General features: G+C 39.8%; 1 protein-coding gene and 1 long non-coding RNA gene across 3 annotated transcripts; one reads left to right on the top strand and one right to left on the bottom strand.

Moving 5' to 3' along the window:
• Window positions 1–51,333: 51,333 nt before the first annotated feature.
• LOC147346393 (uncharacterized) lies at window positions 51,334–102,264 on the bottom strand. Of its 2 annotated transcripts, none has more exons than XR_015153606.1 (3): window positions 101,795–102,264; window positions 73,912–73,965; window positions 51,334–51,994 (listed from the first exon to the last, which is right to left on the bottom strand). It is a non-coding gene; the product is annotated as an uncharacterized LOC147346393 (long non-coding RNA). The 2 variants fall into 2 exon arrangements; XR_015153605.1 differs by lacking the exon at window positions 101,795–102,264 and adding an exon at window positions 96,592–96,773.
• Window positions 102,265–108,560: 6,296 nt separating this feature from the next.
• On the top strand, window positions 108,561–112,342 carry MC4R (melanocortin 4 receptor). Its single transcript, XM_086372466.1, has one exon. The coding sequence runs from the start codon at window positions 108,995–108,997 to the stop codon at window positions 109,991–109,993; it is 999 nt and encodes a 332-aa protein (XP_086228592.1). The 5' UTR covers window positions 108,561–108,994; the 3' UTR covers window positions 109,994–112,342.
• Window positions 112,343–144,179: the final 31,837 nt, after the last annotated feature.

Here is a 144,179-nt window from a genome sequence, read left to right as displayed (position 1 = left end):
GTCTGGAATCTATTGCTGCCACGCCTTATAGTATTTATTTTTGGTGTGTATTTTATTTTTATAACATGTTTTTAGCTAAGTAAATACATTTCTTTTTCTTTTATCGGAAGACTTACATTGTTTTGTAAAACATTTTCTCATGGATGTCACTGACACACCCTAGCTCTTTGAATTTATGTTAAGATTTAAAGTTAGCAATTTTCTTTACCCATCATAAACAGCCTAGTTTTATGAACGTGCCTCTACTTAAGAAAAATGGATTTTTGAAGTCATATAAGAGACTTGTTGCTATTTATTTTATCTACAATGACATGTTAGGAGACACAAATATAAGACTGACAAAGTCAAAACAGAGGAAAAGAGCACAATAAGATTGTGTCTAGGGTATTATTAATGGAACACCAGAGTGTTTAAGAAATGTCACTGCTAATTCTTAATAATTTTCTCCCAAAATATTTTGTCAATTATTTCCTAACAATATATATCATTGTTAATATAGAAGCAGGGAAGCTAATTTTAAAATAGTTATATTTATTAGGGTTTCTTTGTTTTTATCAAGTTCATATTGTCCTTGAAAATTTATAATATGCCAAGCTCCATGCTGTGTGGAACACAATAGGGAAATGTTGAAAATAGATGTTGTTTTTTTTTACAAGCTGCATGAGTTTTGCTTAAGAAATATCCTCTAATGCAAAACTCAAGCATTGACTTATTATTTCATTTAATAGCTATTTATTGTCTCTTAAGAAGTCCAGAAATTGATGTAAACTGAAAGACCACTGACAAATGATCACCTCAAAGCAGCCGTGACTGCTTCCCCATCTAAATACTGAAACATATCAGCATAAAATCCCAAGGAATTGCATAGGAAGCGAACCAAATTCCGTCTTGTATGCTCTGGGAAGTTACAGAAAATGAAAATGTGGAATTTATGACCAGAAGGATGAATACCAATTAGCTAAGCAAAGGGTGAGGGAGGAGGATGCAGACTAAAGGGATTACATTTTAAATGGACCAGATCAGAGAACGTGAAATTGTGTTAAACAGATTCCCCTTGAAAATAGACTATGAAGGCTGGGGAAAGAGAAGTGTTAAACTTGGTGGCATAGACAGAACCAGAAAGGACATTATATATCATACTAAATAATTTGGGCCTTTGTACCACTGAAAGATTTTAGGTAGGATAACTTTAAAGTCATATTAATGCTTCAAACTGACGACTATAAATGCAGTGTCTGTCAAGAGTGGAAGTTAGGGAATGAAGATAATAGAGATGTAATTAAGAGAAGTATAAAAGTATAGAACTATTGAAGAAGAAAAGCCAAAAGTACTTAACTATTTAATGGGAGATGTTGGGGAGAAGAAGGAGTAAGGGTCAACACGTTTCTCATCTGGGAAAGTGAATATACAATTCTGTTATTCACAGGAATAGGAGAAAGGTCAGGAAGGACAGAAATGAGTCCTGGCTTAAATATGTCATTTTAGAATACTAGTTTATTTTCCCAATGACTTTAAAACCCGGGAACTTGAACTAGAACTTTGAAATGATGAGCATGGAAAGTAAAATAAGAATTGAAGAGAGTCATGGCTTGAACTCTAAATAAACAAATATCAAAGAGAAACAGGAGCCCAGTAGAGCTGAAGATGGTGTGATCATCAGTAAGAGGTGGAGAGAAAATCAACATAATATGATATTATAAAAAACAAGTTAAGGAAGCATTTGAGAAAGGAGAGAGTGGTCATCAGGATTAAAATCTAGAGACAAGAAAGGAAAAAAGTTTCAATATCTTTGAGGTAGAATGCAAATTGAAACGAATTGAATAATTGACTAAAAGTGGAGGAAACACAGGTAAAATGCCCTACAAGTTAAGAAGCCTGATTCTCAAGAGGAAGAAAAAAATTGTGTGATAAAAGTGAATCATATGGGTTCAAAAATAGAGGAAGTTTTGAAGTTGGAAAAGTTTTGAATTTCTATAGTGATAGTGAAGTCACTCAGTCGTGTCTGACTCTTTGCGACCCCATGGACAGTAGCCAACCAATCTCCTCCGTCCATGGGATTTTCCAGGCAAGAGTACTGGAGTGGGTTGCCATTTCCTTCTCCAGGGGATCTTCCTAACCCAGGGATCGAACCTGGGTCTCCCGCATTGTAGGCAGACGCTTTACCGTCTGAGCCACCAGGGAAGGCCGAATTTCTATAAGGACCAATGAAATCTGTATTAGTTTGTTAGGGCATCCATAACAAATTGCCATAGGTTGAGTAGCTTAAACAACAGGAACTTATTTTCTCTCAGTTCTAGAGGCTGCGGCTGCTGCTGCTAAGTTGCTCCAGTCGTGTCTGACTCTATGGCAGCCCTCCAGGCTTCCCCATAGGGGGAGTAGGTTGCTCTGTCAAGACCAAGGGCCAAATATTTTCTTACCATTTCTTACCATTCTTCAAAACCAAGAAGAAGGTGACTACAGGTGATTCAGTCTCTAACACATACACATGCACACACAACGTGGGCACTCAGAGAGTTGAGTTAAAGCATAACTATTTTACCTCCAAATTACTGCTAATGCTGAAAAGTACAGGTATTTATCTAATGTGTTTCAGGGTCATGTGTGGGAAAGTTGAATGTTAGGTGGAGTTTAATTTTACCAGCAGCTATTGTGAGATGAACTGTCAGAAAGAAACTTGCTTTTTACAAAATATATTTGTCTTTATTTAGCCTCTCAAAGATCAGGTCAGCAGGTTTCCTTGATGGCTCGGAGGCTAAGAATCCACCTGCACTGCAGGAGCTGCAGGAGACGCAGCTGGGTCCCTGGGCTGGGAAGATCTTCTGGAGTAGGAAACAGCAATTCACTCCAGTACTCTTGCCTGGGAAATCCCATGGACAGAGGAGCCTGCTGGGCTATAGTCCTTGGGGTCATATAGGGTCGGACACAACTGAGCACTCATAAACACCCACAGTCTCCCAAAATTCAGAAAGTCGCCCATTCTAAAGGATATTGTTCTATGTTGAATATAATGAAATCCACGCTTTGTGCTCTGAGACAATGGGAATATCCTTAAATTTGGCTGATGGGGCGTGAAATTCAATTACTGTTCATTCAAGTATTGTTTGAACTATTCCTTTGTTCTTTTATAAAATTTACCATATGGAAAGGAAGTACAGTGTCTTCCAGTTGAAAGAAATAATTGGCATTAATATCCTATAATTAAATTGACTTTATTTTCCATTACTTTTTGAAGACTTGTATCCAGAAAGACAGCAAGAGAGAGAGAGAGAATAGTAATGAGCAGAATAAACTCGAATAACTCGACTGGATGGCTTATATCAACTTGATGCTGAGCAGTACCCTATTGGACTTCCCGGCGTGTCCTGCATTTCTCGCAGGCAAGACTCCAGCCTCCATGACTTTTCCTGAGTTCCAAGGGGCAGATCAGTTGCTAATCAAGGGAGCTCCAGTAACGAAACTACCTGGGGCAAGATTAAAAAGGCCAGGGAGGCTCATTAAGATTAGGAGACTCACCACCCAAGACTCTGTGTTGTGTATTCAGTACTCAAGTCATGTCCAGCTCTTTGGGACCCTACGGACCGCATCACACCAGGCTTCCCTGTCCCTCACTGTCTCCCAGAGTTTACCCAAGTTCATGTCCATTGAATCGATGATGCCATCCAACCATCTCATTCTCTGTTGCCCCCTTCTCAGACTCAGTCTTTCCCAGCATCAAGGTCTTTTCCAATGAATCAGCTGTTCAAATCAGGTGGCCAAAGTGTTGGAGCTTCAACTTCAGCATCAGTCCTTCCAATGAGTATTCAGGGTTGATTTCCTTTAAGGTGGACTGGTTTGATCTCCTTGCTGTCCAAAGGACTGTCAAGAGTCTTCTCCAACACCTCAATTCAAAAGAGTTAATTCTTCAGTGCTCAGCCTTCTTTATGGTCCAGCTCTCACATCCATACACGACTCCTGGAAAGAACATAGCTTTGACTACATGGATCTTTGTCAGCAAAGTGAGGTCCTTGCTTTTTACTACACTGTCTAGGTTTGTCGTAGCTTTCCTGTCAAGAACCAATCGTCTTCTAACTCCAGGGCTGCAGTCACTGTCCGCAGTGATCCTAGAGCCCGAGACGAGGTGATCAGTCACCTCTTCCACCTCCCCTTCCTTCTATTTGCTGTGAAGGGATGGGGCTGGATACCATGGGCTTAGTTTTTTTTTTAATGTTGAGTTTTAAGCCAACGTTTTCACTCTCCACTCACCCTCCTCCAGAGACTTTTTAGATCCTCTTTGCTTTCTGCCATGTGAGTGGCATCATTTGTATATTTGAGGTTGTTGATATTTCTCCCAGCAATCTTGATTCCAGCTTGTAACTCATCCAGCCTGGCATTTTGCATGACTCTACACATTCTAATCTTGTCAGCAATCCCTTCCTTTTGGAACTGTGCAGCAGAAAGAATGCAAAGTTACTGTTACTGCCTTGATCCTTATCACATAGCCTTGCCTGACTATATAACCTCTCCTTCCTCACCAGGGAGAGGGGCACAGTTCTTGGGGCGCTAGGCTGCTGTGTTCCCTCTTTGCCTGGAAAGTAATAAAGCCATTCTTTCCTTCTCCTTTCTAACTGTTTCTGTACTTCTGTTTAGCAGTGATGCACAGAAAGCCAAGATGTTAGCAAAGAACTCAGCAAGTTTTTCAACTTAATTTTTATAGCAATCATCTATAGTATAAATAAGTTAGCAATACATTTCATCATGAGATCATCTCATTTAATTACTCTACCAAAGATACAGCATCTCCTCTGAAGTATCTGTGTCAAATGATACATCATATTCTCTTAAACCAGAATCTGCCTTTGTGTTAGTTTCTCTGGGATCCAAATAACTTCATCCTGCCTGCAAAAGTGAAAATACTGGATCAATCTTCCCTTTGAAACCTCCAATTTTCACATGATGGATTACAGTTATTTTGGAGACTAGCTACAATTTTCTTATCAGCCAAGAAAAACATAGAATGTGTTATTGGTTTTCATGAAAGGACTGCAGCATGATTTTTATAAACCTGCAATTTCAACATCTATTAAAAACACTGGGGCTTAATTTAGACTTCTCTTGCCTTAGAATGCAAGCCATGAACCTTACAGAACTGTATTTACAAGCAGCCATTATTCATTAGAAGGTCTGTTGCTAATGCTGAAGCTCCAATACTTTGGCCACCTAATGTGAAGAGATGACTCATTGGAAAAACCCCTGATGCTGGGAAAGATTGAGGGCAGGAGGAGAAGGGGGTGACAGAGAATGAGATGGTTGGATATTGTCACTGACTCAGTGAACTTGAGTTTCGGCAATCAATGGGAGATAGTGAAGGATGGGAGACTGGCGTGCTGCAGTCCGTGAGGTCACAAAGAGTCCAGAACTTAGTGACTGAAGAGCAAATTGTTTCACTTAGAAACTTCACAGATACCAAGCACAATGTTTGCAGATGAACAGTAGAACCTTCCTCATAGCCTTATCAGGGAGTAGGTGTGGTCAGTAGCAATTAATTTCAGTTTGTTTTTTATGCTCAAAAAATAGTCAGGGTAAAAGACTGTTTTGAAGGAAAGCATAAATAGTAGATAACTAAAACAAGAAAAATAAATAGTACATATGTTTTTATATCCATTATCTAAATTCACCTGACTTTAAGCATGTTACAGTATCAGACTTTTAGTTAAAACACAAAGTCAACATAAACCAAAGACCTCAGACTAGCCACTTACATGTGATTTAAATAACATAATTAAGAATCATTTCACAGCCCAAAAAGGGTAATTGAAAGACTGCTAAAACATTCTAATTCCAAACTGTGCCAAGTGTTAAATCCAATGCAAAAATAGCACCAAGCTATAATCCCAAATTTTCCTTATGTCAGTTCCCATTTTTTTCTTGCATTCATCCTGTAGAGAAGAAAATAAGAATTTCTAAGTTCTCACACCAATGATGTTAGTTATATGAGTTTTGGTGCAATTCTGAATATTGATACTGCCTCATATTTTCAGACAAGTCTTCTGAGTGCTCCCACTGTAAACTATCCATTCCTCGTCATTCTGACCTGTAACTCTCATGTCACTGGGCTGTAATTTCTCAGAGCACTCAAAACTATCGGAAAGTGTAAAATTCATTTGATTATTGACGATTTTATTATCTGAACACCCTTCTCTAATGTCCCCATGAGAGTGAGGCTCTCAATGTATTCACTTCTGTATCTCTGGTTCCCAGGATGTGATGGTGTATATTGTTGTTTAGTCACTAAGTCGTGTCCGACTCTTTTGCGACCCTATGGACTGTAGCTCGCCAGGATTTTCTGTCCTTAGGATTTCCCAGGCAAGAATACTGGAGTGAGCTGTCATTTCCTCCTCCAGGGGATCTTGCCAACCTAGGGATTGAACCCACGCCTCCTGTATTGCAGGCAGATTCTTTACCACTGAGCCACCAGGGAAGCCCAATGGTATATGCTGTGCTGTGCTTAGTCGCCCAGTCGTGTCTGACTCTTTGTGACCCAGAAGGAAATGGCAACCCACTCCAGTACTCTTGCCTGGGAAATCCCATGGACGGAGAATCCTGGTAAGCTACAGTCTATGGGGTCGCAAAGAGTCTGATACAACCAAATGACTTCCCTTTGGACTGTTGCCCACCAGGCTGCTTTGTCCATGGGGATTCTCCAGGCAAGAAGATTGGAGTGGGTTGCTGTGCCCTCCTCCCAATGTTATTTATTAAGTAGCTAATAATGATCTGGAATAAATCAATTATTGTTTTTGCCTTAAAAACATTTACAGTCCTGAACTTCTTCGTCAGGACTCAAAATGTTTACCTATGAAATAATACCTTTAATCACAAAATAAAATTCTCTATCTAATGGAAACTGTTGATTCATGTCAGTTAGGGCACAGTGACCACGGGCCAAGCTCAGAAGTAACTGAGTTGGCTGTACTCCACAAACTTCTTCCTCACACATCAGTACCCTTAAAAATCAAATTGAATAAGAACACTGAATAATAAAAGTGGAATCCATCAAAAGAAATTGCTATGTTACTTTTATTAGGAGAAATCATCTAGAAAAGGGTGCTGTTTCTAAACATATGATGAATTTAAGTAAAGATGACTAATGACAATTAACAGCTGGCAACTCAAGAGTTATTTGATCTCAAAGATAAACATAGTACAGGAGCAGGTTTTCTGTAAATCTAATTCCAAGCAGTGACAACCTTTAGAGACCACATTAAAAAAAAAAAAAAAATCCCAAAATTACTTAAAATTCAGATATGGCTTTAAAAGTGTCATAATATGTAAGACTTAATTTTTTTCCAGCAACCTATACCAGACACCTATCTTCTTAAAAGAGCAAAAGATATTGCTGATTTAGAAATAGAAAACATTGAGAATTATGTATTTTAGATGAAAGATAATATGACTAAATTTTTCTTGTTATACTTACTTTACTTTGCGGATGTAGATCATAAATCTGAGGTCAGAGTTTTGTTTTCTGGATCATTCTGTGTTGTTTTCCAAACACTGGAATTTTGTACAGAAAATGGGAAGTAGATGGCACTCTTGGACTTGCAATCGGATGTGGGAAATGCGGGAAGCCCGTGCAGGGTGGATTCAAGCAATTAACTCGGCAAGATCCGCGTCTCTCGCTTTGTTTACCAAAACTGTTTTTTTAACTATTTAATAGCTTCCACTACAGGCTGCTTCTCCCTCTTACAGTGTATTAAGAGACAAAAGTACTTTTTAACTATTGACAGTCCAACCTGTGCTTTTCCCTTTCGCAGTGTATTAAGAAAATCATATTGCTGAATCATTCATACAGGAATTATTTTTACAAATATAGCAAAAGTATTAATAAAATTACTTAAAATGAAGTGGAGAAATTTACAGTGGGTCAGGTGTACATGTTTTTCAGTTCTGGGCAACATATGTATTGGCTTGGAGAGATCACATTTACAGAGAAAATACGCTTTAGATGTGATTATCCAGGATTCCCACAATAAGAGAAAGCATTTATCCACACTCAATAATCCTCAGTTTGTTCATAACACTCATTTTTTGATGCAGGCCATATATATTTAATTGCCTCTTTTTTGAGATAACTGCATTTTTTATCCCATTTCTTCTCCTTATGTCAAAAACGCTGCCAAATTCTTAGCAGTCATGAGAAATTTCACCTTAATCTCCAAGTCTTTTGGTACCTGTGACCCACACATTCTCTCCTGAAAGGAAATCTAATCATTTTCTTCCTTTCCGCACAGGGACGTTCTGTGTCCTGCCATATCACACGTCATATCACAGTCGTTTATGAGCATATGCCATCCCCTCGCTAGATTCTCGAGAGCCACAGTCATGAAGCCTCAGTCTAGAGACCCCAGAACCAAAGCCAGCCACCTGTCCTTCTTGGTCTTAGTTGAGAGGCCTCCAACCAAAGGCCCAGCAAGGACCTCCTTGGAGAAGTGGAACAGTTTGCACAGCTTCCATCTTCAGCCCCCTTTCCCCCGACCTGTGATCCCATTCTCCTCTCCCCCAGCAGGTGAGCAGCCTCTATCTCACCCTGCCGTGTCACTTGGGCTGCTCCTCACTAGACAAGGTAAACATATGTGTGTGTGCCGAGTCGCTCAGTCATGTCTAACTCTTGGGACCCATAGATTGTAGTCTGCCAGGCTCCTCTGTCCTAGGATTCTCCAGGCAAGAAGACTGGAGTGGGTAGCCTCTTCCTTCTTCAGAAGATTTTCCCGACCCAGGAATTGAACCCCGGTCTCCTGCATTAGCAGGCAGATTCTTTACAGACTGAACTACATTGCTTCTTGACCAAGGTAAATATATAATTTTCTGTTTAAAGGCTTGAGAATAGAAAGATTACTACTAAAATACACAGGCCTGAAACTTGCATTAACAAACTGAATGCCATTTAGCAGGATAACACTTAACCTGAGATTCACATATGAGATGAAGAGAAGTCATTGGTCCTTTATCATACAGCCTCAATTACCCACTATGTGCATGCATACTGAGCTCCTCAGGGAGATATATTTCTATGAAATGATGGAAGATAGAAGCGATTGAATTTTGTGTTTAGTTTTCTCTTAACTGAGAAGAAGAACAGAATACAGAGATGAGGGCAGACTCTCTCTCCAAAGAGAAAATCTTCAGATTCTCCCACCGCTAATCTGTAGGAAAGAGGCAGGAGAACCTGAGGTCACAGTATCTCCACCTGCTAGAAAAAACAGCCCAATTGGAGATTTTACTGCCGATACATCCACAGGAACCCTGTTCTGTAGGATGGGAACCCTTATTCCTCTCTTGGAGGATGGTTCAAGGGGCACTGTGAAAGAAGCAACGATTTATGGTGTGAATTTGGGTAAGTTAGAAAAACCTCATTAACTTCATAGAGATTAATACCTTCATTAAGATCAGTCTGAAGGTCAAATGAAATAATGTTCCCACTCACTCATTCTCTCATTTATTTGATAAAAAATTAATAAATAATTGATTACTAAGTGCTATTCACCATTCTAAGCATTAAGGATATTGTCTTTAAAAAAAAGAAAAAAAAACATTGGTATTAGTGTACTGGCTATTGAGTTATTAATGAATAGTTTCATTCTGTAAATAGCAGTGATTTATAGGCACACATTTGTTTCCCTAGAATGCTTACATTTCTTCTACTATATACAAAGTATAAATTCATAATCTTTACTTCATAAACCCAGGACCACAGATTTAGTACAGGGGTAAATCCAAATTAAATCTTACACATATGAAAGAAAAGATAAATATTATTTTAGACATGGCCATTTTAAAGATATCTGGTTTTCAGTATTTTAGAAGCAACTTAAGATGATAAGAACATATTATTACTCAGTCTGGTTTTTAACTGCTTCCTCAGAGCTGGGAAAAAAGCAGCCATGCCTTTTATTACATATATATACTAAACTAAAACATGCCCTGTGCTTACTCAGTTCTTGATAGTACCAGGAGCAAGTGATATTTTTTAATTTTAAAAGAAGTCTTTCATATATTTATTTTTAATTATGAAAAGGATTTCAAACATGATAAAAGTACAGAGAGCAATAAAGCAATGTACTCACTGTCCAGATTTTAAAATTGCTTTACCATATTTACTTTGGGATTATACATACACATTTATTATAAAATGTGTATATGTGAACAATAATATACTCCATTTTATAGATTTTTGAATATATAAAAATAAAATTTATATAAAGTATTACAAAAAGGATTAAAAATCTCTAGCTCACCATCAACCTGTCCCCTCATGAGGAAACCATGCACATCCTTCTCTTTATGATTTATAACCTTATAACATATTCACTATCTATAAATAACAAACACAATTCCTCTGTGTATTTCTAAGATTTACACCATAATACGATTTACCTTCCTTTTTTAACCTCAATGTTAGATTTTAAGATTTATCAATTCTGAATGGAATTAATTAAATTTCTTTCTACTGTATAAAAGCGCCATAGTAAGGTGTTCCTTGTATATACTGATAAACATTTATTTTTTCATTGGTTTTTGCTTTTTCAAAAAAGGCTAGAATGATCATGCTGGTCTTTTAAATAGATTTTAATTCTGTAAGTAGCATGGCAGGATCAAAACACAGACAGAGCTCAGCTTCACTAGAAATTGCCAGCTGCTCCTCTGAACAGTGCAAACATTTACATTCCTACAAGCCCAGTAGGAGAGGTTTCGTTTCACCATGTTCTAGCTAAGACTTGACTTTATCAGAGTTTTAAGGTATGCCGATTATGTGAAAATGGTATTTTGTTGCTGTCATGACTTCCATTTCCCTAATAAACAGTAAGATCGGGTGTTTTTCATCTGTCTATTGGCTCTTGGGGTTCCCCTTCAGTGAACGCCTGTGTTTTTTATTGATTTCATAATTGACTCACTTTCTCTTGCTAGTTTATCTGTACTTTTCTAAGTTTTAAACTTTTACTGTTTACTTTCAGATTTTTAATGTTCTCTATGCTATGAGCAGGGATCTAAGCTTTTAACCACATATATAGCTGAATAGTAAACATCACTCTTATAAAACAATCCATCTTTTGTTGCAGGAAGGAGAACCCCTTCCAGAACCCGAAACTGGGCTCTTGTCTAACACTCAGAAATGAATCGCGAGGAGACACATGTGCTGACAAAGCAAGAGATTTTATTGGGAAAAGGCACCCGGGTGGAGAGCAGGAGGGTAAGGGAACCCAGGAGAACAGCTCTGCCACATGGCTCGCAGTCTCCGGTTTTATGGTGATGGGATTAGTTTCCGGGTTGTCTTTAGCGAATCATTCTGACTCAGAGCCCTTCCTGGTGGTGCACGCCTTATTCAGCCCAGATGGATGCCAGAGAGAAGGATTCTGGGAGGTGGTGGAACAGGTGGTGTCTCCTTTTGACCTCTCCTGACCTCTTCCGGTTGGTGGAGGCTTCTCAGTTCCGGGTTCCTTACCTGGACCTCCTGTCGTAAAACAACTTATGCAAGTGGTTACTGCGGTGCCTGGCCAGGGTGGGCGGTCCCAGTCAGTGTGCTTCCCCTAACATTTTCACTTTTCCATTGCTTTTTATACTGCTATCTCTATTACATTAAAAAATTCCTATATATATTCAAAAGTATTTTCTAGCCCTCATCCTTGTTTATGTGGGGCTTCCTTCTTCGTTCTTTTCCAAGATTGTTTATGCTCGAATTCAGGTTCCCAGCCTTTTCATGTGAATTTTTAGGATCTGAATGTTAATTTTCACGACGACAACAAAAACAGCTGGCGTTTTTATAGGGGTTTGATTTGCCTTATTAACAATACTGGGTCATTCAATCCATGAACACACAGTAGCTTTTCATGTATTTAGGCCTGTTTTAATTTCTTTCAACAAGGTTTTGCAATTTTCAATGGAAAATCTTGCATTTACTCTGTTAAATTTATTTTCAAGTATTGATATGTGATTCCTTTTAATAGCATTGTAAATTTAATCATTTCCTAAATTTTATTTTTGGATTTCTGATTGCTATTTTATAGAAATACAATTGATTTTTTAATGTGGATCTTGTGTCATGCTGCTTTGCTTAATTCTCTTATTAATTCTAACAGACTTTTGGGGTAGATTCACTGGTATTTTCTAGATCCAAAATCGTGGCATGTCATCTGCAAGTAGAGAAACTCTGTTCTTTCCAGTCCATAGCCTTTGTTTTTTCTTGTACCGACAACACCCTTTCAGTATATTGTTGAGTAGAGGTAAGACAGCGAACATCCTCGTCTTACTCCCGATTTGGTGGAAAACATCTGGTCTTTCACGTATGATATTAGCTATAATTTTTGTGGGTTTTTTTTTTCATTTATGACACTCATCAGTTTGACAAAGTTCTCTTCTAAGCCTAGTTTGCTGGCTGCTTTTACTATGAAATGTGTTTGTCTTTCACAAATGCTTTTTTCTCCAGCTTTTGAGATGATCATGTTTCTCTTCTTTTTTCTAATGATTAAATATGCTGCATCATTTGATAATTAATTTGAACATCACTCATGGGTCACATTTTTTGTTTTCAATTTTAAAAGGCATATTCCACTCCAATAGTGCAGCCTATACCTGGGGCAAATTACAAGCTTCTTTCTACTTTTCAAGGCTGGTTAAAAGATTTTTTTCCTGTTTCATTTTCACTAAAGAGGGAACATCTCAAGGTCCTAGTCTTGTGGTTTTACTTAGGATTTTTTAATCTATTTATAAGACTTAATTAAAAGTCCAAGGCTCCACATGGAGTCAGAACCTCTGCTGCAAATTTCTAGGCTTTACATCTGGTCTTGTTGTCCCCGCTTCCCATTTTCAGAGCTTTCAAAATCATCAGTTTTAGTCTCTTGACTTGGCATAGAGGGTCTTATCTATTTCTAGTACTCAACTTTTCTTTCTTTAAACCTCATCTGTATATTTTAAGTGTTCTTATATTTTATTCAACATTTTATTATTTCTAATGGAAAAGATCCATTTTGGCTCTGTCCTATGTTTTGCTGGAGACACTGATATTTATTATCTCACATTCTAGTAAATATCAGCAACAGTAACAAAAAACCAAAATCATTGATTCTTTAAATAGCAATATTTGTTATTAATAAATATAAATTAGTTATTCAGTTCAGTTTCTCAGTCGTGTCCAACTCTTTGCAACCCCATGAACCACAGCACGCCAGGCTTCCCTGTCCATCACCAACTCCCAGAGTCCACCCAAACCCATGTCCATTGAGTTGGTAATGCCATCCAACCATCACATCCTCTGTCATCCCCTTCTCCTCCTGCCTTCAATCTTTCCCAGCATCAGGGTGTTTTCAAATGAGTCAGTTCTTTGCAGCAGGTGGCCAAAGAATTGGAGTTTCAGCTTCAGCATCAGTCCTTCCAATGAACACCCAGGACTGATTTCCTTCAGAATGGACTGGTTGGATCTCCTTGCAGTCCAAGGGACTCTCAAGAGTCTTCTCCAACACCACAGTTCAAAAGCATCAATTCTTCGGCGCTCAGCTTTCTTTATAGTCCAACTCTTACATCCATACATGATCACAGGAAAAACCATAACCTTGACTAGATGGACCTTTGTTGGCAAAGTAATGTCTCTGCTTTTGAATATGCTATCTAGGTTGGTCATAACTTTCCTTCCAAGGAGTAAGCGTCTTTTAATTTCATGGCTGCAATCACCATCTGCAGTGATTTTGGAGCCCCCCAAAATAAAGTCTGACACTGTTTCCATTGTTTCCCCATCTATTTGCCATGAAGTGATGGAACCAGATGCCATGATCTTCGTTTTCTGAATGTTGAGCTTTAAGCCAACTTTTTCACTCTCCTCTTTCACTTTCATCAAGAGGCTCTTTGGTTCTTCTTGACTTTCTGCCATAAGGGTGGTGTCATCTGCATATCTGAGGTGATTGAGATTTCTCACGACAATCTTGATTCCAGCTTGTGCTTCCTCCAGTCCAGCGTTTCTCATGATATACGCTGCATCTAAGTTAAATAAGTAGGTTGACAATATGCAGCCTTGACGTATTCCTTTTCCTATTTGGAACCAGTCTGTTGTTCCATGTCCATTTCTAACTGTTGCTTCCTGACCTGCATATAGGTTTCTCAAGAGGCAGGTCAGGTGGTCTGGTATTCCCATCTCTTTCAGAATTGTCCACAGTTTATTGTGATCCACACAGTCAAAGGCTTTGGCATAGTCAATAAAGCAGAAATAGATGTTTTTCTGGAACTCTCTTGGTTTTTCCATGATCCAGCGGATGTTGGCAACTTGATCTCTGGTTCCTTTGCCTTTTCTAAAACCAGGTTGAACATCTGGAAATTCATGGTTCAGGTATTGCTGAAGCCTGGCTTAGAGAATTCTAAGCACTACTTTACTAGCGTGTGAGATGTGCAATTGTGCAGTAGTTTGAGCATTCTTTGGCATTGCCTGTCTTTGGGATTGGAATGAAAACTGACATTTTCCAGTCCTGGAAAATATATTATATTATATTATAGTTATAATATAATAACTAATAATAATTAGTTATTAGCAAATAGTTATATTTGCTATAGTTATAGTTAATAGTAAAAATCATACAATGTAACATGAGATCTTCACCTTATATATTAGAATTCTTTTTTATTAGAAGCCAAGAAACACAATCTAGTAAAGAAAAATGCAAATTTGAATACTTTTCTATGACTCAAATGGGTAGTATGTGAGGATTTATTTTTTCATCTAAAGTAAACCATTCTACTAAATTGATACAAAATAATCATTACATTTTAATATATGCTTATAAGTGTGATATTCAAGGGCAAGAAGATAGAGGGACAATGGAAAGATTCCACAAATCTTAGGAAAGAGGAATGTCATGTGAGTGCTACCAAACTTCACCGCGTAGTGACGCACACCCCAGACATTATCACGCTTGTTCACGTCATTTCTCAGTCTTTTCTGTATGATTCTCTAGAGGAAAGAAAAGCAAAGCCTGAAGTCTTGCCCCCTCTTGGAACTCTTTCAAGATCTTCCCTGGGTATATACCAGATGTAGGAGAGCTAAAGACCGCAGAGAAATAAAAGGTACTTCTTCCTCTTGAGCTTCCCAGGTGACTCAGCGGTAATGAATCTGCCTGTCAATGCAGAAGATGTGGGTTTGATCCTTGGGTTGGGAAAGTCCTCTGGAGAAGGAAATGGCAACCCACTCTAGTATTCTTGCCTGGAAAATCCCATGGACAGAGGAGGGTGGCAGGCTACAGTCCATGGGGTCACTTAAGAGTTGGACATGACTTAGTTACTAAACAACAATTTCCTCATGAAGAGTTGGAGTTCTCTAGACAGGAAATTAATTGTTTCTCTAAAAAAGTCATGGAAGTTCATTATAACTGTACTTTTAATAGAAGAAGCCTTGAAAAATGCCTGGCACAGTGCAGGAATTCAATTTCCTACCTTTATTTTCCCTAGTTATAGTAATTATCATTATATGCTAAGTCTTTGCACATCAGTTAGGTATGGAACAGGAGAAATGGCCTGTGGCAATTGGCTAAGGTTCATTGCCACAGGGATAATGTGGATACCTTTCTGTAGTGATATTACTGATGCGCAGACACTGTGTCTAGTTTCCCATCACTACTTGGAGGAATGTATCTTCCACATGCCCTTGTTGTTGTTGCTCATTCACTCAGTCGTGTCTGACTCTTTGTGACCCCACGGACTGTAGCACTCCAGCCTTCCTTGTCCTTCACCATCTCCCGCAGCTCGCTCAAACTTATGTCCACTGAGACACGAATCCATTCACATGCCCTAGGCTTTTCGTTTACAGGGCTTCAAAACAGCCCTGTAAGAGTGGGGCCGTTTTTCTTCACTTTGAAGATAAGGCTCAAAGATGAACCTATTCGTGTAAGTAAGAGGTGGAGCTTGGATTAAAATCATGCTTTGCTTAATTTCAAAGCATTATAATGTCCACATTCTTAAAGGGGAACACATTGCTAATGTTCTTTGTGCAGCAGTGATGTCTTGGGAAAGAAATGGTTGTATTCATGAGTGCGTGGTCAGGGTTCTCACATGCATAGAGTCACACACTCTTTCTTTTAAGCCATTGTGAATGCCTGGGATGTTTCCCTTCACAGGAGGTACACCTGCAAAAGTTTAAATAAGAAATTGATGACTCTTTGAGAGGGTCAGTAATAACAAAAATGCTTTGCCTCTCTAGACTTAACAAATATTTTTTAATATATATATAAGGAAAACAGTTGGATGTTTACAGGACCTAAAAGTCCATGAAGTGAGTGAGTAGGCCTGTACTAAGACTAATCATTTTATCTCGATGGCTAATGGCTTATATGAGTAGATAGACTCATAAATAAGGCGTATCACCCTCTGGTAATGCGTTGGGTAAAGCAGCAGGATGAGATGTAGCAGAAACGATTTTCTCACTCTAATGTGGTGAGACTGATGATGCTAAGATTGAATTTCAGGGAACACCATGTGATGAGAACTCACAAAACCACATCCAAAGGCAATAAATATATAGCATTTACATGATTCAAGAAATGGGGTTTATGAGTTAATACTGCAGAGCATGAGGGTACTCTTCTATCCCCAAAACATGCCCATGCTGACCGCTTGCTGACATTTCTGTCTCCTAGTAAGAATCTTGATTTCTGAAACAATGTGTGTGATATAGGTAACATTATTTGAAATGTACTCTGTATTTCTGGTTGCATGATTTCTTGGTTGCTTTATGTCAGTGATAAACTGGCCTTTAGTTCATTTCAATTGAAGGGCCCATAGTGGAAACCTCAAGAATAGAATCACTTTGCTTATTTCCTATTCACTTACAAGAATGTTCAGTTCAATCAAAGGGTGATACTGAATATCGAAGAAGGGGAGACTGGTGTTTTCCTTTGTTAGAGACATTTGTGTCATTTATGGGCTTCATCCTATGAATCAACTTTCTGACTCTCAGTAATCTGAAGATATAACAATGGACAATTGTGAGTCTTATTATTGACGATGCAATTGATTATTTTCTACCTTCCGTCTTTAAACAAAGAAATTTCTGATTTCATGGTAGCAAATCACTAACCACTTTTCTCTTATAAGCACTGATTTTTTTTCTACTAGGCAACAGAGCTTTTCTTCTTTTAGTTGCCTGGATTCTACATGTTAACCACTTAATGTTTTTGGATTCCAGAAGGATAAGTCAAAAAAGCATGTTTGTATAGACCAGGATTTTCTCTGTTCTTGTGAGATAGTTAAATTCCTCTACTGAAGAACATTTGTTGGCTTCTCAGAAAATTTATAAAGACTAAAGTTTAGAAAATATAAATATAGCTTATAATCTTCAGATAGGAATGAGAAAAGATTTCATTCATCTGGATAGATATTTTCTTTTCCTCCATTTACTGCTCACTAGGCTTTCTTGTCACTCAGTTGTGTCCGACTCTTTGCAATGCTATGGATTACCGGATCCCCAGCTCATGCCTGAAACCAAATCTTGTATATTTGAGGTTTATTTAAACAAATTTAAGCTTCAAGTGTCTTTCCTGCTGCTAGTTCCAAATTCATACATTTCCCTACAGGGATAATATTGGTGATAATCAGGGCTTATATTCAATCAGTTCTGAAATATCATATGGGTTATGAAAACACTGAAATAAGAGTAGAAGCCCTACATCCATAAGATCCTCCACCATATAGCCCCACCTTCTGCCAGGGACCTTGAACACATTTGGGGCTGGAAATACTGAGAGGTTAAAATTGAGATTCCTGCCAACTGAGAACAGTATGACATTGAAAGAGATTGAAATTTGGAGGGTAGATGAGAGGAAACCTCAAGAGTCAATTAATTCAAGACGTATTTTGTGATAATTTATAGTCTCTTTTTGTAGCTAACTTTAAAAAGACAAATACTGCGTGGTCTCATTTTAGATATGGAATCTAAAATGCAGTAGTCTCCCCTTAACCACAAAGAATTCCTTCCAAGACCCCCATTGTATATCTGAAACCATAGATAGTACCGAACCCTTATATATGTTATGCTTTTCTTTATACATGCATACCTAGGATGAAGTTTAATTTATAAATTAGGTAAAATAAGACAATATCCAACTTGCCAGCATCACTACTCTGGCTCTTAGGGGCCAATATTAAGTAAAATAAGGGTTACTTGTACAAAAAAACTGATACATCAACAGTCAATCTGATAACAAGCATTTAAGAGCCTGGAGACATCAGACAAAGGGGAGATTCACACCAAGGGATGGAGCTGGTCAGCGCAAGATTTCATCACACTACTCAGAATGGCGTGCAATACAAAACTTGGGAATCATTTGTTCCTGGAATCTTCCATTTAATATCATCACATCATGGTTCATTGAGAGTCACTGAAACTGCAGACAGAGTGAGCTCAGACAAGCGAGGACTGCATGCCTAGCTGCTTCAGTCGTGTCAGACTCTTCATGACTCTATAGAGTGTAGCCCGCCAGGCTCCTCTATCCATGGAATTTTTCAGGTAGGAATACTAGAGTGGGTTGCCATTTCCTTCTCCAAGGATCTTCCTGACCCAGAGATGGAATCTGGGTCTCCTGCACCTCCTGCATTGGCAGACCGATTCTTTACCACTAAGCCACCTGGGAAGCCCGAGGGGGCCCTGGTGTAGACAAACTCATACAAGCAGAGAGTGGAATAGTGGTTCCCAAAGACTCGCAGGAAAGGGGGACACTGCTCAAAGTGCGAGAGGTTAGTTATGGAAGGTGAGTTCTTGAGATCTAATATACAGCCTGGTAGCCTGATATCTATCATTAACGCTAGATTGCACACTTTAAATTTGCTAAGAGGGTAACTATGAAATTTAATTTTCAATCACACATGAAAAGGAAATGGTAACTATATAGAGTTGATGGATGTAATAATCAGCCTGATTGTGGTGGTCATTTAACAATGTATACATATCAAAACATCAAGTCACACATCTTAAACATATATGATGTTTGTATGTCTGTTATAACCTCCATAAATCTGTCTTTTAAGAAAAAGCCTGTGGTGGAATCAATGCTGCCCAATCATTTTCACAGGGTCCATTGAATGATATACCGAAACCAAGGTAGTTAGTATCAGTCTGGGTCCAATCAGGAGACAGAAGCCATGTAGTGATTTAAATATTACAGAGAAGTTAAATATAAAGAATTATTAAACCATGATTTAAGAGTGGGGCTTTCTTGGTGGCTCAGATAGTAAAGAATCTGCCAGCAGTGCAGGAGACCTGGGTTCAATCCCTGGGTCAGGAAGATCTCCTGGAGAAGGGAACAGCTACCCACACCAATATTATTGCCTGGAGAATTCCATGGACAGGGGAGCCTGGTGGACTGCAGTCCATGGGGTCGCAAAGAGTCGGATATGACTGAGCAATTAACACTTTAAGAGTAACTATTAAATGTAAGAGAATTCTGTATGGCATGCAGGGACTAAGGGCACACACTCTAGGAAGGGAAATCTTGAAAGGAGACCCTCATCCCGGTGTTAGGAATTACACGTCATTGGAAAAAGTGTGGTCACAACCCACTGGATGATAGAAGTTTATGAACTGGCTTGCCCCCGAGTTGGTCTGCAGAGAGCACGCTTTGGGGATATACGTGAGCCTCAATTCATGGCTGTATAAAGAAAATGAGATGCCAGATAATTATGTCTTTTGCAGTTTGGAAATCAGTGTTATATTACTTTAATGGAAAAAATTGGGAAGCATTCTTCCTTTAAGATCTAGAACAGTAAATGTATAGAAAAGACAGTCTCACAACAAGGTCCCACTGTATAGCACAGAGAATTATATTCAGTGTTCTGTGATAAACCATAATGGAAAAGAATATGAAAAAGCATGTGTATATATACACATATTCGTTCACACATGACTGAATACATGTGTGTATGTGCATGTGTGTGCATCCATGTGTACATGCACACATGTATGTAACTGAATGACTTTGCTGTGAAACAGAAATTAACACATCATTGTAAATCAACTATACTTGAATAAAATAAATTTAAAAAAAAGAAAAGGTAGAGTCTTATAGGTCCATATTTAAGTAAACTTAAATATAGAACTTTGTAAGTCCAGATTACAAAGTCATTTAAAATGGAAAAAGCAGTCTACTCTGATAATGTTTTACTTAATTCTATTTTGATAAATTAAGCCATATTTGAAGAGCGCAGAATAGTAATTCCACCAAGATATTCTTGCTGATATTAATTGATATGTTAGATACTCTATATTTTGGTAAATATATTTTTTAAACTAAAACTTGAGTTCAGACTTGCTATCTTTTTCTCTTAATTACCCTCACTGAGGGATGTGTACTGTAATGGTGTTTTCAAAGACCAGCAATTTCACTTAGTTACTGTATAGCATTTTTACTATTAGGTATCATTCATGGTTTTGATGTGATTTCCTTACACTTATTTTACTTTTTCCTAGTTTTTAATTGGATATTAATTTTCTGATTTTCCTGATTTAGTAACAGCATTTGAATCTATGAATTGCATACAGGATATTGAAACAGCTTAGTGTGAGAAGAATGAGTAATGCTATTTGGAGCAACATGGCTGGATCTACAGATTTTCACACCAAGCAAAGAAAGTCAGAAAGAGACAAGCACCATATGATATCACCTATACGTGGACTCTAAGATACGACACAAATGAGCATACCTGTGAAATACAGACTCACACACATAGAGAAGAGACGGGTTGCCAAGGTGGGGGATGGAGGAGGGAAGAACTGGGAGTTTGGAAACAGCAGATGCAAACCATCATACATAGAACGGGTAAGCAAGGTCCTCCTGCGTAGGGCAGGGAACTGTATTCAGTGTCCTGTGATGAACCACAATGAAAAAGAATATATATATATATATACACACACACATACATATATGGACGTTGGCAATTTGATCTCTGGATCCTCTGGCCTTTCTAAATCCAGCTTGAACATCCAGAAGTTCATGGTTCACGTACTGTTGAAGCCTGGCTTGGAGAATTTTGAGCATTACAACATTGCTTTAAATATATAAAATTCAACAAAGGATTTTTAAAAGAAATGCTATTGTATTACATGATGGATTAGTCTGCAAAGATTACAAATAATACTGTAAATCTATAATTGTTAATATGGGAAAACATTCTACAACATATACCTATACAAAACAATGGCAAGTTGCAAGGCAGTATATGGAGTAGTATTCTATTTTTTAAAATAAACTTTTTAGACCAAGTTTGGATTTACAGAAAAATAACAAGCATAGTACAAAGAGTTCCCATATATCCCAAATCCAGTTTCTTCTCATTAATCTCTTACACTGCAACTATGCCTCATGGTAACTTTCTGTAGCACTGTATTTGAGGAATGTTTGTTGGTAAACACTCAAATATCTGGATTTTGTTACATGGCACTAATAACATTTATCTTTTAACAGGTACGTTTTATTTTTTTACACTTAAATTTTAAAAGAATATATTTGGTCTTATTCCTCTTGTTTAATTGTTTTATGCAATATTTGTATTTCATGGGACCTTGTTTCCTATCCTTTCTGTCTTTTACTGTATGAACTGTCTTTCTTTACTGTTTTTACTTTGTTTTTTGCTGTATGAATTGGTTTTAAGAAAAAGACTATCAGATAACACTGAGCTTTTCGTCTCCCCGCAGCTATTGTGGTGTCTCTATCTGCACCCGTATCTACCGCCTCTGCGTCTCCGTCTATATTTGCATTTTGTTTGTCTCGTTCTTCATTCAATCTCTGAGTGTTGTGCTTGCTGTTGTGTCGTTGTTTTTATGAAAATAATAGAAGTAATACATTATCTGAGTCTTTGAATAACAAAAAATGTCTTCACACGACATTACATAATAACCCAACTTGATGCGCGAGAGATGTTTGTCACAATATGTCCTGTGAAAACCTGCTTCTTTGTGTTTGTTACTTGTGGAACTCGACAGTTCAAGAAGCCTGTCGTTTCTTCCTTTGCAACTAGTTCATGTTTGTGTGTGCCTGTGTGTTTGTGCGTGCGTTTTCTTTCTAGCAGTTCCTTTTTTATCCTCAAAATTTAAAAAAAAAAAATTCTCCTACATACCTTTAGGAGCCAGTCTTTGAATATTCCAGATAGAAAAATAAACACATTGAAAGACTGGCTCCTAAATGTATGTAGGAGAATTTTTTTTAAATTGTTTTCCTCTAAATGGCAGACTCATTCTGTTCATTGGTAATAAAATGTCTGCCAAATACCCAAGTCTAAAAGAACCACAGATTGTCAGTCATTCTTTCAAGTGAAAACAGTGTTAGACGAAAAAAAGACGCTAGTCCAGCTCACCATTCAGTTGAACGGGTGCTTTTCCTTAGGGCAAACTTGGTAGTTTGCTACCCAGCAGAACTGCTTTGTGTGTATGTCCTATTGCATTACATAGACTATTTCTCCCAGGCAACAAAGTGGTCAAGAGCCCACTTGCCACTGCAGGAGAAGCAAGGTACAGGGGTTCTATCCCTGGGTCGTGAAGATCCCCTAGAGCAGGGTTCTTGCCTGGAAAAGTCCATGGACAGAGGCGCCTGGGGACCCACAGTCCGTGGAGTCACAGAGTCACATGACTGAGGGACTGAGCGCACCATGACATTCAAAGACCAAAATTTGTTAAGGCAAATAATTTTCACTGCTTCCTCCCACACATTCCTAAGCAAAACTAGGATTTGTTTGTTTCTTTTGCTCTGCTTTGGGCTTTTGTGAAGCTGTGTGCGTGCGTTGGGGTTGGTCTTCATGTCTAGTAGGCCAGCTCGGCGTAACTCGATTTGTGCTGAGGAACCACTAATGTTATTCTTATTTGTCTTTGTACCATCGGTGCAAATGTGAACACAGTGAAAAAGATAAATAACTCACTAGTTTTATTATAAAAATGGGGCTGACCTTGCATTCCCCCTGAAAGGATCTGATGGACCTTCAGGGTTGCCTGAAAAAGATTGCAAAACCACGTCATGGACTACAATAAACTCAGAAACTGTAATGGGTGGGCTTATTGTACTTGATTGCCTTAATTCCAATACATCTATTACATTGTTTTGATTTTTTCCTCCTGGATATAATATTTCTTAAAATGGTATTGCTCGATCTAATAAACACATTTTTAAAAAGAAAGAGGAAAAACTTGAGGAAACCAAGACAAAATCTTCTGATTATAGAAATAATACATCTTCAAAACAAAGAAAGAAAATTGAGAAGCGATGTAAAATCATAAACATATAAAAAATCACTTTCACCTTTTCATCCATCAGTAGCTGCTGGTGACATTTTGAAGTATATCCTTTCAAACTACTAGGCCAAAAAAAAAGCTTGTACAACAAATTTCATTACAACATTATTTTGGATACTATGAAGTTCAATAAAGGGTTATTCAATAAATTTGATTATATTACATAAGAAATTACTCTGTATTACAAATAATGGGAATAGCAAGTTGCAAAGTAGTATATAAGAGAGAATTGTGTTTTTCAATAATTTTTTTTAAATTTTAGACCAATTTTGGACTTATAGGAGAATTTCAAGTATAGTACAGAGAGTTTCCATATCCTCCAAACTCAGTTTCTTCTACCACAGACTTGCTTTGCCTGTTGCCCAAAACCTGCATTTTTTTTCCTATTTTATATTAATAGAATTATGACAATAGGGCTAACCTAGCACCAATGATTCCATCATGGTAGAAAGCAAAAGTTCCCTTTGATTTCATTTTGTGCTTTCACAAGCATTTTATATTTGGAAATGGCATAATAATTTCAACTAGCTTTCTATAATACTATCTTAAATGAATTCAATTTGTAGGCTTTTAATATATTTTTTTTAAAAGAATAAGAGGTAATGAAATATTTTAACTCGCCAAGACAAAATATCAGATCTAAGCCATGGGGTCTTTGGCCTCATGAGGAACCTAGAGGGAAATGAATTCACCCTTTTATTAAAAATATATTATGAAATATATTAATAAATCCAAGAAAAAGATTAGTTAATCCCATTTAAATATTTACTATGTTAATCTAAATTCATCCTAAAAAACTCTGACACTTTTATTAGACACATTTTGCACATAAATATACTCAGTTTCACTGAAATAATAAATTACACAAATCACAGACCTAGTTAATTTTCAGAGATTAACTAAATACATTTATGAATTACTCTAAAACCTATGCTATGAACTCAGAAACTGTAATTATCACCCCTTTAACCAAGGATTTATATATTTATATATAAGGTATTGGCATAAATTTTTAAAGAAAAAGTAGGTCACCTCTGCAGATAATCAAGAATATGGGGTTGCAGTCTAGATAAAGGTCTTGCCAGGTGGTTCAGTGGTAAAGAACTAACTTGCCAATGCAGGAGATGCAGGTTCCATCCCTGGGTCAGGAAGATCTCCTGGGAAAGGAATGGCAACCCACTGCAGTAATTCTGTCTGGGAAATCCCGTGGACAGAGGAGCCTGGCAGGCTACCATCCTGGGCGGCTAAGGAGTCAGGCACACCTGAGTGACTAAAGAGCAGCACCACCCATCCAGACGAAGCCACTCGGAACTCTTCCCAGTGGACTTCTCCTGAGACGCTGGTGAAAAGGGGAACTTGATAAAAATAATAAAGACTTTCTGAGACTGTATTTAAATTAGAATAAAATGTCTTAGTAGAATTAAGACTTAGGATATAATAGATGTTACACAGCCCTTCTCTGCCTTGTGATGGTAAATACAAACTTCCAAACCAGAAAACCTCTGTGCATGCTACATGAGATGTTGCCAGATGGGTGACTCATTTAACAAAGCCGTTCATTCTGTTTGTTAATAAGGTGCTGGCAATGCGGAACTCCAAAGCAAACTTCTCATGAGTTCTGGGACAAGCGTTCACTTTCTTGCCCATTTCTGAAAGTGAAAAGCCCTCAGTCACGTCTGACTCTGCAACCGCATGGGATTCTCCAGGCTAGAGTACTGGAGTGGGGAGCCTTTCCCTTCTCCAGGGGAATCTTCCCAACCTAGGGATGGAGCCCAGGTCTCCCGCATTGCAGGCGGATGCTTTACCAGCTGAGCCAGAAGCGGGGGCACTGGTAAGCTCCTCTCTGTGTGAGCACCACCCGCAGCATTCAGGCTCCCAGTGCAGTTGGCTATCCTTTACAGGGCAGACCTAGCTGGGCCAGGCGACCTAGCTGGGTTCTGCCTGGAGCTAAGCCCCTAGCCTGTAAGACCACATTTTTCCAGAAAAAATCACACGTGTGCGTGTCAGAACATAGAAAATCCATCCTGACCTCCCAGGGGCGCTGTGACACCACCTCCATCATGACGCGCTCTCGCAATCCGCGTGGCAGGCTCTGACACATCGCTGTGTGCTGGCGTCTCCGGGGTGGCTCTGCGTGCGTGTTGCAACAGGCTTTGTGTCGGGGCACCTCCCTGTTTCGCGGCCCCCTTAGGTCACAACACAAGAGGGCGTGCGGTAGCCTGGGGTGGTGGGTTGCAATAGTGTGCGTGCCGCTGCAGAAAGGGTTTGGCCGCGGTGTGGTTTTCTGTCTCGACATGCTGGAGGGGCTCGATACGCATTGTGTCTCCATGCGGGGGGCCTGCCTGGCCTGGGGTCGGGCCTGGGGGGCACTCGGGTCCAGGACAAGGGACCACACGTGGTGTGGTCACGCGTCGACGATTGGAGAGGCCTCGAAACAGGTTCAGGCGTCTCAACATGGTTCCTTCTGTCACGATAGGAGGAATGGGTTGCGACACCAAGGCTGTCACAGGTGCGCGTCTGTGTGGGCGCTGTGTCCAGACGTTCCCTGGTGTGTCGAGAGGCCGGCGTTTCCAACAGGGGCTCATCCTTGTGCGCCTCAATCCAGGCAGCGGCCCAACATCCAGTCATGTCGCGATGGCCCCTTGGTGTGCCTGCTTGTGTCCCGACACACCTGGTGTATGGAGATGCAGGGGCATTCCTGTCCTGGTGTGTCCAGGCAGCGACACGGGCACTGTACTGTGGCTGGTGTGATACGTCTGGGCGGATCATGGTGTGTGCACAGGAGCAAGTCTCAGTGTACATGTGGAGATGTGCATGCCAATGGAATATACATGCAGATGTGTATATATTTATCATATTCTCTAATCCCATCAAATCCAGTAAATCAATGCTATTGAATAATATAATACAGCAGTATACCTTGCGTATGCACTGAGAAGTCAAAAAAAATTCATGTGGCTTTTTCATTAAAATATTCAGTCTATCACAGTGGTAGGAACCAACTCCACAATGTCTCTGAAGTATGCCTGTTCCCAACACTAATCTAATGCAGCCATCCTGCCTCACCAGAGGGGAGAGGAAAAAAATACTCTGAAATAACTTGTGAAGTGCACAGTCCAGAGGCATAAGCTCCCTGAAGATGGAGACCTAATCAATCAGGACCACAGAAGGCTTCCCCTCCCCCACAGTCACCACCACATCACTGAACACCTACTTACAATTGTTTTCTTTCTGAGAAGCTGACTTTTCATTTATTTGCGTATTTGTTTTTGGCTGCACTGGGCCTTGTGGCTGCACGCAGGCTTTCTCTGGTTGTGGCCAGTGGGGTCTGCTCACCAGTTGTGAGAGGGCTCTCGCTGCAGCGGCCTCTCTGATCGCAGAGCCTGGGCTCTAGAGGGCCAGCTCAGTAGTTGGGCAGGCGGGCTACAGTTGCTCCGAGGCACGTGGAATCTTCCCAGACCAGGGACCGAGCCCATGTCCCCTGTGTTGGCAGGAGGATGCTTTTCCACTGCTCCACTAGGGAAGTCCTGGAATACTTTTGACCTAAAAGATTTCATATAACATTTGTCCTGCAACCAGAAATATCCTAAAAATGCTTTTTTTTTCCTGCATCCAAATTATGCTTCCTCGCTGATCTCTAACAATCAGCTATAACACAAAACTTCAGTACCCACTTTTGTACTCTAGTCTTCAGTTTAAAAATATAGTCCTTTACCTCAAGGGAAAGGTTGAAGAAAGAAAACAGATTTTTGGATAACCTAGGGTTGTGAATGTGTTTCATTACTTGTATTATAAAAATATTTATTTTCTTGGTCTTCATAAATTTATAAAGTTATAATTTATAACTTGCCCTTTTTCAAAATCAAAGGTCATTATCTTAACCTTTCAATGGACAAACTAAACATCTACAGATGACTTTTATCTATGCGGTATCGCTTAATTTAAAAAGATTAGCAGTTAACTTTTCATAAATGAATTTATTCTATAAAATAGTAATTTAAAAAAGTGACCCACAAGATGATGGCTTTTATTACGGTGTGCTTAAAATGATATGAATGTTTATGACTTTCTTCAACTCCTAATATTGCATTAATCTGTTTAGGAAAAAAAAAATACTGATGTAGCATGCACCCTAAATGCAAAGTATATTCGTTAAATTATCATTTAGAAGCATAAAAAGGCCAGAGAAGTAAACAATAGTTGTATTATAAAAATATTTATTTTCTTGGTCTTCATAAATTTATAAAGTTATAATTTATAACTTGCCCTTTCTCAAAATCAAAGTAACTTAACAGTCTCTAACCTCAGACTTCGTTTGGGCTGCCACCCAGGTGACCTTGGGGATCAAATTTCGAATAAGGGAGAAAACCAGTCTAGCAGTTTAGTAATGATTTACTCCGCTGGGTTTCATGCTAGGTTATTGCTTCACAGCAGGCTAAGATTATTCTCATAATACAAGATAATTAGACTAAGTTTTTCATGGAGAGGAGTACCATAGCTAGAATTTCTGTGAGTAAAATAATATTAAGTACTATTTGTAAAAGCCTTAAAATATTCTAGACACTGCCTTTTACAGTATTTCTCTCACGGGGCAAAGTTATGGTATTGGTAAGTATCATGAGATACCTGGAACTCAGAGAGGTCAAGCAAAAATCTTAAAGGCACACAGTAAACAGAGAAGACAGATTTCACATGTATCTGTTTAACTGCGAAGCTCATACTCTATTCCTATGCTGGTTGCTTGGCACAAAGATGTATATTTCTAGTCCTGCAGTGATTTCCTGAGGCAAGCTTAGCAGGAATGCACACCAGCAACAGAAACCTCAAGTGTCACAGAGATAGTCAAATCCTTCCCTTGAGAAGCATGAGCTTTGTTCTTCTGAATCATTCTGAAATCAAAATATGTGTACATTTTCTGCTAGCTGATCCAAAGTGGGATAGGCAAATTAGAAGCTAATGTGCAATATTTTGAATGACTTTATTCCTAAGTGCCCCCTGACTGATTCACCTGGAAGTCTCAACAAGTCCTTAAACTACTCAGCACTACTTCTGCCTTCCTCTCAGAACAGGAAGTTGTGAGCTGTATTGATCAGAATAATGGTCTGCATTTCCAAAGCTCTTCATTGCCCTTGAAAGTTAAAACTTCTCTCTTTTCCTTAGCTTTGAATTTTATAGAAAGACCTTACCAAACCCGGTCAAGGTTTAATTTTTCTATTGGGAGCTTAAATAATGATGAAATTTATTATTAAATCATCCTGTTATTACATTCATATCATTAAAAAGTTTTACAATTATTCAATAACAGTGTTAAATTTTAAATATCATTACATCCAATTAACAATCCCAGTGTACCAGTAATAATGAGCTAAGAAGGTTGAGTGCCGAAGAATTGCTGTTTTCAAATTGTGGTGCTGGAGAAGACTCTTGAGAGTCCCTCGGACTGTAAGGAGATCAAACCAGTCAACCCTGAATATTCATTGGAAGGACTGATGTTGAAGCTGAAGCTCCAATATTTTGGCTACCTCACGGGAAGAGCCGACTCACTAGAAAAGACCCTGATGCTGGGAAAGATGGAAGGCAGGAGGAGAAGGGGGTGACAGAGGATGAGATGGTTGGATGGCATCACCGGCTCAGTGGACATGGGTTGGAGCAAACTCCAGAGAAGAGTGAAGGACAGGGAAGCCTGGCGCACTGCAATCCCTGGGGCAGCAAAGAGTCAGACACAAATTAGCAACGGAACAGCAACAACAATATTAAAGACATGCAATTAAATCTCAACAGTTTACTTTTAAAAGGTCAGTTTTTTAAATTCTTTCCTATGAGAATTCATTTAATCACATTTAGTTTTGTCCTTTATTGGGTTTCTTCTCTGTATCAATAAAAGATAAAAAGAATATTAAACAAGACTAGTTCCTTATACAAGACCCTTTGAAACCATCTACTTTGAAGTCAAGGCTGAATAAAATTAAGTATCAGCAATAGTAGACACCAAGGCTGATTTTTACTACATCCAACCAAGACTATTTAATGAAATACTTCAGGAATGGTGAAGTGAAATGAAGTGAAAGTTGCTCAGTCATGTCCGACTCTTTGTGACTCCATGGGCTGTATAATCCATGGAATTCTCCAGGCCAGAATACTGGAGTGGGTAGCCTTTCCCTTCTCTAGGGGATCTTCCCAAGCCAGGGATCAAACCCAGATCTCCCACATTGCAGGCAGATTCTTTAGCAGCTGAGCCACCACGGAAGCCCAAGAATACTAGAGTGGGTAGCCTATCTCTTCTCCAGGGGATCTTCTGGACCCAGGAATCAAACTGGGGTCTCCTGCATTGCAGGCAGGTTCTTTACCAGCTGAGATACCAGGGAATGGTAATTGTGGAGAAAAAGAAAGAAAACTGGTCCCCCAACAATGACTGCCAGTACAAATGAATTTATTAGGAAGCAAAGCAGGCAGGCACCTAGGTGAAGCTACTCCAAATTATATCCAATTCAAGGTCTATTCATCCCCACAAGGCTTAATTAGAGACTTTCCTTCCAGCCACCAGTTAATACAGTTGCCTTAATACAAACCCCAATTAAACTCTCGGACTGGAAATCTGAGCAGGAAGAAAGATAATCTTTTTTTTTTTTAATGAGTGGGGGTTGAGTGGGGAAAGAACAATTCCAGAAGAAAAACCAAAGCTAGAGTCTGTCAAAGGCAGGATAGAAAATCTGGAATGAAATCCGAAATGAGGTCCAGATAGTCAGTAGAAGCAGGTGATATCCCTTGGGCACATAGACTTCAAAACTGGAGTCAGCCTTAGTTCAAGAAGGAAGCCTCTTACATTCACTCTTTATAGAATAGGAACCAACTTTTTAATTTATCTTAAACTATGCCTGAGGTCCAGCCCTCTGACGAACAGATTCAGAGGCATGAGATGGAGAAACTACCAGATACCTTAGAGATCGCAGTTCAACTAGTCCAGCAAATGGAAGCACTCAGCTCCAGAGCTATGAAGGCGGCTGCTGAAGTTCACACAGTGAACAGCGGACTTAACAGCAGAGCCCAGGTCTAGTTGTTCAAAATCTCACTCTCCTTATGCCACGGCACATACATGGAAGATACTGACCCAAGAGAAATCAAGTTCTGATGAGCACAAAGAATGGACCAACATTTGAATGAAAGACAAGCATCTGATTAAAGCTAGCTCTTCCCAGGTGCCAAAGTAAACCAGAGAAATAGCATGAAAACAGGAGGAAAACAGTTCAAGAAGATGTCAGCAGGTCGAAGGGGCCCAGAGGTGGGAAGTGCACACGTCTGCTCAGTCGTGTCTGACTCTTTTGCGACCCCATGGACCGCAGCCCACCAGGCTCCTCTGTCCATGGGACTCTCCAGGCAAGAGTACTGGAGTGGGTAGCCATGCCCTCCTCCAGGGGATCTTCCTGACCAAGAGACTGAAGCTGAGTCCACTGGGTCTCCTGCACTGCAGGTGGCTTCTTTACAGCTGAGCCTTGGGGAAGCCCTGGGTACAGAGTGCCAAAAGCTCTCTATATTTCCCTTCATTTCACCTCTGTTTAAGGGGAAAAAGAGATGTTTCCTATCCAACTAAGGCCACTTTGCAATTCACTCTGTTAGTAAAAGTGTGGAATAAAATGTTCATTCTTTGAGATGCTTTACATCATCATATGGTATAAGGACTAAAGTTAAGACGCACTATTTAGTGCCAGGCATCCTCGGTGGCTCCGTGGTAGGGAATCCACCTGCCAATGCAGGAGACTAGGGTTCAGTCCCTGGATTGGGAAGATCTCCTGGAGAAATAAACAGCAGCCCACTCCAGTATTCTTCCCTAGGAAATCCTATGGGCAGAGGAGCTTGGCGGGCTACAGTCCCTGGGGTGGCAAAAATTCAAACACGACAGTGACTGAGCAGCAACAGCACATTAAGTGCTACCATAATACCTGGTGAAACTGAGAGGGCTTTGAATGGCCCAATTTCTCCTGACTCTGTTCCTAAGAATAAGGCTCGTTAGCTGAATGACCTTCCTTATCAAAGGGACCTGGAGCAGTTCCTGCTTAGTTCCAGATTAGGGTGTTTTAGTTCGCTGCTAGCTGGGAAGCCAGTCACATCCTTGAGTGAGAACCAGGGATCACCTCACCTTCTTGATGGTTCAAAACCTGCCTCCCCGGCCCCTGGTTGATAGCTCTGTTCCCAAGTGCAGCCCCAGGGTGGCCTTGCATGGAATAACGGTCCTCCCTGAGGCTGTGAGTGTATGTGACTAATAAACTGGTGTGATCTCATCTGTCAAGTGTTGGGCGTCAAGCGTTAGCCATCCCCATATGTCTAGTGAAGGAATCCCTCACTCACTGATGGGGTATAAAGGAGGTGAATAAAACACATTACATGTTTACCAACTCTCCAAACATCCAAATCACTCTGGTGGGCATCATCACAGTCGGAAAATCCAACAGCTTCATTGTTTGCAGGCTCTCTCCATCACTGATCGAGTTTGCTGCCACTCACTCACCCCTGCACTGCACTTATGACGGAAACTGACCATCTCCCAGACTGGTAGCGGCTTTCCATGTTTAGAGAATATGACTTTTGACTTTCAAACTCACCATACATAGCTAGGGCTTTCCAGGTGGCACTGGTGATAAAGAGTCTGACTGCTAATGCAGGAGACAAGAGAGACTAGCCTTGAATCCCTGGATCTGCAAGACCTCCTGGGGGAGGAAATGGCAACCCACTCCATTTATTCTTGCCGGGAGAATCCCCATGAACAGAGGAGCCTGGAGGGTTACAGTCCACGGGGTCACAGAGGGTCAGACATAACTGACCCTCTGTGAAGCACCTGAGGTTGCACAAACATACCAAATCTTTAAATTCCCTGGCCTTTTTTTCCTTTATTTTTGTTTCAATTCTTCTACACTATTTTAAATTTTTTCCATCTTCCTTGTATCAGGAAGGCCCAAGTTAGTAGCTGTATTATGTTAATATCAGTAGTATGACCTTGTAGGAAAAATTTTGACATCACATAGTTGAGTCACACATATAAAATAAATAATTCATCAGCCAACAAATATTTATTAAATACCTTCTACAGGCTAGATTGTTTATTTTTCCTTGTTGATTTTCTTGATCAGACAGATCCTCTATGTATGCACCTCTTTTATAACTGGTCTTATACTGATACACTATGTTATTTGTTCATCAGAACACTTATTTCAATCTATTAAAGATTAAAGTTTGTCTCAACACAAAATTGGCCCACTTTGAATGATTAAATTAGTTTTCCCTTTTGAGAAGGGCAATTTAAAAACCAGGTTCGATTCAATTGATTGTGTGTCTCATGTAGTCAAAATTGTCGTGTTTTCATTCCAAGGGCATTTTAAAATTTAAGATCAAAAGCGAAAAGATTACTTTTAAGTTTATTTTAAAGAAACGACATCAAATGGTTTTCAGGACTATAAATTCTATTTTTCTGAAGTGCTAAAAAAAAGTCAAATAATAAACACTCAGTGAAGGATTGGACTGCTCACTATTAGATATATATTACAGAATCATCTTTTTAAAAAACGCAGCGACTCTTTCTCAATCTATGATTGCTATTGCAGAGCATTATTCTGGGGGCACCTACAACATCTTAGACATTTTCATGTGTGTTTTTCAACCACAACAGTAATGAAAGTGTTTAATTCAGGTGTTTATTTTCCCCCAGGAGCCGATCAAAGAGTTTTTAAGTCTGCAAGGGTTCAGATCCCAGCCTACTACTTATTGACTAGCTTCTATAAAGACTGACTTCTTATCGTTGTGTGTGGGTATGTTACTCACTCAGTTGTGTCTGACTGTGACCCCATGGACTGTAGCCTGCCAGGCTCCTCTGTCCAGGAACTCCCCATGGAATTCTCCAGGCAAGAATACTGAAGTGGGTTGCCATTTCCTCCAACAGGGAATCTTTCCCGACCCAGGGATCGAAACCAGATCTCCTGCATTGCAGGCAGATTCTTTACCATTTGAGCAACTAGTAGAATTATACTATATCTATGTCATCTGGTCATTGTGATATTAAAGATAGCCTGTGCAGTCAGCCCTCTGTAACCCCAGGGTTCTGCATCTTCGAATTCAATGAATAATAATCAAAAATATTCTAAAACAAATTTCAAAAAGTTTTAAAAAGAAAAAGTTAAATTTTTTTGCATCAGCAACCATTTCCATAACATTTACATTGTATTTACAACTATTTACATAGCATTTACTTTAATCAGGTATAAATATTCCAGAGATAATTTAAAGTGCAGAGGAGAATATGCATAGGTTATGGGCAAGTACTCCGCCATTTTATATTATAAAGGGACTTGAGCATCCATGGATGTTGATATCTGTGAGAGATCTGGAGCCAATATGCCTGAGGATACCAAGGGATGAATGTATGTGTATCACTTGGCACACTGTTGGTCATACAGTAAGAACTCAGGATATGTTAGCCATTATTATTATCGATAATGTGTTATTACAATATTTGCCCCATCTTTCTGGGTAATGTGCAGTCATTAGGCTCCTAGGAGATAGAGGCTGATATTCCTAAATTTTAAATTTCCTGCATAATTTCATAAAGCAATGTACATTTGCTTTATCTACATCTGCTTCTTATAGAAGATGCTTATACCTGCACACATATTCATTGTAGAAATGTTGATTACTGATGCTAACTCACCAACTGGTCCTTGGGTTAGACTTTGTCAAGAGCAGAAATGTTATACCAATGCATTTAAAATATTTACTTAGAACTCTTAATTATGCAGAGCAATGATAAATACTATACATTATGTTGAAAATAACATTCATGTTACAGATGAAAATCCTTCCTACTTTTAGTGCAATTTTACTATCTTCACATCTTTTGTTTTGATTATTTACAGTTTTTCCTGACAATGCAAGCCAACTTAAGTTTTGGCTCACTTCCAAACTCACTTTGGCTCACTTCCAAACTTTGGCCAACTCACTTTGGCTCACAAATAAACAATTTTGTCATTAGAAAAAAAGAACAGCACTTAGTCTCCTAGCTCCATTTTCTCACATGGTAGTTACCATGTTTCATTTGCATTGTGTCTTTTGGAAACAGTCTCCATTTGATTCAAAACTAATGGTTTTCCTCCTTAAAAATTAATACTAAATACCATATATGTGCTATTTGGGGATGGTATTAACACATACAGTTGGAAAATGGACTATTTCTTGCCATATCAGCAAACAAAGATGCCACAGTCGTCAGCAATTGCGGTCCTCCAACGTGAGCGGGTGAGCCCTAAGGGCTCTCAGGAAGGAGAGGAATACTTGTGACCGGACAGCCGTCAGACTGCAGCCACTCCCTGTGGTGAACCTCAAGGGAGCTCAGGATGTGAAAAACACGAGATCCTGGCCCCAGATAGCTGAGATGCACGTGAGATGCTCACGAAAGGAACGATTTCAGTGAGCTCAGATCCTGCATCTTCCCATACACAGAAAAGCGCTAAACTCCTCAACTTGGGATACCTGGTGTTCTTTAACGAACAATAATCTTTTGATGTTCAGACTACCTGTCCTTTGTTGCAAAACTTCTAGGTAACCTGGCTCCTCCCTTCACCTCCTAGAGCAGTTCTCTCAGGGCTGCTTGAGACGCTGCCTCCGGGGCCTAAGTCTGACAATTTTCTGCTGAATAAAACATACCTCAGCTTTTGGTTGTGACTATTTTTTAAATGAACACAATCCAGCCTTTCACCTCTTAACAGATGTCCATACAGACTATGGATTTGGACGTGGTAGAAGCAGTGGGTTCCACTAAGCTGAGTGATTGCAGAAGCCTCTGAAGAGTTTTTTTTTTTTTTAATTTTTTAGAACAAATTTTTGTGCTCTAACTTGTACTTAATAGATCAGAATTTCTAAGGGGCAGGACCTTCATACTTGTGGATATAGAAAGGCCCCCCAGCTGAACAGATTGACCAGCCAGGTTTGAGAATCACCCCTGCAAGGTACATAGCATCCATCTAAATATTTAAACTCATTATCTTTCAAACTCATTTGCCTGTATGTTTGTTTAGCAATGCAGTTTTCTGTAGTTTTTATACAGAAACAATACATTAGTCAGATTGAGGGCTTCCTGGTGGCTCCGGTGGTAAAGAATCTGCCTGTAAGTAGGAGACCCAGGTTTGATCCCTGGGTCAGGAAGATCCCCTGGAGAAGGGAATGGCAACCATTCTGGTATTCTTTCCTGGAGAATTCATTAGACAGAGGAGCCTGGTGGGCTACCGTCCATGGGGTTGCTAAGAGTTGGACTTGACTGAAGAATACATCTTCTGTTTGAAAGTGATTTGTCATCTGGAACATCAAAAGCTCCCATCTCTTCCTTACTCTTTAGTGAATTCTGAAGTCCTGCAGAACCCTCAAGGTTCATGGAACACACATGTAAATCCATAACCCACAATTCTCTAAGTATACAGTTTCACCTCTGAATTAACTAAAACTGCCCAACGTCTCCGTGTGTGCAGCTCCTAAGTTTGCTTCTTGTAAGTCACTACTCTGAGGGGTGCTTTAATATTAGGCTCTAAAATCAATTAGATTTCACTACAGGAAATGGATATTTGGATTTCAATTCCTAATATTTGGATTTTCTATAAAACTTGTTGAGGACACACTCTGATGTTCTACCCAATCGGTCAGTTCAGTCACTCAATCGTGTCCGATTCTTTGCAATCCCATGGGCTGCAGCATGCCAGGCTTCCCTGTCCATCACCAACTCCTGGAGCTTGCTCAGATTCATGTCCATCTATGTGGTAATGCCATCCAACCACCTACCCAATGGACCTCTCATAATATTACAAGAAGCAAACTCCCCTTCAGATTTAGTAAGAAAAATTTGTATAGCTGTGAAAACTTGGAAGTGAAGACAGAAATTATCTGTCTGTCTAGACAATGAATTTCAGTTTGTCGTGGTAAAATCATAGGTATTTCTTGGAGAAATTATTTTGGGTAAGCAGAATCTGTGACCTCAAGGAACTCAGTTTAGTGGGAAAGCTAATTCTGAAACAATGCAATAAATTGAATGCTAGAGATATACATAAGTTGCTATGGAAACAAGAAGATAAGTTCTATAAGTAATTACTTTCCATTTTTGCCTTAGCTACAGGAGATAAGAACTAAATTTGTGCTCAGTTACAGCAACATTAACATTTACCAGAGGCATAATTGCTTCTTCTTCCTCTCAATCTTACTTTATCTCTTTTATACTCTTTAATTCATCCTATCACATATCTTCTTTTCCCATTAAATAAAAAAGTTAAAGCACTGCATTAAAAATATAAAATTTATAAAAAATTTACTAGATACTTCCTGCCTTTTTAAACTTCTTTTACAATCACAGGAAAAAAAGACAAAATCATGAGTATTTAGTAATGATATTACATTTCATAAACACATGGATTGATATAGTCTAATAAGGGAGTATTAAAAGATAGAAAAAGAAATGAAAGTGGAAAACGAACTGTGAGGCATTATGTTTAATTTATATAATCTGTTTAGTGGTAGAGTAATAAGGGAAATAACCCACAGCCTCATTTCTTTAAGAGACGCAAATCTAGACTTAATTAAGCAAAAAGCCCAGTGCTGCTTAATATGGACCTAGCTTGGTTTTAAAGAGCCACCTACGAACTAGTTAATAAAATAATTCTTCGTATCCTGTTGCAAACATATTTTCTTGTCCTATATTATAACTTTCACGAAGCCCACTGTCTCAGCACTGCTGTCACAGCAACAGTGACAGGCGTGCAGTTCAAGTTACTCCTCCTTCTAGGGGATGCTCTATCCACACTGGCGTTTGTTCACTCCATAAATCCAGGGCAGGTTGGAAAATAAAACAAAAATGACTGGTCCAAACAAACGTAGACCCTGTGTTCTGTGTGCCTGAGCTGAGTGACAACGGCTTCACCTTCACTTTTCTTCTCTCAGGTTTTTTTCTACGAAGTAGTAACTATAATAACGTACACAGTACTCTACGCTTTCATCTCCTCTTTCATCTCCCTTCTGTAAAAGTCAAGCAGCTTCCAGATAGTGGTTCTGTGAATTATAGGCAGGATAAATAATGACTTCGGCTCTGTCACTTACTGAGTGATCATCCCTGCAAGATACGTGACCTTTCTGGATCTCAGTTTTCTTCCCCATAAAACAAGAGACTGTAAATTATATGTGGATCATAGGATCACTGTGAGAGTTTGACAAATTTTAAAATGTAAAGTGCTCAAAATAATGTATTAGAAGACTACTTGTTATGGAAGGGCTATTGTCAGTGGTGGTGGTCTTGTTACACTGTTATTATGTTCACTAAGAATACCAAAATGCCTCAGGGTTGTGTGTGAACATTTTGCCAGCCTAATGACAAAACGTTCAAGTTGCTAATTCCAATATGTCTCTGCATTATGCAAGCTATCTTCTCAACACTGCTTCAGCCAGAGGCTTGGTTCGAGTTTTTTTCTTCAGGGAGTCAGAGTACTTTTAAAATAATCTACAGCATCGGATGAACACGCATGTTGCTTCTTCTGTGATAAAGAGACTTTGACAATAATGTTCCCATTTCTCCAAAAATAAATTTGAAGTTCACTGTAGCAGTCACACGAAATTCATGGTTGCGATATACGTGCCTTTTTCCCGGATCTTATTTCTACCCTCAGTCTGATTCTGTATTCTTAGCTATGTTTTAGTATTTATGTTCTTGTGTATGCTCCCATAAATACTCTGCAGAAGAGGCAGTTATTAATAAGTAATACAAAATGACTTTGTTTTTGTACTTTGCTAAAACATCCCTCATTACCTATGAGAATAAACTGAATCTGTGGATGAGCGTCATGGTCAACCTTTGTGTCAGGTGTTTTGAATTAGATTTCTTCCAGTCTTGGCAGGACCTGAGATCTATGTTTTAACCAAAGGGTCAGTGAATGAAAAAGTAGAGAATAAAAACAGAGATAAGAGAAACCAAAGTATGAATTATTAAAATGTTGCAAAATTACTTCCAAACTGTATGAGTTGAGTGTTCTTGTTACTCATGCTGGAGCAAAGTATGGAGTAAGTGAAGGAATTCCAAAGTAAGAAAAAAAAAGACACTTTCTTTTATAATTTCAAAAAAAATCCTTATAGCGTATTTAAATTCCAGTGGCAAATTAAACCTGTATGTGTACTTCCCCTTCGCCATTTCCAAGTAATCACGCCCGTAAAAAGGACATGATCTCACTGCTTTCTGGGGACTGCCTCCTTCAACAGCTTCTCCAGCAAAGGACCTGGACACGGTGACTGCCACATGCTCAGGCTGACTACAGTCACGGAGGTGCCAGTGTCAGAACTCCCAAGTAAGTGCCCATCCACGTGCTCAGGCTGACTACAGTCACGGAGGTGCCCAGTGTCAGAACTCCCAAATAAGTGCCTACCCAGCTCAGCACACAGATTGTTATAGGACATGCTCTCCAAAACATTTGCTTGGTGCTTTATGCCTTTCTTTCTGCAATAGCACTAGGTTAAATGACTCCTGCCATCACCTACCAAAAATAGTAATAACAATCATAATGAAATTTATATCAAAAAATGGAATTTTATATCTCCAACCAGTCCATTCTAAAGGAAATCAGTCCTGGGTGTTCATTGGAAGGATTGATGCTAAAGCTGAAACTCCAGTACTTTGGCCACCTCATGCGAAGAGTTGACTCATTGGAAAAGACTCTGATGCTGGGAGGGGTTGGGGGCAGGAGGAGAAGGGAACGACAGAGAATGAGATGGCTGGATGGCGTCACCGACTCGGACGTGAGTCTGGGTGAACTCCGGGAGTTGGTGATGGACAGGGAGGCCTGGTGTGCTGTGATTCATGGGGTTGCAAAGAATCAGACACGACTGAGCAACTGAATTGAACTGAACTGAAGTCCTATTATTAGATTTGAAGACCGTATATCTACACCAACACTGATTTGGGTACCCTGCCACATAGCGCCTTCAAAATTATCTAGATGTCAATAGCTCTGAAACAGCCTAAGTTTCCAAGGCAGTATTATTAAAGAGTGCACACTCATACATACACAAGCCTGATGGAAAATGTTTTCTGATTCTCAACCTCTGGAACAGTTTCCAGGTCACTGAGCTTGAACTTGCATGAACAGAGGTACAGAAATTATTATGAAAGTGAAGCTTAGCATCACACTAGTGGTTGGTTTGCAAACAAAAGGCATGCTCTGTGTTTAACCCTTTGCTATCTCTAAGAATTGGCTAGCTCTGGGAGAAGTAGACTTTCTGATGTCACGGAGGCCATAGATGCCAGAATCTCAAGAATACAGAAAATAAGAAACTATAGATAAAAATGGGTTTTCCCAGTGGCTCAAGTGGTAAAGAATCTGGCTGCAATGCAGGAGACACAGGAGATGCAGGTTCAATCCCTGTCCCCTGGAGGAGGAAATGGCAACCCACTCCAGTATTCTTGCCTGGAAAATCCCATGGAGAGAGGAGCCTAGTGGGCTACAGTCCATGGGGTCTCATAGATTTGGACATGACTGAACATGCACACACATAGATAATATAACTGTGACGAATGAATGCCAAACAGACAAATACAAAAGGAAATACAGTTGAAACAATCTATCACTATATCTATGTTTGTATTACTGCTATAACTATATTTCTACCCAATATGAACAGTAGCTGTCTATGAGTGTGGGATTAAGGGTGATTTTAACAGCTAGCATGCACTGAATACCATGATTTTATTGGTAATCTAATTACAATGTCTTAACTAATCTTCCCAATAACTATATTAGATAGGTTCTGTTATTATTTGCATTTTAATGAGGAAACTAAGGCTAAGGGATATTAAGCGACTTTCTCAAAGTCACCTAGCTAGTGAAGGTCAGAGCTTAGACTCTAGATGAAGTCAACTTGATTCCAAAGAGTATTTGGTTAACTAGTAACTGAATTGTGTATCTGAATATGTATTACTTTTATGAATAAAAGGAAACATTTTTTGAAAAATTAGGCATGTGTATAAATATGTAAGAATATATAAATCATATATAAGCACACATTATGTACACAAATGTATGTATACATATATGTATGGAAATAGATGTAATTATGTATATGCACAAACATTAATGTCCTGAGACCAAAATTCTCAGAAAGCAAAGGTCCTATAGACTATATGAGGGCAAGAGAATACAAAATAATAAAATAGATTCTGTCCTCACTTTTCCTTACCTGCTTTCTTTATGTGTATATGCATGTGTGTATGAAAGCAGGTTATTTTAACAGATGTATGTGTGTTTTGAAGATAAAAACATTTTTTTAAATTTAAATTTATTTATTTTAATTGGAGGCTAATTACTTTACAATATTGTATTGGTTTTGCCACACATCAACATGAATCTGCCACAGGTGTACACATATTCCCCATCCTGAACCCCCCTCCCACCTCCCTCCCTGTACCATCCCTCTGGGTCATCCCAGTGCACCAGCCCCAAGCATCCTGTATCCTGCATCAAACCTGGACTGGTGATTCATTTCTTATGTGATATTATACATGTTTCAATGCCATTCTCCCAAATCATCCCACCCTCGCCCTCTCCCACAGAGTCCATAAGACTGTTCTATATATCTGTGTCTCTTTTGCTGTCTCACATACAGGGTTATCATTACCATCTTTCTAAATTCCATATATATGCATTAGTATACTGTATTGGTGTTTTTCTTTCTGGCTTACTTCACTCTGTATAATAGGCTCCAGTTTCATCCACCTCATTAGAACTGATTCAAATGTATTCTTTTTAATGGCTGAGTAATACTCCATTGTGTATATGTACCACAGCTTCCTTTTCCATTCATCTGCTGATGGACATCTAGGTTGCTTCCATGTCCTGGCTATTATAAACAGTGCTGTGATGAACATTGGGGTACACGTGTCTCTTTCAATTCTGGTTTCCTCAGTGTGTATGCCCAGCAGTGGGATTGCTGGATCATAAGGCAGTTCTATTTCCAGTTTTTTAAGGAATCTCCACACTGTTCTCCATAGTGGCTGTACTAGTTTGCATTCCCACCAACAGTGTAAGAGGGTTCCCTTTTCTCCACACCCTTTCCAGCATTTATTGCTTGTAGACTTTTGGATTGCAGCCATTCTGACTGGCGTGAAATGGTACCTCATTGTGGTTTTGATTTGCATTTCTCTGATAAGGAGTGATGTTGAGCATCTTTTCATGTGTTTGTTAGCCATCTGTATGTCTTTTTTTGGAGAAATGTCTATTTAGTTCTTTGGCCCATTTTTTTATTGGGTTGTTTATTTTTCTGGAGTTGAGCTGTAGGAGTTGCTTGTATATTTTTGAGATTAATTCTTTGTCATTTTGCTTCATTTGCTATTATTTTCTCCCATTCTGAAGGCTGTCTTTTCACCTTGCTTATAGTTTCCTTTGTTGTGCAGAAGCTTTTAATTTTAATTAGGTCCCAATTGTTTATTTTTGCTTTTATTTCCAATATTCTGGGAGTTGGGTCATAAAGGATCCTGCTGTGATGTATGTCAGAGAGCATTTTGCCTATGTTCTCCTCTAGGAGTTTTATAGTTTCTGGTCTTACGTTGAGATCTCTAATCCATTTTGAGTTTATTTTTGTGTATGGTGTTAGAAAGTGTTCTAGTTTCATTCTTTTACAAGTGGTTGACCAGTTTTCCCAGCACCACTTGTTAAAGAGATTGTCTTTTCTCCACTGTATATTCTTGCCTCCTTTGTCAAAGATAAGGTGTCCATATGTGCGTGGATTTATCTCTGGGCTTTCTATTTTGTTCCATTGATCTATATTTCTGTCTTTGTGCCAGTACCATACTGTCTTGATGACTGTGGCTTTGTAGTAGAGCCTGAAGTCAGGCAGGTTGATTCCTCCAGTTCCATTCTTCTTTCTCAAGATAGCTTTGGCTATTTGAGGTTTTTTGTATTTCCATACAAATTGTGAAATTATTTGTTCTAGCTCTGTGAAGAATACCTTTGGTAGCTTGAAAGGGATTGCATTGAATCTATAAATTGCTTTGGGTAGTATACTCATTTTCACTATATTGATTCTTCCAATCCATAAATATGGTATATTTCTCCATCTATTAGTGTCCTCTTTGATTTCTTTCACCAGTGTTTTATAGTTTTCTATATATAGGTCTTTAGTTTCTTTAGATAGATATATTCCTAAGTATTTTATTCTTTTCATTGCAATGGTGAATGGAATTGTTTCCTTAATTTCTCTTTCTATTTCCTCATTATTAGTATATAGGAATGCAAGGGATTTCTGTGTGTTGATTTTATATCCTGCAACTTAATATAGTTGCAGGAATGCAAACTAGTACAGCCACCATGGAGAACAGTGTGGAGATTCCTTAAAAAACTGGATATAGAACTGCCTTACGACCCAGCAGTCCCACTGCTGGGCATACACACCGAGGAAACCAGAATTTAGAGAGACAGGTGTACCCCAATGTTCATCGCAGCACATAAGTTGCAGGATATAAAAACATTTTCAAATCCATTTATGTACAATGGTTTTTCATAACAGATAAACAGAACAGTGTTGGATCAGTGATCACCTTCTTTCAATGACCAGACACAAGGCAAACAGTGCTACTTAAGAGTAGCTGAGTGTCAAATATCTCCTACATTACAAAATTAAAGAAAGGTCATTTAATTATTGAAGTCGCTCACAGATGTTTTAAAAAATCAAGCAGAGATTCAGTTCCCAAACAGATGAAAAGAAAGCTTTGAGAAAAACCCATTTTGTGCAATGTTATTCTGATGTAATATTCATGCTATTTGAAGTGATGCTGTCCTCATGTCCTTCAGAGTGGCATTTTAGCAGCACTGAAAATCAGAAGTACGTTCTTTGGAATGACTCTACTGAGAAAGGAAGAGGAAAATGAGCTTTGAAAAACTGGAATTCACATATCAGCAAGAGGCTCGACATTTGGTAAAAGATCAAACGTTTCCCTAGTTCTTAAACTCTCTGAAACTTCTGATCTGAGTTAATATCAAACCTTCCCTTGCCTGGTGACTCAGTGGTCAAGATTCCACCTGCCAATGCAAGGGGCTTCCCTGGTGACTCAGATGGTAAAGAAGCCAATGCAAGAGATAAGGGTTTGATCCCTTGGTCGGGAAGATCCCCTGGAGAAGGAAAGGGCAGCCCATTCCAGTATTTTCGCCTGGGAAATCCCATGGACAGAGGAGCCTGGTAGGCTACAGTCCATGGAGTCACAAAATCAGACACGATTTAGCAACTGAACAACAACAATGGGGAATTCAGCAAAATGAGGAATCCCTCCGTCAGTTAATGTGGGCAGTTTCCCATTTGCATCCTGGAAGACAGGGATCACAAACACCAGGATGGGTCCACTGCATTTTGTTGCCTGCTGGACTGTATGTGACTTTCTGTCCTACTCTCCCCTCTGCAGTATCCCAGTCTTCACCTGACTGCCTTCTCAAGAAGAATATATTTTTAAAAAGTCTCATTTCCCTCATCAGTTTTCTACATTGCTTGTGAACTCAAATATTAAGAACTCAAATATTAAAACTTTTTTTTATAGATTAAGCTTATTCTGGTTAATGAGAGTCAGCTGAATAACAGTATATGAGTGTATGGTTTTGGGACCTCTAATATCTTACGGGGAAAATACTATAGTATTTTGCAGCAAATATGCTAAATAAACCAAAATACAGAATTCCATGGACAGAGAAGCCTGGCAGGCTACAGTCTATAGAGTCGCAAAGAGTTGGACACAACTGAGCAATTAACAAACACATACACACACTGAAAGTTAAATGGTACCATTAGTGTTTATTTTGGTTGATTTCTGTGCTAGAAGCTTAATAGGCATCATTCCTTTAAAGGTAACAAGACCTTGTGTGGCATTTCTTATGCACATTTAAAGATGAAAAAACTGAGACAAAGAAAGATAAATACCACCCTTCAAAACTTTCATAATTGGCAAGTCAGGATTTGAAACAGACTGTTTCTTTGCAAGAAAATTAGATAAAGAAAGATCCTGATTGACAGAAAAGGACCACTTTCTAACTATAATTCTAAGCAAGTTATTTACTTTCCATTATCTCCATTTCATCAGCTGTAAAATGAAGGGAATGATAGTATTTTCTTCACATGGTTTTGTGGGAATTAAATGTGCTGATTTGCATACAGCGGTTAGTATTTGACTGGCACAGTTTTTATTATATGATAGCTCTCATTACCATCATCTGTAATTCGCAGCAGTAACCACGGGATCATCATATTCTTTCCAATTTCCAGGGAAACTACAGAGGATTTAGAAAGTGAAGGATATAAAAACCCTATGGTGAGACAGACATCAGAATAGCAATGAATATTACACAGAAAGCAGTTGAGACTACTTTTTTCCCACTCCAGCCAACTGCAGAGAAAAGGAAAGTCCAGAGAATAGAATATTTGATGGATCTGAAACCTTTGATTCTGTTGCTAATCACACCACATTATCTTTTACAGGCACCTGTTTAGTACATCCACCAGCCTTGAATTTAAAGTTTTGGTGGAAAAAATGAGTCCTAGAAGTATAGGATGAGATGCACTCTGCCAGGGCCAATGGATTTGCTGATGTTGCCCAGATTCCTCAACAGATGACAGAAGACAGTGGAAGACTTTCATCCATATTTTGTTGCATCTTCTCTCAAAAAGAAGATTCTTCGGGTGTCAAGGAAAATTATAACAGATAAAGTTAAACAGGCACGAAGACTTTATACAAGAAAATTTCAATGATTCAAAACAATTGCCACAGGGAGACAGATTAAACTTCACTCTGCCGAAACAAAAGGCAGGAGGAATTTTAATCCTGAGGTGAGCTAATGGGGAAGCATTGGAGGATGTTATTCATTGTGGAGGCCATTTGTGTTTGCAAAATTGTCACTTATCAAGTTTCGGCTCCTACCCCAGTGCAGGGACTGGAAAGAAAGGCCCTATCTTTTCTAGTGATTACACGCCATAGAGGTGACTGCCAGGTCTTTCAGAAAGGTATTCCTGGGTTGTTAAACTGGCAAGAGTCTGGGAGAATACTATAAAATTTTGTATCTATATTATACGGCCTTCCCATGTAGAAAAGAAGCACAGATTTATGCATCTACATTTCCAAGGAATGTCTCCATCCATTAGTGTTGTCCCATATAGAGTAACAAAGCAATTTCCAATATTAACTTTACCACTTATTAGATGTGTGCCCTTAAGTTGTTTAACCAATCTGTGCTTCATTTATTTAATCTATGATTTATGGAGGCTATCAAGACCTATTCACAGAGTTACTGTGACAACACTTGGTGCGCAGAAAACACTAAACCAATGCTAGCTACTATCACTCCCCAAAGTGCCAAAGTGAAGAGAGTTGAGTGGATAAAATAAATGCTTAAATGATTTTCTAAGGATTACCACCACATTTTTAAATAGACATCTGATTTAATGACTAAGTGCAGAAGGTGTGCTCAGAGGTTAAAGCGTCTCCCTGCGATGTGGGAGACCTGGGTTCAATCCCTGGGTTGGGAAGATCCCCTGGAAAAGGAAATGACAACCCACTCCAGTACTCTTGCCTGGAGAATCCCATGGATGGAGGAGCCTGGTGGGCTACAGTCCACGGGGTCGCAAGGAGTCAGACATGACTGAGCGACTTCACTTTCACAAAATGTATGGCAATCTTATTCTTTACAGTTTTTATTTCATCAGTAATAGTTGCAATGGTGTACTCACAAGGGTTTTAGAGGGTGGGGTGGGGCAAGGAGAGAGAGGAGGAGAGAGAGTCTGAGAATTCACAGCACATGAGAGAAAGAGATACGAAGAATTATCCTTCATAGATGACCAGTACTGGGCCGCTTTGGAGGCCACTCTGCTCTGATGCTCATGAAACTACACAAAATAACAGGCAACCCAATCACTCCACATTTGTGTGTAATTTTCATGGGTCTCCTTGCAAAGAACTGCTTTATTTTACTCTGACAGAGAGACAGAAAATGTTAGTAGTCATATAAAAAAATTCTGCATTTATATAAACAGCAACAGCATAGTTTTAATATCCTAAAGTCTTTGCTGCTTTTACTAGAGAAAAGTTTTTCCCACTTTACATCATTAATTGTTGGGAACATTTTGATTTTGTTTCACCAGAAATAAAGTAATGCCTTTAAAAGATGAAGAACAGCTTATTGTTGGCTTATCAAACACAGCACGGAAAAGAAAAATGAGTATGCAGTGCGGAGTTGTTTGTTTAAGATGGCTCTACCCTGAATTATCATTGGTAGCTACACAAGAGCTCCAGGTAGTTTAGCAGCAAAAAATTCACCTGCCGATGTAGGAGATGCAGCTTTGATCCCTGGGCCAGGAAGAGCCCCTGAAGAAGGAAATGGCAACCCACTCAGTATTCTTGCTTGGAGAATTCCATGGACAGAGGAGCCTAGTGGTCTACAGCCTATCAGTTCAGTTGCTCAGTCGTGTCTGACTCTTTGCGACCCTGTGGACTGCAGCACACCAGGCCTCCCTGTCCATCACCAACTCCCAGAGTTTACTCAAACTCATGTCCATCTAGTCAGTGATGCCATCCAACCATCTCATCCTCTGTCGTGCCCTTCTCCTCCTGCCCTCAATCTTTCCCAGCATCAGGGTCTTTTCAAATGAGTCAGCTCTCCGCATCAGGTGGCCAAAGTATTGGAGCTTCAGCTTCAGCATCAGTCCTTCCAATGAACACCCAGGACTGATCTCCTATAGTCCATAGGGTCACAAAATAGTCAGATGTGACTTAGCGACTAAACAACAGCTACATAAGCTTTAAAGGACACAGAAAGATTAGAGATTTCAGTCTTAGCACTTCCATATCATAGAATATGAGGCTATCATTTAAAAATGACTGGATTCTCTAGATAGCAACTTGAAAAGAGCACTAAAATATAAAAAATTCAGAGACATATAACTTAGATAAGTAGAAATATTTGCATAAAATCTAGAAAAGCACAGAATACATTATATTGCCATTACTATTTAGAATCTTACTAGACATTCTGTCCAGGGCAAAAAGAAAACAAAATTGAATAATTGGTACAAATATTGGAAAAAGACAAAAACTATTATCATATATATATATGATAATATATATAACATATATATAAGATATTGTCTGTGGAGAAAATACAAGAAAATCTACTGATGCCTTATTAATCTGGATAATATGGTTCAATAATGGGATTTGGTACAATTAAACAGCAACAATGTTTATTTATATAGTAACCAAAACTGTTCAAAATATAATAGAAAATTATTCCATCATATGAACAACAAAATATATAAAATGTCTAGAAATCAATTCAACTAGAAATGTTCAGGACCCATGTAAAGCATATTATGAAATTTTACTAAAGGCAAAAAAAACCCCACCTAAATAAACGGAGAACCAAGTCATGTTTGATGGGAAGACTTGGCAAGAGAAACATTTTTACAAAATTGTTTATAAATTCATTGTGAGTCTAATCAATACCCTCAATGGTATTTCACTTATGTCTTGGCAAAACCATTTTAAAGATAATTGGAATTGAGAAGAATCAGTCCAGCCACAAACATTTTTGAAGAATAGTGATAGAAAGTCATTTGCACCAGTCCATGAATGATTCTATGAATCTACAGAAGCTAAGAGTGTAATATTAGCGCACACACAAAAATCAATGGCAAAACCCAGAAAATAAATACGCACATGGCTGTAGTTGTCCATAATTTAGCAAACATTTGTGTGCAGAGACTGTAACCACTGTGATGAATAGTTAGCCCAGTTGCTCAAGCTCCATCATTCTTCTTCTGAAGTCAACTTGACAAAGATTGGGGTGAAGAAAGAGCTGGAGTCTAGGACCTAATATTTAAGGAGTCACTCACTCTCAGGGCTGTGCACGTGCCAACTCCGGATGTGCATGACCCTGACAGAAAGAGCCCCCTTAAATCATTTTATACCCTGTTTATCTTCTAGCTAACACTGGTCCAGGGCTTATTCTCTCTAAAGGATTTATTGAAACCACTTCACTAGCCTCGTGAATTTCATCCATTAACACGTGTAATAACCCCCATTCGATCTTACCCACACCTTCGTTCTCACTAAGTCCTGTAGGCCTTGCTTCTGACTCACCCCCTCCTTTGGAAGGTTTTCCACTGTGCCTTGGCCGGTGTAGTTCCAGCATCAGCAAACTCCCTAATATCCTCATCTTTCTCAGAGTACTCCCTCTACTGGTTTGTCTCAATTGAACCTGAGAACACAGTGTCCACTGAAATGTGGTCAAGTCATACACTTGGGTCACAAGATCAGAAGGTAGGATCTGTGTGTTGCCTCTCTTTTCTTTTTCTTTTGAATTGCAAGATAAATCACTATAACTCTGGTATAAAACACGTAACTCTCTAAGACTTCTTTACAGAAAAAGAAAACACCCTGCTTCTGTGGTCTTCACCATCCCCTCTTCATCGTCATGGTTCCGTCTGAGGTCACACCCCTGCATCCATGTACGTGATGGTAACTCATAGTTTTCCTCTCTTCCAAGTTCTGTCATTACCTCGGGTGACTCCACACAATGTAGAGGGCCACACAGCACCCCGGCCCTGAGCTTCTCTTTATTTTTGTCGTCTCCTGCAAGCTTCTCCCCTCTTCCTCTTCACCCTGTGACTACGACACAGCTCAGTTTCCCAAAACCGTTCCACATTCACCATCGCTAATCTGAACATCTCCGGCCCTGACTACACCTTCCTCTCCTTCTAGCCCAATTCTTTAGCAACATACTCTGACTATGCTTTAACTCCAGGGCCTCTATTACTGATTCTTAATTCTTTTAACTCATTAACCCTTTGCTTTCTCCTCTCCGTGAAATTCTGTGATGCATCATTTATTGAAACTCTTAAAACTAAACCCCTTGATCTTTTCTGTTTTTGTTTTCATATAGACAATGAATTTTCCAGTTATGCAACTGGGAAGTTGCGCACCCTTTGAAATAATCATACAATAAGATACTTGTAGTCACCCATTCCAAACAGACTTTCAAAATTGGCTCAGTTTCTAGTACAATAATTTTTTCTAGTCAATGCCTGCTTCCTGGATTAAATACCAACTTAAACTCACAGCTTGTTTTAATCCCCAGAAAATAGGAAATAAAAGACGAGATCTTGTATACTTTCCCCCAAACCCACCTGTAAACTTGTGAAACCCTAACACATTCCATCAGAGCTTTTTCATCCTAATGAAAGTTTTCCTGATCATCCTGCCACTCAGCTTCTTAGGAACCTTATACCTAATGGAACCCCTTTACTTTCTGGCTATTCAACTGTTCTTTCTCAATGGAAACATTCCCATAAGCTTAAACATACACAAATCTTTCCTATGTGAATAATTTTAGCTGTATTAAGGCACAATTTGTAGACTCTGAAAGAGGTGACAAATCAGCTATTCTCCAACATAAAATAAAAAGTAAAAAAAAAACAAACAACCTTGCTAAGTTTATATTTCAAACTTATGTTAGGGAGGAAACGGTGCGTGACACAAACAATCCATCTTTGCTGTGTTTCTGCTCAACAATGAGAAGTTTCCTTGTTGTTTTAGGGCTAAATCGTGTCTGACTGGATTGTAGCCCACCGGGCTCCTCTGTCCATAGGATTTCCCAGGCAAGAATACTGCAGTGGGTTGCCATTTCCTTCTCCAGGGGATCTTCCTGACCCAGGGATCAAATTCGAGTCTCCTGCATTGGCAGGTGGATTCTTCACCACTGAGCTACCTGGGAAACCCAAAATGTTCCCTAGACTATTTCAGATATAACAGTATCTGCTTGGACTCATTAAAATCAGGGGCACTATAATTCTTATAATTCTGAGTTTACCTCATTATTCACACTGATTTTGGAAGGATTCTAGGCTTATCTTAATATGCAAGGCTGCATAACCTATATTTAAAAACCATAAAGAGTACATGTATGCCTTATTGAAATGAACATATTAGAATATGCTCTTGAAGGGTCTGGAAACTCACAAAGCCTGAAGAGAGTTTATTTTTAAAAACACATAAGTTTAGTAGTTTTTCCTTGACTAAAATGTGTTAAGAATATCTGGGTCATTAAACGAAAGATGTTGTATTTAGTTCTCTCAGTACATCAATAACCCAATGCAAAAAAGAAAAATTTTTTTAAATAACCCAATGCAGATCACTGAAGCTGATTATAGAACTCACAGTGGGATTTTGTTACATCACTTTCAGTCATTAATTTTCAAACCTGGATTACGGAGTGGTATATTGTGTGGTGTGATACGTTGATAATAGATAGGTAGATAGATACTAAGATAAATAGATTTTACCATCATTTGCATAACTATGGGCAGTTCTGACATACTTGGGGAAGTTAGTATTAGAAAATCTTTCTATGTTTAATACGCACCCTAAGAAAACTTTCTTATTCTTCACAAATCTTAGCTTAACAAGGGCACATAGTGAGTAGCCGATAAATATTTACTGGTGTACTTACAGAAATCCAATCAGGAATTGGTATCACAGAGATGATACCAAAATAATTTTAGTTATTCAAATTTGTATATGCCAAACATGACCAATCCAGCAAAGCTGCACTAGAATTTTGTTGTTGGGCTTAACACGTTTAGATTAAAATACATTTGGACACCCGAGACTGATTCATGTCAATGTATAGTGAAAACCACCACAATATTATAAAGTAATTAGCCTCCAATTAAAACAAATTAATTAAAATAAAATAAAATACATTTGGAGTCTTATTTTGCTTGTGCTTGTGTATGTGTGTGCATGCATGCTAAATCACTTCAGTTGTGTCCGACTCTTTTTGACCCCATGGACTGTAGCCCACCAGGCTCCTCTGTCCTTTGGACTCTCCAGGCAGGAATACTGGAGTGGGTTGCCACGCCCTCCTCCAGGGGAATCTTCCCCACCCAAAGATCGAACCCTCGTCTCTTATGTCTCCTTATGTATGTGTGAATGTGTCTGTCCAGGGCAGAGAGAGAATCTGAAACAAAAATTTGTACGTACAATAGCTATGGAAGATATTTATTTCTCATGTATGTTGAACAAAATAATAAGCAGCAAAAAGGAAGTAGTAACTTTTAGGGGCACATACATGTGTTTTTAATTAACAAAATCAAAATAACTTAAATGCTACCTTATTTCTGCATTATGACCAGTTTTAGAGAGAAAATGAAGAATAAAAAATTGTTAAAAGACAGATGAGGAAAAAACAGGGATGTGAAATAATAAATACCTAGGCACATAAAGTGATGAAAAAAATGTTAAAGAACTTTATTTTGCAACCCACAGACCTCTAAAATCTTGAACTACCAATAGACTCACATGTAAACGCCATTTCTTGGCATAGGTCGAAGATGAAGTTTTGTTTTTGGCTCCAGCATTATTTTCTGAACAAAACATTATTTATTGTGCATGGCTATCTACGTGCATGTTTGTGGTTCATGAAGCTTTTTGACGTACAGTTTTAAGTAGCCGCTCTTCGAGTGTCCTCTGGAGTCTGCAAGCCATGTTCCAAAGAAGGCGCAGCTGGAGCCTGAGAGCCCCAATCATGGCATGGCTGATTGTGCCACTTTTCTGCTCCCCATCATTAGCGTCCTTGTTCTTCTTCCGTCTGAACTTCACAAAATCTGCTTTGGAACTGAATGTGAAATTTACTGGAAGTAGAGAAGAGATACGAAATAATTTGTGTCACTCAGGAGAATGGAAGCAAAAGCATGATTACTCTCTTCCACATGTGGTTATAGCACTATTTCATGTAAAGATGAAAACCCAGCTTGAGAACGATAGTCTGATCTAAGCCAAAACTGCCTACACAGTTTAATTAGTCTAATGATTTTAAGACAAACGTAGTCTTAATCATAATCATGAACCATCAGTGGAACACAGTGCTGAGATGAGTAGAATTCAGGCATTCATACTAAGAGGTAGGTTAAACTAGGCAGTCTCATACATATAAGAGAAAATACATCTCTGGTAAAGTAGTAGGAGCACACTCGCTAATGTGCTCGTCCTTGATGTCTTAAAACAGTAGTCTTCATTGCATTCAAGATGGTTAGCAAAGATCACATGAGAGTTCTTCAGTTCAGATCAGATCAGTCTCTCAGTCGTGTCCGACTCTTTGCGACCCCATGAATTGCAGCACACCAGGCCTCCCTGTCCATCACCAACTCCCAGAGTTCACTCAGACTCACGTCCATCGAGTCAGTGATGCCATCCAGTCATCTCATCCTCTGTCGTCCCCTTCTCCTCCTGCCCCCAATCCCTCCCAGCATCAGAATCTTTTCCAATGAGTCAACTCTTCGCATGAGGTGGCTAAAGTACTGGAGTTTCAGCATATAATTTTCATATAATGCACACAATAATCACATAATTATTGTTAATAATATTATTTAAGTAATAATACATTTTTGGAGAATTCTCTAGTTGTCTTAGAGACCCAGAGTTGGAGATGTTGCCTAATTATGAACTGTTAGAAAAATTAAAGTTTTGATTAACTTAAAATTGTAGGTGTCAACTGAACTTGTAGTTAAGGAATAGGAAGTGAAAGATTATGAATTTATCTGTCTTTCAATAAAGCATCTTTTATTCTTGGAGAAGCAGGACACATCAGTCCTTTTAACTGGCCTGCTAGCTTCTGGGAAAAGCCCACTCATTTTCTGAACCCCATGCATCTGGTGTTCTGTAGATGTGACTTTAGATGCATTCCCAGTGAGAATCTTCCAATTATAGGAGTGTCATATCTGTACTCTGAAAATACATCTGCCTGGGAAAATCAGTCAGTCAGTCAGTATAGTCGCTCAGTTGTGTCTGACTCTTTGTGACCCCATGGACTGCAGCACACCAGGCTTCCTTGTCCATCACCAACTCATGCCCATCGAGTCAGTGATGTCATCCAACCATCTCATCCTCTGTCATCCCCTTCTCCTCCCACCAAATCAGTGCTAGCTTTTTTTCTTTTTTTCCCAATTCTTAAGTAGAACTACACTGATAATAAACTGATAATAAAATTTTTGGAACAGGATATGATGCTGGGCTTATTATCTGTACTTATTAACTTTATACTAATTTTAATTTCTTTGAAACTAATTTCCTTTCAGAGTTTGTAGTAACAGTTCAGTTCAGTCACTCAGTCGTGTCCAACTGTGCGACCCCGTGAATCGCAGCACACCAGGCCTCCCTGTCCATCACCAACTCCCGGAGTTCACCCAAACTCATGTCCATCAAGTCGGTGATGCCATCCAACCATCTTATCCTCTGTCGTCCCCTTCTTCTCCTGCCCCCAATCCCTCCCAGCATCAGAATCTTTTCCAATGAGTCAATACTCGATTATATGAATACTGAGGTAGCCAAAGTATTGGAGTCTCAGCCTCAGCATCAACCCTTCCAATGAACACCCAACACTGGTCTCCTTTAGGATGGACTGGTTGGATCCCCTTGCAGTCCAAGAGACTCTCAAGAGTATTCTCCAACACCACAGTTCAAAAGCATCAATTCTTCAGCACTCAGCTTTCTTTACAGTCCAACTCTCACATACATACATGACTACTGGAAAAACCATAGCCTTGACTAGATGGACCTTTGTTGGCAAACTAATATCTCTGCTTTTCAATATGCTATCTATGTCGGTCATAACTTTCCTTCCAAGGAGTAAGCATCTTTTAATTTCATGGCTGCAATCACCATCTTCAGTAATTCTGGAGCCCCAAAAAATAAAGTCTGACACTGTTTCCACTGTTTCCCCATCTATTTCCCATGAAGTGATAGGACCAGATGCCATGATTTTAGTTTTCTGAATGTTGAGCTTTAAGCCAATTTTTTCACTCTCCTCTCACTTTCATCAAGAGGCTTTTTAGTTCCTCTTCACTTTCTGCCATAAGGGTGGTGTCATCTGCACATCTGAGGTTATTGATATTTCTCCCGGCAATCTTGATTCCAGCTTATGCTTCTTCCAGCCAAGCATTTCTCATGATGTACTCTGCACAGAAGTTAAATAAGCAGGGTGACAATATACAGCCTTGACGTACTCCTTTCCCTATTTGGAACCAGTCTGTTGTTCCATGTCCAGTTCTAACTGTTGCTTCCTGACCTGTATACAAATTTCTCAAGAGGCAGGTCAGGTGGTCTGGTATGCCCATCTCTTTCAGAATTGTCCACAGTTTATTGTGATCCACACAGTCAAAGGCTTTGGCATAGTCAATAAAGCAGAAATAGATGTTTTTCTGGAACTCTCTTGCTTTTTCCATGATCCAGCGGATGTTGGCAACTTGGTCTCTGGTTCTTCTGCCTTTTCTAAAACCAGCTTGAACATCTGGAATTTCATGGTTCACGTATTGCTGAAGCCTGGCTTGAAGAATTTTGAGCATTACTTTACTAGCATGTGAGATGAGTGCAATTGTGCGGTAGTTTGAGCATTCTTTGGCATTGCCTTTCTTTGGGATTGGAATGAAAACTGACCTTTTCCAATCCTGTGGCCACTGCTGAGTTTTCCAAATTTGCTGGCATATTGAGTGCAGCACTTTCACAGCATCGTCTTTCAGGATTTGAAATAGCTCAACCGGAATTCCATCACCTCCACTAGCTTTGTTCATAGTGATGCTTTCTAAGGCCCACTTGATTTCACATTCCAGTATGTCTGGCTCTAGGTCAGTGATCACACTATTGTGATTATCTGGGTCGTGAAGCTCTTTTTTGTACAGTTCTTCTGTGTATTCTTGCCACCTCTCCTTAATATCTTCTGCTTCTGTTAGGTCCATACCATTTCTGTCCTTTATCGAGCCCATCTTTGCATGAAATGTTCCCTTGGTATCTTGAATTTTCTTGAAGAGATCTCTAGTCATTCCCATTCTGTTGTTTTCCTCTATTTCTTTGCATTGATCGCTGAGGAAGATTTTCTTATCTCTCCTTACTATTCTTTGGAACTCTGCATTCAAATGGGAATATCTTTCCTTTTCTCCTTTGCTTTTCGCTTCTCTTCTTTTCACAGCTATTTGTAACGCCTCCTCAGACAGCCATTTTGCTATATAAGTTTCCATAATAGAATTACACTGATATAAAGTGTATAAGCCAATAAAACTGTTCTACATTGTAGCTGGTACCTCTATCCTACTATTTAAAGAGATTATTTGTCTACCTATCAAAATGGAACACACTTGATTTATGATATCAAAAAGACACAGAATGTATCAAAGATAGGCATTTTAGGAAGCCTACTTTGAGTGTCAAGATAGCAGATGTTGTCGAGTCACTGAGTTGTGTCTGACTTTTTGTGACCCAATGGACTGCAGCACATTAGGCCCTCCCTTCCTTCAGCTGGAGCTTGCTCAAACTCATGTCCATTGAGTTGGTGATGCCATTCAACCATCTCATCCTCTGCTGCCCCCTTCTTCTCCTGCCCTTAATCTTTCCCAGCATCAGAGTCTTTTCCAGTGAGTAGGTTTTTCACATCAGGTGGCCAAATATTGGAGCCTCAGCTTCAGCATCAGTCCTTCCAATGAATATTTAGGGCTGATTTCCTTTAGGATTGATTGGTTTGGTCTCCTTGCTGTCCAAGGAACTCTCAAGAATCTTCTCCAATACCACAGTTCAAAAGCATCCATTCTTCAGTGCTCAGCCTTCTTTATGGTCCAACTCTCACATTCATGTATGACTACTGGAAAAAACCAGAGCTTTGACTATGGAAGTCTACTTAGAGTTTCAAGACAGCAGATAAGGGTCAGTATTATAGCTTAGCATTATCAGAAGATAAAACCCTATCATTCCTTTGCCCTCCAATAGAGAAAATGTCTCAGAGCATAAAAACCAGAAATTCAATGGACTGTGAAGGAATGTGTAATATACAGTTGCAATTTCCATAACCATCTTCACATCTTTAGTGTTAGTGGTCTGAAAGTGATTTTCCAACCCAAGGCAAGCCAGAAAATAAAATGTTATGGCTAACATCACCCAGCAATATCTCAGAGGTATCGGCAGTGTTATCTCTCTGCCATTCCTTTTATCCCTGTGGAAAACTTTTCTATTGTTAAATCCAAATCAAGAGAAAATACCTACCTTCTACTTGTTCTTTTACAAAAGAAAAGAAAAAACGAAAAGAACAAAAGTGGAAAAAGAAAAGAAGGAAGATTCATATTAAAAAAAACACCAATTTTACAAAATATGTAAGTTGACAATGGGTGTTTTATGCAGAACAAGTGCAGAAATAAAGAAAGTGGAAGTTATTCTTTCTCATAAATTACTCCTTGTATCTTCAGATCATTTACTCAGACTGAATTACCAGTTATTGGACTGAAATAGCAGGAAACTTTTAAGAGAGGAACTTTTTTTAGATTAAGCAGCTACTAAATTTGGTGATTTAATAATTATTGATCAATTGGCCTCAGTAGTGTGCTTCGTCGCTCAGTCGTGTCCAACTCTTGCGACCCCGTGGACTGTAGCCCACGAGGCTCCTCTGTCCATGAGATTCTCCAGGCAAGAATGCCGGAGTGGATTGCCACACCCTCCTCCAGGGGATCTTCCCAACCCAGGGATCAAACCCAAATCTCCCGAATTGCAAGCAGGTTCTTTAACATCTGAGCCACCAGGGATGGTCTTCCCTGATGGCTCAGACGGTAAAGCGTCTGCCCGCAATGCGGGAGACCCGGGTTTGATTCCTGGGTCAGGAAGATCCCCTGGAGAAGGAAATGGCAATCCATTCCAGCATTCTTGCCTGGAAAATCCCATGGACGGAGAAGCCTGATAGGCTACAGTCCATGGGGTCGCAAAGAGTAGGACAGGACTGAAGGACTTCACTTCACTTTCTTTACCATCTGAGCCACCAGGGAAGCCTCAGCAGAGAGGATTCAAGTCCGACTTCTCTAAAACACTTTGAATCTGCACTGCCTGTTCCAGGTGGTGGAGTGCAGTGGAATTAAAAGACCTTTCCCCAGGCTGCAGACGTTCACTTCCCAGAGGATTCTGACCTGAAGCATAACATCCCCAGGAACAGTGCATCATTTTTAGATAATTCCTTCTAAATTAAAGCTAGGCTTGCAATCCATTCCAGTATTCTTGCTTAGAGAATCCCATGAACAGAGGAGCCTGGAGGGCTGCAGTGCATGGGGTCACAGAGTCAGACACAACTGAGGTGACTTAGTGTGCAATTAAGCAGGATGATTAGTAAGAAGACTGGGCATATGAAGAAACATAAAAATTAACATAGGACCTCTCAAACTAAATTTCAAAAGTACCGTGAAAGAAGTATACGTCTTATTCACCCCTGATGCTGTCCTGGGTGCTACTTAATTCAAGATTTATCTGTCAACAAACAGCCTCTGCTGCTGCTGCTGCTGCTGCTGCTGCTGCTAAGTTGCTTCAGTCATGTCCGACTCTGTGCAACCCCATAGACGGCAGCCCACCAGGCTCCCCCATCCCTGGGATTCTCCAGGCAAGAACACTGGAGTGGGTTGTCATTTCCTTCTCCAATGCGTGAAAGTGAAAAGTGAAAGTGAAGTCGCTCAGTCGTGTCTGACTCTTAGCGACCCCATGGACTGCAGCCTACCAGGCTCCTCTGTCCATGGGATTTTCCAAGCAAGAGTACTGGAGTGGGGTGCCATTGCCTTCTCCGAAACAGCCTCTGGTAACCACAAATATGGTCTCTTTCATGAGTTTGCTTTTGAAGTATTGCATTGTCCAAAAAGTTCATCTGGGTTTTTCCATACGGTGTTACGGAAAAAGCCAAGCAAACTTTTTGGCCAGCCCAATGAAGTTGCCCTACAACCCCTATGTTAGTTCCTGATACACAATATACTGATTTGCTCTCTCTGTACACTTCAAAATGATCACCACAATAAGTCTCATTCATACAAAGACCGGCCAATCTGTCTTTTGATTGGAACATTTAGTCCATCTACCTTTAAAGCAATTATTGACAGTGTTTATTGCCATTTTGTTCACTGAAGGTTGCTTTTGCAGTTCTTTGATTCCTTTATTCTTGTTTTGCTCTCTTCCCTTGTGACTTGATGACTCTTTGGTGTTATGTGAATTCCTTTTTCAATTGTATATGAATCTGTTATAGATTTTTGATTTATGGGTTCCATGAGGTTTATATATAGCATCTTCCCTGATGACTCAGACGGTAAAGAATCTGCCTGCAGGAAACCTGGGCTCAACCCCTGGGTCAGGAAGATCCTCTGGAGAAGAGAATGGCAACCCAATCCCAGTTTTCTTGCCTGGGAAATCCCATGGACAGAGGAGTCTGACAGGCTATATAGTCCAAGGGGTCACAAAGAGTCGGACACGACTAAGCGACTAAGCAAACAAAACAGTATACAAACAAACAATTATAAACAATATATTGCTGATCTCTTAGCTACTTATTTTACCAGCCTGCATTTTCACTCTCTGGTGGCATCATGTTTTGCATCTTTTACATCTGTTTATTCTGTGTATCCCTCAACAACATATTATGGATAGAAAGGATGACACTACTCTGTCTTTAACTTTCCTACTAGCTTTGTAAGCAATTGCTGTAGTAACTTGTCAGTGTATCTGCCTTTACCAATGAGATTTTCTTTTATAATTTTCTTATTTCTAGTGGTTGTCTTTTTCTTGTGGTTTAGAGAAGTCCCTTTTTCATAAAGCTGGTTTCCTGGTTGAGCTCTCAGCTTTTCTGGCCTGGAAATCTCTCGATCTCTCCTTCCCTTTTTGCTCAGCAATTGCAATGCTCTTCCCCAGCTTGGTCCTCACAACAAGTGTTAAGCAGATGTCACTCTCAAATTTGGTCATTTGAGGAGAATATAGTAAAGAGATATTTTCAACGATGTTGGCAGGAGGAAAGGGAACTCACAAGAAATTGTAACCAGAATTTGTTAGAGGTAGATGGTTTTATCACCTTTAAAATTAATGAAGCAAAAGGAGGGAGCAGAAAAGGCCATATGATTAGTACTTGACTTTGCTGAAGGATGAGCAATGCAGGAGACCCAGTTTCCATCCCTGGGTCAGGAAGATTGCCTGGAGAAAGGCATGGCAATCCACTGCAATATTCTTGCCTAGAGAATTCCATGGACAGAGGAGCCAGATGGGCTACAATCTATGGGGTTGCAAAGAGTCGGACACGACAGTGAGACTAACACTTTCACTTCAGTGAAGGGAGTTGGAAAATAACTTGCTCTCTATCGCCCAGTGTCTGCTGCTACTGCTTCCCACTGGACAAACTCATCTGGAGACCAGAAGACAATAGAGTCAAAAAACCACCAATTCATACAAGGCTATCAGGGCATAGAGCATGCTGGATAAGGATGGAGAAGATTTGGAAGGCCAAATAGAAGACATTCCACATAAGTTCCTTCAAATTTTCTCAGTATAATTGGTTTTAAAGAAATAGCTCATGGTAACATTCACTAGTCCTGCCCTGACTGCTAGAGAATTTAAGCATCCTTACATTTATATGCTGGACTTATACAGCTGCCCTTCTGTGAATTGTTTTCTTACATTCTTTGCACATCTTTAATTTGATATTAGAGTTTGTTTTTCCCATTTTGCAACCGCTCCTAGTATTGGTTTTGGTTACCTTGTTTTTCAAAACCTACTATTTCTCTCTTGGTTTAGGCTATATATTCCTTTGCTGTACCCAGGATTTAAGAAAAAAATCTTTTGGGATTTAAATATATATCATTTTGTTTAATAGAGTCTAGATTTCCAGTTTGGAGAAAGAATATGTCCTTCACCTACAGATGATATCTTCTAATATATGTTTTTAAATATTTTCTAATATATGTTTTAAACAATTAAAACTTTAATTCATCCAGAACTTGTTTTCATGTGTAATAAAGCCAGGTGTGTACTTTTATTCTTCCAGAAGCATAATCAGCTATGCCAGCACCATTTAATGACTCAAACATTCTATTATGAATAAATTTAATCTTCATTATTACGTATATCAAATTTTGATCTACACTGAAATTAATTTCTAAATATTCTTGGTTTTTTCCTGCAACCAGTTTCCTTATTTAAAGACCAAGACAAGAGAGACTTAATTGCACTGATTTTATAACATGATCTAATGTCTAGACCCTGATGCTGGGAAAGATTAAAGGTGGAAGGAGAAGCGGACGACAGAGGATGAGATGGTTGGATGGCATCACCAACTCAATGGACATGAGTTTGGGTAAACTCTGGGAGTTGGTGATGGACAGGGAGGCCTTGCATGCTGCAGTCCATGGGGTTGCAAAGATTCAGACTTGACTGAGCAACTGAATTGAACTGAACTGAATGTCTAAAGTGGAAGTCAACCACCAGTTTTTTTTTTTCCATACTTTTTTGGATACTTTAAAGCATATGTTATTTATTATAAAATGTAATATAATTTTCCACTAAAAAATCAATTGGGGTTATAATTGAAATTGCATTATTTAATATATCAATTTTGGAATAATATTTTAATGGCAATAAAACCTCCTGTTAACAGCACATCATGTCCTTACATGTGTTTATATAATATTTTATAGCCATCAGTTAAATTTAATAGCCTTCTACCTAAAGGCTCTGATTTTTTTCCTGTTAAATTTCTTCTCCTGTTAAATTTCCTGTTACGTTTTCTTCTTTCCTGTTAAATTTCGAGTGTTGTTACCATTGGGAATGGAAATTTTTTTTCTATTTCCATGTCTAGTAATTAACTGCTAGAGTTGAATAAAGTTTATCTTTATCTTTATTTTGTAAAGTTTAACTTTACAAAACTGTGTAAGTATAATAGCCTTACTGAGGTCTCTTGAGTTTTCTAGGTACAAAATCATACTACCAGAAAAGAGATCATCTGAGCACTACTTTCCCATTTTCATTAGTGATACTTCACATATGCCAATGCATAACGAATAATGAAATGCACGTTTTTGTTCAGCCAGGCTGAGTAGCGAAGCACCACAGTGTGACTGCAGCCTGCACGTGTACACCCTCCCAGTCCTGCTCCACCAAGGACTCGTCTCCTGAGACATTCCCGTGAATAGATGCATTCTTAAAAACTGCAATGAACTGTTTCATGCCTCATGAATGATATCCCACTGTATTTATCTTTCTGCAATTGATTTTCATTCAATATTAGGTTCCTAAGATTTTTTTCACGATGATACATATAGTTCTAATTTATTTACATTACTTGATATGTACTATTTCAGTGAAAGAACATGTTCTGATGTATTTGTCCACTTTCTTGTTAGTGTCTCAGGGTGATCTTTATTTCTGTTTCACGATGTATTTTTATGCATGTGAGTCAGAATATGCATCTAAAAGCTGAATTCCTTGCTGACGTCTACTTTTATTTTCACCTGGAAAGACTCTTGACAAAGTGTTCGCCAAAGTATTGTGTGTCATCTTGTCATTTCACACTTCAATCAGCAATTCCCATTCCTCTCCTTTCTAGCCAACATTTGTAAGATACATTTTTAAAACTCTTGCTAATACAATGGATGTGAAATTGTATTTTGTAGTTTTGATTTGCACTTCAATTTCTTGTGAGATTATTTTATATACCTTTGAGATTTCTTCCTCTGTGAATTACTCCATGTCTTTTAGCCATTTTTTAAATGCATTGTTTCCCTTCTTTTATTAATTCTTTCAAGTTCCTTAGGTCCTCTGGAAGATAACCTGTAGTCACTATATGTATTGCAAAATCTTTCCCCAGTTTATGGTCTTTTTTGTGGTGTGGTGGGCAGAGTGAGAAGGACATTTCCAAGAAATGTTCCTATTTCCAGTGCTAGACTTTTCCTATCTCCAGCTCCTGGCATATAATAGGTGCTCAATAAATTTTTTGGATTAGACAATACTATCTTTGAATTCTACAGGTCTGCTGTAACTCTTGGGATTTTTAAATGGCTAGTCTCTTAGTTTAGTATCCCACTACCCCAACAAATACCATATTAATTTTAAAGTTTGAGATTCCATCATACATTAAAATTTAGAAAGAAAAGCAATTCTTATCTTTTGGCAATGACCTAGAATTGTACCAAGTGAAAATTAGCATAGAGAAAGTAATAGAGTACAGGCCATTCAAAAAGTGCAACACATAACTTGCTCTCACAAAAAAATAACAGCTATGAAAGTATATTAAAACCTATTCATGGATTTCCAAACATAAAAAAACAAAAGTGAAAAGGCAAGACATTCTTCAATGAAATTTAAAGACTTACTATATTAAATTAATGTTCTTTTATTATTTTTCTGATTTTGATCCCAGGAAAATCTTATAAAAAATGTTAATAATCTTCGCTCAAGAAAGTATACAGTTAACATGAGAGTTCTTAGATTTCTTACTATTTAAAGCAAGGCATTGTGGGAGGCACGACTCTAACATCAAACAAGACTTGGATTTGAGTTTGGACTTAATTTTTTGCAATGTATTCTTAGATCTGCAAGTTCTTCATCTGAAAAATGATGATCTTATTTAATAAAACTCTCATGAGATGATATATGTGAAGCACTGTAGCGCCTGGATCATATTGAAAACTCGAATGCTTGTTTATTAGATCATTTCCCCCAGATACAACTAAAGTATGATCCACAGGTAAAAAAATGCCCAGAAATCTCAGACTTTTAGAACTACTCTAGCCCAGAAGCACTCAAAAGCACACTTTAAAGATGTAGCAAGAGGCAGAATATACAAGGAATATGAAAGACAGAAATGAGAAGATGAAAGAGGAGAAATGAAAAATCGTAGTGACCCCTCAAACACTAGACACTCAGAGCAGAGACGGAGAAACGCATTGATGGCAGACAATCGTAGGACAACTGCAAGCACGAGGCAAACAGAGGCAGACAGGACTGACAAGCACCCTTCAAAGTTACAACAAAGCTGAAACTGCAGAGAACTCGATTACACCCTGTACCTCCATCAGCAGAGCTGTGTGTATTGTTGAAATTACTTTATGACAGACACTTTAACCTTTGAGTGGAATATTAAGTCCAGAAGCACTGAAGGCCTCTTACAGCTGAAGAATAAATTGACTGTCTAGCATTTAACTGGGGCTTCCCAGGTGGTTCGGTGGTAAAGAATTCACCTACCGAAGCAGGAGACACAAGAGACAAAGGGTTCTGTCCCTGAGTTGGCAAGATCCCCTGGAGTAGGAAATGGCAGCCTACTCCAGTATCCTTGTCTGGAAAACTCAAGGATAGAGGAGCCTGGTGGACTACAGTCCATGCGGTCGCAAAGACTCGGACACGGCTGATCACACCCACACACCACACACAGCACTAAATAGAGGCTAAGTAGATATTTATTGAATGAATGAACAAATGACTAAAACAACCATGAAGCAAAAGGATTGAAGGCATGAAATTCAGGTTGAATTCTATTCTACAATTTTATCTCAACTATGTCAGAGTTCGGATGATACGCAGTCTTAGGGCCAACAACACATTCCAATTTGCTCAGGACACTCCAGTTTCCACCAGTTGTCACATAATGATTAATCCCTTTTTATTCTCAAAGCCTTATCCAGGTCTTCTCACTGTCTCACAAGGCTGTATGTTTGACATAATCTATTGGTTACACACAAGTCATAAAAATTCTGCCAGTTGACATGGCCAAGGTCAATACTCTGATCAGGCCCAATGGAGAGAAGAAGGCGTATGTTCACCTGGCTCCTGACTATGACGCTTTGGATGTTGCCAACAAAATTGGAATCATCTACACTGAGTCCTGGAGAAGGAAATGGCAACCCACTCCAGTGTTCTTGCCTGGAGAATCCCAGGGATGTGGGAGCCTGGTGGGCTGCCGTCTATGGGGTCGCACAGAGTCGGACAGGACTGAAGTGACTTAGCAGCAGCAAACTGAGTCCAGCTGGCTAATTCCACATATAAAAGTTTTCACTATGTATAAAAAAAAAATCTGCCAACATTACAAAAGAGTATTTTCATTAGGATTATTAGGATTCACTTTGGAGTGAGTTTGAACATGGGAATTGGAACCCAGTATATTTCTTGAAGAGCCCATGTGATGAAAACCTTCATCTTAGCACACTTACCTCTTCAAGGTTAACTAGGCAAGATGTTTTGACTGGTTTTCAAATTTATTTTCTTTATTGAAGTAAAATAAATCTCACCATTCCAACCATTGTAAAGTTTGTGATTTAGTGGGAGAAGGCAATGGCACCCCACTCCAGTACTCTTGCCTGGAGAATCCCATGGACAAAGGAGCCTGGTAGGCTACAGTCCATGGGGTCGCTAAGAGTCGGACACAACTGAGTGACTTCACTTTCACTTTTTGCTTTCATGCATTGGAGAAGGAAATGGCAACCCACTCCAGTGTTCTTGCCTGGAGAGTCCGGGGGACAGCGGAGCCGGGTGGGCTGCTGTCTCTGGGGTTGCAGAGTTGGACACGACTGAAGTGACTTAGCAGCAGCAGCAGTACACTCAAAATGCTATACAAACATCATCACTTTCTAATTTAAGAATATTTTCATTGTGCCAAAAAGGAAATCACATGCTCATTAAGCAGTCACATCCCATTTCCTCCTTCCCCCAGTCTCTGGCAATTCCTAATCTGTGTTCAGTATTCATGAATTTTCCTATTCTGGACATTTCATTAAAATGGGATTATCCAATATGTGGCCTTTTTGGTCTAGCTTCTTTCATTTAGCATAATGTTTTCAAAGTTCGTCCACACTGTAGCATGTATCAGTACTTCCTTTTTATAGTTGTATAATATTCCATCAAATGGGTATATCATTTTAATTTATTTAGTTATCAGTTGGTAGGCACTTGGGTTGTTTCTGAATTTGGGCTAGTTTATGATTTGCATGTTTTTACCATTTTTTTTGGTATAAAGTTAAGACTGGAACTTCTGGGTCATATGATAATTCTGTTTTTAGAGATATGGCCAAGCTGTTTTCCACAGCAAGTATACCATTTTATTTTCCCACCATCCATGTAGGGAGTTTCCAATTTCTCCACATACTTGCCAATACTCTTCATTTTCCAGGGTTTTGAAAGTAATTATTACAGTCATCCTAGCAGGAATAAAGTGATATATCATTGTGGTTTTTATTTTCATTTCCCCAGTGACTAAAGATATTGAGCATATTTTCACATGTTTATTGGCCATTTGCATGATTTATTTGGAGAAATATCCATTAAATTTCTCTGCCCATTTTTAATTGCATCGTTTGTCTTTTTTCTTGTTGAGTTGCAAGAGTTATTTATATATTCTGGAGACTAAACCATTAGCTCTAGAATTTCTATATACATATAGTCCCATCAAGAAAACATGACTCCTTTGAAGCTATCTTACCTCAATTACAGGTTACCTATCAATTATAGGTTGAGTACATAGTATATTTAATGCATTAATTTTAGGCTTTGGAATAAATTCTTATGGTTATTTTAAAGCACCAGAGTAGGAAATAATTGTGTCCAAGGGAGTTTTTATGTCTTCCTCCATCATATCAAATTGTTTGGCCCCATATTAGAGTAAGTATTGTGTATGAGATGACACCGTTCTAACATTCTGATAGTCTCCTCAGCAAACAACTTGAGATAAAATTATATTTATCCAATTTATCAAATGTGTACTACATATTAGATACTGTACAAACGCAATGCAAAGATAAAGTCATAATATTTATAGCTTAGAGTTGAATTCAGAGTTTGTAGAAAAACAGACTTAGTCAAATTAACAAATTAAAAAATATATATTGGAAGTAAAATGCCATATGAGAGATACAAACAGGTGTCACTGGAGTAAAGAAAAATTACAAGAATTCTAGGCAGGTTAGGGAATCGTGACAGCAACAGTAGATGATGAATACTATAGAAAAGTATAAAGAAAATAAATAAAAATAAACAGAAGCACAGATACTGTGAAGGTAAAAATACACTTGAGAACCAGCTAATATCCCAAACGAGGTGGTTGGAATGTTGATGATACTTTGAGAAATAGCAGTTGATTCAGGAGAGGGTTTAATACTATTCTCACCTAGAGTGACCCATCCTCCCCTGCACTCCGCCAGTTTTAATCTGACACTTTCATAAGACCTACATCAAATGCCTCCTATTTTCTAAAATGTTCACTGAAATGAATATTAGCTCCTTGAACTCCTATTAGTATTTTATTTGTGCCTTCCTCATGGCATTTGCCACTCGTGAGGATAAAACGTAATAGGATAAAACTTCACTACGGAAAAGAAAATCCCAAATTCTCTGTGCGTAGGAGACGCACAGTAGAGTTCAGTGAGCTCATACATCAAAATCACTGAAATGGAACCGAGAATAATATCCATGTGAAAGTACGTTCGTAACTAAGAAATTTCAAATCAACATTATCTGGCAAGTAAATGATGTGTTTCTGGAGAGGTTATAAAAAGTAGCTACAGCTTTTAAATCATATTATTCTTTACCTAATTTACAAATAAAATTTTGATAAGTGAATTTATTCACTAATGGTTAAGAACATTAACAAGAACACATTGAACTGAACTCCTTAGGGTTAAAAATCAAAGCCAAGTAAGCTATCATTAAACTGACTAAACTAAGAGAAATATTAAAGTACTTTTTAAAACGTAAAAATCTAATAATTCAAATGAAATAGCCTTTTTTGACAATGTACTCAGAAATAATAGCCAAATTTTCAAGAAAATGATTGCCTCAAATGAAATTGGAAAAAAAAATGAATAAGCCTTGTGATAAATTTTGTTGAGTGAATCAAGATTTATCTCAAGGGAAAAATAATACGGTAGAAATAAAACTAAATAAACCTAAATTAAGACTTAGTTCATTGAAAAGTAATACCTACTCCAATGACTTCATTCAAAATATGTCCAAATCTTTTCAGACCACAAGTTTTTAAAGGAAAACTCATTTTCTGGTTAAACGGGTAGGTTGTGCTAAAGAATGAAAGTGGAGTGAAAGCGTTAGTCGCTCAGTCATGTCCAACTCTTTGTGACCCCATGGACTGTAGCCTGCCAGGCTCCTCTGTCCATGGAATTCTCCAGACAAAAATACTGAAGTGGGTAGCCATTCCCTTCTCCAGGGGATCTTCTCAACCCAGGGATCGAACCCAGGTCTCCTGCATTGCAAGCAAATTCTTTACCATCTGAGCCACCAGGGAAAGTGAAAGTGAAACTGCTCCGTCATGTCCAACTTTTTGTGACTGTAGCCTACCCAGCTCCTCCATCCATGGGATTTTTCAGGCAAAGGTACTGGAGTGGGTTGCCATTTGGGAAGCCTGTGCTATAGAATACTCTAGGCATTATCTTTGTGAATTTAAGTGTTCCAAAGATCTTGTAATATCGTACTTACGAGGAACTTCAGTAACTCATCTATAAAGCACAACAAATTCCAACTTAGACTCGGTGAGTCCTCTGTATGTTGTGAATTTTTTCATTTAAAACTAGTTTTTCTTAATCACGACAATGGCAAAATTGCTTCTCTTACAGAAGGATGTAAGCACTGAGTCTCATGTCCTCCAGGAATCCTAGCCTGGGAAGAGATGCCTCCTTTTTCATCTCTGCAATAATCTTCTTTTACCAGATATATAAATAATCAAGAAACAATTTTAAAGTCCACTTCAAAGGCACATACTCTTGAGATCATACTTTACAACATCCATTACTTAATTGAACAAAACTCCATTGTGCTAAGTTATCCTAGGCATCTTGCTGCGGGAAACACAAAGACTTTAAAGAAGATATTCTTTCCTATCTTTAACTACATTCAAAACTAGTGGGGAGAAAATACCTACATAGAAACCACCATAGTAAGATACAGAACGAAGCAAGCACTGCAATACAGCTGTAATAACTCTCCTAGGTCACACTAATCTGGAGAGCACACCAGGACCATATTACCAGGAATAAACCACTCTCTTCCGGCTCTGCCCCGACCCTTGATTACAGGAAGTCTAGTCTGCTGCTGCTGCTGCTAAGTCGCTTCAGTCGTGTCCGACTCTGTGCGACCCCATAGACGGCAGCCCACCAGGCTCCCCCATCCCTGGGATTCTCCAGGCAAGAACACTGGAGTGGGTTGCCATTTCCTCCTCCAATGCAGGAAAGTGAAAAGTGAAAGTGAAGTCGCTCAGTCGTGCCCGACCCTCAGCGACCCCGTGGACTGCAGCCCACCAGGCTCCTCCGTCCACTCAACCCCAATTATGCACAAACAACTCTGGGGGTGCCATTATTTCCTCACTTCTCTGTTTTCTTGGAGAGACTCTAATCCGCATGGGGTTGGAGGTGCGGAGGCAGTAGCCCTGTCTGTCTGGCTTATCGTTATATCCGTAGTAACTAACACTGCACTGCGGTTGTAGTATCTGCTGAATAAGTAAGCACATCGCGCATCAAGAGTCCTGAGTAGCTCGACTCCCGTGACCCGCGCTCTGCACCCTGTGGCACCCCCCGCTCCCAGCCTGCGCTCCGGCGGCTGCGGCGAGTGTCCCGGTTCACGGTTGGTGCTCGTGCTCAGAGCAGCCGCCCTGTTCTTGTGGACTCCTTTCAAGACAAGCTGATAGTCTCTCTCTGTTTTCACCCCACGTAAACCGGCTTAAACTAGTAAAGCCAATGCATGCTCAACCGCTAAGTTGTGTCAGACTGTTTGCGACTCCGTGGACTGTAGCCGGCCGGGCTCCTCTGTCCGTGGGATTCTGCAGGTAAGGACACTGGAGTGGGTTGCCATCTCCTTCTCCAGGGCATCTTCCTGACCCAGGGATCTAACCCACATCTCCAACACTGCAGGCGGATTCTCTGCCATGAAGCCACCTGGGAAGCCTGATGGCACCCAATGGGCTCCAGCAATTGCCCCACATCAAGGACAGGGTTACACACTCCTACACAGAACCTATGTATTTCCTATGTCACAGAGAGGAAAGCAAAACTCTCAAGTGACCTTAGCTTTAATGCGCTCATCAGTGAAGCTCCTTAGCCCTGGGATTAGGAAAGGGGTTTAAATGGGCTGGAATAAAGGAAGTCTTCAGTGCACACATGGTTATATAATCAGAATCCACACTTCCCTCCAGCATGAACTCATCTTCTTTGGACCAAGTTTGTGTGTCTGTATTTTTCATGTTCTTTAATACATTATTTTTAGGAAATTCTACCAGTCTCATCATAAATAAATCTTATTTCTTCAATCATCTGGCAATCCAGATATATCTAAATATCGGCATGAACTGCTGAGAGACACAATACGAAGGGCTAATATTGAAATGTTTAAATCAAATTAATCATTTTCTGAGTTACAACAGACTTAGAGAAGAGATCATAAAAAAGAATGAATCAGTCCATATGACACTCAATTTAAGATAATAAAGGAAAGAATACATCTCAAATTCTAAAGATAACAGTTATTCATTGAATAGTCACATGACCTTGATTTGAAGTCCAGCAAGCCACTTCTGAGCTCTATATATGTTATACATAAGTTGGGCAAGGTATAACCTCTGAATCCTAGCTTTCTCATAAATATCCAATAACATTACTTATTTACAGGTTTGTTTACAAAATCAAATGATCCAGTGGACCTGAAAGTGGCTTGTAAACTGAATAACACAGTACAAGTATCAGTTGTTGATTTCCTTCTTAATACTCACACATTCTCTTACATTTTCCTCTCTGTCTATTTTCAAAGTTTTTGATGGAGAGAAAATTACCGTGCCATGTGAAAGCTTAGGATACAGTTTTTTTAAGCATATAATCTAAGACTTCAGTTTGGTTCACGGTGAACATGATTTTTGTTCTTAACAAAATTTTGTTCATAATAAAAAAACATAATTTTTATTCGTAACATCAAGCTTATGGAACCCATTCAAAAATTACTGATGTTATGTCTTTATTGTTTTAAGTCCATGAATTCCTTAACCTGTCATGTGAATAAAAAGTACAATCAGACTCTTGAAATATACTTCAGAATGTTTTTCAAGCTTCTTTCATCATTTTCCGTATTAAAATTTGATTTTACATCTAATCTAGCACATATATACAGACAATAACAAGCATACACACACAAACTCCAAAGTTCTCATGAAATAATACTTAAATTTAATAGAAGTGATATTTTTTTTCCTCTGTCACATTCTTTTTTTTAACTGTTGCTGGTTACCTATTATTTCACTACTGGTTGTGACCTGAGGTTTGAAGAATAATGCTTGCATTGAGAAGATACTTTGCCCATCGGCGAAGGAACAGAAATTAAGTCTTCCGGGTAGCAGAGAAGAAAGCCACGGTCATGCCAGGGCCACTGTCTGGATAAGGTACAGCTGCCATGGTGCCCCCCGTGGCCGTTTGCTAGTGTGAACATCATTGCACAGCCACAGCAACTGCGGCAGGACTGACCCCACTGCTGTGGAGTTTGCTTGTGTGTGTGCGCGCGCGTGTGTGTATCCTCCCCCTTCAGTTGTAGAGTCTAAATGGAAACATGTATTTGACTTACAATAGACTGTGTGTGTGTGTTGCTCAGTCATGACCGACTATTTGCAATCCCGTGGACTATAGCCCACCAGCTCCTGTGTCCCTGGGATTCTCCAGGCAAGAATACTGCAGTGGGTTGCCATACCCTTCTCCAAGGGATCTTCCCAACCCAGGGATCGAACCAGGGTCTCCCGCACTGCAGGTGGATTCTTTACTGTCTGAGCCACCAGGGAGGCCCTAGACAGAGCTGCCAAATAACAAATATACTGCACAGAGTTCTTTTCAATCTCTATTTACTGAGCTTTATTTATAATCACTGGATTCAGCAGAATCCTCAGAAACCACTAGTTTAGTCTTCATCTCCTCTTTTACCAACGGCTGTGCAGTAACGTGCTGAGGAGAAAGGACAGAAGTAGAGCGTTTCTGAGTCATCAGTTAACCTCTGAGAGTGAACAAAACAGGTCCTCCTTGCTGGGAAGGCAGGAGGAGCAGCCGCGTCAGAAGCAGCCTGAGCTCCAGTCTCGGATGCCCGCCCTGCTTCTTGCACCTCCCTGGTCGGTGGGCGGACTTCCAGGAACCCTGTGAAAGCTCCCCTTGGCTTTGGCTAGGTTTGGTCAAAGACCACCTTGGCAGGAAATCAGACGGAAGAAGGAGATGGGGTTTGCGCACTTATTTCCCACTCCCTTCCCTGTGAGAGTGGACTGGTTCCCTTCTCTGAAGGTCAGTGATTCTCTCAAGGCAGCTGACCCCTTTGGAAGCTAGCCCTCCAGGCTCCAGTAACTCTTCCCTCCTCTTATCCCTGCAGGTCTCCAGGAAGTAACAATGCCAGTTTCTGCATTATCCACACCCAGGTCTTTGTAAAAAGCCTCTTTAACGGTTAACCTCTCTGTGAATTACCCTATTCCAAGTACGCCAGCTGCTTCCTCTTGGGAGCCTGGATAATACGGATCATGTCTTGACTTCACCAAAATTACACGGCCTTGGTTAAGTAAAAAGCTATTTGACTTTGGTTCTCTATGAAATGTGAACAATATGAATAATTGTGCTGCTGAAGAATATAGTTATTCAGGTTATAATAAATATCAAAAATTCTAAATGTATTATAGAGATTATCATTAGGAATATATAAAATTAATATTGTAAGGTTGCCAAATTTGATTATACAAATCAAATGTGATAAAATGTAATAAAACATAGATATTAATTACTTGAAGAATAAAATGAACACAATAAAATTTTCTCATCCCACTTCATTAAAAGGACTTTTAATACTGATGTTTTTTAATTATCATTTTAATTCCAAGTAGAAATAATGAAATCTTGGATATGTTTCCATGAAATCACCACACTATATTAATTGAGCAGCCTAGTTTGACTAAAATAATTATATGGCAAAATTAATTCCTTAGCAAAGGAACATCTCACTGCACTGAAGAAGATACATCTTCAAAAAAGTAAACATTTTTTTTTCATTTGCAGTGCTGATGCTGAAAGAATAAAACAGATTTCACCTGAGCATCGTTTCAGTTTTTCTCACTCTCTTGGACCTCAGAGATGCGCCAAGAGAGATGAGGGTACCTGGTAGCCATGGCAATGCACACTGGAGGATCCTCAGAGCTCCAGAAAGGGCCTAAATGGAGGATGCTACCAGGTGAGGCAACAGCTTATGCACAAAACACAGTGGAGGACAGCTCCAGGAGACTTAAGACAATGCCTGAGCAGCATCCTGCTTCTCATGTGCAGTTATGGAAAGATCCATGAGAATTATGTTGTATTCTTAATGCTATCTCCCCATGTGTATCCTTGGTAAGTTTTAGAAAAACCAGGGCGATCTAAACAAAAGCAAAACATAAATCTGTAACAAGCACATAAAGTATATTTTTTACTCTGAGTTTTGAGTGACTGCATGTGTGTGTTTTAGGAATGGGGAGAGTGTTCATTCAGGGAGAAGTTTCTGTGTCATTAACCAGTTTGTTCCAATGTCTCCATGGTCATACTCAATGGAAGGGGAACAAGCACAGATCATCTTTCTTGGGATGTCTTTGGGGAAAAGGAAATGTCTACAAATATTCCATTAGAATTTAGTCACCTAACCCTGTGTGTGTGTGTTAGTCGGTGAGTCATATCTGACTCTTTGCAACCCTGTGGACTGCAGCCTGCCAGGCTCCTCTATCCGTGGAATTCTCCAGGCAAGAATACTGGAGTGGGTAGCCTTTCCCTTCTTCAGGGGATCTTCCCGACCCAAGGATTGAACCCAGGTCTCCTGCACTAAAGGCAGATTCTTTACCATCTGAGCCACCAGGGAAGCCTACCACTTGACACTACCCAACTACAAATATAATCTATTTATTACCAGAAAAAAAGGAGGAAGTGGGTTTTGGTCAACACTTAGCAGATGTTATCATAAATTTATACTGTTTTCCCACTTAATTTATCACATTCTTTTGCAAATTTTATTTGCGGCAGATTCAATGGCTTCACAATATCCTATCATATGAACATACAGTAATGTACTGAGCTATTTTCTCAATTAGCAGTTTATCAGGTTTAGGGGTATTACAAATGACACTGTAATGAACACTTTTATACATAAATTATGATTTCTCATAAACTATTTCCTCAGACAAAATGTACAAAAGAGGAAACCAAAGTCTACAGACACTTTAAAGTGTGTTGATAATCTTGCAAATTGCTTTCCAGAAAGATTGGATCAATTTACATTTCCATAGGAAGAACATGAGGAGGTTGATGGTTTCAATCAATAACCTCGCTGGTATTGATTGAACCCATCTCATTCAAATGTGCCATTTTAATAAACAAAACAGCCATCAAAAATAACAGTTGAAAATACATTCTATTGATTTTTTAGAGTGGTTAAATATGTTTTCATAGGTTTCTTTGCATTTGTGTTTCCTCTTTTTTGTTTCTTTTCTTATGTCCTAATTATCATCTATTACTATATTTTGAGTAAGAAAATCAATTTTATCTGCATCATTTATATATTAAAGCTGTAAACCTCCTAAATTTTATGCCATGTTTGTATCAAAATTTCAATCAGATATTTTTGATTTTTTAATTTCATGAATTTTCCATTTGGTAAATGTGATTGTTAATTTTATGAGTGAACTTGACCTGGCACGTGATGCCCTGATTAGGTATTGTTTCTAGGTATCTGTGAGGGTGTTTATAGATGAGATCAGCATTTGAACACTCACCATAGTAGATTTCCCTTCGCTGTGTGGGTGGGTGTCATCTAATCAGTTGAAAGCCTGGAAAAAAGTCAAAGGAAGGAGGAATTCAACCTTTTCTCCCGTCTCACTGCAGGAGCTAGAACATTTCATCTCTTTTCTTGCCCTTGGACTGAGATTTCCCTGGTTCTCAGGACACTGAATTTGAACTGAATAACACCAATGGTTTTTCTGGGTCTTCAGATTACAGACAGCAGATCTTGAGATTTCATAGCCTCTATAATCATTTCTGACTCGTTGGAAAAGACCCTGATGCTGGGAAAGGTTGAAGGCATGAGGAGAAGGGGACAACAGAGGAGGAGATGGTTGGATGGCATCACTGACCCGAAGGACATGAGTTTGAGCAAGCTCCAAGAGATGGTGATGGACAGGGAAGCCTGGAGTGATGCAGTCCATTGGGTCGCAAAGAGTTAGAAACGACTGAGCGACTGAACTGACAATCATTTCATGAGTCTACTCATCATTTTATATATTATATTATACGTATGATACATGTATATAAAAATGCACAAACACACACACCCTTTTCCTTCTGCTTATCTGAAAATCTCTGACTAATACAATAAACAGTCATGCATATAAATACATAAGCACAGTGGAAGAAACCACAAAGAATATGATCTAGGCAATAGCATCTTATCTCAAGATGAAATTTCATCTTTCACAGAATTTTTGCTTTTTCTCTCTTCTTTTCTTTTTTAAAACATTTGACTACTTAATCCATCTTGAATCGATTTTGAAATAGGGTATGAACAAAAAAAAAGAGAGAGAAATTAAATACTTCCTTCACAGTTCACTTGCCAATTTTTTTTAACACATTTAATTGAATGATCACTGAATCATCCATGAAGCCACTGAATCATCACTAAATCATCATTTTGTTTATTTCATCATAAATTAGATTAAATTGATGCATTCATGTGATAATAGAGGTTGTGCTTATTACCAGCATCATCACTTTATGGTTGGCATTTAATGCTTCGCAAGATGAATAAACAGCCTAATGTAGCAACTGGCATTTAATTTGAAGAGCTGTACATTCTGTCTCAAAACTTTATATATAAGTGATGATCGTAACTAAGGAAGGTCCCAAGTAGGAGGTGAAAATGAAGTGTCTGAACTTCTCATTACAGCAGAATAAAAAGTCCTTGCTTAAAAAAGAAAAAAACAATTTCTAATATAAATGAATTTCAATATATGCAAACAAAAAAGCCCAGGTAAAGAGCCAACACCACACACAAAATTCATTTTCTGATAGATATGAGGCTTAGTTGAACCATCAATTCCTTCTCAATCTTTCCTGGGAACAACTCCAAATTGTAGCCTAAAGGCAAGATCAAAACTCTTCTATTAAAAACTATGCTCTATATAAATAATTACAAGGATTCTGAGAAACTGTCATAGCACCCTAAAGACTTTCTGTCAGTTAATACCTTTTATGTGTATAACAAAGAAATCTAAATTTTGAATCAACACTAAAACAATTTAAGATACTGGAATTATATAAAATATTCCTTAATGGCCTTAAATGTATGAGAAAGATTGATTGTGGCTAGGAGTATAAGTAATAAATTACAAAGCATCTCACACTAGCTATAAATCGGTGTAACAGTCTTAAAGAACTATTTGGGCCATTTTTGGGTTGGGGGGGTTTGTTCTGTTTTGTTTTTCTTATTGTCTTTTTATCAGAGCATAATTGCTTTACAATGGTGTGTTAGCTTCTGCTGTACAGCCACGTAAATCAGCTGTGTGTGTACATATACTCCCTCCCCCATGAGCCGCCCTCACCCCAACCCCAGCCCTTTAGGTGGTCACAGAGCACCAAGCGGAGCTCCCTGTGCTATACAGCAGCTTCCCACTAGCTATTTCTTATACCATATACGTATCCGGGTTGGTGATGGACAGGGAGGCCTGGCGAGCTGCGGTCCATGGGGTCGCAGAGTCGGACAGGACTGCGCGACCGAGCTGAAGTGATTTGTCATACACGTGGCGGTGTATATGTGTCAAGGCTCCTCTCCCAGTTCGTCCCAGCCTCCTCGGCCGCCTCCCTGTATCCACATGTCTCTTCTGTACGTCTGTGTCTCTACTCTCACCCCGAAAATAGGAGTCTCTACCTATTACAAGTCATGCTGTGCTTAGTCGCTCAGTCGTGTCCGACTCTTTGTGACCACATGGGCTGTAGCCCTCCAGGCTCCTCTGTCCGTGGGATTCTCCAGGCAAGAGTACTGGAGTGGGTTGCCATGCCCTCCTTCAGCGATTACAAGCTGCAGACGTATCTAATGATCCAGTGACCCCACTCCTGGGTAAACACCCTATAGAAATGCGCACCAAAATATGTGGACAATAATACTGACAGACGCACTGTCCATACAGACACACTCAATAAAGCGTGCGAGTCACTGGGCCACCACAGGGCAATGAAAGCCAGCTAACTATTCTGAAGACAATAAAGCTCTCGAACAAAATGTTGAGTATCATCAGCAAAATACATATGGTATTATTCTATGTATGTATAATTTTAAATTGCTAAAGCTCATCCATGGTGTTTAATGTCAAAATGGTAAGGACCTCATGTGGGGACTGCTGAGACAAGCAGGAGCAGAGTGGGAGGCAGGTACAAAATAACCGCACTGGGAAAAGAGACGTCTATGATCATGATTTGATTTGGGCACTTAGCTTTCCTTGCTGGGGGCTGAGCAGCCCTTCATCTCCCATCACAACCTCTGCAGAAATTTACAGATGTCTGGACAAGTAACACATGGGCACCCATGCATAATAGTGAAAAAAAGTGAAGTCGCTCAGTCACGTCCAACTCTTTGTGACCCCGTGGCCTGTACCCCACCAGGCTCCTCCATCCGTGGGATTCTTCAGGCAAGAATACTGGAGTGGGTTGCCATTTCCTTCTCCAGGGGAGCTTCCCATACATATGATACAGTTTATCATCCTCATAACAAACAACAGAAGGATTCCCCAGGGAGGGCTCTGGTTCTACTAGAAGGCAAACGAGAGCAAAAAACGGTGGTGGTCTGTGTTTTGCGGTGGTTACTGAGTGGAGCCAGGATGAGGCAGCCACCAGGAACTAGCCTGGTTTGAAATTTCCACCAGCACCAAGGGAAGGAAGGCCATGGGCTTTTTTTTTTTTTTTTTAATCAGACTGCACAGAGTCTGGCAAAGGAAAAAGGGTTAGGGTTAGGGGATTGAAAGTTGTCAGACATCAAACATCAAAAATACAGTCTATTACAATTACGACTGTGTATTACATAACAGTATGTGTCTGGGTAATTACATAAAACAGTTAAAGTCATTTTAAAAGCAATTCAGATAAATGGAGAAAAAAACTAATTAGCAAAAAAGACTCCCCGCTCTACATACAAATTATGACTTGCTCAGCCATAGATAAACCACAAGGAACCCACAAGGTACCCATTTGTACATTTGTAATGAACAAATCAAATGCTTGTCCCAGGCAAGTGGAAGTTACGTTCACTTTTATGCATGTGTTCGGTCCTCATGGGAGGTCTTGCAGTCATACCGTTACCTTCCTTCTTTCACTAACTACTCAGCCAACATAAATATTTTAGGTAACCCGAAGGTCTTCTATCACTTGCTTTACTTACACATGATATATGATTTATGGTTTGCACACGATAGCAGGGTCTGACCAAGACAAAGGACAAAGGGTTTAGCAAAAGGCAATGCTTCTTAAATTATTGATCAGTCTTGGCCCAAATCTTCCCTAGAACAGAACTTCTTCTGCTAAAGTAGCAAAGCTGTGGAGGCATTTTCGTTGTTTCTAAAAACCACGAAAGAAATCCATTTCCTCTAAACATGGCCAAGACAATTGTACTTCATTCTCCTTTTATTTCAAAATAGCCTTTCAAGAGAATGATTGTCTCAATACTCCGGTCACCTTCATTTTTTTTTTCCTCTGTGTTATGAACTTTCAAGAGTTGATACGGAGTTTCCTCTGAACTCATGATATGTTTATAAAGGTAGATGAGCTGTATTTTCTTCTCTCTTTATATTTCCTCTCCCTGGGCCTGCCAAATACGGCATGGGACATACTTCTGCTGAAAATTGTTTGCTGTTTATCTGAAATTCAAACTCAACAGTGTATCCTATATTTTTATTTGGTAAACCTGGCAACTCAACTTCTATTCCAGGAGGTTTTCTACATATGGATTCATCTCTCTTCTCCATGTAGAATTTCTTACTTAAGATTCAGCCATGGTTTTCCATCAGCTCAGGAGGTGTTTTTCCTGGGATATCAAATAGTTATCTCAGGTTCAGCATTTCCGAAGTTGAAACTTTCATCACCACACTTCTAACAAAAACATGACTGCCCCACTCACTGCACCCAAACACACCAGATCCCACATTTGTTCATTCCACAAGTATTTGTTGAGTGCCTATTGTTAATAAAACAGACAGATATCCTGACCCTCCAGAGTGTTGCCTATTTTTTCAAGAGTCTGTAGTCTAGACCCATCCCAGGTCTCCAAGTAGATTCCACATGAATTGCTGTTATTTCTCTTTCTTGACCCTAAATATGCCATCCTTATTCTTGCCTCTGGCTTCCTTCTCTTTTATCTCTATAAATCTCTCCTCTTCCCAATGAATAACCCCAGTGAATATGCTTGGCTCAGATTAAAATGAAAAGAGGGAATTCATTCATTTCTATTGTTAACTCATCCAGAATTAGGACTCATCTTTCAGAAAGGCTGGATCCAAGGGTTCAGAGATGACCACCAGAGCCCCACCGCTCCTTGTCTTCCAGTCACAGGTGAACGTGTGTGGTGTTTCTGTCTGCATGCCATCTTTCCCAGTCAGGCCGGGGCAGGAAGGCCCTGACCTCACAATGCTCTGCTTGCCACCGAATAGACCTGCAGACCACGTCTCGCTTGATTTCTCCAGCGCCTTTGACCTTCTGTCAGCTCTCGCATTCTGCACCTCACTCTGCCATCTGTTCCTGGTCCCTTCCCTTCCTCCCTAGCCTCTCGATGGGCTCTCCTACTCACTCATTGCATGGAGAACGACTGTTGGTTTTCCACAGGGTTTCATCTTTGCCTCTAAGCCCTTCCCATTTTCCACAGACATTCTTATCTAGACATGTGCCTCCACCAGTGACCTAGATTTTTTGAATATTCAAGCTTTTTCTCCCTTCTGACCTTCAGTCTTATATCCAGAAGTTTCCACCAGTACTTCAACTCGGCAAAACCAACCATGTCAACCAACCGACTTCCACACTAAATTTGCCCTCTTGGACTTAGCTTATATTTGTAGTTGTTGACACCTCCATACACGCCATTGCCTAAATTAGCAATCTCAGAAACACTGAACAGTCTTCCTTATGTTTCAGTGGCCTTGTTCAATTCTAGCACCTGAATCCTTCTGCAATAGCAAGATACCCCTCCCTTCCATCCCTCCTTTGACTGCCCTATTTGAAATCTATGCAATTGGAGAATTAGAATATTCCATTACACTTCTGAAGAGTTACACAGTTCTGGAACTCATATATTCCAAGCTGTTGTCTACTCTATGGCTAGAGTGACTTTTCTAAAAACATGCTGTTTAAATCTGTCAACATCTTACTGGTGAGATAAAGTTCAAGCTCTTCAGTAAATGAAGCTCCTCAGAGCCTACTAGCTTTCCATTTCTAAGGTTTCTTATTTCTTTTTTGTTACATTGAATTATTCTCCATTCATCCCCATATCCTTGAACACTGGTAATATTTCATGTATCTTTCAACATATTTTCCCAGCTGTACCAGACCATCACCTCTTCTCTGAGCTGCTTCCCGACTTTCTGTATCACGTTTCAGCAGATGCCTTCTGTCGTGATCTTGCTGCCGTGATCTAGTTCATCTTCTGTTACGTCACAAGTTAAGTGACAAGAATTAAGTGCCTATTTCCTTGTCACATTTTTCTTTCCCGCTGAGCTGTGCCCCCAATGGACAGAGGTGATGTATTCTTTATACACCTAGAACATGTCATCGGCTTGGGCACATATACAGTAGTTATTGTGGACTATTGGCCATTCAGTTATTCAATAACTATTTATAGATCATAGTATGTTCCAGACTCTGTGACAAGCAGCAAAAATACAGCAGTTGAGAATGCAAATTGCTGTTCTCATGGAGTTTATGTACTAATGAGTCCAAAGGAATAACAGACTTCAACACTCATATTGAATTATCACTATATCCAGACATATACTTACATAATTTAATGAATATTTTAATCAATTGATTGAATTTTCTTAAAACTTCCACCCATGTGATATCACAGGTCTCTTATTAAAATAAAAATTTAAGTATACAAAATGATAAAATTTGATCTCCAAAGTCAGTAGTTAAAAAACAGTTTCTATTTCATTTCAGTGATGAGAATTTTACAAAAATTAAATAAAATCAGGAAAAATCGCATTAATAACTTTTCTGCCCATGAACGACTGTTGCTTTGTGGTTGAACAATTCTGAATTTTTAGCTGTTTTGTGAAATACACTATTGCCTCTTCAGTTCTGGACAGCGCATACTGAAAGTGACATGAACGAACTACAAAGCCTCCAAAAGCAAGAGACTAGAACAGCAAAGAGGTTCTTACTCATGTCAGATAAGAAATGACCGTGAAATAGGTTTTGCCTACAGAAGTCGATGAGTGACAGCAATGATAATCAAAACTCACACTATACAGTACTTACTATGTCCCAGGTACTGTCTACAGCCCTGAGCTAACATGACCTCATTTATACAGTACTTACTATGTCCCAGGTACTGTCTACAGCCCTGAACTAACATGACCTCACTTAACCTTATCCCTTAGCTGCGGGCACGTGGCTCACACGTGGCAGAGCTATGATTCTGCGTTCCCTTAATCCCTCCCTCACCTGTTTCACTATACTGTACTAGGCTCCAGTAAACCAGCAGCAGAAAAGATGACTGCTGTGTACTGCTGCATAGAAAGTTATTAGGAGTCCTTTAAAATCCTGACACAGAAGTGTTAAGTGTTGAGATAATGAGCTGAGCACGATGTGATCAATATGTGTGCATACTCTCAACCTGTGAGGCCATGAGTGCTGTGGAATGAGAATTCATATGTGACTTGAATGAGAATTGAATGAGAATTCAAATAACATGTGACTGTGTTTAGAACCAGGCCTTTCAGGAAGTAATCAAGGTTAGATGAAGTCTCAAGAGTGGAGGTGGTGCCTGGAGACCTTAGAAGACCTTATAAGAAGAGGAAAAGCGCTCTCCCTCTCCCTGTGAGGACAGAGTGCGAAGGCAGCCGTCCGCAAGTCCAGAAGGGAGCTCTCAGCAGAACCTGTGTTTAACAGCCTGACACTGAACTGCTGGTCCCAGAACTGTGACGAAATAAGTTTCTATTGTTTAAGCCACCTCGTCTATGGTATTTTGTTATGGCAGCTTGAGCTGACTAAGATTCCATGACTTAAGAAAATATTTAACAATCTCTGAGTGCTTTAACTGGCACTTTAGTCAGGGGAAATGCAAATCTTAGCAAAATCATACAAATGCCAAAATATAAGATAAATAAAAGAATATAAGGGGAAATAACATGCAATGCCCTTTCTGGTTCAAGAAAATAAATGGAAAATTGGTTAAAAAATAAGTAGAAGTGCTCAAAGCCAAACAGCATGAATAAACTTGGATTACATTACAGGACAGTAAAGTACCGTGTATTTTTTTTTTCAAATTACCTTTTGTAGGTTAAGAAGAGTGTAGAGAATTGTCTGCATAGTGTTAGCATGAGTCTGTGCTTTTAGCCTGTTAATCCAAATGGGAAAAAATAAATTGGGTTCATTCCAAGTAAGATTTTATTCAAGTAAACCTCTCTGTTTACCTCAAATTGAATTAACGACGGTCTACAAAGACAAAAGTGAGGCAAAAGTAGTTAGGACTCCAGCAGTTAAATGACAACTCATATTAGCATATTCTGACATTGTTGGTTCAAACAGGTAGACAAATAAACAACTAATTAAGCTGCATTTTATTGAAGCAACTTTTTGCCTTGTTCTAGTTAAATAATTCTTTATGTATCAATATTTTTAGAAAATTTTATTCAACTTTCTCAGTTTCATTCAAGTCTAAACTTGAAGAGCCCTAAAACATACAACAGTGGGTCCCTCGAAATATTAATATACTTATTTTTAAACCTGCACACAAAGAATTAGAATCTGCACAAACATAGTGAGAAAACTCAGTGGTCATCTTCGTTCCCCAAAGGGAAGAATAATGCCATTCCTATGCTCATACAGCAACATTGCTCTGTTTGAGTATTGAAGAGTCTGCCTGCCACTGCTGCCAATTCGCTTCAGTCGTGTCCGACTCTGTGCGACCCCATAGACGGCAGCCCACCAGGCTCCCCCGTCCCTGGGATTCTCCAGGCAAGAACACCGGAGTGGGTTTCCATTTCCTTCTCCAATGCATGAAAGTGGAAAGTGAAAGTGAAGTCGCTCAGTCGTGTCTGACTCTTAGCAACCCCATGGACTGAAGCCCACCAGGCTCCTCCGTCCATGGGATTTTCCAGGCAACAGTACTGGAGTGGGATGCCATTGCCTTCTCCCATTAAAGAGTCTAGTTTCTAATAATTCACTTTGAAATGTCTGCTTCCCTCAAACTTCAAAAAAAGAGATCAGTTATGTTCTTATCTTTTTGTCCCTCAGGACAGTACAAGACATCAAATAGACACAAAAAATGTTGGAAGAATGACTAAATAAAAAAAAAAAAAAAGAAGGAAGAAGAATGGTCTAAAATGTTCTTAAGAGGTTTAAACAATGGGCTGTTTAATGTGGTCATCTTGAATAGTAGTAAATATAAGACCTTGAAACAAAATTTTTAAAGCTTGTGTACAGAAAATACAGATGGGCAGAAGCACATATTATGATTTTATCTCTATATGAAAAAAGAGCAATGTTATTGCCAAAATTGCTAATGAAACTTTAATGTGCATTCATAGAATGATAGGGTCTATTGCGAAGTAGTATCATATCAGAGTGTCTAAGATAATTAAGGGATTTTACCCATCTCAGAATATATCTCAGGAAGGCTAAAGACCTCAGGAAATTCTTCCTGGGAAGGGAAAAAAAGGCTAACAGTGAATATAACTGTTTTCTATATTTGAAGGACAATTTTAGGGCAGTGGGATTATATTCATTCTGTATGATAAAGATATATAACTTGAACCAATAGTTAGAAGTTGTATGAAGATTTTGACTTGATATAAGAAAGTACTTTCCAATAGCCAAAGCTGTCATTAAAAAATATTTTGTAACTGGGAGCTCACTATTCACTAGCCACCAAAGTGACCATGAAAGAACATAAAATCACCAAGGACATTGAATAAGAGTTTAATTTAGCCACCAAAGTGACCATGAAAGAACATAAAATCACCAAGGACATTTAATAAGAGTTTAATTCAATTTTTAAAAAATCTGCTACAAAATATGTTCCCAAGAGGAACATGAGGCCATGAATTACTATGTGTTTGTTAAATAACATGAACTGCACAGATTACTTTTGTATTCTGGGTCAAGGGGAAATCTTTCAGATGAAGGTAACATCATGACTTTCACACAAATATAAAACATTTATTAAAGACTTTGCTAACTCATTATTAATGAGGGATTCAGGCAGATGTTAACACCAGTTCAAAGGGAGATCCAAAGAACAGACACATGTATAGATCAGGAGTAATAGAATTTATAAAAGGACTCAAAACCATCTCCCTCTAGGAGGGGAAGAAAATACATTAAAACTCCATCTGACAGAATTTATTTGCATGTTTATAAGTGAGAAGTATTTGTATTGCTATCATTTATCTGCAACTTACAGAGTTCTAAAATAGCATAAAGTCGACAAAAGGTTCAGATCCCCCCATAGAATCAGATTCAGATAACACAGAGCTATGTTCTAAAGCATGCAGTTTTCTACTGGAGACACCAAATAATATTTTTGCTTGTTCAAAATTTCCTCGATTGTAAGTTCTAAAACTTATGTCACACAAAAGTAAGGAAATATTCAGATAATTTATTTCTTTATATACCTGTTGCATCACTGCCACATGAAGCAATTTCTTGGCTACACCACACAGCATGTGAAATCTTAGTTCCCCAATCAGGAATCTAACCCAGGTCGCCTGCATTGTAAGGTGGATTCTTAACCACTAGACCACCAGGGTAATCCCCTGAGACAACATCTTAATTAATACCCTTTGGTGGTATTTGATGATTGCAAACTTTTAAGGATGCGGTACTTTTGTAAAAAAGAAATTTATGCTCTAAAAAAATAGTCTATTTAAAAAAGAAATTTGTGAACTGAACTTGAACATCTGAATTCTATTTCCTTACAATTCCAAATATTTTCATAAAATTAATAATTAAAAGCTTAATGTATATTGGGAAACTTTCTTCTAACTTCTTGTCTTAACGATTATTCTCTTACTATTTTTATTTTTTCAAAATTAAATATTTCATTTCATAGTTGTAAATGAATATAGCAATTTACCATTTCTAAAAATCAATTTTCCAGGCAAAAGATAAAATAGCATATACTCAATTTATTTAAAATGTGACTATAAATAAAAAGACTGATTTTTATAGAGCAGAAATGCGGTTTATCTTTTATTAACTCATCACTTAATAAGTATAATGATGCATAAGTAGTTACTAACGACATGGAACAACAGACTGGTTCCAAATAGGAAAAGGAGTACGTCAAGGCTGTATATTGTCACCCTGCTTATTTAACTTCTATGCAGAGTACATCATGAGAAACCTTGGGCTGGAGGAAGCACAAGCTGGAATCAAGATTGCCGGGAGAAATATCAATAACCTCAGATATGCAGATGACACCACACTTATGGCCCAAAGTGAAGAAATAAAGAGCCTCTTGATGAAAGTGAAAGAGGACAGTGAAAAAGTTGGCTTACAGCTCAATATTCAGAAAACTAAGATCATGGCATCCGGTCCCACCATTTCATGGGAAATAGATGGGGAAACAGTGGAAACAGTGGCTGACTTTATTTTGGGGGCTCCAAAATCACTGCAGATGGTGATTGCAGCTGTGAAATTAAAAGACGCTTACTCCTTGGAAGGAAAGTTATGACCAACCTAGATAGCATATTAAAAGGCAGAGACATTAGTTTGTCAACAAAGGTCTGTCTAGTCAAGGCTATGGTTTTTCCAGTGGTCATGTATGGATGTAAGAGTTGGACTATAAAGAAAGCTAAGCACTGAAGAATTTATGGTTTTGAAATGTGGTGTTGGGGAAGACTCTTGGGAGTCCCTTGGACTGCAAGGAGATTCAACCAGTCCATCCTAAAGGAAATCAGTCCTGAGTGTTCACTGGAAGGACTGATGTTGAAGCTGAAGCTCCAATACTTTAGCCACCTGATGCGAAGAGCTGACTCATTTGAAAAGACCCTGATGCTGGGAAAGATTGAGGGCAGGAGGAGAAGGGGACGATGGAGGATGAGATGGTTGGATGGCATCACCAACTCAATGGATTTGGGTTTGGGTAAACTCCGGGAGTTGATGATGGACAGGGAAGCCTCGGGTGCTGCAGTTCATGGGGTTGCAAAGAGTCTGACACTTCTGAGTGACTGAACTGAACTGAAGATTGAAAAGATTTGAAACTGAATGTTTTGAGTCACAAGTATTCAAGTTAACTACCTACATTAATGAGATTCACTATATAATTGAGAAACTACCCTAACCCTAACCCTAACCCTCATTTGTAGACAAATGGAAAAGTATGTTGGCTTAAGTGTGGAACCAGTGTAAAGACCAAATACCACACAAAAAAAGAAAAGGTCTAGTAAGTGGCAGGGAAGGTCTGGTTCAGAAATGCCTTCTGATGTGTCATAGTTATAAGACAGATGTTCTGAAGATATGTGAGAGGAAACTCCACATTCCTTAAAGGTACTGAACTTACCTTAAGAAAATCAACCTCTATTTATAGAGTGCTTTGTGATTAAAAATGGGCTGTCACGTTGTATAGTCAGGACATTCAAGATAGCTGTTTGCTTGCTCTCTCTACATCCCCTGCTCTACCAGTCCCTACTTCACCTGGGTGCTACCCACAAGACTGGCCTTTGTTCCTAATGTAGAGCCTAATCAGTATATTGGAGAAGGAAATGGCAACCCACTCCAGTATTCTTGCTGAGAAATCCACGGACAGAGGAGCCTGGTGGGCTGCAGTCCATGGGGTTGCAAAGAGTCAGACACGACTTAGCTACTAAACAACAGCAATGATCAGCAGTAAATACCTACATTCTTGCCCCTGGTCCAGCTAGTGATTGCTCTAATCTTGAGATCAGAATGGCTCCTCTTATACAGTTATTCAGAGGGAAGACCTCTGCCTCTCTCACCAAGGTATGTAGTAGCCCAAGGGCTGAAGAGGGACTACTCCCTCGCTGGTTTCCCTGACAACTGAAGATCCAGTCTGAGTTTAAGGCACCATAGGAATGAGCGTCTCCTTATTCCCCTGGGACCAAAGACTGCTGCTGCCTTTCTCTGCCTGCCTTCTGCATCTGCAGTGCGGTGTCCCTCCAGAGTGTCACTGACTCCAGGCTCTTTCTTCAGTACTGAGGTGGGGCAAGTACCGGGGCTTGCAGACCTGCAGGGCGCATCTCAACACACATACATTATGTTTGAGCCTCACAATAACTTCCTACGTAGCTTTTTGTTGTTGTTGAATCACTCAGTCCTGTCTGACTCTTGAGACCCCATGGACTATAGCCCACCAGGATCCTCTGTCCATGGGATTTCCCAGGCAAGAATATTGCAGTGAGTTGCCATTTCCTTCTCCAGGGGATCTTCCTGACCCAGGGACTAGCCTTCTCCTTTGGAAATGAAGAAACTAAGGCTCTGATAAACTGCCTTCTCCAAAGTTAAAGAATTTCCAATGATGAAGCCAAGAATAATAAAATTCCCAAAGTCATTTTTGTCAAGGTTCTTCAAGAGATGGGAATACCAGACCACCTGATCTGCCTCTTGAGAAATTTGTATGCAGGTCAGGAAGCAACAGTTAGAACTGGACATGGAACAACAGACTGGTTCCAAATAGGAAAAGGAGTTCGTCAAGGCTGTATATTGTCACCCTGTTTATTTAACTTATATGTAGAGAACATCATGAGAAACGCTGGACTGGAAGAAACACAAGCTGGAATCAAGATTGCCGGGAGAAATATCAATAACCTCAGATATGCAGATGACACCACCCTTATGGCACAAAGTGAAGAGGAACTAAAAAGCCTCTTGATGAAAGTGAAAGTGGAGAGTGAAAAAGTTGGCTTAAAGCTCAACATTCAGAAAACGAAGATCATGGCATCCGGTCCCACCATTTCCTGGGAAATAGATGGGGAAACAGTGGAAACAGTGGCTGACTTTATTTTTCTGGGCTCCAAAATCACTGCAGATGGTGACTGCAGCCATGAAATTAAAAGACGCTTACTCCTTGGAAGGAAAGTTATGACCAACCTAGATTGCATATTCAAAAGCAGAGACATTACTTGGCCAACAAAGGTTCGTCTAGTCAAGGCTATGGTTTTTCCTGTAGTCATGTATGGATGCAAGAGTTGGACTGTAAAGAAGGCTGAGCGCCGAAGAATTGATGCTTTTGAACTGTGGTGTTGGAGAAGACTCTTGAGAGTCCCTTGGACTGCAAGGAGATCCAACCAGTCCATTCTGAAGGAGATCAGCCCTGGGATTTCTTTGGAAGGAATGATGCTAAAGCTGAAACTCCAGTACTTTGGCCACCTCATGCGAAGAGTTGACTCATTGGAAAAGACCTTGATGCTGGGAGGGATTGGGGGCAGGAGGAGAAGGGGATGACAGAGGATGAGATGGCTGGATGGCATCACTGACTCAATGGACGTGAGTCTCAGTGAACTCTGGGAGTTGGTGATGGATAGGGAGGCCTGGCGTGCTGCGATTCATGGGGTCGCAAAGTGTCGGACATGACTGAGCGACTGATCTGATCTGATCTGAGTTAGGATGCACTGCTCAAAACAAGCTTATTAACAACAACAAAAAGAGAATTATTAAGGGAGACCCTTAAAAGGATCTCAACTAGTGAAATCCAAAGAGATACATGAGTTGGCCAGGTAATTTATTAGGGAACAAATAATACTGGGGATTTAAGCCCTAATGCTATAACTAGATGCTTTCTAAAAAATGATGATAAAAATAAGGTATGTGTTTTTAACTATGGCATAATATTAAGTAATAATTCCAGCACATTTTATGAACATTTTAATTGGCTAATGCATTTATATTTATAGTGCATTTTGAGGGTAGGCTCATTTATATTTTAATCTCCACAGCATAAGATCAAAAGGCAGAAAAAGAATGGTTGAGTTTTTTCAGCTACGTATTTTCATTTCTCTTGTAAACCAGTGCTTTCATCAGATAGTTAAGCAAGCAACATTCTTAACTACCTCTGTGGTGGTTATAAAGTAGATTTATTTTTAATTAGACTGTGCTTTTTCAGTTTAATTACTTTTACCCTCCTCATAATACCATGGGACTATGAATTCCTTTGTACAATGAAGATCTATGAGATTCCTAGGATAAATGTCATTAGGCTTATAATTTTATTAACTTAAGACTAGTATCTGGAGAATAAATCATGTCATTTTCCCCACAACAGAAAGGCTTGGTACGTTGTCCAAAATAAGATAAAAGCACACTCTGACCAGTTAAACTTGTCCTCAGAAGCTATTTGGTAATAAATGCATCTTGCAAATCTAACAGAAATGCTGCTTTTTCAGTGATTTCACAATCCATCATTTCTAATCTTCATTCCAATCATCTTCTGTCAATAAATACCTGAAGAATTACAAGTTCATGGATCAGTAGATTGACTTACTCATTTAAATCATACTGTATATCCATAACCTCAAACTTCTGAAGCCTCTTGCTCTGATCAACAGCACATCATGCTTCTACTAATAGGGTGTTCCAGATTTGACACAAATCCACAAACTCTGACACATTTTAAGATGTCAAATGATGCCTTTGTAAAGCAAATTCAGTAACAAAAGAAACGCTCAAAAACATAAAACTGCATGGAATATTTCCTGTGTTTCTGGAACTTGAACAAAATGCTGGGGACAGAAAGGGTCAATATTCCATTTTCTAAAGAACACTTCAAACAAGTAGGAGCCATACAGTCTTTCCGGATCTTACCAAAAGGCCAAAGGCTTCCCTTCACCCAAACCTCATCTGCCACTCCCAAGCTCTATGAACAGAAGACCAGTGACGAAGGAGAGAAATGCAATTCCTAGAACGAGAAAGAATCCAAAAATTGGGGGAGTCCCAGTGAGGTGAAGCGATGAGCTGCACACAACTCTCAGAAGGTTACCCAACATCAAGATGTTGGCCTGATCTGCCCACCAAGTACGCAGGGTCGGAGGGCTGCCCGGGAGGGCTGATGGATGCATGTAGCCTGTTGAGTCACCACTGGCCTGAGCTTCAAACATCCTTCCTGCTCAGAAGCACATAGAACCAGGATACCAGCAGCCAGTGTCAGGATAGGTTTTGGCCAAATGAGCTTAAAAGAGGGCTGTTTCTTCCCTCATAACAGAGTGGGACAACTGAACAGGTACATAAGGGAATTTAGGGCCAAGACTAGACAGATGAGAAAGTAGAGAACCCTGAGAAGGAAAGGTAATCATTGAATAGGAGTCAATTCTTCAATGACAGTAACTGGCAAATCTTTGGTTTGTTTTCATTTATGCACAACTTCTCAATTTTATCAACAATGACAAGAGATGAGAGCTCATGATAAAAAACTGAAATGGAGTAATACAAATATAGACACATGCACAAATATCTGAGTTTCTGCTTGAAATTCACATATTTCATTAGTACTTTATATTAAATATATAGAGGGTTTATACACATAACAAAGCAAAACCCAACAAGCCAGAAATGTTTGTTCTGTGATAATAGCAATAGATTTGCAGTAGATATTTCAAATCTGTCACCAGTAACAAAATACTTATTTAGGGAAATGTAATTTTAACAAAACTGCACTTTAGATTCTTAAGTTCTGCCAAATGCCTCAGGCTTTACAGTTATATAATAGTCAAATCAAGGTAATACCTCTCAATCTTCAAAGTTATCTTACATTGACTTAAACCTAACTTCACTATAGTTTGTACTCCTAAGAAACAAAAAGAAATTTAGAAAGTTCCAGCAGACCCAAGAATGGCTATTCCTTTTTGGAACCAAGACTGATCTGCTTACAAATTTTCATAAAATCTTTCCATACTGATCCACATGCCTTTGGAATTTCATGTAAAAAAAAAGTGAATTCTGAGTATCATCAGTTCAGTTAGCCTCTATATACTGCTCACTAGAGTATTATTTCTGTTTTGATCTGTACTGTATCCCCAGCACCCGGAATAGCCCCTGGCTTACTAAACATACCTTGAATTAAAAAGTAAATATTTGACTAGTAATAGTCCAGTGCCAGGAATACAGAAGGTACTTTTATAAACTGATTTGTACCCCATCCCCAAGGTGAAGTCCTAACCCCACGTCCTCTGAATGTCACTACTTGAAAATAAGGCCTTTAAAGAGGTAATTAAATTAAAAAGAGGTCATCAGAGTGGGCCCTAATCCAACATGGTTAGTATCCTGCCAAGAGGAGGAAATTTGGATACAGGCATGTACAGAGGGGAAAACATGGGAAGACTCAGGGAGATGATAAATATCTACAAGTCAAGGAGACAGGCCTCAGGAACAAAAAGCAATCCTGCTACACCTTTAGTGGGACTTCTAGCCTCCAAAACTGAGAAAATGTCTTCTGTTCCACTTTCTGTCCTTCACTGTCTCCCAGAGTTTGCTCAAACTCATGTCCACTGGGTCAATACAAGGTACTTAATTAAATTTCTGACTGATAGAAAAAAAAAAAATATATATATATAATAAATGCATAGAATTTTACCAAAAACTGCAATTTTCATGTTAAAATTCATCATGCAGCTTTAATCAGGAAAGCCGATGTGGCCCCCAGCGGCTGATTAAGACAGTTTCACGTCTTAGTTTTGTTGTTGCTCACTCCTGCCTGACTCTGCAACCACATGGATTCTAGCAGGCCAAGCTCCTCTGTCCTCTACCATCTCTCGGAGTTTGCTCAAATCCACGTCCATCGAATCGGCAATGCAATCTGACCATCCCATCCTCTGTCACCCCTTCTCCTTTTGCCTTCAATCTTTCCCAGCATCAGTCTTTTCCAATGAGTCAGCTCTTCACATTAGGTGGCCAAGGTATTGGACCGTCAGCTTCCGCCTTCCACGATACTAAATTAACATCTGTGAAACTGTGCCAAACCCTATAGTCCTGATGGCACTACCAATGATAATTTAAACAAAGTGTTACCTTGTTCGTTTTAGTTGCCTGATTCAGTACCAGTGATTATTAGATCCCAAACACAGGCAAAGGTTATCACATGGACAATAATTCATCAAACCAGGACTGCAAGGGTACCAGACTACCTAGACTCCTGAGAAGCACTCAGATGTACTGTGACCAAGTTTATTTTTCATAGGAAATGCAGTTTTTCCATTTATATATAAATAAAAATTTCTATGGCTGATGAAGGAATGAAAGACTTAGGATATCCACGCATGATTTTTGTTGCTGTTGTTAAAAAATCCTCAGTGATTTTATATCCAGTGAGTGTACAGTGGTTAAAATATTAAAGACTATATAAATGTTCAATATACCCTTTATTTTGAAAGACACAAAGCTGTTTAATATTATAATATTATGTACAAAGACTTCCCTGTCTCCCAAAAGCCATGAATAACCACAAAATCCAGCAACAGAGTAATGTGTTTTTAAAGTTCTAAACTTTAAAGGTAAATGAGAGTCATATGTCCTAGAGCAACAAAATTCACATTGAATGGCACTGTTTCCTGGAAAAGTGTGGGAAGTAATTGAAGCCAAAGGATATTATTTAATTGCCAGAAATCTAAAATCTATTATTAATCTTGTTTGAGAGTCTTGAGTTAGAATCATCTTATTGAGACTAGATCCCAATGATTGAACTAAACAGAAAATCTATAAATAGAGTGGTGCGCTTGCTTCAGAAGATTGTGGGTTTGCCACATTTGAAAAGAACAATTAAATTTGAGGCGCTAATCTAAAAAAAAAAAAAGTTAAGATGTCTTTTGTTTGCGACCAGAGGGGCTGTTAGGAGACCAAAGGAGAAAAAAGCAAGCAGTGAAAGAAAAAAAAAAAAACAGTGTATTTTCCCCTCATCTAACAGTGTAGTAAAACAAAAGTTTCCTACTGATTAAAGTCCAAATGCCCACATTTATTACACTTATATAGTGTTAAAAATTAAAAAAAACTCATTGAAATTCTGTATAAGAACTCCATGCATAGTTGACTATATCTGACTTGTTCAGAAATAACTGCTTACTTTTTTCTCAGTTCATTAGCTGATAATCATATCAAGATACAAATGATGTATATAATGACAAAAAAGTAAAGACATGAAGGTGGGAAATGCAATACATATATAAGATTTAAATAGAGATATTGGACTTAGGCATATAGTAATGAAAATGTTTATTTAATTTATATGCAAAGTACATCATGGGAAATGCCAGGCTGGATGAAGCACATGCTGGAATAAAGTTTGCTACATAACCTCAGATATGCAGATGAGACCACCCTTATGGCAGAAAGCAAAGAAGAACTAAGAGCCTCTTGGTGAAAGTGAAATAGGAGAGTGAAAAAGTTGGCTTAAAACTCAACATTCAGAAAACAAAGATCATGGCATCCGGTCCTATCACTTCATGGCAAATAGATGTGGAAACAGTGGAAACAGTGACAGACTTTATTGTCTCGGGCTCCAAAATCACTGCAGATGGTGATTGCAGCCATGAAATTAAGACACTTGCTCCTTGGAAGAAAATCTCTGACCAACTTAGACAGCATATTGAAAAGTAGAGACATTACTTTGCCGATAAAGGTCCATCTAATCAAAGCTATGGTATTTCCAGTAGTCATGTATGGATGTGAGAGTTGGACTATAAGAAAGCTGAGCGCCGAAGAATTGATGCCTTTGAACTGTGGTGTTGGAGAAGACTCCTGAGAGTCCCTTGGGCTGCAAGGAGATCCAACCAGTCCATCCTAAAGGAAATCAGTCCTGAAAATACACTGGAAGGACCGATGCTGAAGCTGAAACTCCAATACTTTGGCCACCTGATGTGAAGAACTAACTCATTGGAAAAGACCCTGATGCTGGGAAAGATTGAAGGCAGGAGAAGGGGATGACAGAGGATGAGATGGCTGGATGGCATCACTGACTCGATGGACACGAGTCTGAGCAAGCTCTGGGAGTTGGTGATGGACAGGGAAGCCTGGTGTGCTGCAGTCCATGGGATCACAAAGGGTTGGACACGACTGAGCAACTGAACTGAATGAAAACGTTGGTTTAAAAAAAAAGCCATTTGCAGTCATTCTTGAGTTTTCAAGTTAAGGTGGAAATTTAAAGTCTAATTCAAATAATATGGATAATATTTCATTTAAATAAAATGAAAACCGCAAAAAAAATAATATGGATAATATGAAACATAATCTAGGCATATTGTTGTGTCTTGCATCTCAGGAAATTAGAGCATAAATCACCATGATATTGGCTTGTTCTACACTGACCTGGGAACCTTCTTAATTGTCCTAATGTCCGCAAAATACGTTGCAACAATTTGTTTACATATCAGCATATCCTTGACCCAGTCAACATTTTGGCAGCCAAACAAATATGTAATCACCTGCTTTTATTATGTGCATACTAGTTGTCTCAATTTATATAATCCAGAGAGTTAAATCACCATTCCATCAACTCTCAACTCTGTTCCAGACTTCACCTCCATGTGGATACGTAATTACTAGCTTATGGACTTCTCTACCTCTTGACCGTGACCCATAGCCACATCAAACTTCTCATGTCCAAACCTGAAATGTTCCTCTTTTCTCAAATTGGCTCTTACTCCTGTAAAATGATAACACATTCAATCATTCATTAGACAAAATAGAAACGTGGATGCATCCCTGCCTCCTTTCTCCCCACACTCTTCATATCTAAGAAATCACCATATTGCAAATTTAATTATATTAATATGCTTACGGTTATAATCCTTTTTAATTTATTTTTAATTGAAGGATAATCGCTTTGCAATACTGTGTTGGCTTCTGCCATGCAACAGCATGAATCAGCCGTAAGTACACATGTGTTCCCTCCCTGTTGAACCTCCTTCCCACTTCCCACCCCATCCCACCCTTCTAGGTTGTCACAGAGCACAGTGGCGGGGTGGGGGGTGGGGGGGCCTCCCTGTGTTATACAGCAACTTCCTATTAGCCGTCTGTTTCACACATGGTAATGTATTCTCTCCATTTGTCCCATGCTCTTATTACCGTGCTGTGTCCAAAGTCATGGTACACATATACAATGGAATAATTCTCCGCCATAAAATGGAACACATTTGAGTCAATGCTAGTGAGGTGGATAAACCTAGATCCTGTTATACAGAGTGAAGTGAGTCAGAAAGAGAAAAACAAATATCGTATATTAACACATATATATGGAATCTAGGAAAAGAGGTACTGAGGAACCTATTTTCAGGGCAGGAATAGAGACGCACATGTAATTATGTTAATATTTATGCAAAGTCTCCTCTTATCTCCAATCCTACTGCCTAGCTCTATTAACCTACCTAGCATCCAACAACTTCACCTGAAATTATATCTTTACAGAATAATGCTAAACATCCTCAGCCAGCTGTTCTTCATTCATATAAGAACAGCTTAAAAGAAGGGACCATAACTTATTTACTTAAGCGTCTCCTGAAGCTATTAACACGATGCCTCGCCTATCAGAAAGAGTAGACGGTGAATGAATGAATGGTTTAAGAAAAGAGACACAGTTGTTATGGATGAGATCATATTCACTTTCCTTGATTTCCAACAAGAAACTTATTTTTTTTCTCTAAGTGTTATGGATCTTTGCCTAAACTCACACATTTGGGCCTACCTACATCTAAGTGAAAAACCAGGACACACCGTGTTATGTATTAACTTTCAACCAATGAAGATTATTAAAATAATCGGTAACCTGAAAAACTTTTAGTAAATTGGGCTAAATGTTCATTCTAGGTTGTCTTTGGTGGCTCGGATGGTAAAGAATCCGCTTGCAATGCAGGAGACCTGGGTTCAGTCCCTGGGTCGGGAAGCTCCCCTGGAGGAGGGCATGGCAACCCACTTCAGTATCCTTGCCTGGAGGATCCCTTGGACAGAGGAGCCTGGTGGGCTACAGTCCATGGGGCTGCAAAGAGGGACATGACTGAGGGACTAACACTCTCACATTTTTTTCCATTAATTCTAATTGAGTCTCATTCGTTTTCTAAAAGCAGAAAGCAGACATGCTCATTAGTAAACAAAGATAAGACTGACCAATTAATCTTTAGAGGAAACAAATACTTTTTAACTATGTTTCTTTTTTCATTTTATTTTTTATTTTAGTCCTTCTCTTTAAAGATAGAATTCACTGAAAAACATTAAATGTTGTCATTCAAAATTCACCAAAATAAATAAAGACAATAAATAATCTTTCAAATGATTTTTTTGTATGTTTGTTGCATTTCTGTTTCCAGTGTTATAGTTTAAAACCATACTAAAATTTTGGGACATTATGTCTTTGGAAGTTATCTTCAACTGTACAAAATTTTTTTTTTCCAGTAATCAAGTCAGTTTCACAGCTATACATATATTAAACAGAAAGATGTCTGTTAAAAATCTTACAAATGTTTGGGGGTAGTTAGCTTAGTTAGGGGTTAAGGGAAAATTTACTCCATATCTGAAATATTTCCAGTAGATTTGCAGCCTGTTCCCTCAGAATCCTACGCCACCCACAGGTCTTGGGCCCTAGTTCATCCTTCCAGATAGTAATTAGCCATATTTTCTATCTTTCCAAACAAATACCATACCAACAAAAGATAATCTAATTGAGTCTACAGAGAAAACACTCCTTCTATAAAACTTGCTATGCACATTTTAAGCCAAAAACATAGCCCCCTAAAACTTTGACAGATATTTGGAAAGAGTTTCAGAAGACACTAACCTAGAATAGCTGTTCAAAAGTATATGGCTTTCTGAGGTTAAAGAGGACAGTGAATGTTACATTACCATAACATCACATCATTTTTTTTAATTCTTTTTGATTAAGTTTTCTATGATACAACAGCTATTTTAAGACAGACTGCTATTCAAAATCTTATTTTATCTCTTAATAAGTTGGCGCTTAAAAAGTTCACATTATCTGTTGCCACACTTGGGCTCAAGCTTCTAAATACCTACAGAGTAGATTACTACTAAGAGTGTAAAAGGTGACAGGTACATTAGTAGTAATCTACTCTGCCGAGGTCCAGCCCCGGCTGATCCAGGGTATTCGAAGGGGAGACGGAGTCGGCGACTATTTACATATTTATCAAAGATATAAAGAGTAATAGAATGAGGTAGCTCAGTAGGAAAATTCAGTGGAGAAAAGAAGCTGAGTAGCTTGCTTTACGCGGGAGACCAATAAAACTTCAAGACAAGAAGTTTGCACCACTTACGTAGGCCGCAGGCGTCCTTCCATTCTCCTGAAGGAGAGGAGACACTGAGGCCTCCCTGGTCGGATCTTAGAAGCCCAGGCATAATTAGTAAGCGTGGTGGGTTCCGCGCTCCAGATGGAGACTCAGCTGGAAGTTAAAGGGAAGAATGACATGGGGAGACCAAGCTCTGGTGAGCAAGGCCCGTAGCTTTATTTTTAACAGGGGTTTATATACTCTAAGTTACACATAGAGGATAATAGGGGATGCAAAGTCAGCAGTTTTTGATCCTTATCAAAAACCAGGGTTTCTTTCCTGCAAATTTATCGTATACAAATGGTTTAGGTGATTTAAATCATCTTCTGGCCAGAAGGCCTATTAACATTTTATGACTCTTGACAAAGACTTATCAACAAAGACTTATTTTCTCTAAGAGTAATTATTTTAAGGTTTGGCGCCATCTTCCGAAGATAAAATTGCATTCCTATAGGGCGGATGTGTAATGGGTTTACAACAAAGGAAAGAATTTATTACCTTAAGGGTCTAAAGTTACTAACACCAAGGCCACTACTTATTTTTTCTACATACCAACTATATTAATTAATACACATTCAAGGATACAATTCAGGGGATGTGAAGACTTGGCAACAAGCATTGGCTCATCAGTGAAATCTTTTACTAGTTTATTCTGACAGTTTCTAACTCTCTGAGAGGTTCTAAGCTATTCGAATATCTTAAGCTTCCCGTGCCTCTCGAGGCTGGGAGACTGTAAACAATCGTATGCATAGCTGTAGGAGTCTGGGTAAACTTGTCAGGCGAGTTAGAGAGTCATCTGAGGGGTTTGGATTTAAACACTCCTAATTGCCCAGGAACTTTATTAATTGGAGCTGTAAGTTAACTCTGACAGAGAGAGCGAGATGGTGGTGGGGGACAGCCCCCAGTAAAGTCAGAGGTGAGAGCACAAAGCAATAAAGTAGGCAGACTCTGGTTTTGGGGGGAAGATGCTCGAGAATATCCAGGGGGACTCCTGAGGCTCAATCCCGCCTTTACGTATGCCGAGCCTCCTTCCTCATGACCTTTGTCACGAGTGGAATGCCTCACCGGCTCCCGGCACTACTCTATAGGTATAGACTTTTTTTTTACTTTTTTTTTTTTGCAGATGTTGCAGATACTCTTTTTATTGGAATATAATTGGATTACAGTGTTGTGTTAGTCTCTGCTGTACAACAACGTGAAGCAGTTATAAATACACATAGATCCCCGGCGTCCTGTGTCTTCCCCCTGCCCCGCCCCGCCACCGGGTCATCACAGAGCCGGGAGCTGAGCTCCTTTTGCCACACTGCAGCTTCCCGCAGCCGTCTGTCTTTCACATGGCGGTGTGTATATGTCCATCGAAGAGTTGACCCATTGGAAAGGACTCTGATGCTGGGAGGGATTGGGGGCAGGAGGAGAAGGGGACGACAGAGGATGAGATGGCTGGATGGCATCACTGACTCGATGGACGTGAGTCTGAGTGAACTCTGGGAGTTGGTGATGGACAGGGAGGCCTGGCGTGCTGCGATTCATGGGGTCGCAAACAGTCGGATATGACTGAGTGACTGAACTGAACTGAACTGAACTGAAATCGACTTATGGACAATAATTTGCTGAGATTCGACTCACCTTGTGTTTCTTGCACTCAGGTTACCATTGTTACTGCAAAGAGAACTCCCAGAATTAGGCTATTTATCATTTGAAATTGTAGCTCCAAAAGATCAAAACTCCATTTCCTTGGCTCTTTGACAACCTGCGCAGAACTGAGGCTGTAGCCAGGACATCTGTACCAGGCCCCAGCCATTTGGTACATCACCCACAACCATCCCTTTAAGTGAGGTTGCCCAGGCCACCACCCTTACGTGAATGGAAGCCCACCTTGTATCACTCGGGCCCCGTGTTCATCACAGCTAAATGGACCTGGAGACAGCACCTGACATCAGATGAACCCCTCCATGTGCTGGCCTGTGGCCTGTGACATGCTGTGACACTCGATAGCTTCTCAGGGAGCTGAACTGAGGCATGGAAAGGCCTTGACAGTTACCAGTGGGCACTGACCACGCCAAGTTTCCATCAGGTAGTGCTGGATTCCAATAGAGTCCAAGGCAGGCTGACGTTAGGTCATATAGAAGACAGAGGTGCAGGATTAGAAATGCAGAGAGAAAAGAAAATAGGAAAATATAAATAGAAACGAAAAAGGAGGACAGAAAGGAAGAAGCTCTGAAGGGTTTGGAACAAACCCAAGGGGTAACAGCTGGTCTCTAAACAGGTGTTTCAATTAAAGATAGAGCCTCACAGTTAAAGCCCCTGACTTGAGGTCATTTGGCTAGTATTTTCCTCCTGGCTACCCAACACCCGCTTGAAAAGAAGGAGAGCGGCAGTAACCAGCTTAGCCTGGCCTCCCGTTACCTCACACACAGGAGCATGGAAATGCTCTTTCCTGACACAACACATCTTGCTAAAAAACCAAACTCTGTCACGACTTTTTTTCCCTTTCATCCATGAAAGACTCTAGCTGAAGTTGTGTAGGAGCAATACTACCTCCTGAATCTGCTAAGGGGTACACAGCCAAACACATACCGAGCTCAAACTGGAGAAGCAGTTCGTATCTCCTTAAAGTTTCTCCTGAAATTTTAATGAAGTGAAGACTTCTGGCCAAAAGCAAAAGCAACTTAAATTAAAAAAAATTCATGAAAGGATTTTTAAGACGTGTTTATTAGATATTATAAAACATCTCAGGGAATCTGCTGCTGCTGCTGCTAAGTTACTTCAGTCGTGTCCGACTCTGTGTGACCCCATAGACAGCAGCCCACCAGGCTCCCCCGTCCCTGGGATTCTCCAGGCAAGAACACTGAAGTGGGTTGCCATTTCCTTCTCCAATGCATGAAAGTGGAAAGTGAAAGTGAAGTCGCTCAGTCATGTCCGACTCTTAGCGACCCCATGGACTGTAGCCCACCAGGCTCCTCCGTCCATGGGATTTTCCAGGCAAGAGTACTGGAGTGAGGTGCCATTGCCTTCTCTGCTCAAGGAATCTAAAATCTCTCAAATACATTAAATGACAAAACTCAACACTTATAAGCACTGATTTTATAAAACATTCCACAAGCATTTACAGACTTTTTTTTTAATCACATTAACTGTGATATACTTTCTCTTCTTCTCTTTTTCTCTTCTTTATAATATTGGATTAAACTAAGGTAAGCAGAACTTAGTTATTTTGCAGTCTCTTATTTTACATCCAAATCTTTGCAACCATGGACTAACTATACAGTCCATGGAATTCTCGAGGCCAGAATACTGGAGTGGGTATCCTTTCCCTTCTCCAGGGAGTCTTCCCAGCCCAGGGATCAAACCCAGGTCTCCCTCATTGCAGGTGGATTCTTTACCAGCTGAGCCACAAGGGAGGCCCCAAAATATTGGAGTGGGTAGCCTATCCCTTCTCCAGGGGATCTTCCCAACCCAGGAATCAAACTGGGGTCTCCTGGATTGCAGGCAGATTCTTTACCAACTGAGTTATGAAGGAAACCCCTTATTTTGCAAGTTAATTGAAAAACTAAAATCCTGATGTGTGATATGGCATGAAACTATCAACTCTCTAACACCAGATGAAATCAAAAGCAGGGAAATAGCACAAATATCTTCAAAGGCATGTTACATAAGAAAATCCATGTTTATAGAATCAGAAAAGGAGGAATGCTAAGTTTTAATGCAAATTTGTTTATCATAATTTTATTTACGTAGAAATTAAACTATAATGTGGGGGCTTCCCTGGTACCTCAGCTGGTAAAGAATCTGCCTGCAATGCAGGAGACCCCTGTTTGATTCTTGGGTTAAGAACATCCCTTGGAGGAGGTGCAGGCTACCCACTCTAGTATTCATGGGTTTCCCTAGGGGCTCAGATGGTAAAGAATTCACTTGCTATGCGGGAGACCTGGTTCAATCCCTGGGTTGGGAAGATCCCCTGGAGGAGGGCATGGCAACCCACACCAGTGTTCTTGCCTGGAGAAGCCCATGGACAGAGGAGCCTGGCCGGCCACAGTCCGTGGGGTCCAAAGAGTCAGACACGACTGAGCAACGAAGCACAGCACAGCACAAACTATAATATCAAAGAGATCATTGACTAACAGAAAACTGGGGGCAGGAAATGGCAGAAGTATTTTTCAATTTAAAAGCAATTACATTTCAGAAACAAAATGTAATTCAAAGATTAAATTTATAAGAAACTTTCTAAGACTATATGCACTATTCATAATAGAGAACTGTAACTCTAAATACATACTAGATGTTTAGAATATTTATTGGTGGCTTAATGAAATAAGGTATTCTCAGTCTCCCCACAAAGGCAAGAAAGATGTTAAGTATCCTCTTTTCCCAAACCCCAGATTTAAGAAAAACCCATTAAAAAGCAAAATCTAGGTTTTCTCAAATGACTCATTGGGATAAAGACCACATCAAGTTCACTGAAAAGGAAATACAGAGTTTTTACCCCAGCTCTCCTCTAATAAATAAGCAAATGAGCCTATTTAGAACTGTAACCTACATGTTACTGGGCATGAAGTGACTAAATCGTGCCACTCTGAAGCACTATTGTGCTGAAAATAAGAATTTAATGACACATGAAGTATCACAGAGTGTTCATACACACAAAAAGCTGTTTTCAGTGCCTACACAATAAGAAATCAAATTTCAAACTATCTTTAAGAACTACTCCCATGATCAGAGTGTGCAAAATTGGTGAATTCTATAGGGTATACAATCCCCAGAAAGACTACAGAGCCTTAAAAAAGGCTTTGGTTAGAAAAATATAAAATACATACAACTAACATTTATATAATATTTACTCTGTTCAAGGCACTAGTCAAGTGTTTAATACATATTAAAGCATTTAATTCTTAAGTAAGCTTTGTAGTTATTATTATTGTTATCATAATATAAAAGAAGAAATTGATGCATACACATTAAAATGTTCACCCATACACATAAATATGAAATTATTACAATAGATCTATTTAGCAGTATGTTACTTTATTTCTAAGTGTAATTGGGAGTACTGAGAATTTACTGATCTGATAGGAACCATGTATTCATACTTTTAAGTCACATTTTGATCAGTAAAGATACTATGAACAAAATATGCTCCAAAAATGGTCACACTCACTTCAGTAAAAAAAGAACCAATTCTGATTTCACTTACCAGCTCTGCGCATTTTATCTGCTTCATATTCTTTATTCTTTGACCGTCCAATGACTCTCTCCTGGCTCTTGCTACCACAGTGACCATTTCTCAGACTCTGTGGTGGCTGTGAAAATGTGCCAGCAAACCTCTAACTTCAGGGAGCTAACTGACCACTATGCTAAGTCACTTCAGTCGTGTCCGACTCTGTGCGACCCCATAGACGGCAGCCCACCAGACTCCCCCGTCCCTGGGATTCTCCAGGCAAGAACACTGGAGTGGGTTGCCATTTCCTCCTCCAATGCATGAAAGTGAAAAGTTAAAGTGAAGTCGCTCAGTCGTGTCCGACTCTTAGCGACCCCATGGACTACAGCCCACCAGGCTCCTCCGTCCATGGGATTTTCCAGGCAAGAGTACTGGAGTGGGGTGCCATTGCCTTCTCCGTAACTGCCCACATACCTCCACTAATTGCTCTCCGAAATTCTTTGCCACACTTGCTCCAGGACCAGGCTTCCCCCAAGGGCTCCCAGCCAATCACCGTGCGCAGCAGGAATGACGTCACCGCAGGTCAAGGCCCCTCCCCTTGGGCCTTTTTTCCCTCCGCCCTCACTCAAGGTCAAGCTCAGGGTGTGATTTGACACCTCTTTCAGCTTTTCCTGGCTCAATCCCCGTTTTTCTTTTTCCTCACAGACTTCTCCTCAGTAAAGCCATACACACAATCCTGTCTTGGTATCTTCCTTCCAGAAGACCTAGACGAACACCAACATTATTTATTTATTTGCCTATTTTTTCCCCTTACATTTGCCTCTCAAATACATTGTGTTCCTCATGATTCTGTTCATAATTTCCCTTTTCCTTCCACCTTAGTAGAAACCTACAGCTTTCAGTACAGCTTGTATCTACCACAACCAATATGTGTCTTTTTTACCAGAGTGTTTCTTTGGACTGTATATTCATCTTTGCTAAATAGATATTTCCATGTTGTTGCTGTTCAATTGCTCAGTCATGTCCCACTCTTTCCAGCTCCATGGACTGCGGCACACCAGGCTTCCCTGTCCTTCACTATCTCCCAGAGCTTGCTCAAACTCATATCCACTGAGTCGGTGATACCATCAACCATCTCATCCTCTGTCATCCTCTTCTCCTCCTGCCTTCTATCTTTCCCAGAATCAGGGAACTCTTTTCCAATGGATTGGCTCTTTGCATCATTTGGTCAAAGTATCAAGAGCTTCAGCTTCCATGTAGATGTCTCAAAAACACAGATTTCAAAATTTTTAAAAACTAAATGTATCTTGTCTCTTAAAAGAATTCCTTAATCAGGTATAACAATCATAGTTCAGTGTGAAAGACAGACACACTGTCAGTATGTCAGGCAGAAAGGGACTTAATACAGGAAACAGGTGCTTACAAAATTTTGGAATAGCCGTGGACCTTCAACTATTTTATTTCATTCCAGTTGTACACCACCTGAGCTGCAGCCCACAGATGAGGAGACCCTGCTGGTCCTGCTAGCTCTGAGTCACAAAAAGGGTGACCTGATGCCTAAAGCTGGAGGCACCTGGTGCCAGAGTTGACATCCTGCAGCTCCTGTGGGCCAGCTGCTGTGGCCACAGGAAGGTGACTTCTGTCTCATATATGCTTTCCAGATCTCTTGAGAATATATCTAATTGGAAAAAACTAATTCACATACAGAATGCAGGCTGCAAGGAAATCTGAGCAACATAAACTTCAGCTCGCTGAAATCTGAATTGATGGATATTTAAATGGAGACTGAGAGAGCCAATCCATGTGTCTACCAGATAAATGGCACCAATATCCACCCATTCACCGAAGGCAAAAAATGGAGGTCATGGAAGATTCTTTTCCCTTCCTCATTCTGTTCATGACTGATTAGTAGTCTCCGCTGCAGCAAAACAAGTACTGGCTGACCTCAGGTCTTCACACACTTTTATTTGGGCTACTGTCATAGTATCTTGGGATTCCCATGTAGCATTAGTGGTGAAGAACCTGCCTGTCAATGCAAGAGACATAAGAGATGCGGGTTCGATCCCCAGGAGGAGGGCATGGCAACCAACTCCAGTATTCGTGCCTGGAGAACCCCATGGACAGAGGAGCCTGGCAGGCTATGGTCCATAGGGTGGCAAAGAGTCAGACTCGACTGAAGCCACTTAGCACACACACACACACACACACAGACAATAGTATCTTAGTAGCTTTCTGTATTCAGGAAATAAGTGGAATAAGCAACACTGAATTTTTTCTAGTCAGAAAGTTTACATGCTAATGTAAATTCTGCAACTTCAAGAAGGCAATGAGTTCTTAGTGCTTTCCAAAATTCTATGACCTTTTATTCTGCAGTAGGAATAACATTAACATCTAAAAATAGTAGTCTGTGTAGCACAGTTGACAAATACTTCTCTTTAGCAATGTTTCATATTTATTGTTACAAAATGTAAAACAAGGACTATGCTCAGAGGAGAAATATATTATGATTAACTCAATTTTGTATGTACTTAGAAAAAAGAAATCTGCAATAAATTTTCAAAAATACCATTAATGGGTCTAGCATTGCTGGTTGTATTTCTTTTGGCTTCTACAAAACCAAACTCTGTCAGACAACTAAAATTCCTCCTTGAGATGACAAAATATTATCTTTCCAGCATGATTAGCCATTTAATCAAGGTTTTATAAAATCTACATAAAGTAATTGAATTTGGGATTTTAAATGTATATGGTTTTCTGGGATTTCAATGTGATTAAAATGCCTATAAATTAAATCTTTTTTTTTTTTTTTTGGTGAAAAGCCAAAATCAACAGAGTTTTGTCTTCAATACTAATTTTACCTATTATATAATTATATGTATAATATGCCTGTTAATAATTTTACAACGTAATGATGACTATGCATTCACAAACACAGGCAAAGCGCATTATAAGCAGGGGAAATAGAATAGACTCATGACATTGAATCTTGACTGCAATGAAGTTTCCATGAAGGAGAATAGTGACAAGTGAGTTTTTTAAGGAGAAAAAGAAGAGTCAGACACACGGACAGAAATGAAGGTATTTTACAAGTAATTTCACGTAGGGATTTTTGAGAAAGATGGACAAGTCAAAGATATTCTGAATTTTCAGCCTTAGGAAATGGAACAACCATGTCAGCAAGAGAAGTAGGGAGCATAATGTCAAGGGCTGATTCAGGAAGTTTATACAGAGTAGGCTATTTATGCTTAAACATTTCAACAAATGTTTTCCCTATTACTTGCTTATTAGGTATTTCACCACTCACACAAATCCAAAATGAGAGAAGGAAAGAATTTTCAAGTAATTCGGATATGCTGCTTGTAAATGTGTGCATGTGTGTGCTTAATCACTCCATTGTGTCCAACTCTTTGCGACCCCATGGACTGTAGCCCGCCAGGCTCCTCTATCCATGGGGATTCTCCAGGCAAGAATACTGGAGTGGGTTGCCATTCCTTTGTCCAGGGGATCTTCCCCACCCAGGAATCGAACCTGCGTCTCCTACCTTGCAGGCAGATTCTTTACTGTCTGAGCCACCAGGGAAGCCCAAAATAAGTTTCAAAATCAAGGCAATTAATGCTAGCTGCTGTGATAGGTAACACCAATATTTTGGCAGCTTAATACAGTAATAATTATTGCTTGCTTGTATCTAGGTTCAGTGTAGTTGGTGGGCCAGGGCATGGAGGGAGTTGGAGATGTGAGTTGTGTTCTGTGCAGTCGTTCAGAGACCAGGGTCCTTCGTGATATAGTTCTAACATCTATAACATGAAGCTTCAAAGACATTCTAGAGTCATCCACGAGGAGATCAGAGGGAAAATGTGTAGAATCTTACAAAGGAGACAACAACACTCTCACTTCTACCCACGTTCCATTAGTTAGGATTCGGCCCAACGCAATTTCAGTGATAGATGAAAGATGTTAATTTAACTCAGTGCTCAGGAATCATACTTACTGTTGCCTCTGTCACCAAAGGGAAAGAAGATAAAGCCCTTACCTAAGTAACTGAAGACTTTAAACTTTGAAATAAGTATTTTTTTATTGTCCCTTATTATCAACAGCCACAAACTCTACAGAGATAAAACCAAAAGTAGTCATGGCAAGAAAATGTACTATATAAAATTTCATAACTTGGAATTTAAATTTGAAAAGTAACTTCCTCACAATCTTTCAAAACATTCAGAATTTCTGATGTATAACTAGCATTCACTCATCTTGGCTTGAATACATAAAGTTACCAAGGAATGTGTGAGTTATACTTAGAAGGCTTCAATTAATGAAGTAGGTTTGTTGTTTGCAACCCCATGTGTTGGAGCCCACCAGGCTCCTCTGTCCATGTGATTTCCCAGGCAAGAATACTGGAGCAGGTTGCCATTTCCTCCTCCAGGGGATCTTCCCGATCCGGGGATCGAATCCACATCTCCTGCATTGGCAGGCAGATTCCTTACCATCTGAACCACCTGGGAAGCCCCAAAATGGGACACAGAGAAAGCCAAAGGTTACTTCTTCATCTGTTTTATCAAGATTGGACCTACAGCTATTGTCTAAACTCCACACCAAAAATAATGCTGAGTTCTTGTTATCACTCTTGTAGTTAGGATTGATTGTCCGTAAGAACCAAGGGATGACGCAGCAGACAAGGAAAATACCTGGAGAGACGTGCTGCCGTTCTGTCCAGGCACATGCTTGCCTGTTATGTCCTGGATGCAGAGTTGCTGTTGTTTAGTTGCACCGGACTCTTTGCAACCCCATGGACTCCGCACGCACCAGGCTTCTCTGTCCATGGGATTTCCCAGGCAAGGATATTGGAGTGGGTTGCCATTTCCTTCTCCAGGGGATCTTCCTGACTCAGGGATCAAACCTGTGTCTCCTGCACTGGCAGGCAGATTCTTTACCACTGAGCCACCTGGGACGCTCCAATGAAGCAGATAGATTGTCTTCAAAAAAAACTGAATTCCACATTCTCCACATCTCAGCCAGCGCTTGTTATCTCTTCTTTTTTGGATAACAGCCATCCTGACAGGTGTGAGGTGATACTTCATCGCAGTTTTAATCTGCGTTTGCCTTATGATGAGTGTTGCTGAGCACCTTTTCTTATATCTGGTACCAATTTCTAAGTCTTCTTGGGAGAAATGTCTGTTCGAGACCTTTGCCTATTTTTTAATCAGGGTATTTAGCTTTTTTGCTATTCAGTTACATAGTTTGTATATTAACCCCAAATCAGATAGATGGTTTGCAAATATTTTCCCCCATTTTATAGATCATCTTTTCGTGCCGTTGATTATTTCCTTTGCTGCTCAGGAACTTTTCAGTTTGATGCAATCCCACTTGTCTCTTTTTGGTTTTGTTGCCTATAATTTGGCTGTAAATTCTGAGAAATCATTGCCAAGACCACTGCCAAGGAATTGCTGCCCAAAGGGTATAAACTTTCAGTTATGTAAGACGAACAAATTTTAGAGATCTGCTGTACAACACAATGCTTATAGTTAATAGTACAAAATTGTGCACTTTAAAATGTATTGTGTAGAGCTCACATTAAGTGTTATCACACACAGAAAAAGAAAACACAGAAGAATACAAGGAAATTTTTGGAGGTGATGAATATGCTGAGTACCTTGACTGTGATGTATCATGGAGATACATGCTCATTTTAATGAGTCTAAGCTCATTAAAATGTATACCTTAAATATGTGTAAGTTTTATATTTCAATTACACCTTAATAATGCTTAAAAATCCTGAATGTTTTTTTTTCTAATTTTTAGGGAAAAAAACTAAAAAAAAAAATGAGTAGTTTAAAAATGTATTTCTGAATAGGCAAAGAATAAATAAATAAATATATATATTCAGAGGCCAAAAAAAAAAAAAAATCCTGAATGTTGCCTGGCTATTGATCTTTTTCTTTCTGAGTTCAAAGTAATCATTGTTTACATTAATACTACATGGTTTTTAAATGTCATAAATGAAAATAAAACTTTTCCAGCTATGAGAAAAAGAAATTCTGCAATGGAGAAATAGCTGATCTTAGTGCATAAGAAACGAGCTCCTCCTGAGCCCTGGTATAAACGGCGACTGCCTGTCTAGTCCCTGCATCCACAGCACAGTTGCCTGCATCGTTAAACATTCCGGGTGTCAGCTGTCTCAAACCGAAGCGTGACTGCCTTTCTTCTCAATTCAAAGAAATTGAGAGGGTAAAGAAATTCAATGTCCTGGTCAAAAAGGCAGTGTATCTCTTCTCTCTCTTTTTTTTTTTTTTTTCATTTTTATTGGAGTCAGGTTTTTGTTTGTTTGTTTTTTACAATGTTGTGTGTGGTTTTTTGTGTGTTTTTTTTTTTGCTGTGCAGCCAAGCAAATCAGACATATGTATACATATACCCCTCTTTTTCGTATTTCCTTCCCGTTTTGGTTACCATAGAGCATTAAGGAGAGATCCCTGTGCAAAAAAGGCAATGCATCTAATTCAGGAACACACACACACACCCCTCCTTTAAGCAGGATAAACCTGGGTGCCTCAGGATGGCTTGTTGTGATCTCAGAGAATGTCCTCTGGGAACCAAGTTGCTTTCCTTGAGAACTTGAAGGGGGAAATTTAGTCTCTCACATCCTGCTGGCTGCCTGACTCCACAGGCTTCTGCCTCTGAATTGGGATTGCCTGCAGTTTGTGTCTCTGGACCATCGCGGTGTCTCACAGACCCCACTGGACTCGGATTGGTCAGAAGGAAGCAGAGGAGGAGTCATTCTGAGCATTTTTTTTTTTTTCCCCTCACACACCATAAAAATCAGCAGCAGCGTCTGACACTCAAAGCAAAGCTTCAGGTTGGGAACCGGTACCTCTTCGAGGCAGCTGATGAGAACATGCGCACATAGAGCCGGCTCGCAGCCGTAGCGCAGCCACCAGGCAAATTATTCTGCAAAGACCTGCATGCCTCCGACTAAAGTTGAAGTGAGAACAAAAGAGCAAGCGGCGGGCTCGACGGAGAAGAAGCATCTTGCAGCCTAAGATTTCCAAGTGATGCTGACCAGAGCCACACTTGAAAGAGACTGAAAACTTCCTTTCCAGCTCCGGAGCATGGGACATTTATTCACAGCAGGCATGCCACTCTCCGCCGCCTAACTTTCGTTTGGGGCAAGTCAAGACTGGAGAAAGGTGCTGAGGCTGCCAGATCCAGGAGGTTCAGTCAGTCCAGAGGGGACCTGAATCCAAAATGAACTCTACCCAGCCCCTTGGGATGCACGCCTCTCTCCACTCCTGGAACCGCAGCGCCCACGGAATGCCCACCAATGTCAGTGAGTCCCTGGCAAAAGGCTACTCGGACGGGGGGTGCTATGAGCAGCTCTTTGTCTCTCCCGAGGTGTTTGTGACTCTGGGGGTCATCAGCTTGTTGGAGAATATTCTGGTGATCGTGGCCATAGCCAAGAACAAGAATCTGCACTCACCCATGTACTTTTTCATCTGCAGCCTGGCTGTGGCTGACATGTTGGTGAGCGTTTCCAACGGGTCGGAAACCATTGTCATCACCCTGCTGAACAGCACGGACACGGACGCGCAGAGCTTCACGGTGGATATTGACAATGTCATTGACTCGGTGATCTGTAGCTCCTTGCTTGCCTCCATCTGCAGCTTGCTGTCGATCGCGGTGGACAGGTACTTCACTATCTTCTATGCGCTCCAGTACCATAACATCATGACGGTGAAGCGGGTGGCGATCACCATCAGCGCCATCTGGGCAGCCTGCACGGTGTCGGGCGTCTTGTTCATCATTTACTCAGACAGCAGTGCTGTTATCATCTGCCTCATCACCGTGTTCTTCACCATGCTGGCTCTCATGGCGTCTCTCTATGTCCACATGTTCCTCATGGCCAGACTCCACATTAAGAGGATCGCGGTCCTGCCAGGTAGCGGCACCATCCGCCAGGGCGCCAACATGAAGGGGGCGATTACCCTGACCATACTGATCGGGGTCTTTGTTGTCTGCTGGGCCCCCTTCTTCCTGCACCTGATATTCTACATCTCTTGTCCCCAGAACCCATACTGTGTGTGTTTCATGTCTCACTTTAACGTGTACCTCATCCTCATCATGTGCAATTCCATCATTGACCCTCTGATTTATGCGCTGCGGAGCCAAGAACTGAGGAAAACCTTCAAAGAGATCATTTGTTGCTCTCCTCTAGGTGGCCTCTGTGATTTGTCTAGCAGATATTAAATGGGGACAAACGCGATGCTAAACACAAGCTTAAGAGACTTTCTCCTTCTCATATGTACAACCTGAACAGTCTGTATCAGCCACAGCTTTTTCTTCTGTGTAGGGCATGGAGTGAAAAATTCTATTGTATCAGTTGAAGTTTGTGATTTTTTTCTGATGTGAAACAGTGCCCAGTCTTGGTGTATTTTTAATGTCATGCTACTTTCTGGCTGTAAAATGTGAATCCACATCACAGGTTATAGGCACTATGCATTTATAAAAAAAGAAGAAAAAAAGTCCTTATGAGGAGTTTAACAGTGTTTCCTTCTTGTTATTTACAAGGATGTGACACTTTGCTTGCTTTTGTAACATGGAAATCACAGCTTCATTAAGTATATCCTCATAAGTGGTTTTTTTATGTTATACTTTACAACACTGAAGTATAAAAATTTGATTCTAGCATTTAGGGGAGAAATATTGAGAACATATTGCTTAATCATAAAAAACAAGCTGAAATTTCAGGTAATTTAATAAGACTTTCTCATTCATTCTTCCTGTTCAGAAGTTGAAATGAAGCTTGTATTGGGAGAAAAACAGTTACTTAAAAAAAAAAAAAAAAAAAGGAGGGTGGATATTTTGAGTCAGAAAACTATGTGTGTTTCTCAGAGACAGAGAGATTAATTTGTTCAAGCAAAGAGTCTGATATTCCTCACAGGCAATTCAGTTTGGGATTAAAAAAAGAAAAAAAAACAGCAGCTATGAGGATGCAAGTGTTTTGGGAAATCTAAGTTAACAAGGCAAGCTAAACTTCCTGATATCAAACTGTGTACAACTGCCCCTAATAAAGACAGAGAACAATGTCTTCCTGCCCCTTTAACCAGGGCCCCAGAATCTGCTGAAATGTCTAGAACAGGTGATGCCCCACTGAGATCTGGCTTCTGCTCCCTAAAGAACTACACAATTCCTGCTGAGTTCTTTCATTTTCCACATGCAAGTGACTTACTATTTCCCTATTACTTATTTTTTGAACTGGACTTTCAGTACTCATTAGAAAGGATTTTAGCTTTGAAGACTAAATCTATAGCATAAGGATGTTAGGCAGTATTTGTAAAAATCTAAAAGAAGGGAACTCTTGGTGCTAGAATGTTATAAATAGGGAAAAAAGCATGATCTGAACCCCAGAGGACATCATGACATAAACTAGCCTTCCACAACTATATTTTAGAGAGAAATACTTGCTTTGCTCCAAAATAATGCCACAGATTTGTCTACTGAACAATAAAATCTGTACTTTCCAATTTGCACGTATTTTGAGAACTTTACCAGTGAATTACCTTTTGATTTACTTTATAGTCTCCTCAGATGCTCATGGGCAGAGAGAACATGACAAGGTACTGCTTAATTCAAATTTCTAGATGTTTTGCATATTGACAGCAAGTCCTGAGAAGCACTGTCAGTACTGACGAGGAAACACTACTTTAAAATTTAATAGTAAGATTAAAGCTTACACATGAAAGGTGATACTGAAGCCTGATTCACTGCAATGCCTCTATTTTGACATAAACATGTGTGAGGCTTTAAATTATATTTAAAGAGAAGCCCACATTGTGGCAGGACACGGTAGGTGTTTCTGTCTTTGCTACTCTTCCTGTCCATGCTTTCATGTGATTGTGAGGAACCCCAGTAACTGGAGACTCGGAAGACAGCTAGAAGCCCCCCACCTTCTGTGGGGGCTGTCCTTCCAGTCCACCCTGTTTCTCCAGCCAGGGTCATTGCAGATGCTGCCCGGGCCATTGAGGACCAGCCCACTTCTGCCACTGACAGCAAATCAGCCTCCCGCACCTTGACTCCCACACTTCCTCCTGGAGCAGTTTACAGGGATGGGGGGAGTGTTAGTCAAGAGCCGTGTGCCCGGCCCCCCTCCCTTACATGCCCAGGGCCTGGTATCAGGCGTCTGTTTCTTTAAGTGCTAAGACTATGCCTTTCTCATTTCTTCCTGTTCTCCAAACATTCCTCTATGATGTTACTTCTTTCTCCAGTAAAACCGAGACTCTCCCAGAGGGATACATCATTATCACCCAAAGTCCATAGTTTACATTGGGGTTCATTCTGCAGTATTGTGCATTCCATGTGCTTTGGCAGACAGTGTCATTGGCGTCTGTCTCACTGCCTGAAGAATCCCCTGTGTTCCACCTATGCCCCCCTCTTTCCCTCCTACCCCCTGGCTACCAGGGACCGTTTTACTGTTGCAATAGTTCCGCCTTTTCCACAACGTCCTGTAGTTGGAACCATGCACTATATAACCTTCAGACTGGCTTCTTTAACTTGATACTATGCATTTAAGGTTCCTTCAGATGTTTCTATGGTTTGCAGCTGATTTCTTTTTGGTGTTGAATAGCATTTCGCTGCATGAATGTCACATAGTTTATCTGTCTGCCTGCTGAAGAACATCTTGGATGCTTCCAGATTTTGGCAATTGTGAATAAAGTGCTACAAACACTTGTGTGTGGACATAAGTCTTTATTTTATACCAAGGAGCAGGAATGAACCTTTAAAAAGCTTCAGTATAAATACTGTGATGTATGTGTTGATCCTTTAATATTTTGCTAAGGGGGGTTAGTTAACATTTACCAAATGCTGGTCGGGAGTATATATTCCAAATGTAACTGGTGAGCAGCGTCAGATACACTTATTGAAATTTTCACCAGAAAATTCAATGAAGTATAAATCCTATTAGAAATAATTTTTCATTGGTGATAGAAGTGATTTGCAAAACATTGATTTAAGAAGTCAGATAACAATTGCCATACCTTGCATGAACGAGCTTTGTGTCTCGCCCTTTTGTTCCCCTGGCAGGCACCTTCCACAACTCTGGGCTGCAAACAGTGATCACCTACTTCAGAAAAAGCCTTTGTGGCCCGAACTAAATATTCTGAAATCACTAAAACATTTTTGAAGAATTATTTAATAACTTGTAAATAAGTACCGACTTCTGTTTTGTGTTACAAGGCAAAGGGAAGTCGCTCAGTCATGTCCGACTCTTCGGGACCCCATGGACTGCAGCCTACCAGGCTCCTCCATGGAACACACAAAGAGGAATATTTACTATGATACCAACCATCTAAAGCACCACCAATATACTTATATACCTCCTGCATATTACTTCCAGTAACTCAGGAACAATCGGTACTCATTATTCTTGGGCGATCATATGAAGGAGCTTGTTTACTTTCTTCACTGAGGGTGTTTCTATTGTGTAAATTTGCCACGATGAACATATTCTAATTATTAGTTTTTAGAAGTACACGTAAGCTCCAACAAAAAGGTGTTGATGGCAGTGTAATCGCCAAATCACCAGTGATTTGTGGAGCAAGAGTAGATATGAGAAGTTAGTTTTGAGCCAGAACAGATATTAGATATCATCTCATCTAACCCTCTAAGACTCAGAGAGACTGTCTGACCTCACATGTGAAATCACTGGCAGCATCAAAACTTAAGAGGCAGTTCCTGACTCTGGATTTTCCTGCATCAGATTTTACAAGCCTCCTTTTGTAGACAAGGACAGTTTCCTCAATCACATAACCTATGGCTGAATTATGGTTACATCACTTTTCAGCTGTGAGATTGTGTTGGGTTAGCTTTCTCATTGTTAATGTGCAAAATAATACCTGTCTTTTCAAAGGAGAAAAGACAATTATAAGATCAAAGATTAAAGCTCAACACAACAGTGCCCAATAAATATAGGCACTCAAAAATAGTGATTATTAGTACTTTTAGGAATACCAAGTATACGAACAAACTCATGGAAGAATGAAGACTTATCAGTTTTGCTCTCTCTCAGCATTGTTAGAAAATACACATATGCCTTGGGCTTAATTATATGTTTTCTTAAACTGTCTTTGAGGAATTCCCTGGTGGTCCAGTGGTTAAGATTCCATGCACCTAATTCAGGGAGCCCAGGTTCGATTCCTAGTCAGGGAACTAGATCCCACATGCTGAAACTAAGACCCAATGCAGCCAAATAAATTTTTTTTAATTTATTTTAAATTTTATAGTTTTCTTGAATTTGACAGAATTCGGAGGCTATAAATGGGTATATTTAAACATAGAGAATACACAGGCATACCTGTATTTTAAAAAGTTAATTTTTTATCCTTAATAGTACTAACTGTTTTAAAATTTGTAGGGCCACATTCAATACCGGAAAAGGCTAAATAGAAAGATAATATTCTAAACATGAAATAACCAGTCAGCCCATTTCTTCAAAGACTAATTGACTAAACTTTATGCCATCAATTTGTGTTAGCAGAATAACATTATCTAAATTGATATTGTTGATATTAAATGTAAACCCTTTGAAAAGAATCATAAGTGATTAAGTTATAGTCACATCTTTTTTTTAACATAGTCACATCTTGATGCTCAGTTATTAGTTTATCATGTATTGATCCAAGCATATGCTTGCAAATAAAAAGAGCACACAGCATTTGGACTAGGGGAACACTGGGTTCAAATTTGATTTACCAGCTCCAGAACTTTGAGCAAGTTTCCTGAGCATCTATAATCTAAACAGTGAAATGAAGATAATGTCCATCGTCTTATCACATTTGTGGGTGCTAAGACGCTTCAGTCGTTTCCAACTCTCTGCGACCCTATGGACTGTAGCCTGCCAGGCTCCTCTGTCCATGGGATTCTCCAAGAGAGAATACTGGAGTCGGTTGCCACGCCCTCCTCCAGGGGATCCGGAGACCCAGGGATCAAACCTGTGTCTCTGTCATCTCGTACGTCTCCTGTATTGGCAGGGGGGTTCTTTATCACTAGCATCCCCTGGGAAGCCCCATCTAATAGTTAATGACAAATACATAATCTATTAAAATGATCTGGTACTAAAGAGCTTGTCACTATAGGTATCCGTTATTCAAACTGAGCTTAAAAGTTTATCAGAGCTTAAACCGTAGAAATTAAATTATGATATTCACTTGGCTAGCCTCATTGCCCTAGCATGGAGAGGCAAGAATCCATTCAAATCTGCTTTCATCATTTCATTTATTTATTTCTCAAGTGAAGCAAATAAAAATACATCTCTGTGTTTATTATTTTAGGTATAAAGAAATTTTGAACACTCTAAAATAATTCAAGGCAGCTAGTGGGTGGATTTGGGCAGGAAGACGCACGTTTTTTCAATGGCTTCAGTGCTATTCTAATTCTTGTGTTGAATAATGATTTAATGTATACGTTATAAGGGCTTCCCGTATGCTTCAAACTTAGAAATAAATGACATAATATTTTCTAAATTTTCAATATTTTAAGAAAATTAAATGAATACAATGCATTTACTTTGTAATGTGCCTACTGAGAGGGAACATATAAAACTATATTTGTATAATTCAAATAAAGAATTTCTAGCACAATTGAATGCTGCCACTTCAAGGAAGAGAAAAAGAGAAGAGCTTTGATCTATGATCATCATGGTTGAATTGGGTCCTGGGTTAATGAAGTTAGTAATCAGAATGTACTATTATTAACTGTGTTTTCACTGACAAGAGACACCTGGAAGCCCCTCAAATAGAGCCAAAGGGAAGATTTCAGCAACTCAATCAGTGAGCTATTCAGTGAGGTTTTGTATGGGGCTCAGCTGCTAACGACACTATTATGATCTGATTTCTAAACCTAACATTCTAAACGGAGTTAGAAATTTCACTTTTAAATTTAAACCAACATTGAATGAAATTTAAAAGGGAAAATAAAACAATAAATTTGGTCATAAAACAACAAATTTGGTCATAATTCCACTTGAGGGAAAAGAAAACACTTAGGCTAAAATTTTATCTGTGAAAAGTTTAACTCCTTAATTTAAAATACATTTTATTTGTAATGTTGAAGTTTCAAAATGACCCCATTAAAAAACAACACATGTGGGTTTTCTATGAATCTCATAGCATCCTGGGGATTTCGTTCTACCAGGAAGAAAGCAAGAAGGCTCGAGAGCAATTGCTTTTGTGATTGTTGTTTACATATATTGAAAATTATGCTCCGGTCATGATTTGTACCTACCAGCTATGTTGTTGTCGTTGTCTAGTCACTAAGTCATGTCTGACTCTCTTGCCACCCCCATGGAGCCCACCAGGCTCTTCTAAGAATATTGGTTGCCCTTTCCTACTCCAGGGGATCTTCTTGACCCAGCGATCAAATCTGCATCTCCCGCATTGCAGGTGGATTCTTTAACACTGAGCCCTCAGGGAAGCCCACCTACCAGCCATAGCTGTTAGCTAATTACTGCCAATACCACAAAGAAAACCTCTGCATTTTCCACCTCTGCCCGACCTCTAATCTTCCCCTCTAAGCCGTCACATCTCGGTGTTCTACATCAATATATTTTCACCTAAAACTCCACGTGGCTGAAACAAAAGTGTTCACTGACACAGGCCTGACTTCTTTTTACTCTCTGTACGTTTTCATCATTTCATCACTCTCATGGGAACAGAAACTCAAAAGTTCAGTCACATTGTGCTTTTACTTCCAAGATTAAATGAAACAAGTGGGATTTTGAAAAAACTTCAGGTACGTGAAGCTGACACAAGTGAATGGCCTGTCCGTACGTACAAAGGAGCGAAATGGAAAGAAGGCTGACTCGTGGATTTACACTTCTTGTTGAACAAAATAGGAAGACAAGGACACGATTGATTTATTTGGGTTTGGTGGGCTTTTTTTGAGAAACCTACATAAAAACCAGGCTCAGAGAAGTCTGGGAAATACATGTAAACTTTTTAAGCTGAAGTATAGTTGATTTATAATGTTGTCCTGGTTTCAGGTGTACCACAAAGTGATTCAGTAAAACAGATTTTTTTTCCATTATAGATTATTACAAGATAGGGAATATTGTTCCCTGTGCTATACAGTAGGTCTTTGTTGCTTATCTAGTTTATATACAGCAGTGTGTACCTGTTACTCCAAACTCCTAACTTATCCCTCCCTCCCCCAAGTTTTTCTGCGTTGGTAATCACAAATTTATTTTCTATGTCTGTAGGTCTAGCTCTATTTTCTCAAATGGGCTTCCCTGGTGGCTCAGATGGTAAAGGATCCACCTGCAATGCAGGAGACCTGGGTTCGACCCCTGGGTTGGGAACATTCTCTGGAGGAGGGCATGGCAACCCATGCCAGTTATTCTTACCTGGAGAATCCCCATAGACAGAGGAGCCTGGCCGGCTACGGAATAAGTTTGTTTACCATTTTTTAGATTCCACATGGAAGTGATACAACATGATGTTTGTCTTCTCTAGGTTATTTCACTTAGTATGATGATCTCTAGGCCCATACATGTTACTGCAAATGGCATTATCTCGTTCTTTTTATGGCTGGGTAATATTCCACCAAAGGATACGCATATAAACGTGAAATCATGAGCAGGTGTGGAGATGGTGGGAGATGAGGACGTGAGCGATTCCTCAATGTCTTGCCTCCTGCAATCCCTTCCTCCTGTTGTCTCCTAACCTCGTTCTGGTGGAGCCTTCCTGCACAACACTTGCACTAAACCTGTTCTTACTAACATAACCAAGATGCTTCTAATGATTAAGGCCAATGATCAGGGTTGTTTTATTTTTTCCTGATTTTATTTAGACCAACACAAACTTTAACTTGTAGATAACTTCCTCTTCCCTACTGTATTTGGCTCACAGGTCAGCAAAACCCTTGGTTTTCCTCCTACCTCAAAAGTATCTTCTCAGTCTCTTCTGCAGATTCCTCCTTTTTCCCCCAAACTCCTAAAAGCAGAACCCTCCGTAACTTAGTATTTAGTACTGTTCTCTTCTCTTTGGTCATTTCAACCAGTCTCAAAGCATTGAACAGTGAATGACTATTCTGAAGTCTATCTATTTAGATCACTATTCAATTTAGATCACTTCAACTATCTTCTGAACATCTACGCCTGGCTTTCTGAAACAAATTCTGTCTTAGCTGAGCCTGCTCTAATAAACCACCATAGACTGGGGGGCTTGGACAACAGACACTCATTTTTCACGCTTCTGGAGGCTGAGAAGTCCAACATAACAGTGCCAGCCAGTTCAGTTCCTGCCGAGAACATCCTTCTTGGCTGCCGATGGCTTCTTTCTACCTGTATCATCACATGGAAGAGAGAGAAAGAACTAGCCCTCTTCTCTCTTTATAAGGACACTAATCCCATCATGGGAGCTCTGCTTTCGTGACTTATTTACCTCCCAAAGATCTATCTCTAAATACCTCCACGTCAGGACTCCACCATATGAATTTTGCATGCATGCCTGCTCTGTCACTGGTCATGTCTGACTCTTTGAGACCTCATGGACTGTAACCCACCAGGTTCCTCTGTCCATGGGATTTCACAGGCAAGAATACTGGAGAGGGTTGCCATTTCCTACTCCAGGGGATCTTCCCAATCCTGGAATTGAACCCCCATCTCCTGCATTGGCAGGCAGATTCTTTATCTCTGAGCCACCTGGGGAGCACAACACAAACCACAGCAGATCCTAAACTTACAATCCATTTTGAGCCCCTCGTTTGTCTACCTAAGATGTCTCCTTTCACTGCTTCGCCAACATCAGATGATGACAACTGGGTCCCTCCACTTGATCAGACAAAAATCTCTGGAGTCACCACTAATTAATTTCCCTTTGTCTTACACCCCCTTTTGGATCCATCAGGATATATTATTGGCCTTATCATTAAAATATATCCAGTAACTTCCCCTAGTACATATCCTGGAGCACATCTATAAAAAGAGCTCAGTAGATATTTGATGAAAAAATTAAGGAATATATAAAAATAGTAGGAAAAGAGCTAAGACTGGATGCCCTGTTACTATCCTAGCAGTATTTAAGGGGTTGCATGCTTCCTGTTTGTGCTTAGCTGTGTCCGATCCTCTGCGACCCCCTGGACTGCAGCCCTCCAGGCTCCTCTGTATCTGTGGGATTTCCCAGGTAAGAATACTGGTGTGGGTTGCCTTTTCCTTCTCCAGAGGATCTTCCCAACCCGGGGACAAAACCTGGGTCTTCTGTTTTGCAGGCAGAGTCTTTACCATCTGAGCCACCAGGGAAGCCTGCTTAAGGGGTTAGTTAACACGGAATAGGTCACAAAATCATAACGACAGGGGTAAAAGAAAAAGTACAAAAGGAGATACAGCTGAAGCCAAGGGAGGAGGGCGCTCAAGGGACAATTTGTCCCTCATTTCAGTAAAGGAAGACATGAAACGCTGTTCAGAAATGTTTTCAACTAGAAATCTAGTGTATTTCATTTGGGAATAGAATTGCAAAGATGACGTAGGTTTTGACGACAAGATGAAAAAATAGAAGACATGAGAGGACAAGCGAATTTCCAGTAAAATACTGAAGCAGATACCAGATATTTTTCTTCTCACATGGAGACACAGAAGCAGAATGAGAGAGCAAGGGTGTGGAGACAGCACAGACTCTTCTGAGAACAAGCTGCACGGAAGAGAGCAGGGCACACGAAATCAAGGGACAGTTTCCTCAAAACGGACTCGCTTCAGTCAAGGAAGATCCTACGCAGGGGCAAAGAACCAATACAGACTAACAGGCTGAAAACACTGAATATTTACCGAAAATCCTCAGCAGTACGGCTAAATCATTTTCTCATGATTTTCCGTAAATGGTTGCCTTTTCTTCTGAGTTATTTTTTTTCCCTAGTTACTCCAAGAAGTAACTGTGAAGAGCTCTACTTCAGAACTGTACATTCCCAATCTTCAGGAGGAGAATTTGAAATGCCAACACCTCCCTTACCTCAGAGGGAAAGTGACCAGCTGAGCGCCCATCTGGGGTCAGCAACTTTAGAAAGATCTGGGCAGACTCACCCTTTTCTGTGCAGAGCTAATATCCCTGAGGACGAGTCCATCATTCCTGGCTGGAGTGAACGTCTCTGTCACTCAGGACGGCCAGTCTACATAGCAAACCGGAGAGCTGAGCCCAGCTGCCAGGGAGAGTAAATTTCAGGACCCTACAGAGGCTGCGGAAATCGCCTGCTGCTCTGTATTTTCTGCAGCAGGAAAGGGAGGCTCAGCCCTCTCAGGCATTGGTAAGAACAAATGCGACTGCAAGAAATGCACGAAACAAAGGAAGGGTATGTCAGCACGCATGCACACACACACACACACACATATACACACACAAACACACGTGGCCAAGCATGACAGAAGATAGCACTGAGATAAGATCCTGGCTTAACTGCCCTTTTACTAAAATTCACCCCTAGAATGAAAGCAGAAGGCTCAACACATAACCACACCCAACAAACACTGATGGGCGTCTTCACTTCCCATCTCTTCCTCTATTAGCACAGAGACAGCCTCAGCTGATGTCACCAGGCTGCTTGTTTTTGCTTGATTTATTCATTTTGACACTTTGGTAACTGGTCCTGCATTATGTTGCTACATTTTGTATTTAGATATCTTGCTAAATACATAATGCATTTTATTGTAAACATTTGAAAATACAATCTCACCTTCATGTAATTACTTTAGATAAAAGGAAGTTAATTAAATTCAGAGAGACTGAAATTAAGTTAAACACTGAATATTAAGGAAGACTTCATCTTTAAAGGAAAATATGAAAGAAAGTGTACAGAAAATTCTAAAGTACACCATTAAATGCTGTTGTTTATTCCCTAACTCGTGTCTGACACTTTTGTGACCCCATGGACTGTAGCCTGCCAGGCTCCTCTGTCCATGGGGTTCTCCAGGCAAGATAACTGGAGTGCCATTTCCTTCTCCAGAGGATCTTCTCGACCTGGGATGGAACCCACATTTGCTGCATTGGCAAGCGGATTCTTTACAGCTGAGTCACCAAGGAAATCCCTATACTACTAAATACACATACACAAATTGGTGTCCAGAGGTGTGGAAAATGGGCCAGTTGAGACGAGTTTATTTCATTTAAGTCAGTAATTTCCCAAAATGGGGTTGTTAACCATTACACTTATCCTGCTATTCATGGATACACTGAAATGTTTTGTTGTTACCTTCAAAACAAGAGTAAACAGGTTACGAGGAGGAAGTTCCTAAGAAGCCTAGTTAGCAGAGGTGGTTCATTGATATCGCAGGTCTGGGAGAAAGTGCCAACTGGGGATTTATAAACCAGGCAGCTTCCATTTTTTAAAAAGTGACTCGTTAAGAGGAAGAATGATCAATTAGCCAGAAAAACTTCAATATAGACTCTTCACAGCAGTCTGTCATTTTTTGAAACAAGTCACAACTATCAGTGAGTGGTCAGAAAATGAATAGAAGGGCACATATCACTTGGCAGGAAGCACCATAATGGAAAAATTAATTGAAAATGTCAAGGAACTTTACGAATCAAGACTCTCAGGATCAATTTAACCTAAGGATGGAGGAAATGGGCGATGCCGGATCTTAATTTGATGATTCTAACCACAAGGGGATGGAAACTTCAGAGCAACAAAAGACAGAATGTGGCACACGAGGCTTGCTTATTGGGTTTACAGATATGATGTCAATGACCAGCACTGTTCTTGGTCTAATGGCCACATCCTCCAATTACCCAGTCATTCTGGGCTTCAGAGAGCAAGGTAGATCAGTGTGGGGTTCCCTTAACCTACAGAAGGGTCTCGCAGGCTATTCCTGGCCATCGCCGTACCAGGCTTTTCGTTCCTTTTTTCCTCTCCTTTGCAAAGATAGTATAAACTCACTGGGACATGTTTCTCCTCTCATTTAGTTTGTTTGTTTCTTGGTTTTTCACAGAAACATAGACAATAAAAATGGTCCTTTCTAAACAAGGGCTCATTGGAAAAGACCCTGATGCTGGGAAAGATCGAAGGCACGAGGAGAAGGGGGCGATGGAGGATGAGATGGTTGGATGGCATCACCAACTTGATGGACATGAGTTTGGGTGAACTCCAAGAGTTGGTGATGGACAGGGAGGCCTGGCGTGCTGCAGTCCATGGGGTCACAGAGTCAGACTCGACTGGGCGACTGAGCTGAACTGACTGAAACAAGGGCTATTTGTTTAGAAACACTAGGGTACTTGCCAACAATATTCCTTTCCCATTGTTTTCAGGTAAAATACGTATCATACAGGAAAGGATAGCTAGATGCCTGTGAAACTTTACTTTTTGAAAACTGTTCTGTATTCATAGTTCCCAGTACGTCATGAAAAGGGGGAAAACATTTTTATGGCAGCAGGAGACAATTCCCTGCCCCAAGAGATGATTCAATATCCCAGTCCTTTCCTAGGAGGCCAAACTTTCGTAGCACTTTCTGAAAGTAAGTCACATCATGTTGTGAAATAGTATTTAAAGATCTTTGCCATGAAGGACCTGGATTATTTTATGAGTGTGTTGTAATTCTGTAGGATCTTGCCTTCATCCAATAACCAGAGAAAATCTTCATCCAGGACACTCCAATAAGTTGGTACCAACTCCATGCCTGGCAAATTTTATTTCTTTAATGTTTTAAAATGATAAATAGGCAAATTCAGCATCCTGAAGATTTAAAGATCCTCAGTTGACAAAGAACGATGGGTGAGCGTGCTGGCCGATGTTGCTCCTGCCATGAGGTGCCTTCTGTTACAGCCGTCTCTCCCTTGGATGTCTTCATCCCTTCACATCTTTTTATCCCAAGTCATTCTTCTCTTATAAAGTTCAGATCTTTTCTAGCCGGTCTCCTTCCTGTTAACCCAGGCCACCCGTAATATTCTCTGGGAAATTTTATCATTAGATTCTTCTTGAGATTTTTTATCTAACTTATTCCATGAAAAAATGCAAAAATTTGGCAATACAGAGTTAGATGCATTATCTCCTCTTATAGTTTACCTACGGTAACAATTCTTATCATTTACAACTACGATGGGATTCCCTAGTGGCTCATATGGTAAAGAATCTGCCTGCAATGCAGGAAACTTGGGTTCGATTTCTGGATCAGGAAGATCCCCTGGAGAAGGAAATGGCAACCCACTCCAGTATTCTTGCCTGGAAAATCCTGTAGACAGGGAAGCCTGGCATGTTGCAGTCCATGGGGTTGCAAAGAGTCAGACACAACTGAGCGACTGAACAACAACAATGATAAATGGGAATTACAACCTTAAACTGTTTTAAAATGAAGACAATTTATTGCTCACTGATTTTAAAATTTTACAAACAAGAATGGTTTCTGGTGAGACTTTTTCCAGAAATTCAGGTAATATGTTTAGGACTCAATTTCTCTCCGTTTCTCTCATCTCCTTTCTACACAGTGAGCTCCATCCACGGTCTCTGCTACAGCGGTCTTCAAGAGGCTCTAAGGTCTTCATTCATAACCCCAAAACTGGCTGCCATTGTTGCAGAGCCCTCCTTCTCACACCGTATTGTGGGAGAAAGAAGAGGTGTCTCCTGCCCAGGCAGTAGGATTCATCCTCTGGAATCATCTCTAAATGACTCAGTGCAGCCAGGCTCATGGGGTGTGCCCATTGGCTTCCGGAATCATCTCTAAATGACTCAGTGCAGCCAGGCTCATGGGGTGTGTCCATTGGCTTCCACCAAGCAGCACCAATCCACGATAAGTGGGTGAATTCCCCAAAGATATTAGGATAGTATTAGTGAGAACGGGGAAATGGCAGCTTGGGGAACATTTAAGGAATATTTGCACATTTGCTATAACATCTCCTGCATACACAAGTACTCTCAAGAGTGAATCCAGGAGTTTTATGCATTTCAACCTCCTTTGCTCAGTTTCTTTAAATTTCAGTTTCCCTTATGGGTACAGCATTGCAACAAACACTGAATGTCAGCTCTCATGTTTTTAATCACGCAGTAATAAGATTAGGGAATGTCCCTCTGAGGTCCTACTTCTCCACTTGTCCAAGCACTTTTTCATGCTCATTAGTGATTTTTGGCCATTAAATAAGGATAACTTACGGTATTCATTAATAACTGCTATACACTATTGGGTGTCTAGTTAACAATGATGTACTATGCACTTAAAATTTGTTAGGAGGGTAAATTTCACGTTAAACGCTCTTATCATAACAGAAGAAGAGAAGAGACAACTGTTCATTTCTACCCCACATAACAGTTTATTCTTAGCAGTAGGGCCCATGGGCCCTGGGGTTTCCTTTTTAGTCTTCTGAGCCGAGCATGATAAGAGAGAAAGAAATTGAGCTCTAGGGCTCCTAGCCACCCAGAACACAGGTATAAAAGTCAGTCCAGTGAATTTTCAAAATATATTTTGAATGTAAAGCTAAGTTAATGCATTAAAATTCTAGTTTAAAAAAACAAATAGAAATAGCTAGAAAATAATTATGTCATGAAAAATCAAAAGATGATTCATATAATTTTGTATAGCTAGTTATCTTCTGACACAAGCAATTCTGCCTTTTGCTGTTGGTAGATTTTTCTACTGCGAGACCCTTGACTTTCAAAGCTTAGTGCTCAAGTCAACATTACCAGAATCTCCTGAGAGCTTGTTAGAAAACAGAATCTCAGGTCCCACGTCAAACTGAGTCAGAATCTGCATTTTAACAAGGTGTCCACACGAATCGCACACACGCTGGAAACTGGGAAGCTGCGCCACTGGCGTCTATCCATTAGCGCGCCTTTGAAAAGAAAGTGTTAGGGACCCAGTCGTGTCCGCCTCTTTGCAACCCCGTGGACTGTAGCCCGCCAGGCTCCTCTCTCCATGGGATTCTCCAGGCAAGAATACTGAAGTGGGTTGCCATTCCCTTCTCCAAGAAATCTTCCCAACACAGGGATTGAACCCACATCTCCTATATTTCAGGCGGATTCTTTACCATCTGAGCCACCAGGGAAGCCCTGCTGCTGCTAAGTCGCTTCAGTCGTGTCCGACCGTGTGGGACCCCATAGACGGCAGCCCACCAGGCTCCCCCGTCCCTGGGACTCTCCAGGCAAGAACACTGGAGTGGGCTGCCATTTCCTTCTCCAAGAAATCTTCCCAACACAGGGATTGAACCCACATCTCCTATATTTCAGGTGGATTCTTTACCATCTGAGCCACCAGGGAAGTCCTAGGATGACTTTAATTCCAAGTAATTGAAAACCAAATAAAAGAGTCTTGATAACAGATGGGAAGAAAAGCTTTAATCTAAGTCTCCATCTTGAGAAGCTAGAGAAAGAGAAATATATCCAGTCCACAATAAGTAGATAGAAGGGTACAATAACCATAAGGGTAGTAACCAAGGAAACAGTAAACAAAGGCAAGAGCAAGAAAATCAACAAATCCCCCTTTAGAGGAAAAACAAACCAGAGAGTTCAAGGGCATGTATTTGTTTTTTATCGCTGCAAATGCATTACCAAAATTTTAGTGACTTAAAACCACATGCATTCAAAGACAGAAAAGCAAATATGATATATTAACACATATACACAGAATCCAGAAAAATGGCACCGATGAATGTATTTGCAGGGCACAGACAGAGACGCAAAGGTAGACGGCAGACTTGTGGGCAGAGGTGGGAGAGGAAAGGGTGGGGCACACTGACGTACCCACTACCACTTGTAAAGCAGACGGCTAGTGGGGAGCTGCTGTATGGAAAAGGAAGACTGGGGCGTGTCGCCATTTCCTTCTGCAGTGATGACTAGAGGGGTGGGATGGGGGAAGGGAGGTTCAAGAGGGAGGGGATATATGTGTACATGTGCTCATATTGGCGTATTCATGTTGCTGAACAGCAGAAACTAACACACCATTGTAAAGCAATTATCCTCCAACAACAACAGTAAAACAATCCACACTCATTTCTATCATACCATGCTGGAGGTCAGGGCACACTGTGGCTCAAGTCTGTGCTCAGGGTCTCACTGAGCTAAAATCAGCCAGGACCATAATTCTGGGTCCTGGGACTATAGCTGGGATTTTTGAAGTTATTTCCAAGCTAATGAAAAGTTTATGCCATCACATGCTCTAATAGTTTGAAAACATAGAGAGGGATATCAGCATAGAAGTCAAGATAAGAAAGAAGGGACTGAGGAGTTACGAAAAGTGAATGAAGGAAGAAGAAAAGCAAAGAGGAAAAGGAGAGAAGAAAAACAGGAAGAAGACGCTGTAACAAAAAGTGGTGTCCCAGGGCGGATGATGATAAAATGCCACACACTAGATTTCCTTGACAGCCATTTAGTACTGCTACTGACTACCCCTACTAAGCCTGGAGATGGGCATGGCTGCTGTAGGTCAGACATTAGATTTTCTCTCCCGGAAACTGAAAACGCTGCTGCTGCTGCTGCTGCTGAGTCGCTTCAGTCGTGTCCGACTCTGTGCGACCCCATAGACGGCAGCCCACCAGGCTCCCCCATCCCTGGGATTCTCCAGGCAAGAACACGGGAGTGGGTTGCCATTTCCTCCTCCAATGCATGAAAGTGAAAAGTGAAAGTGAAGTCGCTCAGTCGTGTCCGACTCCTAGCGGCCCCATGGACTGCAGCCCACCAGGCTCCTCCACCCATGGGATTCTCCAGGCACGAGTACTGGAGTGGGGTGCCATTGCCTTCTCCAAACCTGAAAATGGACACAGCCATACAGGACCAGAAGTCATGAAGCCTGATTACCTTAATAACGGCCCTGGGGCAGAAGTCTATGCGTTTCTGTCTCCTTGGAGCCAGTTATTTATCTCTTCCTTTGAACTTGTGACCAATGGTCTTAATAAATCCAAATTTTTATTCAGTTGGCCAAATTCTTTCCCTATTCATTACCACTCTCAAAAACATTTTTTTTAATATAGGAGCTTTAGGAACTGAAGACAGAACACTGGGAACCAACTTACAAAATGTATTTTGCCCGGAGGAATAGAAACTATAGGAAAGGAAACACTTGAAGATAATAAGAAAATATGGTCAGCATCTTGGGGAAATTAAAGTGTGATAGTACCACTGGGCTGCTATTCCTGGAGAGAACAGGTTGCTTCAGTGTTTCACAGGCACAGTACCTGCCCAGACTTCTCTTCATTGTAGGAGGTCCAAGAAAGTTCTATAATTTTTCCCATGAAGTTTCAAATGAGGTCATTGGTTTAATTTAAAGGCAGTTGGAATTCAACCGTATTCAGTCTAATTTTCTTTTCTACCACACATAGATTTGAATGTTCTAACTCCAAGGGAAAAGCTAGTATTACAGAATTCAGGTTTTCTGAGTTTGAACTGTGTTGTAAAAATGTCTGTATATTGAATTTGGTGCAAGTTGCATCTTTATTCATCTTCATGAATCACACACTCTGAAATTTCAAATGATCCACTAACAGCCATACACCAAAATGAAGATTCCTCATTACAGCACTTCTAAATTTTTGTCACAGGAAGATGACTAAGCTATGGGAGCAGCAGACTGTTAGCTGGGTTTAGTGTAGTGCAACATATACTTGATCTCAACACAATGTGATCTAAGATTTTATAATGCACACAATATGTATGTTGCACGGCAATTACACAATTAACAGAATGCAGTTCAAATAAACCCTTACACATAGCAATTGTTAAACAAAACTAAGTTTAGTAAGAGCCTCAAGGTAAAATGAAATCAAAATTTGCTGAAAGTAGCCTTGAAGTTCTCTAAATATTCTGAATTCATACCCAAGAGGTTGTAGATTTCTGCCTTTCCCACAGTGATTTCCCACTATTTGGAAATCTTATCCTGAGAGCTTACAATGGAAGACTGTATGGTTATCATAGTAATTCATTCCCCAACATCCATTTCATTCCAAAATATCGGTCTAAGCAAGTTACAGAAATTGCATTCTCTCATCAAAGACTAATAGAGACAAGTGATCCTGTCCTGATGAACAGGAACCTCCTCACTATTAAAATGACAGGCACAAAGTCACAAGGGTCCTTCATTTTACTGTTGATATATTTTTGTCTGAACATAATGCCTTGAACAGTTAGACTCATTTTGCAATAACTGGGTTAGTCAGTGAGAAACCACTGATACCTTAAAGATGACAGATCCTAGAGACGGAAAGAAACAGGTCCTGGTGACACCCCTGGTCCACAGAACTGACTTGTCTGGAGGCTGAACAACCCACTGCTCTCCTTGTAAAACGGAGAAAATGATCATGCTTGCCGTAATCTTATCAAGAATGAGTCCGAATATGTAAAGTACTTAGAATACTCTCTGACATACAACATGAACTCAATAAAGAATACCTATTACTATCACCCTAATTATATAACAACAATTCTGTGAGATAATGTTGCTGTTCCCTTGTTCAGTCACTCAGTCATGTCAGACTCTTTGGAAGCCCGTGGACGGTAGCACGCCAGGCTTCCCTGTCCTTCACCATCTCCCGGAGCTGCTCACACTCAAGTGCACCGAGTCAGTGATGCCATCCAAACCCTTCTCCTCCTGCCCTCAGTCTTTCCCAGCATCAGGGTCTTTTCAAATGAGTCAGCTCTTTGCAGCAGGTGGCCAAAGCATTGGAGCTTCAGCTTCAGCATCAGTCCTTCCAATGAACACTCAGGACTGATCTCCTTTAGGATGGACTGGTTGGATCTCCTTGCAGTCCAAGGGACTCTCAAGAGTCTTCTCCAACACCACAGTTCAAAAGCATCAGTTCTTCGGCACTCATCAATTCTTCGGTGTGAGAGAGTATGTTCATCACTTAATAAGCGTTAGCAGTCAGGACTTTTTAGTAGTCGGGACCTTTCTTTTAACCAAAGAAAGTCCTGTTGGTTACAGCAGAGAGTGTCTTACCTATACGGTATATTTATTCCCAAGTAAACAAGGCTGAAAAAGAGAATAAAGTTCCAAGTCATACTTATTTTCCTCTGGACAGCTCTTACGTAGGCTCTTCCGCTTTAACTAGCACCTGAGAAAGGCTAAGGCAGCCGTGAGGAGACGGGGACGTAAGGACGGCGCTTTCTGAAGATTGCCAACGTGACTTGGCGCTCTCAGTGTCAATGCCGAATATTAGCTGAAAACTAAGCAGTGTCACTTAAAGGCTTCCATCCAAGCTTTCCCGCTACCCAAAATTCTGTTTATAAGTATATTTTATTGGAGATAAACCTTTTGAAGAGAGAACAGCTATGTAAATGATGTGTCATTCACATTTCATTTTAAAATTAATTTAATAAGAACAATTTTCTAATATCTAGCTTACTCACAGCTCAGAAAGAAAGAAAGAGAGAAAAGGAGAATAAGAGAGGGAGAGGGAGGGAAGGAAAGAAGGAAAGAAAACACTGCTTTGAAAGGAAAGTGAGATGCAGGTTTGAATAAGAGCATTTTAAGGGATGACCTACCCAACCAAAAGGCATTCCAGGTTAAGGATGACAGACTCCTGGGACAAAGCAGAATGAAAAAACAAAAAGTATGCAAGTGGTGGGAGTGATAAATGGATTTTGCACAGTCATAGGAGAGAACAAAGAATCAACGCCTGAAAGTTGATGCTAATACTGCAGAGGCAAGTCTATGGAACTGTGTTCTGACTCAGTGTTACTGGACGGGTCTCTTCTCATTCTATGATATCCTAAATAGAATGAGAAGAGAGTTAACATTTTATGTTTATAATTCTTTTTAGTATTTTAAGCACAGATGACAGAAGCTTTAGAAATTCTTATTCAGTCAGAGTGATAAAAGCCATTCAAATATATGTACTCTAGTTGAAAGCCATATCCTATTTTTTCTATACTCTTTTTCCTGATGCAGCTTTCACTAATAATGCAACGATCTTTAAAATATGAGGTTTGCTTTTCACTTCACATTTTGTCTCAACCCAGCTGAGGTCGTGTTTTAGGAGTACGCATTCCATTTTTGATCACTAAAATAAACTATGTAGGTCAGAGCACTACCTACCCCGAAAACGTAGTTATTTCATTCATTTTTTATTTTATTTATGATAAACCACTTATAAGTGAGAAAACAAATTCACTTTATGAGCTTGAACTGGAATTCCTAAGATCTTTTCCAGCTTTAAGTACACTGACAAATCATTTATCTACTTTCTTTTTATCAAGTCTATAATACTGGACTTTCTCATTTTTTCTTCAAAGAGATTAGGGGCAGATTTAGAAATCTAAACTTTAGGAAGTCAAAGAAAAAATGAATTCTATAATTGTAACCAACTGAACTTTCATTCAAGCCTAAATGTGTCAAACTGGAATGCTCTGGCATCTGAAAGGAAACAAATTGCTGAAAAGTTCTTAGGCTCTGGGTTCTAGCAAAACTCTTGTCATCAGAAAAATGTTATCAGGGCTAACCACTAAAATTGTTTTAACAATACCTTTATCAGGCTTTGACAGCATAGCCCTAACAAAGGAAACAGGGAAACAGAGGGAAGAAGTTTTAAGCTACAAAGTACAGTCTCGAAATTGGAACTACCCTGGAAAATCCATCATGTGTGGTAGTCAAACAACCCAAGGTCTGTTGCGATGACTGACTTTTTCTTGAAAATTCTGAGCACTGGGTTTTAAGCTCTTTAAACTTTCAAAATTGCTCTTTCCTGCTAGCACCTCCAAGGGCTAAGCCCAAGAGGCCAAACTAGAATCTTTGGCTTAAGATGAACTTGGAAAAGCAGTGATGAGATAAAAGTGAAGAAAAACAAATTTTGTGCTCACAGAGTTCTGAGGTTGAGGTTGATAAAAAGGTAGTTTCCAAGGAAAATGAAAATCAGTGAACTAAAATTCTGTAGAAGTCCTTGAAATCCCCAGGTCCTATTATTTAATTTTGACTTTTCTTGGCTTTTATATAATTAATACTTGTTGGATTTACCTAAATTTGCATGTGTAAGTATTGAGGGTCTTCTCAATGTGTTCTTTTAGAAGAGAATATTATGTCCATAGTTCTGTTGAGTAGGGTATAGGGATGCAAATGCTCTGAGACCCTAGTTAAATAAAAGCCAGTGTTTGCTCACTCTACCTTTGGTTATAGTGAAGCACTCAAAGGTAATTTTCTACCTATAAATCCAGAATCCTTCTATCAGGTATGGGATAAGCCTTGGCAGTACAAATTTGAATTTACCTAGAGTCCCACAAACAATACAAAGATGTTATTATATTTTATATGTTGGAGAGTCCATCCTACCAACAAAAACTTCTGGAGACTTAAAAATTGGTTCCTCCATTGCCAGTGGTTACCAAATTATGAGCTGCCTTAGTCAGCTCAGGACGCTATAACAAAACACCAAAAGCTACGTAATTTATGAACAACAACAATTTATTCCTCACAAACATTCAATCCACAATAAAGTCAGTTTAGGGAAAGTTACTATACTGAATCTGATACTTTAACCTTGTAGGAGCACCTAGAATTCGAGACTCTTGGCTAGTGCCCTAAGGCTATTTTGTGCCTCTCTACTTATGTCAGCACATTGCTTACTGATTATGCATTCATTTGATTAAAATGGTGGTTCAAATGTGCATGCCCTTTGAAAAATTTTGTTATGGTATTTTTCTTCACAGACATTGTCTTATATGCCCCCTCTGCTGGAGAAAAAAATTAAGCCATCTTAGCTCGCATACATATTGGTCAAAATACCTTTTGAGCAATAGTTTACATTTTGAGTTAATTTACTGAAATATAAAAGTTGCTACTATGCCAAAGTCTTTGACTGTGTGGATCACAATAAACTGTGGAAAATTCTCAAAGAGATGGGAATACCAGACCACCTGATCTGCCTCTTGAGAAACCTATATGCAGATCAGGAAGCAACAGTTAGAACTGGACATGGAACAACAGACTGGTTCCAAATAGGAAAAGGAGTAGTCAAGGCTGTATATTATCACCCTGCTTATTTAACTTATATGCAGAGTACATCATGAGAAACGCTGGGCTGGAAGAAGCACAAGCTGGAATCAGGATTGCCAGGAGAAATAACAATAACTTCAGATATGCAGATGACACCACCCTTATGGCAGAAAGTGAAGAAGAACTAAAAAGCCTCTTGATGAAAGTGAAAGAGGAGAGTGAAAAAGTTGGCTTAAAGCTCAACATTCAGAAAATGAAGATCATGGCATCTGGTCCAATCACTTCATGGGAAATAGATGGGGAAACAGTGGAAACAGTGTCAGACTTTATTTTTTGGGCTCCAAAATCACTGCAGATGGTGACTGCAGCCATGAAATTAAAAGACGCTTACTCCTTGGAAGAAAAATTATGACCAACCTAGATAGCATATTCAAAAGCAGAGACATTACTTTGCCAACAAAGGTCCATCTAGTCAAGGCTATGGTTTTTCCAGTGGTCATGTATGGATGTGAGAGTTGGACTGTGAAGAAAGCTGAGCGCTGAAGAATTGATGCTTTTGAATTGTGGTGTTGGAGAAGACTCTTGAGAGTCCCTTGGACTGCAAGCAGATCCAACCAGTCCATTCTGAAGGAGATCAGTCCTGGGTGTTCTTTGGAGGGAATGATGCTAAAGCTAAAAGTCCAGTACTTTGGCCACCTCATGCGAAGAGTTGACTCATTGGAAAAGACTCTGATGCTGGGAGGGATTGAGGGCAGGAGGAGAAGGGGACGACAGAGGATGAGATGGCTGGATGGCATCACTGACTGGATGGACGTGAGTCTGAGTGAACTCCGGGAAATGGTGATGGGCAGGGAGGCCTGGCGTGCTGCGATTCATGGGGTTGCAAAGAGTCGGACACGACTGAACGACTGAACTGAACCGAACTTAGTAAAAAACAAAAGTGTGTTACACACGAGACAGGACAGCACGAATATCTGTTTTCAGTGGTGATTATGATTCTAAGACTCAGACACTGAATTTATATGATAATTGATTCCACTTCTATTCAGTAACAGAATTGTATGTTGGTTCTTTCAAGTCAAGGAAAACAAATACATGTGAAGTAATCAAAGACATCACAGGATAGGACCCAGAGGAGCAACAGCATTGTCCTCATCAGTAGCATCACTGAGAGTGTGATTTATAACGTTTAGTGTCACGAGATCCAAAGAATATGCCTTCATTAAGCTTATGGTCTACTTCCATATACAGTTCATACCTTTTTTAATTTTTAATTGTTTTGCTTTCCTTTGGAGAGCTAAAAGTTCCAAACAAATGACAAAGTCATAAATTTTACATCCCTGAAAATGAGAGCCTGGAATGGAAGAGGTACTTGAATGCGGTCATAAACACATCATCATCGCTCAGTTTTCATGGGGAACTGGTTCCAGGACCCAAGTGAAAGTTGCTCCGTCGTGTCCGACTCTTTGCGACCCCATGGACTATACAGTCCATGGAATTCTCTAGGCCAGAATACTGGTGTGGGTAGCCTTTCCCTTCTCTGGGAGATCTTTCCAACCCAGGAATTGAACCGAGGTCCCCTGTATTGCAGGCAGATTCTTTACCAACTGCACTATCAATACGAAAACCCACTGGTGCTCAAGTCCCTTATATAAAATGGCAGAGTACAATTCATTTGCAGTTGGTTGAATATGTGGATGTGGAAACCAGGGGATATGATGGCCTGATTGTATGCATGACTTTAATGATGATTATAGTAATAATTTTGAAAATGCCAAAAATCTGCTGAGCACTTCTGGTGACTTTAAGACAGCATAAAGCACTCAATGATTGAGCTAATAGAATCCTCATAATTTTCCTGAGATAAATATTTTCTCCAAACATTTTCCAAAGGATGAACATTGGCAATAAGGAGTGTGGATAGCCCAGTTTACATAGCTGGAAAAAGGTAGATAGAGCCCAACAGTACGAAAATCTCTAAAATATCTTGCCTCAACAAAAGTGATGTTAGAAACCCCAGATTATTTCCATTATCAAATTTATAAGTTTCTCAGTTTGCATGGTGGCCTCCAAAAAACAAAGAAATTACTGGTGGCAGAATTGGTGTTTTCTTTCTTTCCAAAGAGCAAAATGGATTAACTCACCCCAACACTTGTGCCTTCCAGGAAATATGCCTTCCTTAGTTGAGGTCGGTAATTGTATCTCTTCCTGGAGTTCCAGGAGATCTTTCCTTGTGTGCGTGCTAAGTCACTTCAGTCGTGTCCGACACTTTGCAACCCTATAAACTGTAGCCCGCCGGGCTCCTCTGTCCATGGGATTCTCCAGGCAAGAATACTGGAGTGGGTTGCCATGCCCTCCTCCAGGGGATCTTCCCAACCCAGGGGTCAAACCCATGTCTCCTTCACTGTGGGAGGATTCTTTACCACTGAGCCACCAGGGAAGCCCCAATCTTTCCTTAGGCATCATAAATACAATCATTAATCCCTCTGCCTGGTTTGCCATGAAACATTCATCATAAGCAACCCATTATCCTGTCTGTGTGATGTTTAAATTATAATTAAATAAGGAAAATTCAAAGGCCATTTGGGGTGTTAAAGTTCTTCACAAGCATATTGGGGTATACAACTGAGAAAGTAAATAATATGAAAATGTTAAAAATTCATAATGTTTTACTCTGTTCAGCTGAACAAAGCAATGCCAGACATGATTCATTAAGCATAGAACATATTGTCAGCAGGAAAAAAAGAAAGTGATAATTCAGTTTGGTGTAAGTGGATGGTGTAACAATGGTATAACAATGTTTTGGCACTTACTGGATAGGTTTTAAACATCCACGGCATGTGGGTTTTAATTATATTTGTAGTGTTCAGGCTGTCTAACTTTTACCAAGCTGTGATTTCAGTGTAAAATTTCCCTGTCTACCCCCTTGATGCTCTTTCTGAATTGCAAACAGGTGTGGACAACTACAGCCTGCAGTGCTTTTGGTTTTAGTCTTTTTATACAAATTTAACCATCCATTTTGCTTAATCTGCCTCTTCTCTAATGCTTAAATCCACCATCAAGCATGTACATGATTAGATTTAGTTTTCCTACATATTCGTAAAACAAGTGAGATGCATTGTCACAATTCCCTTGGAAAGGGGAGTCAAGAATCTTCTGATCTTTTGCTTGGGCTCCAAAAGCACAAACCGAGGTGTCTGAGCAGATGCTAAATTTTCCTTGGAAACAGTGCCGGCCAAATTTGTTTCAGTGTTGGCCTCTCTGCATCTTCTGAACAGATAACTGAGTTGCAAGGCAGTGTTTAAAAGCTATTTCTATTCAGTGCTGACTTTCTCTTCACTCATGCGCCAGGGTCTAGCGTCCTGACTCATGTAGCTCCCTCCTTCTGCCATCCCTTTCACGCACTTGTACAGCCCACATGTAGAACCAGCTGCATCCCAGGTTTGAGGACAAGCCTCAGCTCAGGCAAGAGGGCTTCAGAAAGCTGTTCTGAAACCCTCGGTCAAATCGCTGTTGTTGATGAGCAACTCTTTCTTTGCATCCCAGTTCTCAGCACTGATAACTCAATTTCTGGCTTGCCTCCTGTCCTTTTTATCTGCCATGTGAGCTAGCCTTCAGGATTTAGGGCAACAGTCCAACTGTCATCTGATGGCACAGCATGCTGCCTACTCACAGACCGCCCTGAAATTCCTCCTTGTCTCAGAGAAACTGTAAGACAGTGTGAGCATCCCCGGCTCCATGCTCACCATCGAGGAAGGGAAGGTCCTAACACCCTTCCGTCAGGCTGGCTCTACTGCTCACCTGCCGTGCGACATGGTTCACGCCCTGGGCCCGACTCAAACTGATTATTTTGGCCTCCCATTTTAGTGTTCTTCTGCCGGCTGAATTACACCTCTTCCTGGCCCTGCCCCTCTGTGTGTTGACGCTAGCAGCGGCCCCAGCCTCTCAGTGACAGGATTCTGGGTTCTGGCCTCTACCATCTGCACTGTCCCGATGCAGTCATCAGATCATATCTGATTGACTCAGGCTCTCTTAGAAAAACCCTCACTCTTTTTGCTCACAGGCTCTGTGGCCCTAATTAAGTTACTTTAGCTCTTAAAGCCTCAGTTTCCTTATCTATAAAGGGGAAATAATAAACTTTAGTCACTGGTTTACATTTATACAATTCAGTTATTCAATTATACAATTCAATTATACAATTACTCAATTGTATAATTGTACAATTGTAATTATACAATTATACAATTCATATAAAAAATTAAAAGTTTTTGGCAAATAATATATACCCTCAAATATTAATTATTTTTCTATTCATCTTGGGTATGACATCATTGAAATGTTATGGAAGCTAAATTGAAACCAAAAGAAGGCAAAGTAAAATTCCACTTAAGCCATTTTTTTTTCTTTCCCCTCCAGCTAGACATCATAAAACCCACTCAATGCAAAATGAAAACGAAATCAAAGAAGGGGGGCCCAGGAAACTCAGCAGGTATGATTGGAACCATGGCTCCTTATTACAAAGGAAACAAACAAATAAAAATTACTTAGTAGTTTGTGTTGTGTGTGTTAGTCACTCAGTTGCGTCCAAATTTTTGTGACCCCAGAGACTGTAGCCCACCAGGCTCCTCCATCTGTGGGATTCTCCAGGCAAGAGTACTGGAGTGGATTACCATTTCCTTCTCCCGGGAAGCTTCCCGACCCAGGGGTCAAACCAGGGTCTCCTGCACTGCAGGCAGATGCTTTAATGTCGGAGCCACCAGAGCCCTAGCAGTTTCGGTTACAACAAACAAATCATTATAATTACTGCTATTGCTCAAAATTATAATATGGTAACTTAATTTATACAGAAATCTATGTAGCTTTAGTTCAGTTCAGTTCAGTCACTCAGTCATGTCCAACTCTTTGCGACCCCATGAACCGAAGCACGCCAGGCCTCCCTGTCCATCACCAACTCCAGGGTCCACCCAAACCCATGTCCATAGAGTTGGTGATGCCATCCAACCATCTCATCCTCTGTCATCCCCTTCTCCTCCTGCCCTCAATCTTTCCCAGCATCAGGGTCTTTTCAAATGAGTCAGCTCTTTGCATCAGGTGACCAAAGTACTGGAGCTTCAGCTTCAGCATCAGTCCTTCTAGTGAATATTCAGGGTGGATTTCCTTTAAGATGGACCAGTTGGATCTCCTTGCAGTCCAAGGGTTGTTTTTTTTTTTTAATTTTACATGGATTTAAATACTACTGGTTCTATTACTGGGAATGATCTGGCTAAAAGTTCACTTTGTTTTAAAGATTTTTTTTTTTTTTTAATGTGTACCAACCAGTCCATCCTAAAGGAGATCAGTCCTGGGTGTTCATTGGAAAGACTGATGCTGAAGCTGAAACTCCAATACTTTGGCCACCTCATGTGAAGAGTTGACTCACTGGGAAAGACCCTGATGCTGGGAGTGATTGGGGGCAGGAGGAGAAGGGGACGACAGAGGATGAGATGGCTGGATGGCATTACTAACTCGATGGACATGAGTTTGAGTGAACTCCAGGAGCTGGTGATGGACAGGGAGGCCTGGTGTGCTGTGATTTATGGGGTCGCAAAGAGTCAGACACAACTGTGCGAATGAACTGAACTGAACTGAATATTTTAAGTCTTTATTGACTTTGTTACAATATTGCTTCTGTTTTATGTTTTGGTTGTTTGGCCTTGAGGCATGTGGAATCATAGCTCCCCAACCAGGGATCGAACCTGCAGCCCCTTAACGGCTGGACGCCAGGGAAGGCCCTGCACCTCCTTAACCGCTGGACGCCAGGGAAGGCCCTGCACTCCCTTAACCGCTAGATGCCAAGGAAGTTCCAAATTTTACTTTCTCGATGACCAGAGAGAATCATAATCTGAACTAACAAGGCTGGGAAATCTTAAAATGGGTTGAATTTAGGAGCTTTCCCACCCCTGCTTTGGTCAAGATTGAAACACTGTTGTCTTTGTGAAACATACTGTAGAGGCTAAGTCATCCCACGGCAAGGCCAAGTTTATAAGCCCAGGAGATTTTCCAAGATGAAGGAAGCAGAGAGTTGGGCTGAGTAACAATTTCCCTTAGATTTAAGGAAGTAGATACTCTGTTGGAAATGGGAGGCAAACCTCAGTTGGGGGCGGGGGGCAGTGGTTTATATTCTATGGTGTCTGAATGAGAAAATTTCCTCTTAACTCCTGAGATCTCATCTGAAGTGTACTATTTGAAGCTCTCATATCCTCACAGCTTGAATCAAAGTGAGTGAAATGTGATACTCTCCAAACCTAGCATTTCTAATGCTTGAGGTGGAAAACAGGATTAAAACCGAGAGGATAAATCTTTCTTCAAAAAAAAAATTTTTTTTTTTTTTTGCCAAAAGAGGTGAATAAAATATTTTACTTGAACAGCCACAAATTCCAGAAAATGTTGAGTTATTTTATTACTATAAACAGAAATGCCCATTACAAGCCAAAAATTATTATATTTTGGATTATCCACATCATTGCTTCCCTCTACAGGGAAAAATAACTAAGAACTGACTATATGCCACAAATGTCAGCTTAAAACAAGTCAACAACACCATTAAATGCCAAGCACATACCCTCCTCATCTGCATACACTATTTCAGTCTCTAGTTTTCAAGTCAACAGAATCCGCATCTGGAGCATGTTGAAGCCACACCATGGGAATCTTACACTTGATTCCAGGATATGTAAGGATAACCTCGCATTCCCTTCAGGAGTTTACCTGACCCCTCCTTCTCAATCTGGGCACGTTTCCCTCCATTTTACATTCTTAGTTTCTTAGCTTCTAAATCATCTTGACTATTTGAAGTCTTCTCTCTCTTTTTTTTTTTTTCTTTTTTCCTCAGACACTTAAAAGAAGTGATAGTATTCATATTACCCGATGAATAGGGAAAACATGCTCTAGGTTTCTAACTAGAAATGAGTCAGTCCCACACATTCTTGATTATAGCTCTGAAGTAAAAGCAGTGAATGTTCCACAGATTAAACAGGGAATTCTGCTAGCTACGATAAACAAAAGGTCTAAGCAGATACTTTGAATGTATGAAGCTTTAGCTTATTTGCTTTGATACAAAGTGCATTGTGTAACTTTCCTACTGAATGAGCTTACATAAGGCAATCCTGAGATTAAATGCTTAACTGTGATAAAACTCACATTTAAAAGTGAGATCTGTGACAACAGAGTCCTATGAGAAAAGAATAAACACAGTAGCCAAAGCATCTCATCTGAAAATCGAGACTTGGGTCCTGGAAACCTCCAGCAAGTGAAACACAACGGAAGAACGTTTTCCCTTCATGTTAGGGGTGTGAGAAGCTGGGTAATTAAAGGCAGGCCGAAATTTATGGGTTGAGCTAGAGAAAAATGAAACAGGCAATGAAATAATGGAAATAATGGGATGCTATACTTCCAAAATAGGCTTGACAGGTATAGATATCAGACAGGAAGAGTGATCGCCAACTAAAGAAAAACTTGGTCTTCTTTTATAAATTATACATATAAAATAAAAGCATGTATTGCCATTGATTCTTAGTATCATTTCAATTATGTGTCCGAAAGAAAAGGCATATAGTGATAAAAAGAAAATCCTCCTAATGAAAGATAATATTGATTTGAAGGGAAAATCTCCTTTAGGAAATGTGTGACTGATTGCATTTACTTTCCTAACAGAATATCTTTACAAAATAGGGAAATTTTGCAGCATTTGCTACAGATCCATTCATACTTTAACAAATGCCTCATCCCTTTAATATACGAAAGAAGCTATCAGTTCACATGTATTATCTATTGATGTTTAATGTTTATGTGTATAGAGTTTTTCACGAGTTTCAAAATATGTCCCTAGATGCTAACTTCCAGATATTTAGCAGTGACATCAATCCCGAAACTAGTTCCCCCAAATCAGAACAGTTTCGTGTTCTTGCCTATGATTTCATGATTTTTCCATTCTGAAAAATCTGAAATTGTGGTCAATCATGTCCTGTTCTTAATAAGTGATTTACAAAGACTGATTAATACATTATTTGAAGTGTAACTCATCACTCATCATTATTTGCCATCCTCATTGTCATTAGTAATTTGGCCCAGTGGTGAAGAATCTAACTGCCAATGTCTGCAACGTAGGAGGTGCGGGTTCAATCCCTGGGTTAGGAAGATCCCTGAAAGAAGGGAATGGCAACCCACTCCAGTATTCTTGCCTGGAGGATCCCAAGGACAGAGCAACCTGGTGGGCTACAGTCCATGGGGTTGCAAAGAGTCGGACGTGACTTAACAACTAAACTACAATGACAATACTCAGAATGAGGTAAATAATAGCAGTTAGAGGACTTGTGCGGGTTCAGTATCTGAAATGAGTACTGCGAACGTTCTCTAGGTCAATGGATTTCATGACCAAAATGGCGGGAAGGGTTAGGAAGAGAGCACATTGACCGGAGAAGTCATTTTGTTACAGTGAGTGAAGATAACTGCTTCAGTCTCAGAAACAGCATAAACTTTTTGGAGGAAAAATTAGTAAACAGTCAGGGTGCTTCCAACCTTAAAATCTAAAGATTCTGCGAATAATCGAAAAGCGGGGTTTGTGTTTTGTTTTGTTTTGCTCAGTCTATAGTCCTGAGTTTGCCTTTAGCTTACTTGAATTATTTCACTGATTTTGGATATAAGAAATTTTAGACTTTTGAAAGTTAAAGACAATACACAATCATGAAAATTGATGGTTGAAAAACCACAAGAGTTCCAGTCCCTTTTCTTGCTCAGTTCAGGCAGAGATTTTGATAAACTTTGTTCAAATTTTGGTTATTTACCTCTGATTAATTAGTCTTTCAATTGTTTTCTTTTATTCTTTGTTTATCAGCTGCTGAGCAGACTGAGAACAACTTAGATTCAAGATATTGCTTTCATCAGAAAGGGAAAATGAAATGAGAATAATCTCAGGAAGCTGGAAAATTTTATAAACACACAGCAACAATGTCTTTTTTTTACTGTTTTTTTTTCAATTGGAAAGAATGCCACAACGTTGGCTTAGAAATTATAAATGAACTTATTTCTTTCCATGTCTGTAAAAGTCTCAACTGTCAAAAAAAAAATCCTTTTTAAAAAAAATTCTCACACTTATGTAGGAAGAAGAGCAGACTTCCAGCCTGAATCTACCGTCATCTGTAACATGACATCTTGGCCAATGGTCACTTCTCTGCAGTGTGGTCTTTTTCTCTTGCTCTCCCTCCTCCACCTTTTATTATTCTCCTAATTTCTTCTTTAATTAACATTATTTCCTTACTCTTTTGCCCTCTCTATATTCCTTTTCTATGTTTATGCCTAAGAACTACATCACTTTGCTGAGAAAGTTCCGAATAGTCAAAGCAATGGTTTTTCCAGTAGTCTATGGATCATAAAGAAGGTTGAGAGCCAAAGAATTGATGCTTTCAAATTGTGACACTGGATAAGATTCTTGAGAGTCCCTTGGACTGCAAGGAGATCCAACCAGTCCATCCTAAAGGAAATCAACCCTGAATATTCATTGGGAGGACTGATGCTGAAGCTCCAATAGTTTGGCCACCTGATATGAAGAGCTGACTCTTTGGAAAAGACCCTGATGCTGGGAAAGATTGAGGGCAGGAGGAGAAAGGGATGACAGAGGATGAGATGGTTGGATGGCATCACCGACTCGATGAACATGAGTTTAAATAAACTCTGGGAGACAGTGAAGGACAAGGAGGCCTGATGTGCTGCAGTTCATGGGGTCACGAAGAGTTGGATATGACTTAGAGATTGAACAACAATAAAGAACTACCAGCAGTTTCATTTCACTGGTGGCAAAAAAGATGTTCATTTTCTGAATGGACTGATTCAAGAAGGTCCCTCAAACTTAGTTGAAGAGCACAGAGCGTATGAAGGAGTGCCCAGGAAGAAACGTCTCCAAGCTCAGCTTAGAACAAAGCTCTTACCCAAGTGGCTGTAGCTGGGAATCTGTTCCCACAGCTTCCCATGGTGGTTCTTTCTCATCATTCAGCTCTCAGCTCAAATGTCACATCCTCAGGGAGACTGTCCTATACTGTAAAGATGAGAGTTCTAAAATAAGAAGCGAGCTTGAGTGTGGAGCCTGGAAGAGGGTTCTCCACACACACAAGCATAAATAAAATTGAAAGACAGGTGGGCAGGCAGCTGGGGGCTGAAGCCACGGGCCTTAGGCTCCTAGACATCCCGGCTCATCTGAGTGAGCAGACATCTCTCAGCCACGATGGAGCCTTCTTGCCCACTTCTTCCCACAAGCCAATGATGTGTGGTGATATGGATCATAAATGAAACAGAAGGTCCCCAGGAGGAAGCAGGAGTCAAAAGAATATGGTGCACTAACATAATGAAGAGGAAAAACACGGGCATCCCAACTAATACAGAAAAAGCATTTCACGACGTCCAACAACCCTTGTAAGCGCTCAACAAACCAGTGATAGACCCAAAGCTCCCCAGGTGGATAAAGCGCCATTGAGCAGGGCCCAAACTAGCGCAGGTGGGGAAGTGTAGTTCACACGCGTAAACAAGTCTCCTGAGAGACCTTGCTGTGTGTGCGCGCTAAGTCACTTCAGTTACGTCCGACTCTTTGCAACCCCATGGACTGCAGCCCGCCAGGCTCCTCTGTCCATGGGGTTCTCCAGGCAAGAATACTGGTGTGGGTTGCCATGCCCTCCTCCAGGGGATCTTCCCAACCCAGGGATCGAACCTGTGTCTCGTGTCTCCTGCATTGATAGGCAGGTTCCTTACCACTAGCAGCCATGTCTGCAAGCAGATCTGGGGTGAAGGCAGATATGCTTGTAGATATTTTCTTTGTTTAAAGCAGGAGAGATTTTAGAGAGTATTTTCATGCTGAGTCCAGCACGTAACCCTGGTCCTGCAGAAGAAAAAGGAGAGAGTATAAGGGCAAAAAGCCTTGAGAAGATGAGGGGAGGTGAGTTTCAGAACATACATTTAAAGACTGGCCTTTGAAACAAGAGGGTTAATTCCTCAGTTGTATCAGAAGATAAAGAAGAAACATACTTGTAAACACAAATAATTTTGAGGATAAGTGGGAAAATAGAGGAGATTTCATATAATGATGAATCACCTTTTCATTAGTACATGAGTAAACCATAAGTTTGAGTACGACAGTATCCCAGCAGATGGCAATAGGAGGTTAAGGAGAGAGGAGAATATTTGCAATACTTGGCTTGGGATGTGAGAACATTTAGCTTATAAGGGACAGAATATTGGATTATCTGGCAGTGCTGAGAGTCCAACTAATACTTCACATCTAACACTTGAAATTAAACCAGTAAATGCCACTGAACAAGCATGGGCATAAAAAGATCATGCGATGACTGAGTTCATCTACGGTGGGGTGTTGCAAGGCAAATATGACCGTCAGAATTCCGGAGGAGTGAATTGTGAGTTTTCTCAAGGGAAGAAATATAGTGATGGATCAACATACTGAGTGGTACCCAAAACAGAAATACAAAACAAACAACAACTACAAAAAAAAAAAAAAACTAAAAAGGTAAAGGGCTATAAAAATTGAGAGTGAAAAAGTCTGAAGAATCACAGAATTGTACGTCAGGTTGTAGTTTGAGTTCATGATTGCATACATGGGCTGGAAATGTGAGAATTTGGAGTCAAAGACAAAAAGAAAGCTTGCATTTGAGATTTGAGAGGTGTAAATTTTTTATTAAAAAGAAAAAGCCAAGTGCATGACCATGAGAAAGGGTGGGTGATATAATATGCATAGAAATTCACTGGAGTTGAGGTTAACAAACTGGATGAACAAAAATGTAAGATTGGCATCATCATGGATGTTGACAGGAAATAGGTTGGAGGTGCAGACAGAACCAACAGCCAGAGTCTTCAATGAATGAATAGAGATACCCAAAGGGTCACAGGATGACCAAAGTGAGAAGGTGGGCACAGGGATGTATGGGGAAGGCATAACCTGTGAATGTATGACCAAGGGTTTGTGAAATAGGTTTAAATAGCAATGACCTGGAGATGATGATGGATGATGGTGGGAGATGGAGAGAGAAAAAAGACCATCCACCAGTTTCTGGACCTAAAGAACATAAAATAGAAGAGAAAGAAGATCAGGACTTCCCTGGCAGTTGAGTGACTGAGATTCCATGCTTGCTTTGCAGAGGGTGCAGGTCTGATTCCGGGTCAAGAAACTAAGATCCCACATGCTGTGTGATGTGGCAAAAAAAAGAAAAAGATCATCAACTTGATTTGCCTGAAAAGGGACCAGTGACTCTAGGGAACAATCAAATCTAATTAAAGTGACGAGGTTAAGGGATCAAGATGCAGGGAAATCTGCTGTTCAGATACCAGTTTCATCCCTTTTGTGTTCCTCCAGCTACAACGACTGGTTCTTTCCCTCGTGTTTATTTACAGCAGAAAAGGACATGGGAGGATAGAACAACCAAGGCAAAATGCAAAGAAAGCCACATTATAGAAACAAAATCCAAGCCAGAAAGTTTACTTCAGCCGACAAAGGAACTCATGACTCAAGCATCCCGGAAA

This window comes from Bos grunniens, chromosome 24, assembly GCF_055505025.1.
Source record: "Bos grunniens cultivar Pamir isolate PY7600 chromosome 24, Bosgru_T2T1.0, whole genome shotgun sequence".
In the NCBI taxonomy this organism is placed as follows: Eukaryota; Metazoa; Chordata; class Mammalia; order Artiodactyla; family Bovidae; genus Bos; species Bos grunniens.
This window is presented reverse-complemented; position numbering and strand designations above follow the sequence as displayed.

Excerpts from the sequence above, each read along its gene's own strand:
- MC4R (XM_086372466.1), top strand. The coding sequence starts at position 108,995 with ATGAACTCTACCCAGCCCCTTGGGATGCACGCCTCTCTCCACTCCTGG.